General features: G+C 43.6%; 1 protein-coding gene across 1 annotated transcript; it reads right to left on the minus strand.

Annotated features, from left to right (window-relative positions):
- Nucleotides 1-1149: 1149 nt before the first annotated feature.
- LOC115163530 (CXADR-like membrane protein) lies at nt 1150-86896 on the minus strand. The gene is made up of 7 exons (XM_029715510.1): nt 86292-86896; nt 17557-17714; nt 10756-10957; nt 7170-7337; nt 3435-3557; nt 2735-2876; nt 1150-1917 (listed from the first exon to the last, which is right to left on the minus strand). The coding sequence occupies exons 1-7, from the start codon at nt 86395-86397 to the stop codon at nt 1569-1571; spliced, it is 1248 nt and encodes a 415-aa protein (XP_029571370.1). The 5' UTR covers nt 86398-86896; the 3' UTR covers nt 1150-1568.
- Between the last annotated feature and the right edge of the window lie 57283 nt (nt 86897-144179).

Consider the following 144179-nt stretch of genomic DNA (forward strand, 5'->3'; position numbering starts at 1 on the left):
TTGCATGACTACAATATTTTATCTTGATAGGTTAATAAAAACATGCTGTGTTATTTTTGGCATGTTTACCTGCCTACGTATCGTAGAATGCAAGCCCATATTAAGTCAATAGGGCAAACTGGTTAGCTACTACTGTTAGCTAGGCAGATAGCCACGAAGAATTGTAAGCTAGCTACCCACAAAGAATTGACATAACATTAGCTTTAGGTCATTTTTGCCTGTTAAACTATGTGGTTAGCTACATTATTACGATTCACATATAGCTAGCTGATAGTTATGAAGTAAAACATTTAATTTGTTTATATCTTGTTTAATCTCTATTGCCATTGTCTTGGCTGGAAGAAGGTTCAGTGAATGGGTAAATCCATAGTAATTTAGTAGGGCTAGCTAGCTAGCCACGAAGAATTGGTAGCTAGCTAACCACGAAAAATGAACATCTACCTTGCATAACATTAGTTTTAGGTCATTTTTGCCTGTTAAACTATGTGGCTAACTAGAGTACAACAATTCACATATATCTAGTTGATAATTATTAGGTAAAACGTTTGTTTTATGTATATCTTCTTGCGTCTATTGTTGCCATTGTCCTGGCTGGAAAAGGTTCAGTGAATGGGGAGATGCAGTGTGAGGTAATACAGTAGGGGGAGTGCGAGTGCTTCTCAAATATGTTTTATGCGTTCTCCACACTCGTCCTCACAAGAACGTACTCGAGAGAACATCACTCGGAGCATGAGAGTGTAGAGCACGGTAGTATGCATATTGAGAAATACCCCATGTGTTTGATGTGTTCGATACCATTCCATTTATTCCATTCCAGCTATTTCTATGAGCCCGTCCTCCTCAAATAAGGTGCCACCGTCCGCCTGTGGTTTGGAGGGGTGATCTAACGGTTTCTCTCCTCACAGGGAAAACAGTCTGCTATCTGTCAGAGGGCCAGGGGTGTTTTTGGGTGTGTGGTTTGTAGCGGGAAGCTCCAATGTGTCTGCCTGCTTGGATTGGTGTGGTTGGATGAGTCAGAGACACCACAAGGCCAAAATAAAGAGGCTTGTTCTCTCTCAGTATTTCATGCCCTCATCCCTCCGTCATCTCCATCGGCACCTGGCTCTGACTTTGGATCTCTCTTTTCTCATCCCATCCCTTCTTTCTTCCTTTTTCTCTGCACTCCCGTCCTTTTGATTTGATAAATAAATAAAAGCTCCACTCTGGGTTTCCTTCCACCTCACCGCACACAGCGCTGTGCTCGCTCACTGCTTCCCATGCCTTCAAAGTTGAAAGAAAAGTGTAAAAATAAGTTCTTTAGCCGAGAGACATAAACAGAAAAGTTCTGTCTCGGGTTTTTAGTTTAGTTTTGTTGTTTTTTATTCAGTAGGGGGCAAGCATTTCTTATTTTCCCTTTTTAAGTATGCATTCATTAAAAGTTTTTGGATTTCTATTATATATTATTTTAATTACATCCTTTTACTAGTTGCATTTCGTTGTTTAACGGAAGAGTTTGTGTCTTTGAAGGGGTGGGGGGAGGGGGTGGGTCGTATACTTCAACACAGCCAGGATGGACTCTCTTCTACTTCCTACACAGTTTGAAAGGCCTTGGTCTGGGCAGGGACCATGAGAGTTGGGGGAGTGGGCCCAGAGATCTGGTTCCTGGAGTTGATGTTGTATTTGGGGGTGCCGGGGGGTTCAGGGGTTTTGTTGGGTGGTACCACCGTGGTGTAGGCTGGGGGGGACTGTGGGAAGTCAGGGGGCTGTCCGTTCTCCTTAAGGGCAGCAATGGCTGGGAGGCGAGGGCGGTGCCCGCGGGGGGCGGTGTTGTGCACCATGGACTGTGTTGAGGAGGCCCCGGAGCGGGAGCTGCCAGAGCGGGATGAGGACAGGGAGTTGGGCTTCACCAGCTTGGCCTTGGGAGCCTCTGCATCCTCCCTGTATGGAGACACACAGCAAAAACAAACAAGAGCTACTTAGATTCGGCCAGTCGTGACTTGAAGTATGCACACAGAGGCAATCATAAACTTAGACAAACTCTACGGCCTTTCTGAGGAGAGCCAGTGGAGAAAACCGTCTTATACAATCAGGGAAAAGGGTTTGGTGATGCTCCACTGCACTTGCTGCATTATCATCTGGGTCTGACACAGTGTCTAAATAAATATAGTCTAATTCGTCTGGGTCTAAATCCACCACATTACATTGGCACCACCGTCACCGAGCCCACTTCAGAAAACTACATCACCTAGCCTGCGAGCTCCATCCATTCCCGCCCGCTCAGTGGCTAAACATGGCATGTAAACAGGAAACACCTCCCCGTAGTCTGCATTATTTACTACACAGTCATCCCCAACCAAGCTGCATTATTCATCTGAACACCGGCAAATAAGCAGCTACACAGCCTCCAAGCTGTGACATTTGTTTTTTGCTGCTGTAACTAGCCGTGCCATTAGCAGCCTGGAGGCCCCAGTTTACTGTAGATCAACACGGCCTCAATCCACATCTAGGCCCTGCCGCCTTCTAAGGCCTGCTCTGGAAAGGAGAGAAGCTCTGGTCATGGGAGCAGAGAGGTGTGAAAAGAAGGCTCTCGGAAACCAATCAATACTACGCTTGACAATGAGGGATTTATTACAGAGACACACGCATGTGTACATACACATGCACAGAAGTGGGTACTTTGCTTTAGTACTTTAGTTAGACAGAAAAAGAGCAAAAGAAGAACAGAAGAAGAAGAACAAGAAGAAAAATAACTGACCTGATCTCGTTGGGAGTCTCCTCCTCCTCATACTTCTTCTTCTCTTTCTTGCGGAAGACGAGCCAGATGATTAGGATGATGAGGAGAACACCAAAGGAGACGCCCACCACGGCACCTGCCAGCACGCCCATCCCTCGAACATCTGTGGAACATCACACATCTGTGACATCAGAAGGGCAGAGAAAAAACACCACAAATGCACCTGCACATATAGTATTCATACCGTACTGTGCACACATGCAAATATTGATGCTTCTCACATAAACAATCCCTTTGAAAATAATGGTTTAGTCCCTATAGGTAAATCCTGTAAATTTGTAGATCATAGATTTTGCTGATGTTGTGTGTATTATGTGTTCAGTCCCCTACAAAGCTAGGAATCTAACAAAATGGTATCAAACCATTTCTGTTGCTGTGTTAACTTATAAATCATGTCCCCAACAGTTTACCCTGTTGTGACCCTAAAATTCCTGTGCCTTTCTGGAAATCTATTACTGTGACATTGAAACATGGCTGTTTGGGTGAAGCTGATGACCAATGGCCAATGTTTTAACGGTACCGTCCCCAGTGTTGGTTTACTGAGGCAGAGGGGAGTGGAGGGAGGAGAAACCAATTTTCAGGTGCTGTTGGAAACTACAGTCATTCATCATCATCGTAGCACGGTGTGGTGCGGAGCTGGAGAGCATCTTTCGCTACTCACACTGCATGGTGACCTCGATGATGCAGTTCTCCTCGCCCACGTCATTGCTGGCGGTGCACTTGTAGAAACCTGTACTGTCCTTCGTCAGGTTCCGCAGGGTGACGATCTCTGGATTCTTCAGATCTGTAGGAGAGATATATAGACTGTGATTTAACAACCTGCTCAACCATGGAAATCTGAGAGGACCGGATAGCCTCAGACAACAACATTGATGTATATGCTGATTCGGTGAGCGAGTTTATTAGCAAGTGCATCGGTGATGTTGTACCCATGGTGACAATTAAAACCTTCCCCAACCAGAAACCGTGGATTGATGGCAGCATTCGCGCAAAACTGAAAGCTCCGAACCACTGCTTTCAATCATGGCAAGGCGACCGGAAACATGACCGAATACAAACAGTGCAGCTATTCCCTCCACAAGGCAATCAAACAAGCTAAGCGTCAGTATAGAGACAAAGTAGAGTCACAAATCAACGGCTCAGACATGAGACGTATGTGGTAGGGTCTACAGTCAATCACAGATTACAAAAAGAAAACCAGCCCCGTCGCGGACACCGCTGACTTTCTCCCAGACAAATTAAACAACTTCTGCGCTCGCTTTGAGGACAATACAGTGCCACTGACACGGCCCGCAACCAAAACCTCCTTCACCGCGGCCAACGTGAGTAAAACATTTAAACGTGTTAACCCTCGCAAGGCTGCCGGCCCAGACGGCAACCCTAGCCGTGTCCTCAGAGCATGCGCAGACCAGCTGGCTGGTGTGTTTACTGACATATTCAATCAATCCCTATCCCAGTCTGCTGTTCCCACATGCTTCAAGAGGGCCACCATTGTTCCAGTTCCCAAGAAAGCTAAGGTAACTGAGCTAAACGACTATCGCCCCGTAGCACTCACTTCCGTCATCATGAAGTGCTTTGAGAGACTAGTCAAGGATCATATCACCTCCACCCTACATGACACCCTAGACCCACTCCAATTTGCTTACCGCCCCAATAGGTCCACAGACGACGCAATCGCAATCACACTGCACACTGCCCTAACACATCTGGACAAGAGGAATACCTATGTAAGAATGCTGTTCATCAATTACAGCTAGGCATTTAAAACCATAGTACCCTCCAAACTCGTCATTAAGCTCGAGACCCTGGGTCTCGACCCCGCCCTGTGCAGCTGGGTCCTGGACTTTCTGACGGGCCGCCCCCAGGTGGTAAGGGTAGGCAACAACATCTCCACCCCGCTGATCCTCAACACTGGGGCCCCACAAGGGTGCGTTCTCAGCCCTCTCCTGTACACCCTGTTCACCCATGACTGTGTGGCCATGCACACCTCCAACTCAATCATCAAGTTTGGTAGGCTTGATTACCAACAACGACGAGACGGCCTACAGGGAGGAGGTGATGGCCCTCGGAGTGTGGTGTCAGGAAAATAACCTCACGCTGAACGTCAACAAAACAAAGGAGATGATCGTGGATTTCAGGAAACAGCAGAGGGAGCAGCCCCCTATCCACATTGAAGGGACAGTAGTGGCGTACACATCACGGACAAACTGAAATGGTCCACCCACACAGACAGCGTGGTGAAAAAGTCGCAACAGCGCCTCTTCAACCTCAGGAGGCTGAAGAAATTTGGCTTGTCACCAAAAACACTCACAAACTTTTACAGATGCACAATTGAGAGCATCTTGTTGGGCTGTATCACCGCCTGGTACGGCAACTGCTCCGCCCACAACCGCAAGGCTCTCCAGAGGGTGGTGCTGTCTGCACAACGCATCACCGGAGGTAAACTACCTGCCCTCCAGGACACCTACACCACCCGGTGTCACAGGAAGGCCAAAAAGATCATCAAGGACAACAACCACCCGAGCCACTGCCTGTTCACCCCGCTATCTTCCAGAAGGCGAGGTCAGTACAGGTGCATCAAAGCTGGGACCAAGAGATTGAAAAACAGCTTCTATCTCAAGGCCAACAGACTGTTAAACAGCCATCACTAACATTGAGTGGCTGCTGCCAACATACTGAATCAATCTCTAGCCACTTTAATAATAAAACATTTGATGTAATAAATGTATCACTAGTCACTTTAAACAATGCCACTTTATATAATGTTTACATATCCTACATTACTCATCTCATAGGTATATACTGTACTCGATACCATCTACTGCATCTTGCCTAGGCCGCACGGCCATCACTCATCCATATAATTTATATGTACATATTCTTATTCATTCCTTTACACTTGTGTGTATAAGGTAGTTGTTGTGAAATTGTTAGATTACTTGTTAGATATCACTGCACGGTCGGAACTAGAAGCACAAGCATTTCGCAACACTCGCATTAACATCTGCTAACCATGTGTATGTGACCAATACAATTTGATTTGATTTGATTTGTCTGTGATGCAGTTTGTACATGTATTTACATTACAATGGTTTCATGCACTTTTACAGTTAGCATGACCTTGAAGAGTAATTTGATTAACAGCATGTAGTAAATCTTTACAGTGATGTACTGCACTTCATATCAAAGTCTACTTAGCTCTGATCCACTCCATTCTATGATAATCTAGTACAGACCAGCAGCAAGAAAAATGCATTGTGAGTCTGTATTGAGGTGAAATTGTATCGATGAGTGTTATGCCTAGTTAGATCTGACTCAGGTCTGTTTATGGCTTACCATTCCTGTCTGTAATAGCGTGTCAGCTCTGATGTATCACACTTTGTGGGACAGAGCAGGAAATGAACTCGCAAATGTTGATCTTGGCCTCTGAGAGATTGGGTATACTCAGACTCAGAGTGGCTTTGGTGATTGAAGAGGGGCCCGTAGACACTGGGGGAATTTAGGAGGAGTTGAAAGAGTTTGTCTGAGAGAACGATTGAGCTTTACTGGGTTAAGAGTCGTTTAGTCATCCCCGTCACAACAGCCACGTAATATTACTGTTTACCACTACCAATAAATATTGGCCCATGCCGATTTGTTTTATCGCCCAATGAAAACTAATTAGACCGTACAGGTGTTGTTTCATGGAGGTCATTAACTTCTAGGCTTTTGGCATTGGCACGTGCCATGGCTAATGCGAGTTGAGTGGGGAAAATAGGTGGTTAAAATTCAATGTAATGAAGGCGTGTTGTTGTGTGCCTTGGGGATAGATGCTTCTAGTATAGGGATCATCAACTAGATTCAGCTGCTGGACAATTTGTTTTGTTGAGCAAATGGTCATGGGTTTGGAACATAATTACTAATAATTTTTAGAACACAAATTGACCGCAAGAAGCCCAAACAGATATAAAACCTTGCTTACATTTGTATACGATCACATATATCCCTCTATTATGCGTGGGAATACTTTTGGACAAATGTTCTAAATAAATATCACTTGGAGCTGATTTTCTGGTGTTTTTACAGTCTTTTATGTCCCCATTTTTTTAATATATATATATATATATATATATTTTTTTTTTTTACTTGGGGGGCCAAATAAAATCGCCTGCTGGCCAAATTCGGCCACCAGTTGGGGAACCCTAGTCTGGAAGTGGATGAAGAATGGAGGAAGTTTTCGTGCTGTATTGAATCTCCATTACATTTTGGTGTTTCGGAGGCAGACTGGAATTTAGGTGTTTGGGGATCAAATTTCTTCTGGGAAATACTAGCATCAAAGTAACATATACTATGTAATATCCTCTTTAGGGGACCCGTGTTACACATACACATGTGTACTTGTGGACAATCTACTTACCTCTCAGTGCCAGTAGGGGGAGTTTCCCAACACTCTTTCCCTTATCCAGCACCCTCCCCCAATTGTATTTGATAGGGTCTGAGCCGTCACTGGATTTGCAGCTCAGTTTAACGTCACTGCCCTCTAACAGCCTGCCGTCCATCCAGCATCGTGGCTTAGAGGGCTTCACTGTAGAAACAACAGAACAGTAGTTACATAACACTACAAATAACACTATTATACAAAAAAGAAAACAGGATGGTACCTAATACAGATAATGATTAATTCATATAATATGCTGTTTAGCCCAGAGAATGACATACTGTAGCAGCATGTGTAAATGTGAATTAATACTAAAAGATTCTTGAGTGTAACAATAGCTTGTTTGTTTCTTATGGAAGTCAATGCTGGGATTAAGAGTAGTATTAAAGGCCCAGGCCAAGATCAATAAGTGACTGTGAGTTGGTTTTGAAAGCCTGCAAACAGAGACAGGTCAGGAGAGAGTGCTGTGCTCCTGAGTTCCTGTGGCCTGGAGGTCACTAGATGGCCAGCCCTGCTCTAAGCTCTATGGCTGCTTCACAGCAGCAGCTGCAGCTCCCTCCAACCCTCAACTCATCCTTCTATCCCTCAACCCATTCCTCCATCTCTTCCTCCTTCCATCCGTCCATCCTTTCCCTCCATCCCTTCCCTTCTACTCTAACCGGCCTGGTGAACATGCTGCTCACACACTCGGTAAGGGATGTAATAAGGGGGCTGAGGAGAGTGCCGGGGATTCTGCAGTTCATCTCACAGCTCTGTCAGGGCCAGTTAGGCTGCTCTCTCTGCAACAGGAGCATCCAGAGCGAGGACACACACACTGACACAGAGGCCCAGGCCCAGACCCAGCCAGCAGCCAGCTCCTCTGCCAACCCATTATCTTAACATTGGGACTGCGAAAGAAAAATGCAAATGTTCGTCTCTCAAAATCGAAAGTGTCACTGCAAAGCTGATGGCAATTTGTAAAAATCTAAGCGTTAACTCAATGAAATGTCTTTATGGAGGAGAGAGAGAAAAGAGAGAAAGGATTAAGAGACTGTTCCATTAAAGAACCAATAACCGCCGGTTGAACTAATCTCCCATGATGTTTTAATAAATTGCATAGTTTCTGACATTGAGAATGATCTCACTTCCCCCATTGGACTACTAGACGGCTTTGTGGTATTGCTGCTCTCCATTTGCCTGTCTGTCCTTCAAAGCTGTTTGTCTATTCAATGATATGCAGAGACACATTTACCACAGAGACAGTTAAAACTAAACCATTTAAAACAGATCCGCCAAGCCTCTGTGTATTGGGGCAATGAAGAAACTAAACAGAACAGAGAATAAAACAACAATGGCGTCTTTGCCTCTGCTAAAGCAGCCCAGCTGGCTTTGCCATCATACTTATGAGAGCTGAATTACGGCTCAGAACTCTGTCTGGTGTTTAATAATTAAAATCAGATATAACACATATTAAATCATCATAAAGAGCTTGTCTGCCGTATAATGACAGAAAACTTATTTTCTTATCATGGTAGCAATGTTTAAAGGGGAAGTTCACACATTTTCACTCTTTCTGTGCTTTTAGCTGACCCCCGCCCAAACAGTTTTAAAAAATGTGTATTTTTTTACTGAGACAATAGTTTTTCACAGTCATCACTTGCAATAGACTACAATGCATTATGAAAATGTGTTTAAAACATGTTCTAAAATGCTCGAAAACACTCCAAACCACCTCATATTACATCAGAATCTCATTCTGGATAATGTCTCTGCACTCAATTTGGGATTGTCTTTCCACCATGCAATAAATCCATGAATGATGCTGTTCACAACAACAACACAAATATGCAAATATGGATTTATGGGACAGTGGAAAACGTTTTCTAAAATTGAGTACAGAGGTGTTATCCAGAATGAGATTCTAATGTAATATTAGGGGGTTTGGAGCATTTTATAACATGCTTAAACACATTTTCATAATGCATTGTAGTCTAAGGCAAGTAATGAGTCAGCAAAATGTGACAATCAATTTTCTCTGTAATGAAACAAAATATGACAAATGGTTTGGGGTATCAACTACAAGCACAGAAAATGTGAAAATAAGGCCTCCTGTAAAAATGGGTGAAGTTCCGCTTTAACAACTAAATTCTGCATCGTCTGTTTCAAGCTGACGAGGTCAATCCCCAATGTCAGCCATTTCTTGCCTTTACCTCTCACTGTCAACTGCGTTTATTTTCAGCAAACTTAACATGTGTAAATATTTGTATGAACATAACAAGATTCAACAACATACATAAACTGAACAAGTTCCACAGACATGTGACTAACATAAATTGAATAATGTGTCCCTGAACAAAGGGGGGGGGGGGGTCAAAATCAGAAGTAACAGTCAGTATCTGGTGTGGCCACCAGCTGCATTAAGTACTGCAGTGCATCTCCTCCTCATGGACTGCACCATATTTGCCAGTTCTTGCTTTGAGATGTTACCCCACTCTTCCACCAAGGCACCTGCAAGTTCCCGGACATTTCTGCGGGGAATGGCCCTAGCCCTCACCCTTCGATCCAACAGGTCCCAGACGTGCTTAATGGGATTGAGATCCGGGCTCTTAGCTGGCCATGGCAGAACACTGACATACCTGTCTTGCAGGAAATCACGCACAGAACGAGCAGTATGGCTGATGGCATTGTCATGCTGGAGAGTCATGTCAGGATGAGCCTTCAGGAAGGGTACCACATGAGGGAGGAGGATGTCTTCCCTGTAACGCACAGTGTTGAGATTGACTGCAATGACAACAAGCTCAGTCCGATGATGCTGTGACACACCTCCCCAGACCATGACGGACCCTCCACCTCCAAATCGATCCCGCTCCAGAGTACAGGCTTCGGTGTAACGCTCATTCCTTCGACGATAAACGAGAACTCGACCATCACCCCTGGTGAGACAAAACTGCAACTTGTCAGTGAAGAGCACTTTTTGCCAGTCCTGTCTGGTCCAGCGACGGTGGGTTTGTGCCCATAGGCGACGTTGTTGCCGTTGATGTCTGGTGGCGACCTGCCTTACAACAGGCCTACAAGCCCTCAGTCCAGCCTCTCTCAGCCTATTGCGGACAGTCTGAGCACTGATGGAGGGATGGTGCGTTCCTGATGTAACTCGGGCAGTTGTTGCAGAGGGGTCAAATACTTATTTCCCTCATTAAAATGCTAATCAATTTATAACATTTTCGACATGCGTTTTTTTGGATTTTTGTTGTTGTTATTCTGTCTCTCACTGTTCAAATAAACCTAACATTTAAATTATAGACTGATTATTTCTTTGTCAGTAGGCAAACGTACAAAATCAGCAGGTAATCAAATACTTTTTTCCCTCACTGTATATGATATGTTACGTCTACTGTATATGCCTCAACAACCACACATCTCAGAGACCCTCGCAACAGAGAAACAAGGCCAAACAAAAAATCTAAATCGAATCACTCCATCTAAATCAAATTGAATCATTGGATCAGTTAGCATGAGAGAGGAAATGTGCCTGCTAATTCCCTATTGATTAGCGTGTGTGAGAGACAGAGCTGGAGAGCAGACTCACCCAGCACTATGAGGTTAACCTGGCTCCAGTGGTACTTTCCCCCTGTCTTGACCTTGCAGTAGTACTCTCCAGAGTCCGTCAGCTGTAGGTCACTGAGGAGCAGGGAGGCGTCTCCCTTTAGGTAGTCCCCTGCGAAAGACAGACGACTGGCCTCGCTGGTCACCTCACTGGTGTACACCTGGCCCCCGAAAAACGTGATGATCTGGGTTGGGGAGAGAGACAATAAGACACACTGAGAGAGCTGTATGCAGAGACATATGTAAAGACATCATATCTGTATCTGGATTTACACATGCATTGGACACTGCTTGCTCATAAAGACACATACAGTACAGACATGTACCCTCTCTTTGTCTTTTTTCTCTCTCCCTTGTAAACACACACACACTACAACAACACCATCAAACACAGCTGTCACAGCAGCCTATTACTCAGGGCAACTGAGAGCCTGCAGATAGTGACTGCTAAATGCTGGTGCCACAGCACATCAGTGCCACAGGAGCTGGGTTTACCTGCTGTGCTTGCAGGTGACAACTGGCCATTTACAGTACACACACACACAAACACACACACAAACACGCACACACACACACACAGTCTTGTACAACTAACCTTGTGGGGACTCAAAATTCTGTCCTTTTCAAAATTATTTCCCCTAACCCTAACTCTAACCCTTACCCTAACCCTAACCCCAAAACCTAACCCTAACCCTAAATCTAACCCTGAATTTAAACCTAATTCTAACCCTAACACTAATTCTAACCTTAACCCTAAACCCCTGCGAAATAGCGTTTGACCTTTCGGGGATCAAGGTTGGGTAGCTTACTTTCTAAATGTAATTCGCTACAGTTACTAGATACCTGTCCAAAATTGTAATCAGTAATGTAACTTTTTGATTACCCAAACTCAGTAACATTATCTGATTACATTCTGTTACATTTAGATTACTTTCCCCTTAAGAGGCATTAGAAAAAGACAAAAATATATGTTACCAATTCAACGACATCTATTGCAGGATAAATCAATGTTAAAGTTTACATAGCTGGCCCTATAAGATGTTACATTTTACTTTATGGGTTGGTTATGTTGGTTTCTTCTAACCCATCCCTTTCTACTACATTAAATTATATCTTTACATTAATAGACAGTACCAGTCAAAAGTTTGGACACACCTACTCATTCAAGGGGTTTTCCTTATTTTTACTATTTTCTACACTGTAGAATAATAGTGAAGACATCAAAACTATAACACAACACATATGGAATCATGTGGTAACCAAAAAAGTGTTAAACAAATCAAAATATATTTTAGATTTGAGATTCTTCAAAGTAACCACCCTTTGCCTTGATGACAGCTTTGCACACTCTTGGCATTCCTTCAACGAGCTTCACCTGAAATTCTTTTCCAAGGAGTTCCCACATATGCTGAGCACCCGTTGGCTGCTTTTCTTTCACTCTGAGGTCCAACTCATCCCAAACCATCTCAATTGGGTTGAGGTCGGGTGATTGTGGAGGCCAGATCATCTGATGCAGCAATCCATCATGCTCCTTCTTGGTCAAATAGCCCTTACACAGCCTGGAGGTGTGTTTTGGGTCATTGTCCTGTTGAAAAACAAATGATAGTCCAACTAAGCGCAAACCAGATGGGATGGCATATCACTGCAGAATGTTGTGGTAGCCATACTGGTTTAGTGTGCCTTGAATTCCAAATAAATCACCGACAGTGTCACCAGCAAAGCACCCCCACACCATCACACCTCCTCCTCCGTGCTTCACGGTGGGAACCACACTCCAGCCACATGAGGTCTAGAATTGTCCATTGCTTGTGTTTCTTGGCCCAAGCAAGTCTCTTCTTCTTATTGGTGTCCTTTAGTAGTGGTTTCTTTGCAGCAATTCGACCATGAAGGCCTGATTCACGCAGTCTCTTCTGAACAGTTGATGTTGAGATGTGTCTGTTACTTGAACTCCGTGAAGCATTTATTTGGGCTGCAATTTCTGATGCTGGTAAGTCTAATGAATGTATTCTCTGCAGCAGAGGTAACTCTGGGTCTTCCTTTCCTGTGGTGGTCCTCATGAGAGTCAGTTTCATCATAGCTCTTGATGGTTTATGCGACAGCACTTGAAGAAACTTTTAAAGTTCTTGACATTTTCAGGATTGACTGACCTTCATGTCTTAAAGTAATGATGGACTGTCATTTCTCTTTGCTTATTTGAGCTGTTCTCGCCATAATATAGACTTGGTCTTTTACCAAATAGGGATATCTTCTGTATACCACCCCTACCTTGTCAAAACACAACTGATTGGCTCAAAATAATTAAGAAGGAAAAAAATTCCACAAATTAACTTTTAACAAGGCACACCTGTTAATTAAAATGCATTCCAGGTGACTACCTCATGAAGCTGGCTGAGAGAATTTCCTAGAGTGTGCAAAGCTGCCATCAAGGCAAAAGGTGGCTACTTTGAAGAATCTCAAATCTCAAATATATTTTTATTTGTTTAACACTTTTTTTGGTTACTACATGATTCCATATGTGTTATGTCATAGTTTTGATGTCTTCACTATTATTCTATGATGTAGAATATAGTAAAAATAAAGAAAAACCCTTAAATAAGTAGGTGTGTCCAAACTTTTGACTGGTACTGTATATAATTTATAAGTCGAAAAATGGATGTAGCAACTACAGATTGCCCCTTTAAGTCTATCAAAAGTGTGCAAGTTTGAGCATATAGATTTAGGCCTATAGATTTTTTTTATCAGCATGAATTATATTGAGCAATTAAAGCCCTATTTTTATTCAATAGGCTGGGATCTGCACCATGCAGCTGTTGCAAGAGCGCATTTTTCACTGGCTGTCCACTGGTTTCAAAAACAATGATTGATAGGCAGCTTAAACTTCTTGAATTCAACCATTCAACCATACTGTAACAGCTCAAATACACATTTAGATTTGTGAACAGCCATCCATAACAACCACAATCCGTAAAATGCAAATAGCTAAATGAGAGAGCAGCAGTGTGATTTACATCAATGCGCTATGTAGATATCAATAATAAGTGATATCCGTATCGGCGTAGACTACACCACTGCTGTCATCCTTACCTCCAAGTGTTTATTCAAGTTGGATAATCTTTGGATGCCGACAGCAGTCGCACCATTGGACGACATAGCTTTGCTGTAGCCTACAAAAGCCTATCCCTGCTCTTTTCCCACAATCCATCAAACACATTTGGTGTGTCATCATCGTGGTCTCTGACGTGTGGTCAGACTCGCTCAGGTGAACAAACTTAAACTTGCGCCTTTTTTCAATGCTGATTTGAATGTCATTGAGAAACCGATGAAGTGTCAAAGATTTTTTTCACAAATTTATGAATTTAAAAGTAATCCTCGAAGTAATCATCTAGTTTATCAAAAGTATCTGTAATCTGATTACTATACTGCTCAAAAAATAAAGGGAACACTTAAACAACACATCCTAGATCTGAATGAAAGAAATAATCTTATTAAATAATTTTTTCTTTACATAGTTGAATGTGCTGACAACAAAATCACACAAAAATAATCAATGGAAATCCAATTTATCAACCCATGGAGGTCTGGATTTGGAGTCACACTCAAAATTAAAGTGGAAAGCCACACTACAGGCTGATCCAACTTTGATGTAATGTCCTTAAAACAAGTCAAAATGAGGCTCAGTAGTGTGTGTGGCTCCACGTGCCTGTATGACCTCCCTACATCGCCTGGGCATGCTCCTGATGAGGTGGCGGATGGTCTCCTGAGGGATCTCCTCCCAGACCTGGACTAAAGCATCCGCCAACTCCTGGACAGTCTGTGGTGCAACGTGGCGTTGGTGGATGGAGCGAGACATGATGTCCCAGATGTGCTCAATTGGATTCAGGTCTGGGGAACGGGCGGGCCAGTCCATAGCATCAATGCCTTTCTCTTGCAGGAACTGCTGACACACTCCAGCCACATGAGGTCTAGAATTGTCTTGCATTAGGAGGAACCCAGGGCCAACCACACCAGCATATGGTCTCACAAGGGGTCTGAGGATCTCATCTCGTTACCTAATGGCAGTCAGGCTACCTCTGGCGAGCACATGGAGGGCTGTGCGGCCCCCCAAAGAAATGCCACCCCACACCATGACTGACCCACCGCCAAACCGGTCATGCTGGAGGATGTTGCAGGCAGCAGAACGTTCTCCACGGCGTCTCCAGACTCTGTCACGTCTGTCACATGTGCTCAGTGTGAACCTGCTTTCATCTGTGAAGAGCACAGGGCGCCAGTGGCAAATTTGCCAATCTTGGTGTTCTCTGGCAAATGCCAAACGTCTTGCACGGTGTTGGGCTGTAAGCACAACCCCCACCTGTGGACGTCGGGCCTTCATACCACCCTCATGGAGTCTGTTTCTGACCGTTTGAGCAGACACATGCACATTTGTGGCCTGCTGGAGGTCATTTTGCAGGGCTCTGGCAGTGCTTCTCCTGCTCCTCCTTGCACAAAGGCAGAGGTAGCGGTCCTGCTGCTGGGTTGTTGCCCTTCTACGGCCTCCTCCACGTCTCCTGATGTACTGGCCTGTCTCCTGGTAGCGCCTCCATGCTCTGGACACTACGCTGACAGACACAGCAAACCTTCTTGCCACAGCTCGCATTGATGTGCCATCCTGGATGAGCTGCACTACCTGAGCCACTTGTGTGGGTTGTAGACTCCGTTTCATGCTACCACTAGAGTGAACGCACCGCCAGCATTCAAAAGTGACCAAAACATCAGCCAGGAAGCATAGGAACTGAGAAGTGGTCTGTGGTCCCCACCTGCAGAACCACTCCTTTATTGGGGGTGTCTTGCTAATTGCCTATAATTTCCACCTGTTTTCTATTCCATTTGCACAACAGCATGTGAAATGTATTGTCAATCAGTGTTGCTTCCTAAGTGGACAGTTTGATTTCACAGAAGTGTGATTGACTTGGAGTTTTATTGTGTTGTTTAAGTGTTCCCTTTATTTTTTTGAGCAGTGTATATTATTGCTGGTATTTTTGCTGTAATGTAACGGTTTACAGCTACTAGTTTTTTGTAATCCGTTACTCCCCAACCCTGGTGGGGACTAACAAAATGTCCCCAGTTGGTCAAATTTTTGTTTGTTTCCGTGTCTGTGGAAGGCCTCAGTATATGGGCCTATGGGTGGTTAACACCATTATCATTAGCATACGCATCCCCAGGTTAGCACAAGTGAACCCTGCCCTTGCTCAGGCTTTCTCTCCCCTCTGTGCTCCTGACACATGTAGCCTGTACGCTCGGCAACAGAGGCTAAATGTTGACAAGCTGCTCTTTTTCATTTCAACATGGCCTTTCAGCGGAAATAAAATAATTTGTTATTCATTCCGCCACAGGCACAGTCTCATTCCTAATCAAATGATCAGACATTTGATTTTAATTAATGGTGGCTTCAATGTTATCTCCCCGTTAAATAGTCAATGCAATGTGCCAGCCCCTTCAGAGGAATAAAAGTCTTAGACATTTGTTTTCCCTTTTCTTCCTTTCTCTCCCTCCTCCCTTCTCTCCCTACTCACTTCTCCCTTCTTTCTCCTCCCTTCTCTCCCTCCTCCCTTTTCTCCCTTCACTCCCTCCTTCCCTTCTCTCCCTCCTCCCTTCTCTCCCTCTTCCCTTCTCTCCCACCTCCCTTCTCTCCCTACTCCCTTCTTCCCTTCTCTCCCTTCTCTCTTCTTTCCCTACTCTCTTCTTCTCTTCTCTCCCACCTCCCTTCCCTCCTTACTCCCTTCTTCCCTTCTCTCCCTCATCCCTTCCCTCCCTACTCCCTTCTTCCCTTCTCTCCTGCCTCCCTTCTCTCCCTCCTCCCTTCTCTCTCTCCTCCTTTCTCTCCTGCCTCCCTTCTCTCCCTCCTCCCTTCTCTCCCTCTCCCCTTTGTCCTGTCTCCATTTTCTTGTGGAACCAAATCTCTCACTGCTAATCAACAGATCAGTGTGTTAACGAATGACTTCCAAAGAGAGAAGAAATCTCTTTGTTCTGACGAGGCCTGTTGAGATTCCATGGTCTTACTGTTATCAGATACTGCATTTCATTAAGAAAAAACAGGAACAAATCAAAACAGAAACTGATACTCTAACATCTTCTGAGAGCTACAACACAAGTAATTAGATTAGGGCTGTTTTTAGACTCGGGTAAATGATTCAAGGTAGGTGATAGGATGGATCCATTTTTATCCTATTAAGAGCTGGCAGTATTGATGTGGTCTAATTCAATTGTCAGGGACTGGAAGGTCTAGGTATTCTATTTTCACAGCTGGTAGGATGTATAGGCTTTATTTATTAACTGTGTCTCTGGTGGACTTTCAGTCACAGTAATTTGTTTACTACTGTATCTCTGTCGATATTGTAACACTTCAGGGAATCTGAAAAAGCCTATGAACAAAACCCTGAGCAGATAAAATAAATAGAGGAATGAGGAATTGGGAGAGAGTAAGAATAAACTGTAGGAAGTAGAAAAGGGTTGAGATGGGAAGGAAACAAATTGGAGGAACATTGTGTTGTATAAGTGTGCCTTTGAAAAAGCTATTCAAATTATATCATATTGGTTGCAACAAAGAGATGGGGGGTATAGAGAAAAGGAGAGAGAAGAAAGAGAGAAAGAAGGAAAGAGAGACAATGACAAAGAAAGACAGGAGAGAGACAGAGAGAGAGACAGAGAGAGAGAGAGAGAGAGAGAGAGAGAGAGAGAGAGGAGAGAGAGAGAGAGAGAGAGAGAGACAGAGAGAGAGAGAGAGAGAGAGAGAGAGCAGCTTCCTCACCACTCTCTGCTTGGAGTTGGGCTTCTGCAGTAGCCACTCGATGTCGAGCAACTGCGCATTGGACTGCCAGAACTGATGGTGGCATGGCAGGGTGGCGTTGTCTCCGACAACTCTCTTCATTTCTGTCTGGGCGCCAGCCGTCAGCAGGCTCAGCAGCACTGGAGAGAGAGAGAACAGAGACACTGTCAGACAACTAGAACCAGATACACCGCCAGACAGCAGCCACAGGCAGAATATAGCTGGAGTAAAAAACCTAGTGAGATAGAAAACAGAATCAGAATTACTAGGACATAATATGTAAAAGAAACAGAATCAAACAATAAAAACCATCCAAACCACAATGAGATAAAGACTATAACTAGTCAATATCTCCCAAGCCGCCCTAGCTGTCAGGTTCTTTGCTGTAGGACAGGGTATGGGTTACACTAGGCTCAGTCAGTAGCATACATGGGGCTTGTGACACGGCCCCTGGCCAGAAGCCAGACTGTTAGGGCCTATTACGCAGCGGGGGCCGCTGGGCTAATTTATTGGAGGATGCTGGACAGCCCCACTGGCTTGAAGGGAATTAGGGAGAGGCGTCGGGGGGATTTGCAGAGGGATGAAGGTTAGGGGGGCCGTAAGGGGGCCAAGGGGACATACGACTCCCTCCACCTGGTAGACCCGGCACAGGGAAAACAATGCACAGGCTCCACAGCCCCACTGGGCTTACTCTCTCAAACGCGAGAGATATTTTTGGTGCCTCAGCATTAACCTAACTAGCACATTTAATTTAGTCACTGCAGAGAGCGGGCTAAGAGCCTGGCTTCAAAGAGTTTTAAATAAAGTTATCCAAATGCTTGTTCGGATGCAGTATGTCCTGGTCATGTAAATATTATATTTTCTCCTTTTCTTTACTCAGTGGTATGTTGCTGATTAGGTGCTGAGTGTTTCAATAAATCACTAAATATACAGTGTCGGTATACAAACTTACACAAACACTGTATGGCCTGTTGCCTAGCCCTGAGTGTGTTATGTCTGGGCTTGAGTGATTCAACAGACAGCGACTCATTGAAAGAATGCTTTTGTGCCCTATCACCCTCGATGACGTTGTCAATGTTCCATGGATCACCTAATGTGGTCAATGCATCAGTCATAGGCACCTTTCTTCTTATTCAGTGGCCACCCTCTCAGGAACAGCACACGTAAGAGCTGTCAGAGCCAATGAGAATGGTCGCTAGTCTGCCCTATAAAACATGTGACTTGGTGTAAGTTTGTGTTAAAGATGGTGCCGTTGGAGATGGGTGACATCTTACGAGTCGTAAGCTAGCATTTCATGGTAAAGTCTTGTCCAGTTGTATTCGGCACATGTGACAAATCAAATTTGATTTGATTTGGTATGGGGAGGAAGGTATCATAACTGTAAACCGCTTATTCAGAATTGGTTGACTGACTCACAGTGATGACATCATTACTCTGTGAACTTAGTGTGCAGCTCTTTAAGTTTCCTTCACTTCACATTTCCCTGCTGCAATAACCCTGGGCTCCACGCCAATCACTCACATCCATCTGAGTCACCACTTAGACACAACCCCAGATGCCCTCACTGACTAGCACCCAGCAACACAGGAGAGGAAGCCATATTACAGTACAGCAGGGCCCTTAGTCCGCTGAATACGACCCTGTTGACAGGACACATTACTGAGGTCCTCCTACTGCTCTTGCTCTCCCCTGCTCTGCTCAAATCACTACTCAGCAGAAAAAAGGGCCACCTCTTCCCAGCCAAGGAGCTCCCAGCACCACTGAAGGTATCCCCGTTCATAACTTTTTAATGCAGCATTTGCAGAGCCATTCATCTTGTGGGCTCCCCGCAGATATTACTTTGGATGGAAGTCATGGAGGGAAGCCTAGGAGAGAAGGATCCAGCCAGCACAGAGGACACTGGGTATCCTCTCAGCATAGCTCCTAATCACTTTAAGGAGGAGGAGGAAGGAAAAGGTTGGCTGGAGTGTGTGTGTGTGCGAGAGAGTGTGAGTTTTGGGGCCCGGTGATGGTCCGTTGGGAGCCCTGTGCCCGCTGCTAGACAAGGCCTGTTTAAGCCGTGCTGTCTAATCAGTGCCTCCACACTCATCACCCCAGGGCTGAACTCCCTGCTCTGTGTGCTGGGCCTGATAACAGCTAGTAGGCTCACCTCTCCACCACCAGCCCGCCCACGCCTCCCTGCTCCCTCTCTTTGACAGAGGACTCACAGGCAGGGGAGAGTATTGCATTTGAGCGATACAAGTAGGGCTAGTTATCAAAGGGGGTATATGGAAGTTTGTGTGTTGTATGTGCAATTAACTGTGCTGTATATCGCTCACTCCTTTTGCCAACTCTCAACAACCTTCCAACAAGCACAATGAGCCAATAAAGACTGTTTGGGTTTGGAAGTAGGCTTCACTTCATCATCTGTCAATAGATTTACCACATATGAAATTATCTAACTTTCAGCCAATAACATGACAAACATTTCAATGTCTTTATAGTGACATTACAGTCAGCTTTTACATCCACAGTTTATGGTCTTGGAGAGGGGATTTTGTGCTGTGGAATGGATAACATAGTGGTCCAAAATAAGCCTGCCTTGAAATCTATTTGCACTCAAATTTGGATTGGCCTCATTCACAGTGTGCACAGCTGTGGCAGTGTGGACCGATGGGAACCAGCATTTGTGAGATGACCAGTATGCAGCATACCAGGGTGTCACAGCAGACTATGGTGACTCTGTATAGGAACATCAGGTAGTCTGTAGTTTTATGATATTGGCTTTCAATGGTTTAATATAGTGGGATATTTCAGCATACTTAATTTAGTTAATTAATTCAACCATTTAAAAAAACAAGCACACATAAAACTTGAAGAAGTCATACATGCACATCAGTAAAATCATCGAGGATAACACAATAAAGTTAGGAACTTATTTCCACTGTGGTCCTCTTGAGGCAAGAGACAGAGTATGGCAGCGAGATAATAAAGCATAAAAACAAAGAAGAACAACATCTATCTCATCATTGCAGTTACATCGCAGGGTACATTCATATGGGCACAGAAGACATCAAACAGTTTTTTTACTTTATTTTTAAGGCATTCCACCCTGAGGCTCCAGTATACTAGACAGTACCTTTCCCAGCATTACTCCTGAACTTGTATAAGCACAAATTAGCAACACCTGATCTGGTGCTGTGGTTTTGTACATCCCTAACATGGGGAAATTAATCAGTCAGATATCTGGGTGCAGAACCATAAATACACCTGGAAACCAGACTCAGTCTAATCTGGGACACCCTCAACAGGCAGCCAGTTGAGTTCCTGAAAGCAGCTCCTGCCTATGTGAGTATGTGGACTCACCTTCAATACTACCCTGATCAGCTCATTCTGGGCAATCTGGAGCTTCCCCTTCAGAAGATTAGACAAGACCCCAAACCAGGAAGTATTTGCGTAGTCAAAATGGAATTTAATTAGGTCAGTGGCTAGCACTCTCATGGAGTCCTTATCAAGCTGCTTGGACTTTCTAGCCAAAAACTTGGTCCCGGAATTAACCTTCCCTAGCACTTTATTGGACATGCTCCCCGCAGGAGGAAGGAGTACCATTCCACAAAGATTTCTCTCATCAATCTCTTTCCTGATGAAGTCAGTCAAGTAAAGTATCAGTGGAGTATGTTTTTCTAAATCCCGACTGAAAATCATACATTAGACTTAGTTTGACATATTCATACATTTGTTCATGTACAACTCTCTCCGGGATCTTTGATGTTGTAATGAGGATAGATATTGGCCTACAATTCCCAGTGTCAGACTTTATCCCCTTCTTATACAGAGGTATAACTTTAGCTTTTTTCATGTCCTTGGTAAAGATGCCTTGTTCAAGAGAGAGATTAATGATATGCGTAATGCAAGGGGCAATTTGCTGAGCAGAATCTCTAAGAAACCTTGCTGGAATATTATCCAGGCCTGTGGCTTTGGCGCATTTATACTCTGCTAGCATAATTGCTACTTTGACAGTTGCTACCTTTGCAAAATAACTTGTCATAATACTGTTTGACTTGGTTGTTTCCATACAACCTAGAACTGGTGGGCAGTTTGCTAACCAGCTTTCTGGCAACAGAAGCAAAACAATTGTTGAATTACTATGCACACTTGTGACATAGTAAATAGTCTAAGACATTACCTACAGTCAGGCATGACAAAACTCGAAACATGTTCCATCACGAGCAGACCTTGGTTCAAATACTATTTCAAATATCTCAAATACTTTCACATACATTCAAAGTAACTATTCAAATATATTTAAAAAGACAAGTCACACTGGGCACACACTGGTTGAATCAACGTTATTTCCACATAATTTCAATGAAATTACATTGAACCAATGTGGATTAGATGTTGAATTGATACCTTTGCCCAGTGGGGTGGTTGAATATTTTAATATATTTGAAAATCCACTTGGGAAGTATCTTACGGTATTTTCAAATACTTATTTCAAATACTATTTTCAAATTCCTGGGTTAATTGCATGGGAGTATATTTGAGTCAATGTACTTGGAATACAATACTATTTGGTTTTTACAAATAACCATTCAAGTACTCAAATACAAGTACTTGTTTTGGGCTGTGTATTTGAAAATAGTCAAATACACAAAAAAGTATTTTAAATACCAGATACTCTAATACACATGTATTTGAACCCATGTCTGATCACGAGGCCTCTATTCATTCACGTCTTCTTGACATTCCATAGGGCCCTGGGAAATGCCATGTTAAGGAGGCCATCTAAACTGAGAGCTGTAAGTCAAAGGGGTATTACGCGATAAGGTAACTATGTTAATAACTTCTGACTCCGACTAGACACCCCCCCTCATTTCCTCTATTCTCTGGACTGTGATCAACGCGGCAGCACATTGTCATTTTTGATGGAGCTCGGTTTTTACCGAAGCAAAGAAAAGAGCTAAAGAAAGACAGAGAGAGACAGAGAGAGACAGAGAGACAGAGAAACAGAGAGACAGGGAGACAGAGAGAGTGAGAGACAGAGAGAGAAACAGAGAGACAGAGAGAGAAACAGAGAGAGAAATGTGAGAGAGAGAGAGATTGAGAGACAGAGAAACAGAGAGAGAAACAGAGAGAGAAATGAGAGAGAGTGAGAGACAGAGAAACAGAGAGAGAAACAGAGAGAAATGAGAGAGAGAGTGAGAGACAGAGAAACAGAGAGAGAAATGAGAGAGAGAGAGTGAGAGACAGAGAAACAGAGAGAGAAACAGAGAGAGAGAGAGTGAGAGACAGAGAGAGAAACAGAGAGACAGAGAAACAGAGAGAGAAACAGAGAGAGAAATGAGAGAGAGAGTGAGAGACAGAGAGAGAAACAGAGAGACAGAGAAACAGAGAGAAACAGAGAGAGAAATGAGAGAGAGAGAGTGAGAGAGACAGAGAGACAGAGAAACAGAGAGACAGGGAGACAGAGAGAGAAACAGAGAGACAGAGAAACAGAGAGAGAAACAGAGAGAGAAATGAGAGAGAGTGAGAGACAGAGAGAGAAACAGAGAGACAGAGAAACAGAGAGAGAAACAGAGAGAGAAATGAGAGAGAGAGAGTGAGAGACAGAGAAACAGAGAGAGAAACAGAGAGAGAGAGAGTGAGAGACAGAGAGAGAAACAGAGAGACAGAGAAACAGAGAGAGAAACAGAGAGAGAAATGAGAGAGAGAGTGAGAGACAGAGAGAGAAACAGAGAGACAGAGAAACAGAGAGAAACAGAGAGAGAAATGAGAGAGAGAGAGTGAGAGACAGAGAGAGACAGAGAGACAGAGAAACAGAGAGACAGGGAGACAGAGAGAGAAACAGAGAGACAGAGAAACAGAGAGAGAAACAGAGAGAGAAATGAGAGAGAGAGAGAGTGAGAGAGAGAGAGAAACAGAGAGACAGAGAAACAGAGAGAGAAACAGAGAGAGAAATGAGAGAGAGAGAGTGAGAGACAGAGAGAAACAGAGAGACAGAGAAACAGAGAGAGAGTGAGAGACAGAGAAACAGAGAGAAAAATGAGAGAGAGTGAGTGAGAGACAGAGAGAGAAATGTGAGAGAGAGAGTGAGAGACAGAGCGAATGAGGGAGAGCTGGGGCAACTGTAGTGGAGGATCCAATTTCTATAAAAATGCCCTAGGGGGAGTTGTGCTCCAGTAAATCCACCTCCCCACAGAACGGTACAATCTTATTATAGAGCAGCCAGTGGGACGCAGGCAAGCAGCGGCCCCAGATCTTTCACGTTTACCAAAGTCAAGCTCCACATCCCATCAGCACATTGGCTTGGTTCGGGCCTCAGCACCGCTAAAGCTCCTGACCTCTGGCTCTGAAGACTGAAGAGATCAGTGGAGGAAAAAGAACAGAGGGAAAAGAGAGGAAAAGGCCACAATGAGCTTTAATCTCACCTTAGCTATAGGAACAAGCAGTGGGGAAAAGTAGAGGATGCAGAACTAACTCCTTAGAGTCCTTTAGAGTATATGTATTTGTCTTTGTAATAAGACTGCATCTGTGTGTGAGAGTGAACAGTATCTGTGTGCTGCATGCTTTATGTGAACATATGCTGTCTCAGAAATGCGCTTCCATACTCCTCTATCTGCATAATGGAAAAACAAGGCTATCTCATGTTGACGGTAAATCAATGCCTCTGTGCAGACATGTGAATTAGAGTATAGCAGTCGTGGGGCATATGGAGTTTCAAATTGCATAGGACTTACCAGCTGCTCCACACAAGGTATGGGTCCAGACAGGGAGAGAAGTCTGCAGCATTCATCTCTCAGCACTGCCACTCTATACTAAACGTTTTAGCTTGCGCCACTGACAGGCTCCTCTGGCAGGAGGAGAGAACAGAGGGAGCGGACGGGGAGAACTACTCAGAGAACACTGGGCTGGGACATAGAGAAAAGCCTCCCAGGTTACCAGGTGCACTGTATTTGGCTTTTCTCTTTGTTCTGACCAATATGTATGAAATGCATCAGAAGTGACTGCTGACATACAGCAGGTTTTAGTTGAGCTGGAGAAACATTCAGATGATGGAAAACAGTGAAATATTCAGAGGTCACAGCCAGAGGTGCAGCTTGGTGTTTTAGAAAGATCAATGAAATGAACACTGCATCACAGTGGGTTTGTTGACCTCCTGTTGCTGTGGCTATACAAATGGTAAATACAGTATATTGGTGCTTTCTTCACAGGGAAACAGAGTTATCACAGAGATGGGCACAGAGGGAGGTAAAGCATATGCTCTCTCTTTTACTGCCATCTCTGAGGTTTCCAGCGAGACGGAAGGCATGAAACACTGAAATCCTCTCACATCTCTGATGGCTCCCCAGACAAGAGCCATGCTCTGAGACGGTAGTACGAACTGACAGGCTACAAAAACAACCCTCGTCAGAGCTCTCAAAGAGACTCCTTTATTTATACAGCCTCTTATACAGGCTCTTTTTAATTAGTTCTTCTGAAGGGGGTAAATCTTTTTAAACGCTCCCAGAGATCACGCCCAAACATTAAATCGCACGTGTCGCGGGCACTCCTTAACTCTTGGTCCAAGTCATGAATATTTTCCTCCTGTGGAATCAAAGAGGGCTGTGTTTTCTCTGACTGCAGGCTGCTTTTTGGAGGGATAAAGTACCCATAATCCTTCCCTGCATTGCGCTCGGTGACCAACACCCCTTCTGCTGACATGGAACTTTTCTCCATGCCACTTGCAGCACTATTAAAGATCAGGGCCACTTCAAGCTTGAAAGGAAACATTTTTAAAATGAGGGCCCTGTCGTGTCCGCACTCGTCTGCAATGATGGATTCCTAAGAGCCTGGCTAGAGCAGGCGAGTACAAAGAAGGAATGGAATCACTTTCAGGATAATCCGTTGGACCTGGAAGAGAGGAACAGGTAAAGGGAGAGGGCCTACGGGAAATACGGAATGGGAGATGAAATTCCACTAAGGTCTGAAGAATGTAGGACACTGTGGTACGTTTTCACCTCAAGCTTGCTTGTTGCCTTCATTAGCATCTATTTCAGGGGCTCGTCATCTATGTCACATCAAGCGAAAAATGGACGCCATCCCACTGACAGAATCCCAAAATAGATGCTAAATTGGTTTCATGCCGAGGGCTTTTAATTCCCCAAAAGTTTTCGATAAACTCTCTCAGCAAAAAAAAGCTAATTACAACTTTTCCCAAAGGAACGCCAAGTCACTAAAACCTGCTTACATCTTCCAAACCCTACATCTGTTGGAATCACACTGTATGCACGGGTGTTATCCAAGATCCTATGGATGTTCCATCAGCCGCTTAGCCGTTAGCATTAGCTTAAACGACCAGGGCTCCAGAGTGTACCACATGTGGTACTCGAGACGTTCCAGTAAGCAGCCACCGCCGCCCCACTTCCTCCTTCCTCCCTTTATCTTTATGTGGCTCAGTAAAACCACAGCTCCAACATATGACAGAGTGGAAAGAGAGGCACAGCACTTAAAAGGGCCCAAACACAAAGACACCACTGAAAGTCATTGGTTGAGTTTTAATTCAAACCCAATTCATCATTTGGAATGGATGTTCTCCGTTTACATTTTAATTATGCCAATGCATTTTAAGAGACTCCAGGCTCCCTCGCAGGATAATCGCTGGAGTCTGTATGGTGTTCAACCATTTAAGGGGTTATTTTCAGGTTGAAATAACACCATGTAAAGGACCTCCCATTTCCATGAGGTATTCTAAATAAACAAGCCCCCCAAATATCAAATGGTCTGGCCTGCGCAAGATAACATGCGTCAGCTGCATTGTGGGGCTTGGAGAAAGACCCTCTGCGCTGCTGTGGCAATATATCCTCCGCACATCTGGCCGCACCAAAATAACCCAGCATGTGTGTGCATTCGCTTTGCTACACATGACCAGTGTCTACATACAGTATGTGCTTAGCTCTCAGGACAGAGAATGATAGAAAGAGAGAGAGGTGTAGACTTACTCCACAAAAAAATGTGACTAATGTGCTGTGTGTGTTTGCTTCACATGTGGTTGTGGTGTGGGCCTTATAAAGGCACATCCCCCCGGAACACACACACACAGAGAGATAGATAGATCAGCACACATAGAGACACACACTAAGACAGAGACACGCACACACACACGCCCCTGCACAAACTTTACTTGCCTCCAATGCCCCACCCCCACCGAGTACAGTGCAGAGTATCCATATTTCATGGACAGGGGACTGAAATCCCTTGACACGGTAAGACATTTCCAGGCAGGCTAGAATAGACCACTTTTTGCTGTTTCCATAGAAACATTAGAAAACTTTGCTGAAAATAATTTGCCCAGTGAGGTGGTTGTGTAAACAACCACCTCACTTGTGTGTGTAAACAGTAAGTGAGGATGGAAAACAATGGCAATAATTGAAAGACTCAGCAATTTGTGATATTCAAAGAAAACAATTCTATATCCTGTTGAGAAATCACATTTATTTTCATACAAACTATATGAATTTACCTCTATTAGGAAAACATTTATTTTTTATCAAGCACTTGGAAAGTTTCTCCAAGAATTCAGCAAAACGATTGTTTTCTGAGCCTGGCCTATGTTTCGTTTTGAGCGGCATTAAGATATTTTTCTTGGCAAACAGAAAGGTTGTTTTCCAGGATTGTGTAAACAGAAAGGAAATATTAATAGCAGAGGACTTATACTGTAACAGTTAGCTGGAGAAGAAACAAGAAACGATACCTAGAAAAAGAAAAACAGTCATACATTTGCCTCCATGGGGTTCAGGCTCGGCTTGACCCTGGCATCAAAACAGATGGTGCAGTCAACTTGGAAGCTGGCCTTATGAATTAAAGCACTGTTTAAGAATGCCTCGCCTGCTGCTGATAAACAGGAGCTGTCAAGTTGGGTATTGGTGTGATAGAAACTAAATTATGCTATGGACAGACAGATAGAGAAGCACTGAGACCAAACATAATTGCCACAGTACCCATATCAATAACCTTTTTGTATACTACTTCACCTGGCACAACAGGCACCTGTGTGCAAGTCTCTCCATTATCCAGGACACAAAATGGACAATGTTTATTTCCCTGTTATTTATGAATCTAATCTCCATTTGTGGCTGGCTGCTGGTGAACTCCACTCACATTGTCGGTGCTGCCTGGACTTGTGCATTGACCTCCGAAGATCAATACTTAATACGCTACGGTGCTGCCAAGTCCATTTAGCTGCAATCTGCAATTTTTTATGTCCATTAGGTGGAAAATAGAGCTGACTAGGTGGATGACCAAGAAGTGGAATGCATGGTGGTTGCCCAGTTGCTCTGTGGTGATGGAAGCTCTATATCAGCGTACTGTACGACCAATAAAAAACATCAAATGCTGTCTGCCTTAAGTATTGTGCCATAAACTTTTATTAAATGCAATTCAATACTTCGATGATGATGTTTTAAAGGAGTCTCTCTAACTCCTTTTACAAGTAAGACAATAAAACACATGAGTGTATACAAAAGATAGTGGTGGTACGTGAAAACAGGGCTGTTTGAAAACAACCTCAAAGCCTGGACTATATTTAGAGCTGTACTAAATTAAGGCTTTAGATGGTGTAAAACGGCCTGGGTTTGGACATGCTAACGCTAAAGCATGGCTTTAGATGGTGTAAAACGGCCTGGGTTTGGACATGCTAACGCTAAAGCATGGCTTTAGATTGTGTAAAACGGCCTGGGTTTGGACATGCTAACGCTAAAACATGGCTTTAGATGGTGTAAAACAGCCTGGGTTTGGACATGCTACATTTTGTGGCCTGAACATGCTGCTGGGCCTCTGGATACTTTCCTGGTCCCTCTCCTCTCAACACACATTTAATTCCATTAGTTTGTCCACTGCCACTGTTTGTCACTGTTGAAGCCCTTGAGTTCACCCAGGGTTGGATGGAGCGTATCTGAGCAAAGGCACTGAAGAGCTGGGCTGTTGTCCATGGAAGAATAGGATCTGAACAACAACAGAACAGAGTGAGTTTCATGTTGTACATTTAACAAGTTAATTGAAAACAGACGGGACACTAACTCCCTCCCCTTCATCCGAGTCTGCTAGCTTGCCAGCATCAGTAACATATTCGCGCTGTCTCCAGAATTATGGTATGCATCTGATTCATCATTTTACTTGATCGACTAAGCAGAACATAACAAATACAGGACACATGAAACCAGGAGTGGATACAGGATGCTGCTGTTGCTGCATGGGAGTGGAGTCACCCTATCCATCCTGTCTGATGACTGGGAAGGGCACGTCGAGGGACCCATCTCCATTTTTCTAATTTGATGACTAATAATCAGAATAATTTGAGAGTGCTCTTCTCGACCATTGATGGCCTGATAAATCCTACCATGGCAAACCTATACGAGCTTTCCTCCACGTGATGAGTTTGCTGCATGAGTTTGCTACACAACTTGATAAATTATTAGACTGTATTAGTGATTTAAATACTTGGATGGCTCACAACTTTATCCAGCTAAATCAAGACAAGATCGAGGTACTTATTGTTTTAGCCAAAGCACAGAGAAATAATCTGCCGGGATATTTTAATTCACGGGCAATAAAGATAAAAAACACCAAGTAAAAAACCTAGGTGCTATTTTAGATTTGGAACTCAATTTTGAATCGCACATGTAACCAAAATAGCTTTTTAACGCCTGAGGAACATTGCCAAGGTGCGGCCGTTTCTCTCTCAGGCAGATACAGAGAGACTCATTCAGGCTTTTATTACAAGCAGGCTTGAGTCACGCTTGACTACTGTAATGTTCTCCTGTCTGGTCTACCCAAGAAAGCCATTGGTCAACTGCAAAACATACAGAATGCTGCAGCACGGCGGTGGAGGCTGGTGGAGAAGCTATAGGAGGATGGGCTCATTGTAATGGCTGGAGTGGTATAAATGGAACAGAGTCAAACATGATTTCCATATCTTTGATGTGTATGATACCGTTCCATTTATTCCATTCCAATCATTACAATGAGCCCGTCCTCCTATAGCTCCTCCCACCAGCCACCACTGTATCACAGGTACTGACCAAGACAGAGAGCACACATTACACTAGTGTTAAGGTCTCTGCACTGGCTGCCTGTGAGTTTTATAATTTTTTTATTAATCCATGATTGTGCACCCCAATACGTCAGACATGCTTTTAAGTTATGTACCCAGTAGGTCCCTCAGGTCCTCTGGAACTTGCCTTTTAACTATCCCAAAGCCTAGGACCAAGAGGCATGGGGAAGCAGATTTTAGTTACTATGCCCCCAGCCTCTGGAATAGCCTGTCAGAGAACCTGAGGGGGGCCGAAACTGTGGACATATTTAAAAGAGATCTTAAAACACACCTTTTTAGCTTTGCTTTTCCTTAGGGTGCTTTTTAATCTTTCAGTTTTTATTGTTAATCTTGAGTTTTTTATCTTCTTATGTTGGTTGTGTAGTAAATATACCCGTTTTTATTTTCATTGTTTTTCATTGTTTTTTCCTGTGAAGCACATTGTGTTGCATTCCATGTCTGAAATGTGCTGTAGAAATAAAGCTTGATTTGATTTGATCTCCCCTGAGGTGAAGAGGTGCCATGGCAGCTTTCACGGCTTGTGAAATGTGTTGATTTGTGAGGTATCTGACAAAGACAAAGTGCTCCTGTGGCTGTGGTGGGCAAACAGGAGCCAGAGCTTCCAGGAAAGGTCTCATTTATGCTCAGAGGATCACTAATGGCCCAGGTTACCATCTGTGCTTCTGGCTACTCAGGTCCAATGGAGCAGACTGACAGTGAGTGCCTGCTAGACACACATACACACACTCTGTCTCATGAGTACACAGAGCACACAATCACTCACATATAAAGTACAGGCATCTCTTTACTTACTAAATGCTGGCATAAGAAAACAATGCAGCATTTCAGTAGGCCTAATATACAGTGAGGGAAAAAGTATTTGATCCCCTGCTGATTTTGTACGTTTGCCCACTGACAAAGAAATGATCAGTCTATAATTTTAATGGTAGGTTTATTTGAACAGTGAGAGACAGAATAACAACAACAAAAAATCCAGAAAAACGCATGTCAAAAATGTTATAAATTGATTTGCATTTTAATGAGGGAAATAAGTATTTGACCCCCTCTCAATCAGAAAGATTTCTGGCTCCCAGGTGTCTTTTACACAGGTAACGAGCTGAGATTAGGCACACACTCTTAAAGGGAGTGCTCCTAATCTCAGCTTGTTACCTGTATAAAAGACACCTGTCCACAGAAGCAATCAATCAATCAGATTCCAAACTCTCCACCATGGCCATGACCAAAGAGCTCTCCAAGGATGTCAGGGACAAGATTGTAGACCTACACAAGGCTGGAATGGGCTACAAGACCATCGCCAAGCAGCTTGGTGAGAAGGTGACTACAGTTGGTGCGATTATTCGCAAATGGAAGAAACACAAAAGAACTGTCAATCTCCCTCGGCCTGGGGCTCCATGCAAGATCTCACCTCGTGGAGTTGCAATGATCATGAGAACGGTGAGGAATCAGCCCAGAACTATACGGGAGGATCTTGTCAATGATCTCAAGGCAGCTGGGACCATAGTCACCAAGAAAACAATTGGTAACACACTACGCCGTGAAGGACTGAAATCCTGCAGCGCCCGCAAGGTCCCCCTGCTCAAGAAAGCACATATACATGCCCGTCTGAAGTTTGCCAATGAACATCTGAATGATTCAGAGGACAACTGGGTGAAAGTGTTGTGGTCAGATGAGACCAAAATGGAGCTCTTTGGCATCAACTCAACTCTCCGTGTTTGGAGGAGGAGGAATGCTGTCTATGACCTCAAGAACACCATCCCCTCCGTCAAACATGGAGGTGGAAACATTATGCTTTGGGGGTGTTTTTCTGCTAAGGGGACATGACAACTTCACCGCATCAAAGGAACAATGGACGGGGCCATGTACCGTCAAATCTTGGGTGAGAACCTCCTTCCCTCAGCCAGGGCATTGAAAATGGGTTGTGGATGGGTATTCCAGCATGACAATGACCCAAAACACACGGCCAAGGCAACAAAGGAGTGGCTCAAGAAGAAGCACATTAAGGTCCTGGAGTGGCCTAGCCAGTCTCCAAACCTTAATCCCATAGACGATCTGTGGAGGGAGCTGAAGGTTCGAGTTTCCAAATGTCAGCCTCGAAACCTTAATAATTTGGAGAAGATCTGCAAAGAGGAGTGAGACAAAATCCCTCCTGAGATGTGCGCAAACCTGGTGGCCAACTACAAGAAACGTCTGGCCTCTGTGATTGTCAACAAGGGTTTTGCCACCAAGTACTAAGTCATGTTTTGCAGAGGGGTCAAATACTTATTTCCCTCATTAAAATTCAAATCAATTTATAACATTTTTGAAATGCGTTTTTCTGGATTTTTTGTTGTTGTTATTCTGTCTCTCACTGTTCAAATAAACCTACCATTAAAATGATAGACTGATCATTTCTTTGTCAGTGGGCAAACGCACAAAATCAGCAGGGGATCAAATACTTTTTTCCCTCACTGTACATAGCAGCCTATCAATAGTAAACTATTTATAATCTTTACTGTACTTTGTCCACTTGTAATGTGCCATATACTAGATATCCATTAAAATAACGCATGTGACGCAACCAGGCATCTTACAGCACCAGTTAACAACATGCCTAAAAAGCCCTTTAGAGATGGAGCACCAGGAAAGGCCAAAAACCTTCTCCCATCACTGGGGGTCAGCAGCAAGCAGAGCAGAGGTCCCCATGCATCCATATGTGGCAGAAGCTTCACAGCTCTCACACACTCCCCCAATAAATAAGGCTGGCCTTTGGGCTGCTCAGCCCATTCAGTCTCAGTGCGGGTTGGCCCCTCCCAGCCCGTCAGGCAGATAAGGAATTCCCACGCGGCCACATCCGAGGGAGGAGAGGAGATTGAAACCAGATGAATGGGACTTTGGTGCAACAGGCTCGCCAGGCCCATATTTCACTCCCCAAAGCCTGATTAAACGAGATGCGGAGCTCGTTGGGCCAAGGCTGAGAGCTCAGTGCTCAGAGCAGGGCGTGGGCTCAATGCGACAACAGGGTAAAGGGCAGACCTGCAGTCTCTCTGATTTGTCGCCGTAGTCTCAGGAGTTCTTTCCAGACACATCAAGAATGCACTCCGAATTTCCTTCAGACAAAATAATTGATCGACCCTGATTCAGACTTTTCAGTTAAATGGGAGCATTGATGAATGTAATGAAATTAGATTCTGCCTAAAAGGGGTTACGTTGTGTAAAGTAAGCCATAGGGTGGAAAGTGACAACCGACAGTGCCAAAGAAAATGAGCGCAAACTGCAACATTATGGGAGAAAGCGAGGACTAGAAACATCCCTGTCTAATCCAGGAGTTTATATGGATCATGTATTTTTTTTCACCTTTATTTAACCAGGTAGGCAAGTTGAGAACAAGTTCTCATTTACAATTGCGACCTGGCCAAGATAAAGCAAAGCAGTTTGACACATACAACAACACAGAGTTACACATGGAGTAAAACAAACATACAGCCAATAATACAGTAGAAAAATAAGTCTATATACAATGTGAGCAAATGAGGTGAGATAAGGGAGGTAAAGGCAAAGGCCATGGTGGCGAAGTGCATACAATATAGCAAGTAAAACACTGGAATGGTAGATTTGCAGTGGAAGAAAGTGCAAAGTAGAAATTGAAATAATGGGGTGCAAAGGAGCAAAATAAATAAATAAATAAATACAGTAGGGGAAGAGGTAGTTGGTGCTTAAAGCTAGTGAGGGAGATAAGTGTTTCCAGTTTCAGAGATTTTTGTAGTTCGTTCCAGTCATTGGCAGCAGAGAACTGGAAGGAGAGGCGGCCGAATGAGGAATTGGCTTTGTGGGTGACCAGTGAGATATACCTGCCGGAGCGCGTGCTACAGGTGGGTGCTGCTATGGTGACCAGCGAGCTGAGATAAGGGGGGACTTTACCTAGCAAGGTCTTGTAGATGACCTGGAGCCAGTGGGTTTGGCGACGAGTATGAAGCGAGGGCCAGCCAACGAGAGCGTACAGGCATCCTCTACTGACGGGATGAGGTCAATATCCTTCCAGGATACCCGGGCCAGGTCGATTAGAAAGGCCTGCTCGCTGAAGTGATTCAGGGAGCGTTTGACAGTGATGTGACAGTGATGTGAAAAGAGTGAAAAAAAGAGTGAAAAAAGAGTGAAAAAACTGACACAGATCCACAATTGCTGGAGTTACTAATTATACCTTAGAGTTTATAATTGCATAGTTGAGTTATTAAAATGACTCATTAATACCCCTGTCTGCAACTACTGTCTGTGTAACATGGATGTAAGACCTGTAAGTTCAATTAAATGCAATCAATATACGTTAACTCAAGCCTTTCCCTCACATTTGAATGTTTTACAGCAATGTGGTATAAAGTTCATGTTCCAGTTGTCCAGGACATAAGATGTGCTCAACACAGAGAATTTGAGCAACTTGGATGGAGGGTGTTTGACTGTGGTTTAGTGGACTGGGGAAGAAAGAGAAAAAACAAACAAACTGCACAAGGCTTGTTTTTCCAGCTTGGAGGTGATTTTCTGTTGGCCAGCGAGCGGAGGACTCTGCTAAACATGCCACGTGTCCCTGTTTCTCTGTCTCACCCAGTTCATGTGTTCAGACTGTGTGTGTGTGTGTGTGTGTGTGTGTGTGTGTGTGTGTGTGTGTGTGTGTGTGTGTGTGTGTGTGTGTGTGTGTGTGTGTGTGTGTGTGTGTGTGTGAGTATGAGTGTGAGTGTGTGCGTGTTCAGGGCAGAGGGTGTGTGAGAGTGATTAAGGGTCTTCTTTCATTGGTTGTTCACAATGGCCCTCCTGAGCCAGGCAATGTAGCATACTATTTTCCAGACACTGCTCCAGGATCCATCCCTGTTCCCTCTGACATGTAGCTGGTTGGCCACACTCACAACCCAACGCCAAACACACTCCATATCCCCATGACATTTCAGCTATGTTTCTGCTGAAAGAATTGTGGCTGCTTCGCTGGCTGCTGCCCTGGACTAGGCTCGAGTAAAGAAATACCTAATTTAATTGATACGTAATGTTTAATCTGTGTTTGCTTGGCCAACAAGAGGTTAATCTCATTACCCTGGGCTAAATGGCATGCTTGGGCATCCTCTCTAACGAGACTAACATTTTACCGTTAGTTAATTAAGAGAGCCATTAAAAAGACACTGGACCTACTGGACATATATGTAATAAGTTCCGGAGACAGTTCAGCCGGTAGAGAGCAAACCACTTAGATGACAAAATACCCAGCACTGCAAACGCAAACACAAACAATAGCAGAACAATGGGGTAGACCTGGCACAGGACAGGCTAGTTCTGTGGTTGAACATGTGCTCCTAGTGATGCAGTGTGAGTTTAGTTAGTTGTGGTTTACCTGCTGTGAGTCCCCTATTAAACTTAGCCAGCCTTGACACAATACACATGCAGGCTAAGCTTATTATTCTCCTCCTCCTAATCAACTGGCTCCCTTCATGTGGCAGGGAGGGAGCTGCTGCTGCTATCCACTCCTCTCCTGTCCTCTGGGTCTTCCCCTGTCCCTATTGGCTTCCTCATCTATCTGTGTGAATCATCAGCCAGGCCTGAGCCTCCATGACTTGATCCCCTATGACATCACCACTGGAAAGCAACACAAAGGAACACAGCCTCCCTACCCACTCTCTCTCTCTCTCTCTCCTTCTCCCTCTCTCTCCTTCATCTCTCTCTAATTTCAAATGGGTATCAATTATGATTAATGTGCAAGAAGGTACAGTATCTGAGAATTTGTCAGAGGACTCTAGATATTAATTTAGCATTTGGCAAAAGCTTACATTTTTGCTTTCAGAGACTGAATTTAGAGTCTTTCTCCCTCTTCTCTTTCATCAAGCCTGGTCTTCCCCCTCTCCTCCCTCTCTTGGTATGTTATATAAATTCATACCTCCCATTCCTTCATTTAAATACAGCCACACAGCCCTAGATGAGTGCTTAAGTAGTGTGGCAGCTAAACTAGAATCAACACAGGACCCTTTTAGCCATGAAAAAGCGTACCCTGGAGGTCTGAATAAATGGATTTATTTTAGGCAACAGAATGTAGAACCTTATATAAGGCCAGACATGCTAAGTGTTTTGTCTCTTATGCATCAACCCTTAGGGTCATTTCTTCTTCTTAATTAAAAAGTGAGCAAGGAGCAGAGGAGGGATAGCTACTGTTGAGGCGGGTGGAGTGTGTTGTATTTCTTGTTGTATTTCTTCTCAAAGTTTTCGGTATGATCCTCACTCTGCCGTGGAGTCTGCGGTTCTGCTGATGCAGGGACTTTGTCTCAAGATTAATGAAAGACGTTTGGCTCTTTGGCGTTTGGATCCTACACAGAGGTTAAGAACAGCCTCACTATGCGCCACACTATACAGAACGTTCTGCTCACTCAGTGAAGCAATTCTTTCTCTCCTCCTCTCCCATTTTTACCCTCCTAACAAATAAATAAAAAGTGGATCTCAGATGTATTTGAAAATGACTACTTTTTCTCTGCCCCCAGCTGACAAATCAGATTTCAAGAAGGAAAATGAAAACCATTACCCCAAATAATACCGTTAACATGTTTTTGAAGGGCAGCAACCACGTTAGAATAGAATATTATCTGTTCTAAAAGGGACAAACGACTGCTGATCTGGGACTGTATGTCCTTCATGTTTCTGTGAGCTGACTTGAGTTCAAGGGGCAGGAGTTGATTTATATGCCATTTATATGCCGCCCTGCGCCATGCAGCATCCCACACATATCTAGACTCAAGTACTCCATAAAACATAAAAACAACATGGCATCCATTTTATATAATTCTGCATTTAACCATGTCCGTGCCAGATAAGCCCTATCCCACAGCAGAAGACTGTGGGCTTTGCTTTCTGGGTGTGATGAGTACATCATGGTGTCATGACTTCACAACACAGTGAACCGGTGAGAGCCTGATCCCATCATCATCTGGTTATATAAAACATCACAGAGAATAGGTACTAAAGCCTATAAAACAAAGATTTGGCATCTGTCATTGTCCAACGTACCTTTCAAAGACGATTATGTCAAACAGTGAACTGCAGCATCCTCCTATTCAGAACTAAAGTGAGTTCAGACAAAGTGAGGCTGTATAAAGAGACTTTGTCATGCTGTCTGTCTGACTGCCATCCACCCATCCCAGTCTAAGAGGCACTGTATCACTAGTGGTGGTACACTTCACTCTCAGGCTACTTCCTTTGTGTGGAACATGACCATCTCAAACCAGATTCACCATCCCTGTCTGGCTTCTTTGCTGTATTGGGGGTGATGCAGGTAGGGTAGGGTGGAGGGTTCTGGGGGGAAGAGGGTGAGGGAATGTTTTCAGGAGCCTGCAGTGAGACGTTCGTTCTTTCTTCAATTCATCCCAACCCACATCCTTCAACCCGTTTCTGCCTCCAAACCTTCTCCACCCACCCCTTTTGCCTTGATGTTGACAAGCCCACAGTGCACACACAGAACACACACTACAACACAAACTGCATGGCGACTGTTCGGTGGAGGGGAATAATGCACTTGCCATGCATGGATGGGCCAATGCCAGGGCAATAACAACATTCTCCCAGGCATCCAATAAACAAGAACTGATTCAATCAGCTTCGGTTCTGGCCCAGATGCCATGCAGTGGCCCGGTCCGTGTCTTCAGCTGGAGCAGCTAGCCAGCGTATCTGAGTAGAGGACAGCCGGGCGGCGATGGGGTAAGCAGGATCTGTTTCAGACCGGCCTGCTCTGCTCCAGGCTTATTTATCCCACCATGGTCAATCACACAGGCTCTGGACGCAATTTATATTCCCAATCGTCGGGCAGATTAGTCCAGTCTAATCTGGTCAACTCATAGAAAAAAACCTTCAACATCTTTCTCACTCTAATATTTCTATTAGCCTCACCTGCATTCCAGTGATGTGATGCGACACAAGTTGCTCTGCGTGAGAGACTCCTCTAATAGGGGGTGGAGGTGGGTCAGGCAGGTGCAGGACTTCTGTCTGAGATGTGTGCCTGGTTCTTAATGCAGACATACAGTAGTTGGGGAGGTTCAGGGTGGGACTGCATGCTGATTATGGGTCTGGTGTTGATGAGAGGGAGAAATGCCCTGTATGATTTAATGAGCAGTGGATATTTGCCTGGAGTAGGGTTTTAGGAGGGCGCACACACACGCGTACGCTCACACGCACACATACACAAATATATACACACACACACACGAGTACGGAGGCAACTGGAGCTGTAAGGCTACCCTTAGCGAAGTGCTACAGACTCCATAGCGCAACCTTCATGCCACAATGTCCTTCCTCCCCCAGATGTCCTTCATGACAAGCTAGGTCCCCTGTCACTCAAACACAAAGGGGACGGATATCTAGATGAATGTGGATGAGAGAGAGAGAGAGAGAGAGAGAGAGAGAGAGAGAGAGAGAGACTCGCCTGCTCGGTATATCAAACCATACTGAATAATAATCACTGCTGAGGTAAGCACAAGAGACCATCCCTCCCTTTCACTTTATGAAAAGCAGCTTAATTGCCAAAAGCATGGAATAAAAATGTCTAATGACATTTGAAGGGCTTCATATTGAGACCGGGTCCCCAGCAGCGGATTTGTATGCTGTAGAAGTGCTCCTGGCCAGTAGGTACAAGCGTGCCTGTGTGCTCGCCGGCTGATCAGCAGAGTAATGTCACTGGGTTTTTACCAGAAATTAATCTTAATGTCACTCCGTCTCCCACGCTTGAATGTCACTGCCTTTTAATTGGCCCAGTAAAATGGCAGTGTTGTTTGTGACTGGGAGCGACGGATGGGAAGGGACAAATGAGGTGACAGTGGTTTCAGAGACTTGTTCCATGATGGGGGAATCAGAGCCAAAACCTGACAGGTTTTGTCCACGAGCCATTTTGCAATTGGGCTGATTCTCTGGTGCATTGTTTCACTGCTTCCAAAGCAACATTAGGTTATACTGTGTGGATGAATAAACAAAAATAAATCAGAATATTCTACTCCAAAGTACATATCAGGGTTGGGTTTCAGAAAGTAAACTGAAATCCCAATTTTCCTCAATGCATTTCAATGATTTGAAACGATTGAATTGAAATGGAATTGACCCCAATGATATATCGTCATCAGGGATTGGAACTGGTTCAGGGAACAGAACCAAAAACTGGAAAATAACGTCATTTTTCAAGGAACAGAATCAGAACCACGAACGAAAGTGATCTATACTGTTCCGGATCAGAACCGTTATTTTAAAAGCATGGGAACCGGTTAAAAAGGTTCATTACGTTCCGGGCATTTTTTTCCAGTCCCACAAAAAATTATACAAAGTGCCTATGCAAAGCCTCTGTCACTCAGAAACGTATTCCAGTGTCTGCCTGCCTGCCATGGAAAATCTTTACCTATGCGTGTGTAGGCAACCCGCCCCTCTCCTTCCGAAGCATAGTCTAGTAGCCTAATGACGTTATAAGCGTGATTCAGAAATTAGGGAGTGAGATTTTTCTTTAGAGAAGAATGGATTAACCTTTTGATGCTAGTTAAGGACACTATAGTTATCACATTTGACATTGGATTTATTAAAATGTATATTTTAATTCTGGTGCCAGTATGCCCACACAAGCTTGTTAGCTAGCTAGCTGGTCCAATGCACATTCTGAAGTTCAAAGACATTCAAAGTTCCTTCATAGAAACCACTCTTCCGTAGGTATAGTTCCGTGGGCTTAATTCAGATAATGCAAACAACAAGTTGCCCAGCGCTTCAAGCCAAGCCTTGTCCTCCACCCTCTCTCGCTCTCTCCCCACCCACAACATTTCAGTCGCATCTTGCGTCCTACAGTCGTCTGTCCAATGCATGTAAATAGCTATCCGCTCCATAACAAGCTGTTCTATCTGAAATAATTTAATGTTAAGCTAATTGTAAACAAAATTACAATTTCAGAGGTTTAAAAAGGAATGGAAACGATATATTTCATCACTTGTTTTTTGTTAGAACTGGTTCAGAATTTTATTATGCTCGTCGGAATAGTGGAACGGAACAAAAAAATAATGGTTCTCTTCAGAACGAAATGATTGGAAAATAATTTTGGTTCCAACCGGGTTTTCTAATGATCAATTAGCCTTTTAAAATGATAAACTTGGATTAGCTAACACAACGTGCCATTGGAACACAGGAGTGATGGTTGCTGATAATGGGCCTCTGTACGCCTATGTAGATATTCCATAAAAAATCTGCCGTTTCCAGCTACAATAGTCATTTACAACATTGACAATGTCTACACTGTATTTCGGATGAATTTGATGTTATTTTAATGGGCAAAAAAATTTGTTTTTCTTTCAAAAATAAGGAAATTTCGAAGTGACCCCAAACTTTTGAACGGTAGTGTACATCAAGTATAGTACAACACTATTCCTTGCTATGATTAGGCATTATCTAGGGTATATGCTCTGCGTACATTCTGACACTTCACTGGCTACACTGTCCAACAGGAGGTTCCAGTTCAGCGTTCAATAAGACTCCAGTCTCCACTGTGGCTCCGGGGAGTCATAACAGGCTCATTTGAAATGAATGAAGAGAGCTATATCTACTGCTACATACAGTTACGTTATGCACATCACAACTGACATACTTTAATGGAGGGCGTTTAGAACTATTTTTAACTAGTCATGGGAATTATGGTCAAGCCTATTGATTTATGCACAAAGTAAAATATTATGAAAGCATTGGGAATTGACGTGTGACCAGCTTGAGGGTTTTGTCCATTAATGACTATGTAAATTAAGCTGTTAAACAAACCACACATAACATGAGGAAAATTAAATGGAAATGGTGGATTGTGGCTGGAGTTATATATGCATACTGTATGTAAATGAATGACAGCAGGGGCTATGCTTGTGTAATGATGTCACAGGGCTGATGAGTCATGTATCAGCATTATGGCAGCCAAACTGTGTTTCTGTCATGGAGACTGACCTTATGTACATGTTGAAGCCTACATCTGCCTGGTCTGTGTGTGCTAACTGAGTTAGCACACTCAGACCAGATTTCTAAAACAGTTCTTTATCCAAACCTCCTGCCTATCTACCAACCGTCTATGGCTGTGTAAACTGTTGTCTGTCTGCCAACCTCTTTCTTGCTGCCCCTGACATGGCGTAATTCATACCGTATGAATTGCTGGTTGTGATTCAGGGGTAAAAAACAACCACTAAAAGAGCCCTCATCCTACAGACTGGAGGCTTTTTCCATACTGTGCTCGCGGTATACATTTTAGCCCATGCCAAACCCACCGGGAAAATAATGCATGTTCCATCTGTCATATCCACTGCAGTGCACACCCCCCATCCCACCCCAATCCATCATTCCTGACGATGTCCGGGAGCTCGCTCTCCTTGCTATAGGAGTGTGTAGTGAGAGAGCAGCAGGCTCGGTGGGATAGGAGCAGTGCTGTGAGCCATGGTAGGTGAGACTGCAGGAGGCCTCTCCCACTGTGCCTTGGATAGGCCTTCACTCTGCAACCACACTCCATATGACCCCCAAATTTCTGCACCCACCCTTCTCTCCATCTTCTTGTTTGTTGCAGTAATCTCTACCGCGCCCCTGACTACTTCTTCCCTTCCTCTCCCTCTCTCCCCCTCCTACCTCTCTCTCCCCTGTCTCATTAGCTGACATGCACAGAGGTGTCCCTCAGAGAGGGCCAGATGAAAGCCACAGAGTACAGTGACCTTCACTTCACAGCAGGGCCACTATCAGTGACAATCCTTCAGATGCAGTGACACAGTGTGTATACACACACAAGCACACACACACACACACACAGGCAGAGAGGCAGGCATACACACACACACACACACACACACACACACACACACACACACACACACACACACACACACACACACACACACACACACACACACACACACACACACACACACACACAAACTAGTGCACACACAGACAGACACACAAACCATACATCAAATTCTCACGATACCAAAACACTCATCATCGCCAATCCTAGACACCACTCTGCCAGGGGTGACACCAAATCCTAACAGTTAGTATCTGGATGACGTATCAACAGAGAGGTGTATTTTCTGGGTGATTTAAATATTGACTGGCTTTCATCAAGATGCCCACTCAAGAAATATCTTTCAACTGTTACCAGTGCCTGCAACCTGGTTGAGGTTATCAGTCAACCTACCAGGATAGTTACAGTACAAACAGCACAGGAATGAAGTCATCAACATGTATTGATCACATCTCTACTAATGCTGCAGAAATATACTTTAAAGCCAGAATCCAAATCTATCGGATGCAGTGATCACAATATAGTTGCCATATCTAGGAAAACCAAAGTTCCAAAGGCTGGTGTCACGCCCTGACCTTAGAGAGTCTGTTTTATTCTCTATTTGGTTAGGTCAGGGTGTGACTTGGGTGGGCAAATCTATGTTTATATTTCTTTGTTGGCCTAGTATGGTTCCTAATCAGAGGCAGCTGTTTATCGTTGTCTCTGATTGGGGATCATACTTAGGCAGCCCTTTTTCCCACCTGAGATTGTGGGATCTTGTTTTTGCATTGTGCTGTCTAGCCCTGCAGAATGTTACGTTCGGTTTTGTATTTTGTTGTTTTGTTGGTGTTCATCTAATAAAGAAAGATGTATGCTTACCACGCTGCGTCTTGGTCTCCTCATTCGATGAGCGTAACAGCTGGGCCTAATATAGTGTATAAGAGGTCATACAATAAGTTTTGTAGTAATTCCTATGTTGTTGATGTAAAGAATATTTCTTGGTCTGTGGTGTGTAATGAGGAACAACCAAACGTCGCACTTGACACATTTATGAAATTGCTCATTTCAATTACTAATAAGCATGCACCCATTAAGAAAATTACTGTAAAACTGTTAAATCCCCTTGGATTGATGAGGAATTTAAAAATTCCTAAAACCAGATGGCTCATTCATCACAAAACCCACTGATATTGCCAATTACTTTAATGATTTTTTTCATTGGCAAGATTAGCAAACTTAAGCATGACATGCCAGCAATAAACGCTGACACTACACATCCACGTATAACTGATCAAATTATGAAAGACAATCATTGTAATTTAGAATTCCATAAAGTGAGTGTGGAAGAAGTGAAAAAGTATTGTTGTCTATCAACAGTGACAAGCCTCCGGGGTCTGACAACTTGGATGGAAAATTACTGAGGATAATAGCGGATGATATTGCCATATCCTATTTGCCATATCTTCAATCTAAGCCTACTAGAAAGTGTGTGCCATCAGGCCTGGAGGAAAGCAAAAGTAATTCCGCTACCCAAGAATGGTAAAGCCCCCTTTACTGGCTCAAATAGCTGACAAATCAGCCTGTTACCAACCCTCAGTAAACCTTTGGAAAAAATTGTGTTTGACCAGATACAGTGCTATTTTACTGTAAACAGACTTTTAGCATGCTTATAGGGAAGGACATTCAACAAGCACAGCACTTACACAAATGACTGATGATTGGCTGAGAGAAATTGATGATAAAAAGATTGTGGGATCTGTTTTGTTAGATTTCAGTGCGGCTTTTGACATTTTTGGGCATTTGTCTCTGCCCCTTACGTTTCTCAGTCTTTACTAATGACATTCCACTGGCTATATATGCGGATGACTCAACACTACTATACACGTCAGCTACTACAGCGAGTGAAATCACTGCAACACTTAACAAAGAGTTGCAATTAGTTTCAGAATGGGTGGCAAGGAATAAATTAGTCCTAAATATTAAAAAAACTAAAAGTATTGTATTTGGGACAAATCATTTACTAAACCCTAAACCGCAACTAAATCTTGTAATAAATAATGTGGAAATTGAGCAAGTTGAGGTGACTAAACTGCTTGGAGTAACCCTGGATTGTAAACTGTCATGGTCAAAACATATTGATACAACAGTAGCTAAGATGGGGAGAAGTCTGTCCATAATAAAGCGCTGCTATGCCTTTTTAACAACACTATCAACAAGGCAGGTTTTGTCACCCTAGTTTTGTCACACCTTGACTACTTTTCAGTCATGTGGTCAGGTGCCACAAAGAGGGACCTTGGAAAATTACAATTGGCTCAGAACAGGGCAGCATGGCTGGCCCTTGGGTGTACACGGAAAGCTAACATTAATAATATGCATGTAGATCTCTCCTGGCTCAAAGTGGAGGAGAGATTGACTTCATCAATACTTGTTTTTGTAAGAAGTGTTGACAAGCTGAATGTACCAAGCTGTCTGTTTAAATTACTAGCACACAGCTCAGACACCAATGCATAGCCCACAAGACATACCACCAAAGGTCTCTTCACAATCCCCATGTCAATAACAGATTATGCGAGGCACACAGTACTACATAGAGCCATGGACTCTATTCCACATCAGGTAACTGATGCAAGCAGTAGAATCAGATAAAAAAAACATAAAAATACACCTTATGGATCAGTGGGGACTGTGAAGAGACACACACACACAGGCACAGACACACGTACACATGATAAGACATGCACTCTACACACATGTACACATGGATTTTGTATTGCAGATATGTGGTAATAGTGTAGTGGCCTGAGGGAACACACTTAATGTGTTGTGAAAAGTGTCATGTAGTATTTTAAATTGTATATAACTGCCTTAATGTTGCTGGACCCCAGGAAGAGTAGCTGCTGCCTTGTCAGAAACTAATGGGGATCCTTAATAAATACAAATACACCTCCAGAGGTGGAGAGCAGCAGCAGCCATCTTGGTCCTCGGCTCAACCCCCCACAAGCCAGTAATGCGATGGGGTGGGGGAGTTTAGAGCCTCCTTTGTTGCGCATCCTCGGCCGGTGGCAGTAAGTACAGAGCATCGTGTTTTAATCAGCCTGAGGGACACATGAGTGCTCCCCGTCAAGCTAACAGGCCCTCCTTCATTATTTTAGCAGGGGGCTTGGTCACATGGGTCCATAGGGTCAGGTGGAGAGACCATCCGGTTGACCCCTTCAGAGGGTTATCAGGAGGATATTTCCTTAGTCAAGCCAGCCCATAAACATAGGATGAGCTATCTGAGGCCGAGAGACTCAGTAATCTTGGGATATGGGGGTGTGATGGATGGAGACAGTAGACATTGGCCCTTTTCCCTCATTGATCAGGGACTCTCAATCACATGATGATCTGTGAGGCCTCAGCTCATCCATGGTCTGCTCTCCAAATTAAATGGGACCAAGGCAATCAGGACCACTGGAAAACACACTTGGGGTGATAATTATAATCACAGAGCAACTGAATGTCATTATAATAAATTATCAGGAAGAGACGTAATCAAAACAATGATTGCTAATTGGTGTAATTAGCTAGCTAACATCTTTGCTGTCATTACATTCAGCGAAGCTTGTTTACTGTACTAAACATGTAGAAAAAAAGCACCATTTAGACTAACTGGTGTTGCTTTCTTTTCAGACGACTGCTTTATTTTTCAGAGTGCTCTGCTGTAAAGAGCAGTCTGTGGTGAGAAGGAGAGGAGGAGTGAAAGAGTTCAGTAATGTAATCAGTGTTTAGTCGCTCTGGCCTCTTGCTGCTGACTGCACTGCTGGGGCTGAGAGTACTGTAGGACTGAGGCTGAGGATGGCGTGGCGTCCACACTGTATCATGCCAAGGAGAAAACAGTCTGTGTCGTGCCAAGCTTTTTCACATCTGGGAGCAGGGACCCGCCTATGCCTTGCACGTCCGTGGACATCTGGCGTCCAACCCACACTATGAAACCAGATCCCAAGAACCCAGGCATCCCGTTTACTGTAACCAGACAGTCACCGGGATTGGTGGATGCAGACTCACAAACTAATTCCCCACCCTATAACACCAGAACAGGGTGGCTCTGTGAAGGCTTTATTGCTAACCCTGTCCATGGAACAGACCAAAGAATGTGAAAAAAAATATCATGGTAGAAAATAGAAATGTTCACTGGAGCCAAATGTTGTTCTGAATGAGTCTTTTATGAGGTTCAGTTCATGTGAATAATAACAAATAAAGATCTATTCATTTATGACTACAAGTGGCGTATTACGCTGAACAAAAATGTAAACGCAACATGTATAGTGTTGGTCCCATGTTTAATGAGCTGGGAAAAAAAACTCCCAGAAATATTCCGTAAACACAAAAAGCGTATTTCTCTCTAATTTTGTGCACAAATCTGTTTGCATCCCTGTTAGTGAGCATTTCTCAGTTGCCAAGATAATCCATCCACCTGACAGGTGTGGCATATCAAGAAGCTGATTAATCAGCATGATCATAACACAGGTGCACCTTGTGCTAGGGACAATAAAAGGCCACTTTAAAATGTGCAGTTTTGTCACACAACACAATGCCACAGATGTCTCAAGTTTTGAGGGAGCGTTTCCAGATATTCTAATGTTAATTTCTCTACGTCAGTAGAGATGTGGAGATGTCACTCTTGCTGCTGGTGATTCTATGATCCACCTCTACGCAGACGACACCATTCTGTATACATCGGGCCCTTCCTTGGACACTGTGTTAACAAACCTCCAAACAAGCTTCAATGCCATACAACACTCCTTCCGTGGTCTCCAACTGCTCTTAAATGCTAGTAAAACTAAATGCAAGCTTTTCAACCGATCGCTGCCTGCACCTGCCCGGCCGCCTAGCATTACTACTCTGGACGGTTCTGACTTAGAATATGTGGACAACTACAAATACCTAGGTGTCTGGTTAGACTGTAAACTCTCCTTCCAGACACACATTAAGCATCTCCAATCCAAAATTAAATCTAGAATCGGCTTCCTATTTTGCAACAAAGCCTCCTTCACTCATGCTGCCAAACATACCCTCGTAAAACTGACTATCCTACCAATCCTTGACTTCAGCGATGTCATTTACAAACTAGCCAACACTCTACTCAGCAAATTGGGTGTGGTCTATCACAGTGCCATCCGTTTTGTCACCAAAGCCCCATATACTACCCACCACTGTGATCTGCATGCTCTCGTTGGCTGGCCCTCGCTACATATTCGTCGCCAAACCCACTGGTTCAAGGGCATCTATAAGTCTTTGCTAGGTAAAGCCCCACCTTATCTCAGCTCACTGGTCACCATAGCAACACCCACCCGTAGCACGCGCTCCAGCAGGTATATTTCACTGGTCATCCCCAAAGCCAACTGTCACGCCCTGACCATAGAGAGCCTTTTATTCTCTATGTTGGTTAGGTCGGGGTGTGACTAGGGTTGGTAATCTAGGTTGTTTTATTTTTATTTTGGCCTGGTATGGTTCCCAATCAGAGGCAGCCGTTTATCGTTGTCTCTGATTGGGGATCATATTTAGGCAGTCATTTCCCCACTGTGTTTTGTGGGATCTTGTTGTTTTGTTTTTGTGTAGTTGCCTGTGAGCACTCCAGTACGTCACGTTTCGGTTGTTCTTTATTGTTATTTTTGTGCGGTTCACTTCTATAAAAAGTTGAACCGATTTCACGCTGCGCTTTGGTCTGAATGTTATTACGATGATCGTGACACCAACACCTACTTTGGCTGCCTTTCCTTCCAGTTCTCTGCTGCCAATGACTGGAACGAATTGCAAAAATCACTGAAGCTGGAGACATATCTCCCTAACTAACTTTAAGCATCAACTGTCAGAGCAGCTTAACAATCACTGTACCTGTATACAGCCCATCTGTAAATAGCACCACTATCTCATCCCCATATTGCTATTTATTTTTTTGCTCTTTTGCACCCCAGTATCTCTACTTGCACATCATCATCTGCACATCTATCACTCCAGTGTTAATGCTAAATTGTAATTATTTCGCCACCATGGTCTATTTATTGCCTTACCTCCCAAATCTTACTACATTTGCACACACTGTACATATATTTTTATATTGTGTTATTGACTGTATGTTTGCTTATCCCATGTGTAACTCTGTGTTGTTGTTTTTGTCGCACTGCTTTGCTTTATCTTGGCCAGGTCGCAGTTGTAAATAAGAACTTGTTCACAACTAGGGCACCTGCTCCTGCATGGCGCAGTGGTCTAAGGCACTGTATTGCAGTGCTAGCTGTGCCACCAGAGATTCTGGGTTTGAGCCCAGGCTCTGTCGCAGCCGGCCGTGACCGGGAGGCGTATGGGGCAGTGCACAATTCGTCCAGGTTAGGGAGGGTTTGGCCAGCAGGGATATCCTTGTCTCATAGCGTGCTAGTGACTCCTGTGGCGGGCTGGGTGCAGTGCACGCTGACCATGTTGACAGGTGTATGGTGTTTCCTCTGACACATTGGTGTGGCTGGCTTCTGGGTTGGATGTGCATTGTGTCAAGAAGCAGTGCTTAGTTGGGTTGTGTTTCGGAGGACGCATTGCTCTCCACCTTTCCCTCTCCCGAGTCCGTATTGGAGTTGCAGCGATGAGACAAGACTGTAACTACTGCCAATTGGGGAGAAAAAAGGGGGTCAAAAGTAAACTAGGTTAAATAAAGGTGAAATATAAAAAAAAATTTAAACGTTGTCTGTGGGCTCACAACCGCAGACCACGTGTAACCACGCCAGCCCAGGTCCTCCACATCTAGCTTCTTCACCTGCGGGATCATCTGAGGCAGTGCTGAGAAGTATTTATGTCTGTAATAGGAAAAAACTCATTCTGATTGACTAGGCCTGGCTCCTCAGTAGGTGGGCTTATGCCCTCCCAGGCCCACCCATGGCTGCAGTCATAGATTAGGGCCTAATGAATTTATTTCAATTCATTGATTTCCTTATAAGAACTGTAACTCAGTAAAATCTTTGTAATTGTTGCATGTAAAATGTAGATTCATGTTCAGTTTAGTTGTAATTGTCACAATTGTTTCAAAGTAACTCCAGTATTTGGAGCTCATAGAGATTCACATTGAATTTCAGCTGTCACAGAGGATAGACAAAAATAGTTTGAGCTGAGTAAGACAGACAGACAGACAGACAGACAGACAGACAGACAGACAGACAGACAGACAGACAGACAGACAGACAGACAGACAGACAGACAGACAGACAGACAGACAGACAGACAGACAGACAGACAGACAGACAGACAGACAGACCTGTTATGGAAAGCACTGGGAACATCCAGCAGTGTGAACTGTTGATTACCAGCCAGAGGATTCACACTGGGAGAGACACTGTAGATTGTCTGGAGACACTCATTTACTTCATGTTCAGTGTTTCCAACAGCTTGTTGTGATTAGCAAATAGCAGCTATAGCAGCTATACAAGCATTTCGCTACACTCGCATTAACATCTGCAATCCATGTGTATGTGACAAATACAATTTGATTTGATTTGATTTGCAGATGAACTGGAGCATTGGTGTCAGAATACGAGGCCTCAAGAAGACTAAATGTAAACTGTCATTGCCAACTGCACAACACTTTATTTAGTACACTTCTTGCATCTCACATGCTCTCTTGTTGACTATGTCTTCATGATATTGTTTATGACATTGGTTTCATAATAACAGGAATTGAATTTAGCTGATTTATTGGTACACTATAATAATACTTCCGACTAGAGAAAGAGCTAGAGAGAGCTAGATATAGAGGAGGTGTATGGTCTTCAAACTAGTGACCTTTCAAAACCAGTGCTCTAACCACTAGGATACTTGCCACTCTACACCATAGCATAGAAAAACAATCATGTCAGCCATGAAGAGACAGAAGACTGTCAGACATGGTTTTTAGATGTCTATTATTTAGACTGAGAGAGAGATCATTTTGGTCTGGTCACACAAATTGACAATTGACCGTTTTATTCCCTCCCTCCCTCCCTCCCTCCCTCCCTCCCTCCCTCCCTCCCTCCCTCCCTCCCTCCCTCTTCTTCTAATGGGGCTTCCTCATGTACCAAGCCATCGTTACAATGACCAGAAACAGAGAGCAACTCATCAGAATGTGACAGAGAAGCTAATTTGAGTTGATTCACAAACATATAAACGTCCATTTTTCAGGAACCTGTCTTTCAAAGATCATTTGTAAAAATCCATTGTAAAGGGTTTAAACACTGTTTCCCATGCTTGCTCAATGAACCATAAACAATTAATGAACATGCATGCACCTGTGGAATGGTCGTTAAGACACTAACAGCTTACAGACGGTAGGCAATTAAGATCACAGTTATGAAAACTTAGGACACTAAAGAGGCCTTTCTTATGACTCTGAAAAACACCAAAAGAAAGATGCCCAGGGTCCCTGCTCATCTGCATGAATGTGCCTTAGGCATGCTGCAAGGAGGCATGAGGACTGCAGATGTGGCCAGGGCAATAAATTGCCATGTCCGTACTGTGAGATGCCTAAGACAGCGCTATAGGGAGACAGGATGGACAGTTGATCGTCCTCACAGTGGTAGACCACGTGTAACAACACCTGCACATGATCGGTACATCTGAACATCACACCTGCGGGACAGGTACAGGATGGCAACAACAACTGCCTGAGTTACACCAGGAATGCACAATCCCTCCATCAGTGCTCAGACTGTCCGCAATAGGCTGAGAGAGGCTGAACTGAGGGCTTGTAGGCCTGTTGTAAGGCAGGTCCTCACCAGACATCACCGGCAACAATGTCGCCTATGGGCACAAACCCACCATCGCTGGACCAGACAGGACTCGGTGTAACGCTCATTCCTTCGACGATAAACGCAAATCCGCCGTCATTGCAGGCAATCTCAACACTGTGCGTTACAGGGAAGACATCCTACTCCCTCATGTGGTACCCTTCCTGCAGGCTCATCCTGACATGACTCTCCAGCATGACAATGCCATCAGCCATACTGCTCGTTCTGTGCATGATTTCTTGCAAGACAGGAATGTCAGTGTTCTGCCATGCCCAGTGAAAAGCCTGGATCTCCATCCCATTGAGCACGTCTGGAAGCTGTTGGATCGGAGGGTGATGGCTAGGGCCATTCCCCCCAGAAATGACCGGGAACTTGCAGGTGCCTTGGTGGAAGAGTTGGGTAACATCTCACAGCAAGAACTGGCAAATCTGGTGCAGTCCATGAGGAGGAGATGCACTGCAGTGCTTAATGCAGCTGGTGGCCACACCAGATACTGACTGTTACTTTTGATTTTGACACCCCCCCCCCACCCCCCTTTATTCAGGGACACAATATTCAATTTCTGTTAGTCACATGTCTGTGGAACTTGTTCAGTTTATGTCTCAGTTGTTGAATCTTGTTATGTTCATACAAATATTTATACATGTTAAGTTTGCTGAAAATAAAAGCAGTTGACAGTGAGAGGCCATTTCTTTTTTTGCTGAGTTTATGTCCAGAAATGGCTGACATTGACCTCGTCAGCTTGAAACAGACGATGCAGAATTGAGTTGTTAAAGCGGAAGTTCACCCATTTTTACAGGTGGCCTTATTTTCACTTTTTCTGTGCTTGTAGTTGATACCCCAAACCATTTCTCATATTTTGTTTTTTCGTTACAGAGAAAATTGCTGACTCATTACTTGCCTTAGTCTACAATGCATTATGAAAATGTGTTTAAGCATGTTATAAAATGCTCCAAACCCCCTAATATTACATTAGAATCTCATTCTGGATAACACCTCTGTACTCAATTTTAGAAAACGTTTTCCACTGTCCCATAAATCCATATTTGCATATTTTTGTTGTTGTTGTGAACAGCATCATTCATGGATTTATTGCACGGTGGAAAGACAATCCCAAATTGAATGCAAAGACATTATCCAGAATGAGATTCTGATGTAATATGAGGTGGTTAGTTGACAGTGAGAGGACGTTTCTTTTTTTGCTGAGTTTATGTACATATGCAAATGCATATCTTCATTATATTATTTATGACACTGGTTTCATAATAACAGGAATTACACTTACAGGAATAATAACAGCATTTCTTGGTACACTATAATAATACTTCCTACTAGAGAAAGAGCTCGAGAAAGAGCTAGAGAGAGCTAGAGAGAAAATGATTCATTAAGAGAGAGAGAGAGCTAGAAAGACAGAGATGGAGAGATAAAAAGAGAGGGAAAGAGGGAATGAGAGAGAGATGGAGGAGGTGTATGGTCCTCTCTGATGAGAGTGAAGATTCTAACTCTGTTTGGAGCCTCAGCTGATCTCCTCCTGTCCTCATGAAACAGTGACAGAGCACTTAGCACACACCTCAGGCTGAGCCAGCTTCAACCCCTCTCCCTCCCTTTCCTCCAGAGAACAGGATAGGATGAAACATCATAAAACAGTGTGGGAGCCTTTCTCTATTAGTTATTAGGCTCCCGAGTGGCGTAGCGGTCTAAGGCAATGCGTCTCTGTGCTAGAGGCGTCACTACAGACACTGGTTTGATCCCGGGCTGTAACACAGCCGGCTGTGATTGGCAGTCACATAGGGCGGCGCACAATTGGCCCAGCGTCGTCCGGGTTAGGGGAGGGTTTGGCCAAGTTAGGCCGTCATTGTAAAATAAGAATTTGTTCTTAACTGACTTTGCCTAGTTAAAAAAAGGTTAAATTTAAAAAAAAGTGTCCTATAGACTATCAATGGTTCTCTCAATCCCTGAAATCCTGATGCTCTGATGCAGAGTATTTTTCTTATTAGCCTGAATCAGGAGAAATGCTATTTGATCTATTCGTCTGCCTCCTTGCATTTTCCCTGGCAAACCTTACAGCGCATTGTGACAATCTCTTTTGTAAATAGAGACTAAACCAAATAGGGGCTGTAAATGATTGGAAAGCAGGTGAAACAGCTCAAGTGCCCAGATTGACTCATTTAGCGCAGATTAACACTCTTAAAAGCAATTTACTGTAACATTGAGAGGAGGCCTGCCCTGCCTGTGGCCATCAGGACTGCCTGAGGTGTGCCAAGTTCAATTTCAGAGTAATAGGGGAGTATCTCCTGCTCAAATGGATCATTGCGCCCAAGCTCCAAGGAGATAATTTGAATGGGCAGGTAGGTCTCCAAGCAGACACTGATCATGCAGTCTAGAGGAGGACTGAGACAGTCTGGCTGCTTGGTGAGTTATTTGAAGGTAAAGAAAAAGGAATATAAAAATGGTGTCACCAGACCTATAGCTGAACAGCTCTGGAACACATCATCAGAAAAAAAGCTACTTTTAAATAATCCCTCAGGGGTTGGAATTTCTCACTATCTCACTAATTGTGTACTTTAGGAACTCAAACTCCCAGCCATCCCTGATGTACCTGAGATGGTTAGTACGAGTGAGGATCAAAGGGAATTTGAATAAGACAGACTGAATGAGGTCACCCAGGCTGTTAACAGTGAACTAACACAAAGAAATGGGCAGGCAGACAATACATCTTAACAGTTAATCCATTTAGGGCTGTTAAGTATAGATGTAGGATCTTCATTTTGATCACTCTTTTGTTAATGCGAATTTTCCTGGAAAGCAGGAAATGCAAACTTAAAAAAAAGACTTCTAAAGTTTGTAATTTCAGACTTGATTTTTTCTTACGAAAAATGTATCAACCCCTGGGGCAGCAGGTAGCCTTGTGGTTAGAGTGTTGGGCTTGAATACTTGAATCCTGGAGCTGACAAGGTAAAAAGCTGTTGTTCTACCCCTGAACAAGGCAGTTAACCCACTGTTCCCTGGTTGGATGTCATCATAAATAAGAATTTGTTCTTAACTGACTTGCCTAAATAAATAAAAAAATCTATTAATTATAATCCACATAATAATTCAGATGTCCTGTTGCTGCAGGATTATTTTCCTGCTGTTGCAAACTGGCTCAAATGAAGATCCTACATCTGTAGCATTTCATTAGCACGTACATCCCAGTATAGCGCACAGCGATCACCCGGAGTCTACGAGAGGGTGCTCTGAACTACATCTCCCCAAAAGGCAACATTTGGCTGCTGCCGTGAGAACTAAAGTGATAAGCATCATCTCTCTCTCCCACACTAGACAGTTCCCTCTCTATCTCTTCATCATTACAAATGGTCCTTCAGAAAATAATAAAGTGGGGGAATGGCATGTAATTAAGTTGTTGCTGGCGTCTACCTTTTCCTAATGAAATGCTAGGCAATAACTAATTTAGGACTTAATTATGACGGATGTGACCGTGGGATTTGTTAAACCCCAGCGAGAGAGAAAGAGTGCTAATGAGTGCGGGAAAATAACTTCCCCGCTAAAGAGTCATCTAAAGGATGTGGATCATGAAGTATTTAGATTGGGTATGCTGAGGGTTGCAAAATTCCGGGAACAATCAATCAATTCCCTGGTTTTCACAAAATCCCAGTTGGAGGATTCCCGGAATCAGGAGGGAATTAGCAAGAAATCAGAAATCCACCAACCAGGATTTCTGGAAGACCAAGGAATTCACTTTCTTAATTTCTTTTTTTTCCCCCAAATGAGCTGGAGTCAACTAGAGTTCAGAGGATTGAGCTTGTTTAGTGAGTTCCATTCTGCGGTTGAAACTGACAGGAGGAAACCCTGGGTGGTGGAGAAGAAGAGAGAAAGAAATACATGGAGAAAGGGAATGAACTTCTGCAGTCTACGTGATACCCCCAGTGCGATAACTGTGCTTTACACAATCTCCAGAGGCAGGGCAGAAAACAAAGCATCTCGGCAGTCAGTCGAGGATATGTGAGATTGAGAACAACAGAGAAGAAAGAAAAAGGGCTTTTAATGGCGAACTCTAGTGGAGGCTGCTGGGGGGAGGACAGCTCAAAATAATGGCTGGAATGGAGTCGATGAAATGGCATCAAACTCATCAAAGACGTGGTTGATGTGGTTGATCCACTCCATTGACTCCATTCCAGCCATTATTATGAGCCGTCCTCCCCTCAGCAGCCTCCACTGGTGAACTCTCTCTGATACAGCCAGCAACTAGCCTTCCTCTCACACCACATCCGAATCAAACACACTCATACGGCACCACCGTTGGAATCCAAAAGACCTGCCGTCCGTCTGCCCGTCTCTCTCTCTCCCTGCATGCATGACACAGATAGCTTTGAATATATTCATTTAAAATCCACTGGGTTGCTATAACTAGGAAACACAGGAGAAGGGATGCAGATAATGCAGACAGATAACAGAATACTTTTTAGCCCGGGCCTCCTTTATGCACCACTATCATTTTGATGTCTTTGTACTGGAACATTGTTTCCTAGATTGGAAAATGAGGTAAATCAGATTCACTAAACAAGTGGATTAACTTAATCACTCCTCCGCTTTGACAATGACCTTCGCTTCTCAACCATAATAGGGATTAGGGGAAATCGAGGACATATGCCATGCAACAGAGAAAGACTCGAGTTTTCCAGTGACAGAATTATTGAAATGTGCTATTCAAAATTCCTTCACGGTGACAGGCTACAGTAGGATAAGATGCAATACAGTACAGTACAAACCCACTCAGTTATGTCAGGAAAAAGAGCAAGATACTTGTACACATCAAAAGCCTCAGCTTTCAGCTTACACTGCATTTAAAGGAATCCACTTTCACTGAAAACAAAAGTATGCGGCATCCACAACAGCTACAGAAGCGCGAACAGCAACATTGTTATCTGCAGTGGGATGTCCATTATGGCTACCGTTGGTGTATTCAAGAACTCACATCCTTTGTAAACTGAATCGCATAATATGTCTTAGGGCCCATACTATTGATTCATACGAAGGAAGGAAGTCAGTTGAAGTTATTCCTGGGGCCGTATGAAAGACAATACTGCCATGGGTCCTGTTCAATAGTACATCCAACTGAGAGGGGTCACACAATTAATAACATGCGTACACATTTATCCTCACTTCAATGAAACCTGAGGTCATTGGACCGGGGGCTCAATGCAAATGGAGGAATGAGATCAGTGATAAAGACAATGAATGACCATGGATTTCTGGTTACAAGGGAACAATCAATCGCCATGCACAAGCATCTTCTAAATGAACCATGCTGTTGGAGATAGATCTGTCCGTTTCAAAACAAAATAGCAGAACAGAGAGGAACATGCTGACTTGGGACAGTGAAGGACATTGTCTCTCTCTGTTGACGCGTGTGTCACTTCAGTAGGGGCTGGGATTGGTGTGCTATTGTTTTATGTCAGCTGGATGGGGATAGGGTATATGTTACTGTAAAATAGTCTGATTGGGGACTGGTTACTGTGTGTGCATGTGTGTGTCAATGTATGTGTGTCCGTCAGTATGTGTGTATGTGCATCAGTATGTATGTGTGTATGTGTCTGTGTACGTGTGTGTGTGAGGCGGGATGGGGGTAGGGACGATGAGGGACTGTAAATAACTACAGCCACAGGGCAGTGGCTTCCCTTCCCTTGTCCACCGACCAACACCTTAACCCCATATAAGTCCCATTCAGAAATGCAGGAGATGGATGATAGGAGTGTGATGTGCTCAGAAAAGTCAGTAGGACACCGTAACAGACCCAACACCACTCTCCATAAAGCCTGAGACCAGGCAGTGTTCACTCCCTTCCTCCTATACACACACATCTCTCCATCTTCCTCGTCTCTCCTTTCCCTCTCTCCCGGGGACGAGTGAATTGTATATTCATTACCCAGCATGTCACCTGACCTTGACAACTATCTATCTCTCTCTCCCGGTACAGCAGCTTCTGATGGAAGTCATGTTCTCTCCCACACACACAGAGAGAGATGGAGAATAAACACAGAGATACACACAGAATACAAACATACAAACACGCACACATGTATGCATGAATGCACGCAAGCACACGCGCACACACGTAAACACACACACACATATACACACACACACACACACACTGAGGTTGGGGAGGGACTGGCAAGCTACTGAGTCACGAAGCAGCAGTCAGTCGGCAGGCAGCACGGCGCTCACATTGTCCCCTCAGAGGCGAGCATAAACAGATTGATTGGATAGCTCATGCTGACTCACCCGTTACATTTGCAAGCAGGGGGGCGAGGGGGAGACAAGGGGGGATGTGCCGTGTTCATAAACAACCCTAATCCTGTCCTCCCTCCTCAGCCTTTCCCAGTCAGGCCCAAGGTTATCTGAGGGAGTTGCTCACCTGAAGCGGTGTCTAAACGGAGGACAGCCCACCTGAAGCGGTGTCTAAATGGCGGACAAAGGAGACCCTCACACATTTCTGATTAGCAATCTGTCCCGGCGGACATGCAGCCACAAAGAAGAGACTGAGAACCAGACCCACTGAGACTGAGGGATTATTAATGTGGTGTCTGAGGCGGTTCTGGTGGTGCTGGAGCCAGGGTGTGTGGGCTGTGGCGTTTGTTGTGTACTCTACATTTTTCTGGTCGAAAATGAGCCCAATGTCACCGTGACAGCGCCACACTCCTCTGAGGGCACCATAGGCCAAGGGGAAACATGATGGATGAGTCGTGCTGCCTCCCTCCACTGTGGCCCAGCGTGCACACGCACGCATGCATAGACACCCACCCACACACACACCCACACACACACACACACACGCACACACACACACACACGCGCGCGCGCACGTACACACACACACACACACACACGCGCACACACAGCAGAGAGCACAGCACAGGCCTCATTATGACAGCCCTCATCATTGCCACAAGATCAATGACGGATCCTCCCTGCCTCTCTCTCTCCTTCTCTCCCTTCCTCCCCCTCTCTTGCTCTCTTTTTTCTCTCTCAAGTGCTGTTTCTCCCTCTCCATCTTGCTTACTATCCCAGACTCCCTCCTTCTGTTTCTGTCTCTCTATATTTCTCTCAATGGTTCTCTCTCTCTTCCTATAGCACTCCTACTCTGTCCTCCAGTGTCTCCCTACAGAGCATTCCTTTACCAAGCAATAGCCTCCAATATGTTCCTGCAGCCAACCCAACCCCTCGTCCACCCCAGACCCAACCCAACCCAACCCAACCCCTCGTCCACCGAAGACCCAACCCAACCCCTCGTCCACCCCAGACCCAACCCAACCCAACCCAACTCAACCCCTCGTCCACCCCAGACCCAACCCAACCCAACTCAACCCCACTTCAGAGCAGAATTTATAAGCTACCTCTGGTGAGCAGGATGCACATGGTTGAGTGGTTATCCATCACACCCTGCACTGGCTACATGTCCATGATGCTCTACCCGTACATAGCCCGTACCCTTAACCATCACACCCTGCAGTGGCTACATGTCCATGATGCTCTACCCGTATATAGCCCGTACCCTTAACCATCACACCCTGCAGTGGCCACATGTCCATGATGCTCTACCCGTACATAGCCCGTACCCTTAACCTTCACACCCTGCAGTGGCTACATGTCCATGATGCTCTACCCGTACATAGCCCGTACCCTTAACCATCACACCCTGCAGTGGCTACATGTCCATGATGCTCTACCCGTACATAGCCCGTACCCTTAACCATCACACCCTGCAGTGGCTACATGTCCATGATGCTCTACCCGTACATAGCCCGTACCCTTAACCATCACACCCTGCAGTGGCTACATGTCCATGATGCTCTACCCGTACATAGCCCGTACCCTTAACCATCACACCCTGCAGTGGCTACATGTCCATGATGCTCTACCCGTACATAGCCCGTACCCTTAACCATCATACCCTGCAGTGGCCACATGTCCATGATGCTCTACCCGTACATAGCCCGTACCCTTAACCATCATACCCTGCAGTGGCCACATGTCCATGATGCTCTACCCGTACATAGCCCGTACCCTTAACCATCACACCCTGCAGTGGCCACATGTCCATGATGCTCTACCCGTACATAGCCCGTACCCTTAACCATCACACCCTGCAGTGGCTACATGTCCATGATGCTCTACCCGTACATAGCCCGTACCCTTAACCATCACACCCTGCAGTGGCTACATGTCCATGATGCTCTACCCGTACATAGCCCGTACCCTTAACCATCATACCCTGCAGTGGCTACATGTCCATGATGCTCTACCCGTACATAGCCGGTTCCATTACTCAGAGAGTGGTAAAGGACAGTAAAAACAGTTTGTTAAAAGATGAGGGAGGGGTGAGGCGTGAAACAAAAACAATACAGGTGGAAAGAAATGGCAGTGTCCCATAGATTGATGGACTATGGCTCTGCGTGTGTAGTGTTTCTGTTGCTGCACAACACACAGAGATACTGGCTATGAGACTGAGAGTATGTGGTGGCTACACTCTAAACATTAAGATGAATGGTCTGGTAGGGTCAGCTGAGTGAAACATCATTCATCCTTCAGTTCCATTCAAATGACACAGTGGGAGACTATAACACAAAAGACATTTGGGATGTATAAAAATGCATCATTGCTTATTTCTTCCTAATCCAATTAGAATAGGTCAGTGAAAAGAATGATACATGTACGGGAAACATACTGTATTACTTTAACAGATCTCAATACCGTGCTGCTGAAAGATCTAAGGTAAAATAATGGTGGCTTTCAAAACCCATGTAGCCTCGCCATTGGCCAGGCATGCTAATGCATTCCAATGATAATGCATGGCGTGATACATCAAAATGTCTGCCCCCAAGACAGGATGTGTTAACTGCCCCACCACCTCCTGCACAAATGTTAACTGCCTCCCCCCCGCACAAATGTCCTGTGAAATCAATTGCAGGAGGTGTTTAGCTTGGTGGGAGGATGGCCTGAAGGAGAGGATGGGAGATAGAAGAAGAGAGACATACTAGTGAGGTAACTGGGTCATACTGATAGTACAGTGCTAGAATAAACCCTCTTCATTAAGCACTGATGCACCCTCATACTGTATGGCTTCTCCTCAGAGGTAACGGAGACCAGGCAAAAACCTCATTACAAAATGGCGCTAACCAGTCAGTCGATGAATAGGCAGGGGTATACCGGAGCTATTGACATGCCTTCAGATAAAGCGTGCCCAAGACAATCCAATCACCAGTGCAGTTACCGTGGGCTATTGGTGAACACTCGTTAGCTAGCCTCCTGAAACACACAACCCAGCACAGCTCCAGCCATAAGCAGAGTGCCACTGCCTGCAACATCAGATAGCATTGCTTTGGGATGTGAGTCCTCAGGGTGCACACTCAATACATTTCCTCTAACAAGGGAAGTAAGAAACCACTGTCTCATCCTGCCATGCTATGTGGATTGAATATTGAATACGGAGTCATTTCTCCAGTCCTGTAAGCAGTGCATTTGGAGGAAAGGATTACGTCTGCAAGGGAGGGAATTATTTATCCTTCAGCATGCTGCTGTGCTGTCAAGCACGTCTCCTGCTGGATCTGGTGTCACTCCGCTCGGCCAATAACAGAGCAGAAGCGTTCGGCCATTGCTCACAGGGCACTTTCGTAAGGTCTTGTCAGTTTACCCTCCAGGTGACCTGTAACTGATACCCCCCAATCCAGCTGCCTCACAGGCGCCAATCGCTCACAGGAGTGATTTCTGGCTATTGATCCGCTCACGTGATCTGCAGATGGATCTTGACACACAATATGTCACCGTTTAGTGGGTTTGTTCTCAAAACTGGAGTGGATGTGGAAACCTTAAACAAAGGGACTGCCACTTGATATACTTGTTATACTTTTCTCATCAAAACGGGATCAATTGAACATGTTGTTTTATACATGTATATCAATCTACTTTCTACCATCTACTTTCTACAACGGGTTGGTAAAAACAAGCATTGTGATTGGTTGAGATGCATCGTAAGCCAAACTAAAAAAACGTTTAGCACGGATAAGCCTATGACGCAAAAATGGGCATGTTGTTCCATCTGAGAAATACATGAGCATCCAGTGTCCCATCAGCTCAGTCAGTCAATGAATTAACTTGATCTCCACTGTAAAAACCATCTACATTTTACTCATTTAGCAGACGCTCTTATCCAGAGCGACTTACAGTAGTGAATACATACATTTTATTCTCTATACTGGTCCCCCGTGGGAAACAAACCCACAACCCTGGTGTTGCAAACACCATGCTCTACCAACTGAGCCACACGGGACCACCATTATTTCCCCTTGCTTCTAGCCTTACATTTGGTTTGCAACAACGGGGGTTTGTACAAACGTTGCTGTCTGTCTCTCGAAATTTGCAACATTGCTTCAATATTGAAATTCGAAATCCACTGTCATATTGAGAATGAACGTGTCAGGACGAGATGGACATCTTTTCTCAGCCAGTCGGAATCATGAATCAGCATAATCAGCATTTTTATGGATACTCTATATACAATGAAAAATATATTGAAAAACAAGTCAAATGAAATGCAGCTACTTTGCTATTATTCTAGCTGCACGGTTTGACATGACTGTGCTAGCCGTAGTTGGATAGCTAGCAAGCAAGGGATAAGAGTGTTGCCAGACAGCATGGCAACCGAACATTTAGAATGAACAACTGGGTTGCGTCCATAGATATAGAACAAAAAGACTTAACGATTGGGTCACGTCTCTGGTAACCTAATCTATAGAATGTGTCGGGACTAGGCCTATAGTTTCATTGAGAGATAAAATAGTAGCCTATGAATACATTGATCAAAATAATGTTTTTTATTTCATTGGTAACCCATTGGAGAAAAGCAATTTTACACTCGAGGTTGTGCAAAACTACTTTTTTAGCATGGCTGTGCTGAGCTACTGTACTCCGCTCTGCCTCGTACCTACATCCGCAGCACAGCCATGCAAAAAAAATAGTCATTTAACACACCCTCTCATGTACAATTGCTTTAGTATATGCATGAGGACATTCCTGTACGCCCACACAAACACTCTCATTACAAATCACATATGGATCGCTTCTCAAATGTTTCTGATCAGTCATTAGCCAACTGGCCCTGAAAGAGGAGACTTCAGAGACTTCAAACAAATCTGCCAGGACGTCTCCTGTCTCTCTCTCTCTGCACTGTGCGGTGCAGTATACCTTTCCAGCGCTAATGAGCAGCAGTCTGCCTTCTCCGCAGAGTGAGACGTTTTCTTTCATGCCGTTTGTCAGGCAACACCAGTGATTCATTACCAGAGAAGAAGAAAGTAATCTGACGGTTAAGCCAGCTATTTGAAGACAGAAAACGATGTCCAGTAATCCCTTTCTGAGCAGCCGTAAGCCTTGCCATTATCACTGCCTTTAAACACATTAACTTAGGCTCTAATTCTGTACATGACACAGCAGCAATAAGCTATAGAGGAGGAAAAAGCATGCTAACTGATGTCACTATAATTTAATTGGGCAAGAGGAGGAATGCGGAGTATCAATTTTAAACAATCAACATTAGCCTGGGATAAGCAAAACATCCTTGAGGTGAATGAATTTACATGTTTTAACAGACATCCCCATAACACACTAGGAAGATGCAATCTAAAGAAACACATGATCCACACGTACGCATGCACACACACACGCACATACTGTACACATACACACACGCACATACAACACACTAACACACAGGATTATCTAGTAATGAGTGAGCAGGTGAAAGAGAGGTGGGCCTTGTTTTATTTATGAGCGTCATGTGGGAGGGAGGTAAAGTAGAAACAAGCACCCTCGCACCACACTACCTCCAGCTGCAGTAGGATCCCTCCATCCACACCGCTGCAGCCCAAGGTCCCCTCCCTGAGGAGGAGCTTTTGGTGGCATGAATAACTCATGGACTGAAGGAAACATGGTAAATACTCCACTAACGGCTGAGGCGCCAGGACAGGAAAACGCTGCTGCTGCACCATGTTATAATCAGGTCAGGTTCACTGAAATACAGCAGTAGGGTAGCAGTCAACACTGAAGCAACACTATAAGACCATGTACTGTTTCATGTCCCATCGCCAAACAGGAAGCGCACAAGCATCAATCATGGATAACGTGATTCTATGAAGCTACTAGCTGGACACCAAAGGCTTCAATGCGGCCTGACCCTGCTTGTGATCTGAAGCGATGAGTGAGGGTCACATTGAAGAGGGAGGGCCACAGAAGAAGGGAGGAGGGGAAGGGGGATGGATGGGGAGTGAATCCCACCAAACAGGCCTGCATGTGCCTTCTGTTTGCAGCCAGGGGGCATGAGACGCTTGGTGTTTTCTGAGACTGCAGATGACTTCTCGGCCCTACCACGGCAGGTTAGACTTAATTGCCTGATTAGCAAAGGGGCTAGTGACAAGTCGGCTCTTCCACATTGTTCAATGCCAAGAGTGCATACAAGAGGAAAGGCTAATAGGGTACATAGTGTCTTCTCCTCTACACTTTTGGACAAAAGGGTTCCAAAAGGGTTATTCAGCTATCCCCATAGGAGAACCCTTTTAGGTTCCATGTAGAATAGGGCAGTTACGGTGACCGTATTACCGCCACGAGTCATGAAGGCAGTCAAATTCCACGTGACCGATTAGTCACCGTAATTAGGCTTCTCCAAGCTCTGATGCTGCTGCTGGTAATTAGTAGCCTACCAAACTTGCTAACTGCCTGGTACTCAGCACTCTATTGTCCCTCTAATCACTCTGACATCAATGCAAATGCGTTCGAAAATCTAATCAAACACTTCATGAGAGCCCATGAGCTCATGTTGCACAACATTTCTATGCAAAGGCTATACAATTGCGGGAGAAAACAGAGTGATGGCCGCTAATAAAAATAGGAGGTTCCTATCAGCTTTCTATAGGCTAGCCCTAGTATATTTATTTCTCAACTTTCCTAATAGTAAGCACATGGCTTATATTTACAACAAGATTATAGCCTACATGGCTGGCATGAAAATAAACCACAGGAAAAGCGTCCTCCATTCGCTATTTAAGTGCATAGATGACATGTATTTTTTCCTGTTGCCCCTGTTTCGATACAGGTGCATGATAATAGTCCATTCTAAATCAAAACAAATGTCACACATATATTATTTAGTATATGTAAAGACAAGATTAAATCAAGAATAGTCTGATGGGTGACAATATTAGCCGATCACTTGTGGATTATATATTATCACTTATGAATGATGCCGAGCATAAGAAACAATGCCTTTTTTAAAATAGCTTTTCGAAGCATAGTTGCACACCTCATGTAGCCTAGCCCATAGGCCTATATGTTTTAATAAGGTTTGTATCACAACTAAAGTGGCCAAATAACTTCTTAAAATTAAGCACATTAATCCGCTTTACAAACAGTGTAGAGCCTAACTGGCATATATAAGCAGCGCGTGAGTTTGGGGAAGATAATATTCACAATAAAATGCATCTTTATAAAAAATGCATTATATGCATAATTGCATTAGCGGTCACTTTTGATCATGTATTTTTCCGCTAATAGAACATTCACGCTTATAGCCTACTACCATGTACGCATTGTTGTGCTTCTAATGTGAAGAAATAGCATAATAGTTTTAAGCTAAACGTTCTGATCTGTTGCGTCAGCCACATTGCATAAAAAAGGTTATTTGATGCTAGTGGTTGTATTAATTTGGGATTTATCACATCCCACAACTGTCCTGGACTATGTTTGGAATATTTCTTTATTGCACTGAATATGTCAACTTTTGTACTATGGGGGATAGTACATTTACATTTTAGTAGACGCTCTTATCCAGAGCAACTTACAGTAGTGAATGCATACATTTCACACATTTCCCCCCCCCCATACTGGTCCCCCACGGGAATTGAACCCACAACCCTGGCGTTGCAAACACCATGCTCTACCAACTGAGCCACACGGGACCAGAGTAGATTGACATAGGTTAGTGATTTTGCTGTTCGTTAGGCCTACTCATCTTGTTGGCTGACGAAAAAGTAAATGTGGACAGTTCTTCCAATATCTTCAATGTGCACCTCGGAATTGTATAAGGACGTCCGCAGTTGCACCCCTGATGTGTTTGTCTTCACTTGTAGCCTGTGAGAAAGACCTGATCATGTGAAGGAGAGCCATGTGAGTGAGAGGTGCTTCGGATTGCGCAGCACACTCAGAGAGAAGGGCACAACACAGCACTCTGGGGCGCAAAAGGCATGGATTTTTTAGGGTGCATTATCAGGTGCTTGTCAAATTGTGAATGAGAGACTATTGAAGTGTGTACAGACTGCGCAAAAAACAAAGCAGAGCTCATGCAACTTTTTTCAAATCATCATTAGAGTCTCATCATGCAGCCTTACAATGTGTTAAAAATAAAATACATCTAAACATATAGCCCAACGTTTGTAGAACAACTAAAGTTACATTCATAACTCTAAATTAAGGATATAGGAGTACCTATTTCTTTGTTAACCGCTCAACACAGAATTGCTGCATGTGCGCATTTCCTCAAATCGTTTGGGGAAAATATTTATATTATTTTTCAGATTTGTTCAATTGTATTCCTCATACTATAAAATAATGCGACGGAATTATAAGCAAATCTTGTCTGCTAAATTAACTAGTGTAGCCCACAGCCATTTGGCATAACCACATCTGGACCTAACATAAGGACAACTCAGAGTATGCCATTGTTTTCTTCTGAAATAGACTACATTTTTTTCATATCATGCTTCTTTAGACCTGTCTAAAATAAATAATGGACTTATTGTGAAGGTGTAGACTATATTACATGGATTTATTATACTTTTTAAAATGGCTTGTAGGCTATGTGTGGAAGCCAGGAGATGCTAAATGTGTTCATGTTAATTAACGGTCAATTACCGTGAGACCGTCAGTTATTTGCTTGACAATCACCAGCGAAATTTTGTGACCGCCACAGCCTTATGTAGAACCTTCAGTGGAAAGGGTTAAACATGGAACCCAAAAATAGTTCTACCTGGAACCAAAAATCGTTCTTCAATGGAGACAGCCGAAGAACCCTTTTAGGTTCTAGATAGCACCTTTTTTTCCCAAGAGTGTAGATAGGGAAAATGTTCGTTTTTTTTTAAATTGGGTCCAGTAACCAAGGAGATGAGGCATGTCTTTATTCTCTATTTGCAATCCATTTAATCACATCTTCGTATTCTATATTCTAACCCAATGCCATTTAAAAAAAAATTATAACATAGCATACATTTGATGGTACAGTACTTCCCATCGCTGTACTTTTTGAGCATGGACTAGTCTAGAATACGCAGTCATCATTGCCAACTTTAATTATTTTAAGAGCATGATTTTGCAAACGTTGCAATTCCTCCTCCACAGCAACTCTAGAACCCAAACGGCAAATCATGCCAAATGCTAACACCCCAGATTTCCCTTTCTGAAATGACACAGACAATAAAATGATGTGTACTGTTAAAGACCTCACATTTAATATAAAAAAGACAAGCCGTGTCCGTCATGTTTTATTTGCTCCCAACTGAACCTTTGCTCCGAAATGAACAAATATTTGAAAAGGAAAATCTCATTCAGAAGCAAACTGTCCAGCACCAGCATGGGATACATTAAATGTGACAAAAACACAAAACCATGACAAGCATTTTAAACACAGTCCTAAGCCCAGTGTCTTCTCTGGTGGCGTAGTGAGCTACAGTTAGGCTGGATGAGGACCAAGGTAAAGAATCAAGGAGAGACACAGGAGGGGCAGAAGATGACTAAACAATGGAGTGAAAATGGTAGCATCTGCAGGAAATGTAAGTAGGAGCTTGGGCCATCCGGGAACAGGGAAGTAGATGGCATTAATTTGCCACTCCCCAGTGTACTGGAAGCCTCCTCAGACGCAGGAGCACAACCGTACCATGAGCCCCACGATCCCAGGGCAGGAGTGTGTGTGTGTGTGTGTGTCTGAGAGAAAGAGTGTGAATGTGTGTGTATTTCAGGCATGCAGAACAACAACCCCACATTACACTTTTATCAGAGCACAGGTCGTGGTGCTGCTGCCATCTCAGTCATGGGAAAACATAATGTGCCCTCTTTGGAAAGGCAATATCTGAAGCCTGTAAATGTAATGCTAATAGGTGTTTGGGCTGCATATTACATCGCTATTGCTGCACGGCACTATGCTACATGGTGGATAACATCAAACCATAGAGCTACACATCTGCATGGGCAGTATAGCGGAAAGGCTCCATTTCATCAACAAGTCAAGTCTAACGACTCGTAAAAGTAAAGGTGGTGATGCCATCTGTTCTAGAACAGTTTCACAGGAAGGGAGAAAAAAATGGCTTTTTCAGCAGGGAGGGCAATCTACTGTACACTCACCATGGTCTAACTCTAAGCCATGGGTGCCAAACATACATTCCATTATTTGTAAAAAAATACAAACAAAAATACAAAAACCAAATTGAAACTGTGTAGTTTCTTTATTGTGTCCAGCTCGTTAATATTCACCGAAATGAAAGCTAGACAGTCAGGGAGCATCAGAAATTTAAAAAACGATGGATAGAGGACCATTTTTTACTAATTCTGGCGGCGAGGAAATATAACCATATTTAAGCGCGCCCCTCCGGAACTCGTTAAAGACCAAATGAGGCCCCCGGGGCAAAATGAGTTTGACACCCCTGGCCTAAGCACCTGAATAAGTGACTTAATCTCCTATGCAAACATAAACTTCTTCCATTGAGTGCATCTCGCCTCTCAGTGTCTAAAGGTTGAGACACTGTTAGTGTGACACACTGCAGGCTAGTGTAATCAGCAGCATTACACACTTAATTGCAGGCAGCCTAGCGATTGATCAGCGATATCCAGTTTACAATGTTTTTGCTGTGGTATGAACAGCCAAATGCCTGGCATTGTCGCTTGATAATTATACCATCCATCATGACTCCTCTAGTACAAGATAAAAGCAAGCCACTACCGTGGGACCTAAATATTGCATTCTACAGTTAGTTGTACTGAATAGCAATAAAAGATCTGCAGTCGTGATGACCAATGCATTTATCCTTAGTTATAAATTAATCAGCATCAGTATACGTGTTTATCATATGAAGCCAGTTTCATGATTCTGATAAAATAATTGCAACCTATCTGAATTACAGGACGTTATGTATTGATCAATTAATTACAGACATAAAACAAAAGTATTGAACCATGAACAAACTTCAGATTTTAAAACCCCTCCAAATCAAATAGGGACAAATAGGGACTCAGGTAAGAAGACAAATGGTCCTCAAGGTGTTGTTGCTACATGCAGGTTACCCATTCCTTATTCCTTACTTTTAAATGCAATAATAAATGGTCACCAAATTCCCCCTGCAAACACCATCCATCTTTGGATCTTTTCCGGATGGAGTGGTGACGACCAATGGGGGTGAAGATTAATGCAAGAAGAACAGGAGGCTGATTACTGGCACTTACGCTTGGGGGAGAGCAGCAAGAGGGAAATGGAGTGAGACAATGGAGCACGCGGGTTCAGAACACCTAATGGAGTGGCCTGCTAGCAGAGCTAATAGACTGTTTCAAATTGAAAGGAACAGCGGGCGTCTAAATAGTCAGATGAGGAACATTTCCCCCGTTCACTCAGTTGGCTCCCATTCCACAAAAAGAGAGAGAAAAAACAACAGGGTTGCCATTGCCTTGTGAAATATGCTTTTGCATCATGGGCTGATATTTTAAAAAAAAATCTGTAATCACTTTCTGTAATTAAATTACTTCTTAACGTCATATGTGGGAGAAGAAGTCAATCCTTCGTTAGGGCTGTTACGGTGATCGTATTACCGCCACACCGGCGTTCACGGGTCATAACGGTAGTCAAATTCCACGTGACCGATTAGTCAGGGTAATTAGGCATCTCCAAGCTCTGATGCTGCTGATGGTCGTTAGTAAGCTACCAAACTTGCTAACTGTCTGGTATTCAGCACTCTATTGTCCCTCTAATCACTCTGACATCAATGCAAATGTAATCCAAAATCGAATCAAACCCTTCATGAGAGCCCATGAGCTCATGTTGCGCAACATTAGGCTGTGCAATTGCGTGAGTGATGGCCTCTATTAAAAAGAGAATTATCCCATCAGCGTTCTATAGGCTAAGCCTACTATATTTATTTCTCAACTTTCCTAATATTAAGCACATTGCTTCACGTTACAACAGACTGGAATGAAAATGAACCACTGGAATAGCGTCCTCCATTCGCTATTTAAGTGCATAGATGACATGTCTTTCCCCTGCCCCTGTTTCGATACAGGTGCTTGATAATGGTCCACTATAAATCAAAACAAATTTCACACATATATTATTTAGTATATGCAAAGACAAGATTAAATCAAGAATAGTCTGATGGGTGACAATATTAGCACTTAAGTAGCGAAGAAAAACTCGTCCCGCGGCTGAATCTAGCTGATAATCCCTATCATAGAGTGCTTTATAGTGAGAACCTATTCCTCTGAAAGCAATATTCCCAAAAGATTCAGATCTTCAGTCATATCAAGCATTTTGAACATCAAAGCCTCTATTTGGACATAATAATCAATTAGTCCCTACAGAATTTTTGGTGGCAAAATCAACAATTCCCTGCATATTTTGCAAGGGCTTGCACATTTGACGAATAACATAAAACAGTCAAATCACAACTCATCATCTCAGCCTTGCAGCGTGATCACCTCAGCTCAAGCTAATGGTCGTTCAGGTGACAGGGGGCTAGAGCATTTGACACAGAGGAAACGCTTACTACAGCCTCTGAGAAAAAGAAGCTTTGGCCAATTTCAGTCATGGAACGAACATACAGAATGACAATTCCATTATTTTCAATGGAGGCAAACCACATCTAAAATACATTGTTAAGCACTTGTTATTCTTTTCGTGTCATTGATGTAAGCAGTATGCTAAGCTGCTTGAAATTGAAAGATACCTTTGGTACAGGGATTTTTTTGGGGGGGGTTGAAGCTATTTAATTTCCTGTACTCGCGTCGGATCACTCAGCCTCTCTGAAAACAGATATACCTAGTTTCCAAAGAGAGAACACAGATCAAAAGCATGTTCTGCTCAGAGTAGACAAGCGTGCCAGCCTTATTCTGGGCTGCCAGTTTTCACTTAGGCAGAGCATGCTTGAGAGAAGCAAAACAGAGCAGTGAGCTTGGAATGATAGCATCCCAACAATGAATGATGATAATGGAATCATTTTAAATGGTATTCAAAAGAAGTGTTGATTTTGATCAATCTCTATTCACTTGACCCATACACTAGGTATCAATTGACCCATACACTAGGTATCAATTGACCCATACACTAAGGTATCAATTGAAAGATGTGGTTAAAGTTCAACAGTGTCAAGCACTGATGTGCAACAATATCATAGCAAGGGATCTGAAACACCACAATCAGTCAATAGGAAATACTCTTGGGTAAAGTATATATATTTTTTACAATATTGGTAAACATTTTACAAATAGGGAGGTTCAGGATCCCCGTAAGACATAATACTATTATAATAGTATTATAATACTATGATAATAGTAAAATGGAGGGATGTATTGCAAAAGGAAATAGCAAAATGGCATTATCTCTGGACATCAGAGGGTTGGAGTTAAGATCAGAATGAATGGTGGATTGGCCACTGTGGGTTGACAACTCCCTTGTGTCCTCCTCCCAGAGTGCTAAGAACCTTGGCGTGATCCTGGACAACACCCTGTCGTTCTCCACTAACATCAAGGCGGTGACCCGATCCTGTAGGTTCATGCTCTACAACATTCGCAGAGTACGACCCTGCCTCACACAGGAAGCGGCGCAGGTCCTAATCCAGGCACTTGTCATCTCCCGTCTGGATTACTGCAACTCGCTGTTGGCTGGGCTCCCTGCCTGTGCCATCAAACCCCTACAACTCATCCAGAACGCCGCAGCCCGTCTGGTGTTCAACCTTCCCAAGTTCTCTCACGTCACCCCGCTCCTCCACTCTCTCCACTGGCTTCCAGTTGAAGCTCGCATCCGCTACAAGACCATGGTGCTTGCCTACGGAGCTGTGAGGGGAACGGCACCTCCGTACCTTCAGACTCTGATCAGGCCCTACACCCAAACAAGGGCACTGCGTTCATCCACCTCTGGCCTGCTCGCCTCCCTACCTCTGAGGAAGCACAGTTCCCGCTCAGCCCAGTCAAAACTGTTCGTGCTCTGGCACCCCAATGGTGGAACAAGCTCCCTCACGATGCCAGGACAGCGGAGTCAATCACCACCTTCCGGAGACACCTGAAACCCCACCTCTTTAAGGAATACCTGGGATAGGATAAAGTAATCCTTCTACCCCCCCCCCCTTTAAAAGATTTAGATGCACTATTGTAAAGTGGTTGTTCTACTGGATATTATAGGTGAATGCACCAATTTGTAAGTCGCTCTGGATAAGAGCGTCTGCTAAATGACTTAAATGTAAATGTAATGTAAATGGGTGAATTTACAGAAAGACGAAATTAGAAATATATGTACAATTATTTAAGTAGATGTACCGTACATGTAAGAGAAAATAACTACAAGTAGCAGTAGAAGTATTGTTGTCCATTAGTTTATTCCAATCAGGGTAGGGATGGTAGGGTAGAGGGAAAAAATATAGAGAAAAAAGATTGAAAAAATAGGGATTAGAAATTATGCAAACAATTAAATTGATAGAACCCACAATCTATCCGCAATTTAAAAATATCATACCAGAACTTTAGTGAGGTGAATCACCGCAAGGCAGCACCATGCCCTTTGTAGTTCGGGCAGAAAACATCAGTATTTGTCTTGTTCACCCTCAGATCTCTGCGTCCAATCAGAGACCCTCATCAAACTGTTTATGTTCACTAGCGGCAAAGCTTTTCTGAAAAGAAGCAATAATTGTCCTTGCTCCATTGACGTTCATGGTTATTTACTGCAAATAGTGCAGAAATCCAAACCTTTGCTCGTAAATGACCATGGCGGCAGAGATTAGAGAAAGCCGCAGGGCACTCTTATGTTTGAACCCCATTTATGAACCTAAAATGGAAGGTCTGCAATGCTTGATAGATAACATAGAAAGAAGAGCTTGGTATTCAAGAATGAATGTAGCCTACTGTACTATACATGTGGCTTGAGTTAACTTAAATCTGACCCTCTCCAGAACATCTGTCAAAAGTTAGCCGTAAAGTGAAATAGGCAGTTCCTGTTCATGTGTTCCAAAATAATCTGGAAGTCATTTTGTCAGTGAAGGTTAAAAAGCGGCTGAGATTTATAGGGCAGAAAACAACACAAACCCAGTACTGTTTTTTATTTAACTAGGCAAGTCAGTTAAGAACAAACTCTAGGAACAGTGGGTTAACTGTCTTGTTCAGAACAACAGATTTTTACCTTGTCAGCTCAGGGATTTGATCTAGCAAACTTCTGGTTATTGGCCCAATGCTCTAACCACTAGGCTACCTGCCACCCTCTCACCACAAAGCTACCTGTCCAGACGTTTGTGGCCCATGTCAATGCTACATCATATTTCCAATGAAGACTGTATATTGAGTCAGACCTTTTGAAAAAACATTGATCAATGGTGAAATTGATGTCCAACATCAATGTAGTGTATTGATGCAAATTAGATGGTGAGAGACAGTTAAAATAGGCAGGATTTAGAAAAAGAGAGCGGAAATCTGTCATGCTGAAATGTACAATTTCATCCCACCAGAATGACCTTTACTTGTACCGAGGATGTCTTTGACTGTAAAAAAAATACACACAGTGGATATGTTCCACAGAGAGAGCAAGAACAGGTATAAAACAGGCACTATTTCACCTAAAGTCGCTCTCATTCAAAACACAGAAGTAGGACCTGGATTCAATCAGATCAAGCGCTAACCAACGTTAACCAGAATTGGCAGGATCTACATAGCTGATGTTTTGATGATGTTGGAGGTGTAACTGGGGTATGAGCTGACAAATCGTGGAGCGGCTGCTCTTGTGTGTCACAAACCACTCCCTTCCTTATTATCCCTACTGCATTAGAAGTTCAAAATGGCGCTAGAAAGTGTAGGCTCTATCAATGGTAGAAATAATGACTGATAAAAATGTCAAACCATTGATGTTAGACTAATGCATGTTTTTATGTTCATTTGGATGTGGGGATTTATGCCTATAAATTAATTTGAGTGTATGAACTTGTAAAGCGGCTGCATGAACTTCTAGTCGGGTGTGGATCACTGCCATTGCATCCAATGGCAGTGATCCGCAATAGCCTTAACTGGCCTTAACCCACAGAGCTGCTTGTGGATTTGACAGCTCTAACAAAGTTCCACCTCTGACACTGTCAAAACAAACACTATGCGGATGTCGGCTAAAGCGGATCTGATTGAATTGGGCCCTAGGCTTGCTCTGGATGGAAAAACCTTCCTAAAAGCACCTCAATTAATGAAACAATGTTCTTTCAGCAGAAAAAAATGAAAAGCGTATTAGCCAGAAAAAAGGCCAAAGGAATCAAGTAACACATAACTCATCTAGAAAAACTGCAAGAAAAGCTAATCAGTGTTTGTTAGCAATATGGGTGTATAGTTCTAGTAGTAACAGACCTTTGTGCTCTTTCATCTTCTCATTAGGCTGATCATTAGATGTGTGCTCACATGTCTTCTAAAAGGTTCTTCCATCCTTTGTGTATCTCTGCAGCCAAGAGCTTGAAATATTTGGATTCACTATTATTTAATGTTTTGCCAAAGGAAAACAAAGCCTTGGAGGTAAATCATATCTGTTCTCTCTTTGCTCTTGATGCCAAAGGTGCAAGTCATTCATAGTGTGCTTTCTGTTTGTATTACGGCGACTTCCAACAGGATTAATAAGTCAAACAATCAAGATCATTTCCTCCCTCAAACACCACAAGAATGTCCAAAGCACTGTCCAGCCAAGAGTCCAGGCCAAGCGTGTTAAATACCATGTGATTTTTGTCCCACAAATTCAAAACTGCCAAGTGAAACCCAACCCTACAAACCAAAACAACCTCCAAGTAGAAAATGTAGGCTTTATGGAAAATGTATGTCAAGTCATGTTGATGAAAATCAGTATCTAGGGCTGAAGCATTTCAGATTGTGCAATGTAAAGAAATGTAAAGGTAATTTCCGATTGAGCCGACATATGCAGCGGGAATGCAGTCTCTGCTAACGCGGGAACATTATCTTTAAATTTCAATCATGCTGTAACGCTGAACTTCTGCGATACGCATTAGATGGTGGCAGAGAAGAAGGCTGATGTTTTACGTGTTCCTATCCAATTGTGTTTTTTTGTTTGTTTCTTTGCATTGTTTATAACTTATTTTTTACTTATTTTGTACATAATGTTGCTGCTACCGTCTCCTATGACAGAAAATAACTTCTGGACATCAGAACTGCGATTACTCATCACGAACTGGCAGAATCCTTTTTTTCCATTAACCTCTTACATCTAGACGTTCCGCTAGCGGAACACCTGCTCCAATAGCCAATGATGGGCGTGGCGTGAATTACAAATTCCTCAAAAATACAAAAACTTCAATTTTTCAAACATATGACTATTTTACACCATTTTAAAGACAAGCCTCTCCTTTATCTAACCACACTGTCCGATTTCAAAAAGGCTTTACAACGAAAGCAAAACATTAGATTATGTCAGCAGAGTACCCAGCCAGAAAATAATCAGACACCCATTTTTCAAGCTAGCATATAATGTCACATAAATCCAAACCACAGCTAAATGCAGCACTAACCTTTGATGATCTTCATCAGATGACACACCTAGGACCTTATGTTATACAATACATGCATGTTTTGTTCAATCAAGTTCATATTTATATCAAAAACCAGCTTTTTACATTAGCATGTGACGTTCAGAACTAGCATACCCCCCGCAAACTTCCGGTGAATTTACTAAATTACTCACGATAAACATTTACAAAAAACATAACAATTATTTTAAGAATTATAGATACAGAACTCCTCTATGCACTCGCTATGTCCGATTTTAAAATAGCTTTTTGGTGAAAGCACATTTTGCAATATTCTCAGTAGATAGCCCAGCCATCACAGCTAGCTATTTAGACACCCAGCAAGTTTAGCACTCACCAAAGTCAAATTTACTATAAGAAAAATGTTATTACCTTTGCTGTTCTTCGTCAGAATGCACTCCCAGGACTTCTACTTCAATAACAAATGTTGGTTTGGTCCCAAATAATCCATAGTTATATCCAAACAGCGGCGTTTTGTTCGTGCGTTCAAGACACTATCCGAATGGTAAAGAAGGGTGACGAGCACGACGCATTTCGTGACAAAAAATGTCTAAATATTCCATTACCGTACTTCGAAGCATGTCAACCGCTGTTTAAAATCAATTTTTATGCAATTTTTCTCGTAAAAAAGCGATAATATTCCGACCGGGAGTGGTGGTTTTCGTTCAAAGAGAGAGAGAAAGTAAACATGGAGTCGACTCGTGCACGAGCCTTAGTCTCATAGTACTCTGACTGGCCACTATCCAAACGCGCTAATGTTTTTCAGCACTTTAATAATGTGTAAAATATTGTTATTTTCTAAACAAAGCGATTATTGTTATTATTAATTTAGAATGTTATACACGCCCATTGGATATTCTCACAGATATATTATTAACCCTGTTATTAGCAGGACAATATATATTGGTCATGGCTCCGGAGTGGCGCACAATGGGACTGCCTTGCAGTTCTTCAGCTGTATCCACTGAAAGCGCGCAAGGTTCAAGGCACGAGGGCAGGGGGCACGGAATGGGCCGCAGAGCTGCGCACAGAAGACCGACCTAGCCATGGGGAAGGGAGGAGCAGGAAGGGGTTCTGCACGTTCAAACTCAAACAATGTAACTAATAATGACATCTTCATGCTTTCATTAATAAAATAATGACAAAAATACTCTTTCAACTTTACGATGTTTATTTAGTTATGGATCCATAACAAATTACTATGGGAATAAATATCACTGAATTACAGAAATATCCTCCAATCTTCCAATCCTTTATATGTAATTATTGGCGGAGAGTCACGTCATATTTTTCGATATACTGTAGGCCTACCGTAGGCGACATGAGTCTCACTAATGTTGAGTAATGTGCTTTTAAAAGTGGCGCAGGTCTTATTTATTTAAAGAGCATATTGAAGTTAGAGGCAATAGGATTTGAAGCAAAAGCCTACAACTATTTTAGCACCGCTCTGAGACAAGCATGGGGACTGGTCTAGATAAATCATTGAGATTTTTATTTTCACTTAATCTCCACTTGGGCATTGGTTAGACTAGAATTAGAGTGCAGAAATATTATGCTCTTAGTGTAACCTTTATTTAACTAGGCAAGTCAGTTAAGAACAAATTCTTATTTACAAGGACAGCCTATTCCTTCCTCCCCGTCAGGGAATTGAACCCCAGTCTCCCGCGTGCCCTACGGGCGCTACATGGGGATTCCGTACTGTACTCCCGACATCACGTTGTACAGCGCCATATTTTCCGTTCCATCCTAACAGAAACCCAGAGGGTTTTTGTTATTCTTGGAATAGAAACACCATAATATTAATCAAATTAATTAAGCAAGTACCAGTCAAAATTTTGGACACACCTACTCATTCCAGGGTTTTTCTTTATTTTTAATATTTCCTACATTGTACCACAACTATGAAATAACACATATGGAATCAATTAAGAACAAATTCTTAAGTTACAAGGACAGCCTACTTCTTCATCCCCGTTGGGAAATTGAACCCCGCTTGCCCGCATTCTCTAGTACAGCCATTATTGAAGGCTATCAAATGCCAAAGATGCTCTTTGGTGGTCAAACAAGCACTAACTAGCATTAATGGTACCAGTGGTTCACACTTAAATAACGTGCCATAGAATTCTGCGGCACCATTGCAAACTGTGCCGCAGTACGCTGCAACTTTTAAAGGAGGAACCACTGTACGTACATACCCAAACCAGAAGCCGTGGATTACAGGCAACATCCGCACTGAGCTAAAGGCTAGAGCTGCCGCTTTCAAGGAGCGGGACTCTAACCCGGAAGCTTATAAGAAATCCCGCTATGCTGTCAATACAGGACTAAGATCAAATCGTACTACACCGGCTCTGGCGCTAGTCATTACAGACTACAAAGGGAAGCACAGCCGAGGGCTTCCCAGTGACACGAGCCTACCAGACGAGATAAACTACTTCTATGCTCGCTTCAAGGAAAATAACACTGAAACATGCATGAGAGCACCAGCTGTTCCGGACAACTGTGTGATCACGCTCTCCGCAGCCGATGTGAGTAAGACTATAAAACAGGTCAACATTCACAAGGCCGCAGGGCCAGACGGATTACCAAGACACGTACTGCAAGCATGCGCTGACCAACTGGCAAGCGTCTTCACTGACATTTTCAACCTCTCCATGTCCGAGTCTGTAATACCAACATGTTTTTATAAGCAGACCACCATTGTCCCTGTGCCCAAGAACACTAAGGTAACCTGCTGTCACGGTTGTCGTCGGTGAAGGAGGACCAAAACGCAGCAGGTATGTGTATGCTCATCTTGCTTTTAATAAATACAAAATGAACACCAAAATAACAAAGAATGAACGATCAACAAAAACAGTCTGGTAAGGCACAAGGCTAAACACAGAACAATCACCCACGAATCACAAACACAAACACACCCCAATATATGGGACTCTCAATCAAAGGCAAAGAGAAAACACCTGCCTTCAGTTGAGAGTCCCAACCCCAATTAATCACCCATAGACATACACTCACTAGATTCCACATAGACATACATAAACCTAGACCATAAACCAAAACCCCGGAAATACTAAATCAAACACCCTTTAAACAAACACACCACCCTGAACCACATAAAACAAATACCCTCTGCCACGTCCTGACCAAACTACAATACTAATTAACCCTTATACTGGCCAGGACGTGACACCTGCCTAAATTACTACCGACCCGCAGCACTCATGTCTGTAGCCATGAAGTGCTTTGAAAGGCTGGTCATGGCTCACATCAACACCATTATCCCAGAAACCCTAGACCCACTCTGATTTGCATACCACCCTAACAGATCCACAGATGATGCAATCTCTATTGCACTCCACACTGCCCTTTCCCACCTGGACAAAAGGAGCATCTATGTGAGAATGCTATTCATCGACTACAGCTCAACATTCAACACCATAGTGCCCTCAAAGCTCATCAATAAGCTAAGGACACTGGGACTAAAGACCTCCCTTTGCAACTGGATCCTGGACTTCCTGATGGGCCGTCCGCAGGTGGTAAGAGTAGGTAACAATACATCCGCCCACACTGATCCTCAACACAGGGGCCCCACAGAGGTGCGTGTTCAGTTACCTCCTGCACGGCCAAGTACGACTCCAGCACCATCATTAAGGTTGCCGATGACACAACAGTGGTAGGCTTGATCACCAACAACGACGAGACAGCCTATAGGGAGGAGGTCAGAGACCTGGCTGTGTGGTGCCAGGACAACAACCTCTCCCTCAATGTGATCAAGACAAAGGAGATTATTGTGGACTACAGGAAAAAGAGAACCAAGCACGCCCCCATTCTCATCAACAGGGCTGTAGTGGAGCAGGTTGAGAGCTTCAAGTTCCTTGGTGTCCACATCACCAACAAACTAACACGGTCCAAGCACATCAAGGCAGTCGTAAAGTGGGCATGACAAAGCCTATTCCCCCTCAGGAGACTGAAAAGATTTGGCATGGGTCCTCAGATTCTCAAAAGGTTCTACAGTAAATGTTGTGGATCTTAATGTTTTTCCTCATAATCCTGGACTATCGGACCACCATTTTATTATGTTTGCAATCGCAACAAATAATCTGCTTAGACCCCAAACAAGGATCATCAAAAGCCATGTTATTCCAACTAAACTACTGAAAGAGCTGCTTCCTGTGCTTGGCCCTCCTATGTTGAACATAATAAACGGCTCTCTATCCACCGGATGTGTACCAAACTCACTAAAAGTGGCAGTAATAAAGCTTCTCTTGAAAAAGCCAAAACGTGACCCAGAAAATATAAAAAACTATTGGCCTATATTGAATCTCCCATTCCTCTCAGAAATGTTTGAAAAGCTGTTGCGCAGCAACTCACTGCCTTCCTGAAGACCAACAATGTATATAAAACACTTCAGTCTTGTTTTAGACCCAATCATAGCACTGAGACTGCACTTGTGAAGGTGCTAAATGACCTTTTAATGGCGTCAGATCGAGGCTCTGCATCTGTCCTCGTGCTCCTAGACCTTAGTGCTGTTTTTGATACTATCAATCACCACATTCTTTTGAAGAGATTGGAACCCAAATTGGTCTACACGGACAGGGTCTGGTCTGGTTTAGATCTTATCTGTCGGAAAGATATCAGTTTGTCTCTGTAGATGGTTTGTCCTCTGACAAATCAACTGTAAATGTCGGTGTTCCTAGAGGCTCCGTTTTTGGACCACTATTGTTTTCACTATATATTTTACCTCTTGGTGATATCATTCGGAAACATAATGTTAACTTTTACTGCTATGCGGACGACACACAGCTGTACATTTCGTTGAAACATGGTGAAGCCCCAAAATTGCCCTCCCTGGAAGCCTGTGTTTCAGACATAAGGAAGTGGATGGCAGCAAATGTTCTACTTTTAGAAGATCTCAAAAGATGCTAGTTCTAGGTGCCAAGAAACAAAGAGATCTTCTGTTGAATCTGACAATTAATCTTGATGGTTGTACAGTTGTCTCAAATAAAACTGTGAAGGACCTCAGCGTTACTCTGGACCCTGATCTCGCTTTTGATGAACATATCAAGAATATTTCAAGGATAGCTTTTTTCCATCTACGTAACATTGCAAAAATCAGAAACTTTCTGTCCAAAAATGATACAGAAAAATGGATCCATGCTTTTGTCACTTATAGGTTAGACTACTGCAATTCTCTACTTTCCGGCTACCCGGATAAAGCACTGAATAAACTTCAGCTAGTGCTAAACACGGCTGCTAGAATCTTGACTAGAACCAAAAAATATGATCATATTACTCCAATGCTATCCTCTCTACACTGGCTTCCTGTTAAGGCTAGGGCTGATTTCATTGTTTTACTGTTAACCTGTTCGGGCTAGGGGGCAGTATTTTCACGGCCGGATAAAAAACGTACCCGATTTAAACTGGTTACTACTCTTGGCCAGAAACAAGAATATGCATATAATTAGTAGATTTGGATAGAAAACACTCCAAAGTTTCTAAAACTGTTTGAATGGTGTCTGTGACTGTAACAGAACTCATATGGCAGGCCAAAACCTGAGAAGATTCCATGCAGGAAGTGCCCTGTCTGACAATTTGTTGTCATTCTGTTGCATCTCTATCAACATTACAGCATCTGTGCTGTTACGTGACACTTTCTAAGGCTTCCATTGGCTCTCTAAAGCGTTCAGAAAGCGGAATGACGTGTCTCCTGTCACTGGGCAAAGTACAGCAGCAGAGTTTGTAAGTGGCCTGCCTGGGGACAGTGAGACTGAGATGCACATTCACAAGACTTCTCCATTTTTTTCTTTCAGTCTTTGAATGAATACAACATTGTCCGGTTGGAATATTATCACTATTTTACGAGAAAAATAGCATAAAAATTGATTTTAAACAGCGTTTGACATGCTTCTAAGTACGGTAATGGAATATTTTGACATTTTTTGTCACGAAATGCACTCGCGCGTTACCCTTCGGATACTGACCTGAACGCACGAACAAAACGGAGGTATTTGGATAGAACTATGGATTATTTGGAACCAAAACAACATTTGTTGTTGAAGTAGAAGTCCTGGGAGTGCATTCTGACGAAGAACAGTAAAGGTAATCAAATTTTTCTAATAGTAATTCTGAGTTTAGGTTGCCCCAAACTCGGTGGGTGTCAAATTAGCTAGCCTGTAATGGCCGAGCTATGTACTCAGAATATTGCAAAATGTGCTTTCGCCGAAAAGCTATTTTAAAATCTGACATAGCGTTTGCATAAAGGAGTTCTGTATCTATAATTCTTATAATAATTGTTATGTATTTTGTCAACGTTTATCATGAGTAATTTAGTAAATTCACAGGAAGTTTTCGGTTCAGAAAATCACATGCTAATGTAAAAAGCTGGTTTTTGATATAAATATGAACTTGATTGAACAAAACATGCATGTATTGTATAACATAATGTCCTAGGAGTGTCATCTGTGGTTTTGGTTTTTGTGACATATATGCTTGCTTTGAAAATGGCTGTGTGATTATTTTTGGCAGGGTACTCTCCTGACATAATCTAATGTTTTGCTTTCACTGTAAAGCCTTTTTAAAATCGGACAATGTGGTTAGATTAACGAGAGTCTTATCTTTAAAATGGTGTAAAATAGTCATATGTTTGAGAAATTGAAGTTATAGCATTTTTGAGGTATTTGTATTTCGCGCCACGCGATTCCACTGGCTGTTGACTAGGGTGGGACGCTAACGTCCCACTGGCCCAGAGAGGTTAACCTACAAAGCATTACATGGGCTTGTTCCTACCTATCTTTCCGAATTGCTCCTGCCGAACATTCCTTCACGTGCGCTACGGTCACAAGACGCAGGCCTCCTTACTGTCCCTAGAATTTCTACGCAAACAGCTGGAGGCAGAGCTTTCTCCTATAGAGCTCAATTTTTATGGAATGGTCTGCCTATCCGTGTGAGAGATGCAGACTCTGTCTCGACCTTTAAGTCTTTATTGAAGACTCATCTCTTCAGTAGGTCCAATGACTGAGTGTAGTCTGGCCCAGGATTGTGAAGGTGAACGGAAAGGCACTGGAGCAACGAACCGCCCTTGCTGTCTCTGCCTGGCCGGTTCCCCTCTCTCCACTGGGATTCTCTGCCTGAAACCCTATTACAGGGGCTGAGTCACTGGCTTACTGGTGCTCTTCCTGGCCGTGCCTAGGAGGGGTGCGTCACTTGAGTGGGTTGAGTCACTGATGTGATCTTCTTGTCCCCCCCTTGGGTTCGTGCCATGGGGGAGATCTTTGTAGGCTATACTCGGCCTTGTCTCAGGATAGTAAGTTGGTGGTTGAAGATATCCCTCTAGTGGTGTGGGGGCTGTGCTTTGGTAAAGTGGGTGGGGTTATATAATGCCTGTTTGGCCCTGTCAGGGGGTATCATCGGACGGGGCCACAGTGTTTCCCGACTCCTCCTGTCTCAGCCTCCAGTATTTATGCTGCAATAGTTTATGTGTCGTGGGGCTAGGGTCAGTCTGTTATAACTGGAGTATTTCTCCTGTCTTATCCGGTGTCCAGTGTGAATTTAAGTATGCTCTTTCTAATTCTCTCCCTCTCTTTTTCTCTCTATCGCTTTTTCTCTCTTTCTTTCTTTCTTTCTTTCTTTCTTTCTTTCTCTCTCTCTGAGGACCTGAGCCCTAGGACCTGGCCTGATGATTCCTTGGTGTCCCCAGTCCACCTGGTCATGCTGCTGCTCCAGTTTCAACTGTTCTGCCTGGGGCTATGGAACCCTGACCTATTCACTGGACGTGCTACCTTGTCCCAGACCTGCTGTTTTCAACTCTCTAGAGACAGCAAGAGTGGTAGAGATACTCTGAATGATCAGCTATGAAAAGCCAACTGACATTTACTCCTGAGGTGCTGACCTGTTACTGTGATTATTATTATTTGACCATGCTACTTGTTACATTTATTTCTTCTTCTTCTTCTTCTTCTTCTTTCTTTCTTTTTTTACCTGCATTGTTGGTTAGGGGCTCGTAAGTAAGCGTTTCACTGTAAGGTCTACACCTGTTGTATTCGGCGCATGTGACTAATAACATCTGATTTGATTGAATACAGCTGTCACGACTTCTGCCGAAGTCGATCCCTCTCCTTGTTTGGCCGGTGTTCGTCGGTCGACGTCGCCGGTCTTCTGGCCATCGCCGATCCATTTTTCCATTGTTTTTGTATTGTTTTCCCACACACCTGGTTTTCATTTCCCTCATTATGTGTTGTTTATTTAACCCTCTGTTGTTAACCCCCCCATGTCTTTGTGTGGTATTGTTATTTTGTAAGTGCTTGTGTACATTTGTTTGACTGGTGCACGTCGGGATATTGTGCCCATATTTTGTATTTCGTATGCCGGAGGTTTTTACTGTTAAACTGCTCCGGCTATTTACCAAGTTCTGCTCTCCTGCGTCTGACTTCCCTGCCACCAGTTACGCACCCCTTACAACAGCCCCTAGTCGATGAATACTGACTAAGTATGCAATAACTAGAACTACAGCCTTAATGCTTTCTATGGTCATCTGATTTTTTTTTAAATGGCTGTGTGTTTGTATTAGTGTGAGATAGGGGGGGTTAGTATGTGTGGGAGTGTGATTCAGGAGCAAACACATCGAGATGTCACTTCATAACCTCTGGCTCTGGAGGCTCCTGTCATCTCCACATTTGAGAGATCCTTTGTCCACCCCTGGAGACTTGCTAAATATAGAACGGGAACAGAAACCCATTTTAAACCTAGTATCTATCTCCATACATAGCGAATCAGATGAACAATGATTAGACTTGAGGATGTAACTCAAATAGTGCAGCATAGATGCAAGACTGCTAAATATCATAGCGCATAAGCTCCATTTGAAATGAGGGCGTTTGGGGGTTGGAAATGAATAACTCCAACGGAAAGGCTACTCTTTTTTTCCCATTACATTTCTGTCAAGTGAATTACAATCTGTTATTACTTCATGGACAGTCATTTAACATTTTCCATTCAATACCATATTTTGCTGAGGGAAGGACAGGCAGGCAATCCATCATTAAGCTCCACTACTTTGGTTTGGTTACTCTGGTTCTACTTCCAGCAGTTTTAAGGGCTTTACCACATTATTTGACCTTCTACTATTCTGTTCATTTTGTGATGTATGCCTTGATAAAGGCAGTTGAGGTTTTCCGTGGTGTTTAATTGTGGTACTTATCTATAAAGGGAACACTGGATATTACATCTCCCACAGATATTAAATTAAGAATGTCTCAGGACTTCCAAGGCCAAAGACAAATTAAAAGCAAATGAACTCTATTAATGAGTATTGATCATTCCATAATAGAATAAGCTCTTCTCTCTTAGCTCAGCCTCTGTGTTGATCTGTTCATAATTATAAGGGAAATTTCCTTCAACCTGGTTTGCCATTATGAAAGACCGCACAGAGGGATATGTAACCAATACATGTATGCCATCTGAAGATCACATCAGCACTACACTAATCTGCTAAATACAAACGATAATACACTACATGAACAAAAGTATGTGGACACCTGCTTGTCGAACATCTCATTCCAAAATAATGGAGTTGGTCCCTCTTTCCTGCTATAACAGAAGGCTTTCCACTAGATTTTGGAACATTGTTGCGGGGACTTTCTTCCATTTAGCCACAAGAGCATTAGTGAGGTCGGGCACTGATTTTGGGTGATTAGGCATGGCCTGCAGTCTAATTCATTGCAGTCTAATTCCAATTCATCCCAAAGGTGTTTGATGGGGTTGAGGTTAGGGCTCTGTACAGGTCAGTTAAGTTCTTCCACACTGATCTCGACAAACCATTTCTGTATGCATCTCGCTTTGTGCACGGGGGCATTGTCATGCTGAAACAGGAAAGGGCCTTCTACAAACTGTTGCCACAAAGTTGGAAGCACAGAATCATCTAGAAAGTCACTGTATGCTGTAGCGTTAAGATTTCCCTTCCCTGGAACTAAGGGGCCTGAACCATGAAAAATAGCTTTCCACTGCTCCGGTAATGCTCTGGAGCATTACACCACTCCAGCCGATACATGGCATTGAGCATGGTGATCTTAGGCTTGTCTGAGGCTGCTCAGCCATGGAAACCCATTTCATGAAGCTCCCGACGAACAGTTCTTGTGCTGACGTTGCTTCCAGAGGCAGTTTGGCACTCGGTAGTGAGTGTTGCAAACAAAGACAGATGATTTTTACACGCTACGTGCTTTAGCATTCGGCAGTCCCATTCTGTGAGCTTGTGTGGCCTACCTCTTTGCAGCTGAGCCGTTGTTGCTCCTAGATGTTTCCATTTCACAATAACAGCACTTACATTTGACCGGGGAAGCTCTAGCAGGGCAGAAATTTTACGAACTGAATTGTTGGAAAGCTGGCATCCTGTGATGGTGCCATGTTGAAAGTCACGGAGCTCTTCAGTAAGGCCATTCTACTGCCAATGTCCGTCTATTGAGATTGCATGGTTATGTGCTCGATTTTATAAACCTGTCAGCAACGGGGCTGGCTGAAATAGCCGAATCCACTAATATGAAGGGGTGTCCACATACTTTTGTATATATAGTGTACCAATTCCATCATACTCAACATAACCACCACCAAAACCACCACACCATCATCATCACCATCATCATCATCCTCACCACCACCATCATCACCACCACCATCATCATCACCACCATCATCATCATCATAATCATCATCCTCACCACCATCTTCACCATCATCACCACCACCACCATCATCATCACCACCATCATCGCCATCATCACCATAACCATCATCAACACCATCGTCATCATCACTGTCATCACCACCACCACCACCACCACCATCATCATCATCACCATCATCACCATCATCACCACCAGCTAACAAAATTAATAGCTGATAATATAGTTCACTAAAGCTATTATTGCATGTCTAGACTGTCAGCCCAGTGATCCCCAGCCTATAGGCTATAGAAAATGAACACAGTGGTTATATGATGATCATCATTATCCCGTTGACAGAGGGTATTAAAGTGCTATGGCGTGTCCCATCCTCAGTCCAACTTTTTAAGTCGGTCAATGGACGGCAACCCACATCATTTGTCTGCCTCACTCATACGCCTATCCTTGCAGGGCAGGCTACTGAGACCTCATTCAGGCATAGCTACTGTACTTTGAACATGTAAAGCTCTAGCTATGGTATTTCCTGAATTGTTAGAAACCTCACAGTGCAATTTAGACATTGTGAGGTTACTGCAAGAATTGTGAACATTGCATTGAATTTGGACAAAAGAAGACTTTAGGGCCCAATTTAACATCCAAATATATTACCAGAGGTCATGCATTTAATGTGCTATTGCAAATAAAAAGCACTGTATATAACAGGTCTAAGTTTGCTGGACACATTAGGCTACACACAGAAGGCTATAGCCAACAAACTGTCAATAGACATAACAATTGTTCTGGAATGCACCATCACAACGATGGACGGAATTGTTGTAATTTAACCAAAGGAGACAAGCCCGAGAATATTCATCGTTTGCTTTGCACCACTCTTACGAGCTCTGACCCCGACACACGCGGGCATGCGATATCCAGCTTCCTAATTCCTCTTAAGGGCACCAGCCGAGCCGCTCGCTCACCACCGGCCGTGATCTATTAGAAATATCTATGTTTGCCAATCAGCACATTAGTTTGTGATTCGGATTATATGTGGCGTGCCCTGTCTTTGTGCTTTCTGATAAGAAGCAGTTGTGTTTAATCTGTCATTAACAGACAATGAATAGCCTAGAATACACTCAGACAGTCTTTGTCCAGCACCAGTCAAGTGAATGCCTGTAGTGTAGCCTTTGTTGAGTGATCATTAACCCAGCTTTCAATTCACATTCACAAATCACACTGTGGGTTTCTTTTTTTAAACGAAGTTAACTTTTTTTCTTAACACAAATTCTTCCCTTGAATTAGCCTACTTATCGCAATTAAGTCTCATCTCATTCACTTTTTATTTTACATTACAAAATGGCTAATTTGTCGAAGTGATCTAGGCTATTCAAAAAGAACGTGAGATAAAAAGTATGAATAGTTTATATTACATCATTGGTAGGCTAATTTCGATATAATTCTGGATAAAATTAGGCACAATAGAGCGCTGTTAGCTATGGTACATTTTTGTGAACAATACAAAATGTATATAACTTCTCGATATAAATCATAATAATCCATTGATACTCTCCTATTAAATAACTAAATATTTGCGATTGGAAACTCACTTACCCAGAAACAAAGACCAAAATGTTGCAGACATCACGGCACCCGACACGACTGGAAATCCCATGAAACGAAGCTGGAAACAATGCGCTCCGGCTGCCTTAAAATACATGTGGGTGACCCAAGTGTACAGTCACAACGAAGTAGCACATCAGAAAAAGGAGAGATACATTAAATATAATCTACAATGAGCAGGGAACCAAGGACATCATATTTGAACACTCGAAATGTCAATGCATCCCTTCATTAAGGAATGCAGCTCTATATTATCGTAATTGCATCAGCCTGGCGTCAAATCAAAGTTCCCGTTATTTCTGTCTCGTCCGGGAAGCGTGCGTTCCTCAGGTTCCCTCTGTCTCCGTGGCTCTGAGCGGTCTTTTCCTATACCGTTGTCCCCTGCACTAGAACGTGAGGGGCAGAATCTGGATAGGTGGATGTTGCTGCATGCTGGACGGAGACCTCTAGAGTCTGAAGTGCTCACATCGCCTCGTATGACCACAAAGGCATCTTGGGCTGGTCTGACTGTGAGGTAGGCTACTTGATGGCCACTTCCTTAGCAGTGCAAAAAAAGGTTAACAATGTTTCCCCCTACAGATGTCTGCATGAAAATGTTTATGGAATAGGCTACTATTTTTCAGTGCTTTAAAGAAAATGTTAATGTTCTTGCATTATTTTTTACAATAGTGTATACTGTATCTTATCTGGAGAACCAATGGAATAAGTTGGGAGACAGCGCAGTGAAAAAGTAACACATGTTGGGAAAGATTGAAATGGAAAAATAATTGACTGGAATTCCTTATTTTTTTCAATATATACAGTACCAGTAAAAAGTTTTGACACACCTACTCATTCAAGGGTTTTTCTTTATTTTTTACTATTGTCTACATTGTAGAATAATAGTGAAGACATCAAAACTAATAAATAACACATATGGAATCATGTAGTAACCAAAAAAGTGTTAAACAAATCAAAATATATGTTTTATTTTATATTCTTCAAAGTAGCCACCCTTTTCCTTGATGACAACTTTGAACACTTTTGGCATTCTCTCAACCAGCTTCATGAGGTAGTCACCTGGAATGCATTTCAATTAATAAGTGTGCATTGTTAATTTCTTTCCTTCTTATTGCATTTGAGCCAATCAGTTGTGTTGTGACAAGATAGGGGTGGTATACAGAGGATAGCCCTATTTGGTAAAATACCACATCCCTATTATGGCAAGAACAGCTCAAATAAGCAAAGAGAAATGACAGTCCATCATTACTTTAAGACATGAAGGTCAGTAAATCCAGAAAATTTCAAGAACTTTGAAAGTTTCTTCAAGAGCAGTCGCAAAAACTATCAGGCGTTATGATGAAACTGGCACTCATGAGGATCGCTGCAGGAAAGGAAGACCCACAGTTACCTTTGCTGCAGAGGATAAATTCATTACAGTTAACTGCACCTCAGATTGTAGCCCAAATAAATGCTTCACAGAGTTCAAGTAACAGACACATCTCAACATCAACTGTTCAGAGGAGACTGCATGAATCAGGCCTTCGTGGTTGAATTGCTGCAAAGAAACCACTACCAAAGAACACCAATAATAAGAAGAGACTTGCTTGGGCCAAGAAACACGAGCAAAGGACATTAGACCAGTGAAAATCTGTCCTTTGGTCTGATGAGTCCAAATTGGAGATTTTTTGTTCCAACCACCGTGTCTTTGTGAGATGCAGAGAAGGTGAATGGATGATCTCCGCATGTGAGTCCCACTGTGAAACATGGAGGAGGAGATGTGATGGTGTGGGGGTGCTTTGCTGTTGACACTGTCAGTGATTTATTTAGAATTCAAGGCACACTTAACCAGCATGGCTACCACAGTATTCTGCAGCGATATGCCATCCCATCTGGTTTGTGCTTAGTAGGAATATCATTTGTTTTTCAACAGGACAAAGACCCAAAACACACCTCCAGGCTGTGTTAAGGCTATTTGACCAAGAAGGAGAGTGATGGAGTGCTGCATCAGATGACCTGGCCTCCACAATCACCTGACCTCAACTCAATTGAGATGGTTTGGGATGAGTTGGACCGCAGAGTGAAGGAAAAGCAGCCAGCAAGTGCTCAGAATATGTGGGAACTCCTTCAAGACTGTTGGAAAAGTGTTACAGGTGAAGCTGGTTTGAGAGAATGCCAAGAGTGTGCCAAGTTGTCATCAAGGCCAAGGGTGGCTACTTTGAAGAATCTCAAATCTAAAATATATTTTGATTTGTTTAGAAAAAAAATTGGTTACTACATGATTCCATATGTGTTATTTCATATTTTTGATGTCTTCAATATTATTCTACAATGTTGAAAATAGTAAAAATAAAGAAAAACCCTTGAATGAGTAGGCGTGTTCAAACGTTTGACTGGTACTGTATATTCAATGTACTGTATATTTGCATTTATAAACAATTACAACAAATGTCACTACTCAACACAACACAAGTTATGATATCATAAGGTGAATGCACCAATTTGTAAGTCGCTCTGGATAAGAGCGTCTGCTAAATGACGTAAATGTAAATGTAAACATTCTGACGTTTTTCTGTCTACATATCTATTGGCTTATAGTGTCCATTATCCCTGAGGCATAGTTCACATCCAGATAATATTTATGTAACCATTCATGGTTTCCCTGGATGTAGAATGTATGACTGTGCATCCAGTGAGGTAAATAAACAAAGGAGCAAAGTGTCCCATTGAGATTAATCCCCTTTTCTGTCTCTGAACAATCTATTTAAATAACACACAGGTCTGGGGTCTCCAGTGGCCACCAGGCCAGTCCTCCACTCCACTCCCCTCACTGCTGATTCTCTCTGAAGTGTCTCTCTGAGCACAAGACCCCCAATCATTTCCATCACAATATCTAGATAGCTTGAAACAATGCCCCCCCCCTTCCCCTTCATCTACATCAAGCCAATGTGCCAGGAGAGGTATGAAGAAGTGCTTTTCTTTGTCTCACTCTGTCAATGTGCTATAGCATGTGCAGTTTTGTCAGTTTTGTCATATTTTAAACAAACTGATATGGTTTTTGTATTCATAAATGTGTCCTATTTAGATATAATTCGAATCCCTGAGCCAACTAGGTGAAATATCTGTCAATGTGCCCTTAAGCAAGGCACTTAACCCTAATTGCTCCTGTAATAGTAAAATGTAATGCAGTTAGATGAAACATTGCGAGGTAGATACTAATAGTCATGCAGCAGGTCATCCATCACAAATGGGGAGCAGACCTCGCCATGGAAGCAAACTTGTCTATGTTTGGTGGCTTAGCCTTAGTGCATGATATAGCACCCTAATGCAGATGGTCTCGCAGATGGCTGATATTTATACAGGCCCTGAAAACTCACTAGTGTGGAAACAGGTCCTTGTCAACACTGATTGGTGAGCTAGCATTACAATGTGCCACATTCTGTCCTTGCTTTCATTCCCCCAGAGCCGGAATTGTATGAGGCATAACTTTTGGCATTAGGATTCCATTTGTGGGAACAGACCCCCTTTAAAAATTATGATGGTGATGTGTTGGGACTCTTTTTATTTTACCGCATGAAAATGTAATCTCCATAAGTGCAAGGTCCATGATTTTTTAAAAAGCTTCAGACACAACATGGCTTCCGTTTTAGTTCCGAGCACTCCTAACTTATGTACTGCAGTGGATTTTCAATTCGAATATAACAAGCAATGAGCTGCAGCTGGAACCTCAGGAACGTACCTGTCGAGTGTTCCCTGGTCGCTCTTACACCGTATTTCCGTGGTCGTGACATCACACAGAGGTGTAAGCATTTTCTTGACAAGCTGACGCATCACAGATGTGCATAAGCTCTGTAGACATACTTAGAAGGATTCTTGAGTAACAATATGGACTGAAAATCTCTTTTGTTGGTCTCTATTTTTAGGCACCGATGGGATCCTTCACCGTCAGTGTTTCACGGCTCATAGATCTTTTATAATTTAATGAGGGAGAAGGTGGCCCTGGGAGATTTATGGTCAGCATCCCGAGTCAGCATTGGCCACTCGGCCTATTGAGTCATGTTGAATGTTCGTTTATAGCACAGTAAAGCACATTCCCTCCTGTGTACTAGAACACAGCCAGGCCTTTAGTGATGCTCACATCCACATGCAGGCAGCATATTTCAATCCAATCACATGAATGTATTCTCTTCCAAAAGGTTCTTTGTTTCTGCCTCTCTCACCATGATGTAGTCATGGCAAGAGGAAAAGTGATTGTTCAGATGCATGTTCATTGCTCCACAATTACTGCTAGGTAGGGTTAGTGAATGTTTGTCTCTCTCTCTCTCTCTCTTTCTCTCTCTCTTTCTCATTCTCTCTCTCTCTCTCTCTCTTTCTCTTTCTCGTTCCCGCTCTCTGTCTCTGTCATTTGTTATTCCCATATCTTATTTGGGGAGCAGTGCACACTCCTTGCAGTTAAAGGACCAATGACTTCAAAAGCAGATGTTACTCTGAGTCTGCTTTTCAATTTATTCATGAAGCTTTCATCATGGTAGAGAATCAGAGAGGGAGCAAAAAATCTGAACATGTTTATCATGCACTGATTAAAGACAAGGGGAAATGACTGAATCAGAATCAAGAGCCAAACGTGGAACCAATGTTTTGTTTTGCATTCGTAAGCTGCTTGAATGGATCAAAAGGGGTCAGTCAGAAGATTATTGTCAAAAAGTCTGAATATGATCACTGTTTATGATGAATCTCATGGTTGTATCTTTGAGAGGTAAAATATACCACTGTGTCAGAGGCTGGTGGGAGGAGCTATAGGAGGACAGGCACATTGTAATGGCTGGAATGGAATAAATGGAACAGTATCAAGCACATCAAACATATAATGGAAACCAAGTTTGACTCCATTCTATTAATTCCATTCCAGCCATTACAATGAGCCAGTCTTCCTAAAGCTCCTCCCACCAGCCTCCTCTGCACTGGGTGGTATAATGCCTGGTGCATTTAAGGTAAACAGATCAATCTCTTTTCAACATAATTTCCACTACATTGCACACAACATTAGGTGTTGTTTTCCCCAACATTGCTTGGTATTTTCAGCACCACTAGGCGCAGGAAAATGCAATCTCTTATAGCCAGAAAGCATAACTTAATGAAAAATATTCATAATTACTAAAATAAGTACATTTAGCCTAATTTGATTGTTTTTTGTTTTTACCTTTGTGTGGATGTTTGTGTGTGCAAAAAGACCTCGCAAAGGTTTTGTGTGATACTGCTTATACTAACGCTGCATTTTTTAAACATTTTACATTTAACCTTTATTTAACTAGGCAAGTCAGTTAAGACCAAATTCTTATTTACAATGGCGGCCTACCTGGGGAACGGATTGTTTGGATATACACTGAGTGTACAAAACATTAAGGACACCTGCTCTTTCCATGACATAGACTGACCAGGTGAATCCAGGTGAAAGCTCCTTTATTGATGTCACTTGTTAAATCCACTTCAATCAGTGTACAGTAGATAAAGGGGGGTTAAAGACAGGTTAAAGAAGGATTTTTTTAAGCAGTGAGAGAATTGAGACATGGATTGTGTATCTGTGCCATTTAGAGGGTGAATGGGCAAGAGTTAAGTGCCTTTGAACGGGGTATGGTAGTACGTGCCAGGCACACCGGTTTGTGTCAAGAATTGCAATGCTGCTGGGTTTTTCACGCTCAACAGTTTCCCGTGTGTATCAAGAATTGTATACCACCCAAAGGACATCCAGCCAACTTGACACAACTGTGGGAGTCATTGGAGTCAACATAGGCCAGCATCCCTGCGGAACGCTTTCGACACCTTGTAGAGTCCCATGCCCTGATGAATTGAGGCTGTTGTGATGGCAAAAGCGGGGGTTGCAACTCAATATTAGGAAGTTGTCCTTAATTTTTTGTGAACCATTCATTCAGAGATATCGACTGATATACTGCAAACTATGTTACTATGTTAGCATAGCCCGTTTATGACACTAAGAGATGCAAATGGGTGCTTATGAATTCTCGCCTGGCTCAGTATCTCCTCTCCACTCCCCAAAGAGCCACTGTTGTTTTTTGTTGTTTTTAATTTCATCTCTATTCCACAGGGGCAGCCTCTTTTGACAGGAGGAAGTTTATCCCAAAGAGAAACTGTACCAGATTGCAACCCCGTCCCATACACTTCCCCCTGCAAAAGTGGATAATGGAAAAAAAGAAAACAATCTTTATGTATCTATTAAGACATTTGAGGATCCTCAGCCACTGATTGGGATACTTTCTTGAACTCCATGAATTAGCTGATTAGCCTGGGATTTAAACCCACTTTGAATGCATTCCTTGGCATTGATTCCATTGCATTTTAAGGCCTATTCATGTGAATGCTGGTCATGTATGATGATGTGGATCCAGGAAGAGTAGCTGATGTCATGCCACCTCCCCACTCCTTCTCCAATCTCACCACCCCTCCCTTGATGAAATGTTCCCTATCTAGGGAATGGGGAGTGAGGGATGTGAGGCTTTCCGAGGCGCACGCCACAGCTAGGAGAGCCATTGTAAATCAACAGGCGCTTTATCCAAGATGGCGTAGCAGTGCAGACGTGTTTGTCGTTGTCCCGTGTGGATTTAGGTTTTTCTGTCTTTTTTTGGTATATTTTTCAATATATTTCAATCTCTTTTTCCATTTTTAAATTAAATATACCTTCCGGCAACCCGCCTCACCCAATGTGATACGGATCTGCTTTTTTTTAGACCTTATAGCTAGAACCGCCATCAGAAGATAGCCATCAGATGCTAACCAGCTAATTAGATACTAGCTATTTAGTCATTGTTAGCCACTGCTAGCGGCCTTTTCCTTTAGCTCAGACACCAGCCACTTTTAGCCTGGATAATACCAGTCTGCACAGATATCAACCCTGAGCATACCGGACTGCTTTTCTCCACTACATCACCAGATTCCTGCCGTAAGATCTGGACCATTACTCCAGATCATTGCACCTAGCTAGCTGCTACCGAGTGGCCCAGCCCCGAAGCTAGCCTTGAGCCAGGCCCATCTTCCGGCCTACTCAGTGGACCCTATGATCCCTCGGCTACACAGCTGATGCCTCCCGGACTCTTCACTAACACGACTAGAAGCCACTACATCACCGGATTCTTGTCGTAAGCTCTGGACCTTTGCATCGGATCATCGCAGCTAGCTAGCTGCTACTGAGTGGCTATAGTGACTAACGCCCTTGTCCCGAAACTAGCTCCAGTTAGCCTCAAGCCAGGCGCATCTCCCGGCTAGCAAACAACATGACTCCAGCTACAATACCTCTTTTGCCAATTGGCCTGGACCCTTTGTTGACACGGAGCCCCGCCGAACCATCACGACTGGTCTGCCGACGTAATTCCGTCCGATGTGCCCTCAACCGGCCATTGCCGGACGTCGGTGAAGACGCTTCTGCTAGCCCCGGCCTGCTAACTTTATGAACGCCGTGTCTCCCGCTTGCTAGTGGTGTAACGACTACCTAACGGCTTCCCTGTTTCATCTATTGCTGTTCACTGGACCCAATGATCACCTGGCTACATAGCTGATGCCTGCTGGGCTGTTCATTAATCATGGTACTCCATTTTGTTTATTTTGTTTATCTGTCGGCCCCAGCCTCGAACTCAGGCCCTGTGTGTAGTTAACTGACCTTCTCTGCCCATTCATCGCCATTTTATCTGTTGTTGTTGTCTGAGCTGATTAGCTGTTGTTGTCTTACCCGTTGTTGTCTGAGCTAGCTCTCCCAATCAACACCTGTGATTGCTTTATGCCTCGCTTTATGTCTCTTTAATGTCAATACGCCTTGTATACTGTTGTTTAGGGTAGTTATCATTGTTTTATTTTACTGCGGAGCCCCTAGCCCCACTCAACATACCTCAGATACCTGTCTTATCATCGCTCAATGCCTAGGTCTACCTCCACTGTACCCGCACCCTACCATACCCCTGTCTGTACATTATGCCCTGAATCTATTCTACCACACCCAGAAATCTGCTCCTTTTATTCTCTGTCCCCAATGCACTAGACGACCAGTTTGGATAGCCTTTAGCCGTACCCTCATCCTACCCCTCCTTTGTTCCTCGGGTGATGTAGAGGTTAACCCAGGCCCTGTGTGTCACCAGGCGCTGTCATTTGTTGACTGCTGTAACCGTAAAAGCCTTGGTTTCATGCATGTTAACATCAGAAGCCTCCTCCCTAAGTTTGTTTTCCTCATTGCTTTAGCACACTCCGCCAACCCTGATGTCCTTGCCGTGTCTGAATCCTGGCTTAGGAAGGCCACCAAAAATTCTGAGATTTCCATCCCCAACTACAACATTTTCCGTCAAGATAGAACTGCCAAAGGGGGAGGAGTTGCAATCTACTGCAGAGATAGCCTGCAAAGTTCTGTCATACTTTTCAGGTCAATGCCAAAACAGTTCGAGCTTCTAATTAAAAAAATGAATCTCTCCAGAAATAAGTCTCTCACTGTTGCCGCCTGTTATAGACCCCCCTCGGCTCCCAGCTGTGCCCTGGACACCATATGTGAATTGATTTTCCCCCATCTATCTTCAGAGTTCGTTCCGTTAGGTGACCTAAACTGGGATATGTTTAACACCCCAGCCGTCCTACAATCTAAGCTAGATGCCCTCAATCTCACACAAATTATCAAGGAACCCACCAGGTACAAGCCTAAATCTGAAAACATGGGCACCCTCATAGATATTATCCTGACCAACTTGCCCTCCAAATACACCTCTGCTGTTTTCAGTCAGGATCTCAATGATCACTGCCCCATTGCCTGCATCCTTTATGGGTCAATGTCGCTCTTGCTGCTGGTGAGTCTCTGATACACCTCTACACAGACGACACCATTCTGTATACATCTGGCCCTTCTTTGGACACCGTGTTAACAAACCTCCAAAACGAGCTTCAATGCCATACAATACTCCTTCAGTGGCCTCCAACTGCTCTTAAACGCTAGTAAAACTAAATGCATGCTCTTCAACCGATCGCTGCCCGCACCCGCCCACCTGACTAGCATCACTACTCTGGACAGTTCTGACTTAGAATATGTGGACAACTACAAATACCTAGGTGTCTGGCTAGACTGTAAACTCTCCTTCAAGACTCATATTGAACATCTCCGATCCAGAATTAAATCTAGAATCGGCTTCCTATTTCGCAACAAAGCCTCCTTCACTCATGCTGCCAAACATATCCCCGTAAAACTGACTATCCTACCGATCCTTGACTTCGGCGATGTCATTTACAAAATAGCCTCCAACACTCTACTCAGCAAACTGGACGCAGTCTATCACCGTGCCATCCATTTTGTCACCAAAGCCCCATATACCACCCACCACTGTGACCTGTATGCTCTCTTCGGCTGGCCCTCGCTAGATATTCGTCGCCAGTCCCACTGGCTCCAGGTCATCTATAAGTCTTTGCTAGATAAAGCTCCACCTTATCTCAGCTCACTGGTCACCATAACATCACCCACCCGTAGCACGCGCTCCAGCAGGTATGTCACACTGGTCATCCCCAAAGCTAACGCCTGCTTTGACCGCCTTTCCTTCCAGTTCTCTGCTGCCAATAACTGGAACGAATTGCAAAAATCACTGAAGGTGGAGACTTATATTTCCCACACTAACTTTAAGCATCAGCAATCTGAGCTACTTACCGATCGCTGCCGCTGTACACAGCCCATCTGTAAATAGCCCATCTGTAAATATCCCATCCAACTACCTACCTCATCCCCATATTGTTTTTCTTTACTTTTTTTGCTCTTTTGCACACCAGTATTTCTACTGGACATCATCATATGCACATCTGTCACTCCAGTGTTAATTTGCTAAATTGTAATTACTTCGCTACTATGGCCTATTTATTGCCTTACCTCCTTACTCCATTTGCACACACTGTATATAGATGTTTCTATTGTGTTATTGACTGTACTTTTGTTTATCCCATGTGTAACTCTGTGTTGTTGTTTTTTGTCACACTGCTTTGCTTTATCTTGGCCAGGTCACAGTTGTAAATGAGATCTTGTTTTCAACTGGCCTACCTGGTTAAATAAAGGTGAAATAAAAAATGTAAAAATTAAATTGCATCATATGTCAGGTGGGGGGGAACACATCAGTTCTCCACAGGTCTACATCAATCATGCTGCTAAATGAGGGGACCTAACTCTGCTGATGATAAATAGAACTGGTTTGTTCACCACAGCACTAAGCCTGGTAAAGGTGGAAAGTCCCTTTGATGTCTGTTATGTGACTCCCCTACCCCTATATTGTAGGTCTATAGGCTAACAGTGTCCATTGGGTCATGGTGGGTGAGTTAACATTTTTTACAGAATTACTTCTACAGTGCATTCGGAAAGTATTCAGACCCCTTCCCTTTTTCCACATTTTGTTACGTTGCAGCCTTATTCTAAAATGGATTAAACAAAAAAAATCCTCATCAGTCTACACAGAATAGCCCATAATGACAAAAAAAAAGATTTAAAAAAATAAAAACGGAAATATCTTATTTACATAAGTATTCAAACCCTTTGCTATGAGGCTCGAAATGTTTCTGCAAGTTGTTTCTGCAAGTTGATTGGAGTCCACCTGTGGTAAATTCAATTGATTGGACATGATTTGGAAAGGCACACACCTGTATATGTAAGGTCCCACAGTTGACAGTGCATGTCAGAACAAAAACCAAGCCATGAGGTCGAAGGAATGATCCATAGAGTTCTAAGACAGGAATGTGTTGAGGCACAGATCTGGGGAAGGGTATAAAAAAGATTCTGCAGCATTGAAGGTCCCCAAGAATACAGTGCCTCCATCATTTTTAAATGGACAAAGTTTGGAACCACCAAGACTCTTGCTAGCGCTGGACTCCCAGCCAAACTGAGCAATTGGGGGACAAGGGCCTTGGTCAGAGAGGTGACCAAGAACCCGATGGTCACTCTGACAGAGCTCCAGAGTTCCTCTGTGGAGATGGGAGAATCTTCCAGAAGGACAACCATCTCTGCAGCGCTCCACCAATCAGGCCTTTATGGCAGAATGAAGACACACCTCAGTAAAATACACAACAGTCCAGTTGGAGTTTGCCAAAGGGCACCTAAAGGACTCTCAGACCATGAGAAACAAGATTCTGGTCTGATGGGACCAAGATTGAGGTCTTTGGCCTGAATGCCTAGCATCACATCTCGAAGAAACCTGGCACCATCCCCACGGGGAAGCATGGTGGTGGCAGCATCATGCTGTGAGGATGTTTTTCAGCGGCAGGGACTTGAAGACTAGTCAGGATCGCAGGAAAGATGAACGGCGCAAAGTACAGAGAAAACCTGCTCCAGAGCTCTCAGGACCTCAGACTGTGGCGAACTCAGACTGGAGAGACCTGAAAATAGCTGTGCAGCGACGCTCCCCATCCAACCTGACAGAGCTTGAGAAGATCTGCAGAGGAAATGGGAGAAACTCCCCAAATACAGGTGTGCCAAGCTTGTAGAGTCATACGCAAGAAGACTCAAGGCTGTAATCGCTGCCAAAGGTGATTCAACAAAGTACTGAGTAAAGGGTCTGAATACTTATGTTAATGTAATATTTCAGTTTTTATATTTAATACATTTGCAAAATAAAAAAAAACTTGTTTTTGCTTTGCCATTATGGGGTAATGTTTGTAGATTGATGAGGGTAAAAAACAATTTAATCAATTTTAGACTAAGGCTGTCCCGTCCTGACCAGTAAAAGGGGTTGTTTGTTATTGTAGTTTGGTCAGGGCGTGGCAGGGGGTGTTTGTTTTGTGTGTTTTGGGGTTTTTGGTGTATGTTCTATATTTTCTATTTCTATGTGTTTATCTGGTTTTTCTATTTCTATGTTGGGGTTTTGGAATGACCTCCAATTAGAGGTAGCTGGTTGTCGTTGCCTCTAATTGGAGGCCATATTAAGTGGGTTTATTTTCTCTTGTGTTTGTGGGTGGTTGATTCCTGTTTAGTCTGTGCACCTTACGGGACTGTTTTCGTCGTTTGTTTTGTGTAAGTGTTTTGTTTTCCTTCGACTAAAAGAAGATGTTCTATAAACCCACTGCAGTTTGGTCTACTCCATACGACGAACGTTACAGAACCACCCACCAAGAAAGGACCAAGCAGCGGAGGAAGGAGCAACAGAGGAGCTATTTGGAGTCGTGGACATGGGAGGAGATACTAGATGGTAAAGGACCATGGCACCAGGCTGGGGAGTACAAGCATCCGAAGGAGGAGCTGGAGGCAGCTAAGGCAGAACGACGGAGGTATGAGGCATTATATCCTCCATTTCAGGAGGAGAGGAGGCAGCCCCCAACATTTTTTGGGGGGGCACACGGGTAGTTTGGCTGGGCCAAGGGTTAGCCCTGAGCCAACTCCCCGTGCTTATTATGGGGAGCGTTTGGCGTTGAGAGCACCGTGCTATGCGGAAGTGTGCACGGTCTCGCCCATCCGCACGCACAGTCCGGTACGGTTGAAACCAGCTCCCCGCAAGTGCCGTGCTAGAGTGGGCATCCAGCCAGGGAGAAGTGCGCCGGCACAGCACATCTGGCCACCAGTGCGTCTCCTAGGCCCAGGCTACCCTGCAACTGCTCTACGCACGGCAGCCATCATGCCTCAGCACAGCCCAGTTCGCCCTGTGCCAGCACTCCGCCCGTGCAGGGCGACAGTTACAATCCAGCCAGGACGGGTTGTACAGGCTGTGCGCTCCAGGCTGTGCGCTCCTGTGCCTGCTCCTCGCACTAGCCCTGTGGTGCGTGTTACTGTTCTGGTGCCTACAAAGCCAGCCCCACGCATCAGGCCTCTAGTGCGCCTGCCCAGTCCAGTACGTCCTGTTCCTGCTCCTCGCACTAGCCCTGAGGTGCGTGTCCATAGTCTGGCGCCTCCAAAGCCAGCCCCACGCATCAGGCCTACAGTGCGCAGTCCCCGTCCAGAACTTCCGGCGACAGTTCCCCGTCCAGAACTTCCGTCGAGAGTGCCCCGTTCAGTGCTTCCGGCGACGTCCTATAGTCTGGAACCGACAGAAACGGCCACAGTCCGGAACCGGCAGAGACGGCCCACAGTCCGGAACCTGCAGAGACGGCCCACAGTCCGGAACCTGCAGAGACGGCCCACAGTCCGGAGCCTGCAGAGACGGCCCACAGTCCGGATCCTGCAGAGACGGCCCACAGTCCGGAGCCTGCAGAGACGGCCCACAGCCCTGAGCCTGCAGAGACGTTCCTCAGCCCTGAGCCTGCAGAGACGTTCCTCAGCCCTGAGTCTCCAGAGACGTTCCTCAGCCCTGAGTCTCCAGAGACTTTCCTCAGCCCTGAGTCTCCAGAGACGTTCCTCAGCCCTGAGTCTCCAGAGACGTTCCTCAGCCCTGAATCTCCAGAGACGTTCCTCAGCCCTGAGTCTCCAGAGACGCTCTCAGCCTGAGGTCTCCAGAGATGCACCTCAGCCCTAGGTCTCCAGAGACACACCTCAGCCCGAGGTCTCCAGAGACGCACCTCAGCCCGAGGTCTCCAGAGACGCACCTCAGCCCGAGGTCTCCAGCGACGCACCTCAGCCCGAGGACTCCAGCGACGCACCTCAGCCCGAGGTCTCCAGCGACGCATCTTAGTCCAGAGCCTTCAGCAGTGGTCTACAGCCATGAGCCTTCAACGGGGGTGGGCAGGTTAGAAGGGGGACTAAGGCCAGAGCCTGAGCCACCTCCGTAGTTGGAGGATTAGGGAGGGGGGGTGTAGCACGGGAGCCGTCGGTGACGGTGGCCACCCTCCCTTCGATCCCTTTAAGTTTGGGGTTATATTTTGTGGGGTTTTTGTGTTTCGGTGCATCCGGGGTCTGCACCTTTGTGGGGGGGGGGGGTACTGTCATGTCCTGACCAGTAAAAGGGGTTGTTTGTTATTGTAGTTTGGTCAGGGCGTGGCAGGGGGTGTTTGTTTTGTGTGTTTCGGGGTTTTTGGTGTATGTTCTATATTTTCTATTTCTATGTGTTTATCTGGTTTTTCTATTTCTATGTTGGAACGACCTCCAATTAGAGGAAGCTGGTTGTCGTTGCTTCTAATAGGCCATATTTAAGTGGGTTTATTTTCTCTTGTGTTTGTGGGTGGTTGATTCCTGTTTAGTCTGTGCACCTTACGGGACTGTTTTCGTCGTTTGTTTTGTGTAAGTGTTTTGTTTTCATTTGAATAAAAGAACATGTTCAATATACCCGCTGCAGTTTGGTCTACTCCATACGACGAACGTTACAAAGGCTGTAACGTAACAAATTTTGGAAAATGTCAAGGGGTCTGAGTACTTTCCGAATGTACTGTATATATGCTCCAGATGCTCTTGTTTAAATGTATGGGTATACAGTAGATGGAGATGAGGAGAGCGGTTTAATGTTCATGGGAAATCCTTCTTAAGGCACTGTCACTTGATTAAGGCAGAGTTTGGAGATAACACAAGACATCACCCAAGGTCAACTCAATAATTGCAAGAGTGGAACAAATTACGTTATCATCTGTCCCTTGCTAAATTGGCAAAACCACTGCGTTTTTTATTGGAAGGGATGAAGAGGCGTTTTCGTCATTAAAAGCAAACATAATCTACCATGTGAAGGACATTTACGGTTATTAATCTTAAGTAAACCTCCACATTCCAATACAGAGTCAATGCCTGTCACAGTATAAAAAATGGACACACAGAGCCGAAGGATAAATGTACCGTACATTTTTGGAATGATCAAAAAAAAGAAAAGATATGGGATTACGATGGTAACGCTTTGGGGCCAAATAACCTTCCAAATCAGAAAATAAAAAAATAATTTTCAACAAGGGAGAATTTATTGGTCAGAGAAAATTCCTTGCCTCTAGCTGCAAACTAATCTAAAGTCCCGGCTATTTTCCAGAGCAACTATGGACTGAGGCGTAATTGACGCAGTGTCCGGCCAAGCAAGATCATTTCTTTGACAAGCCCCTACCAAAGAAGAATGACAAGACATGAAAAATGTAGCACAAAGATGATACCCTTTATCCTGACAATGTAACGCTGTAACCTAGAAAATCCTGCATGCAGGGATTCTTTTTTTATATGGATGATCATATGCTTTCCTTCACATGTTCCTTAATGCACTCTAATACAAAGGCTATATCTCCATGCCTCAGTGAGCCTGGTTTACTCTAAAATATCAGCAGAGCTCTAAAAATAGACTCTGTTCTCATCAGAGGTTAAAGGAGCCATGGATTTCTCTGTGCTGTGACATTGTCTCTTGGAATGTAGCTATTGGACAATTATACGCATTGGCTTTTAGATAAATACCAAAGGTTGCTTGGCTCTAGTTTCCTCCCCCCAGTCAAAGCTGTGAGGCGTATGTGTTAGCACTGTTTAACATTGTCCACGGGTGTCTGTAAATCATGCTGGGGGCACAGCAGACATCCACATGCAACTACCATCCAGGCATTTAAAAAAATCAATCAATTGATCCTTTCATTCATGAAGTCACCAAACCTCCAGGTTTTGTCCCCCTCTCTCCGCTGTATCCCCAAGGCCCAGCAGGCCTAACATTACACAAACTGTTTAAGGTGGGTCTTATTCAAAGACATACTGGCAATGGATTACAGTAGGATGGACACAGTTTTGTTTTATTTTGGTCTCCACATATACGAAACAAAAATAGTTATTGTTTTTTTTAGGTGTGTAATAAATAATGTCATGTTAATTATCTGATTCTGTGTGTCGTTGATTAAGAGTATAATGTTGTCCTGTTTAAGATTTCCAAAAGAGCATATGGATTATATAATTGATCTCAGATTATCATCGTTTTGATTTACAGTCCATGGCCAGAGACACAAATCTCCCTCCATCTCAGCTAGCTCTGACCTTTGGGCTGTCTACAGGTTTTATTTATAACTAAAGTTGAAATAGAAATCTCTATAGATTTTCCACCCTGAAGAAATGAGGACGTTTAGCAGCAATGCCCTGGTGGTATCTTGCTGGATGCTGGAGTAAATCAAATAACTTCAGTCCAAGGCATTTGAGGTGTCAGTCTAGTGCCATCCTGATTTTCGACCTCCTTTTTCACACCCCAGTTTATTCATGAGGTTCCTGATCTTTCCTGATGGAATTTCTCCATGTAGGCTGCACGTACCATGAAAGCTTCTATTCTACCATTCATAATGATTTGATGTCTGTTCTTGGGAAGAATAGCCAGGCAGAAGGAGTGAGGTTAACCTCTTGCCTCTGGGGAATTGCTTGCTGACTTGGAGATGGAGAAGTAAACTTGGTATGCATGTATTCAAATTCCACAAGTAATAAATATGATAATGGCAGCTTGGTCCTTCCATAAGTCAATCACGTTTCATTCAGGAAGAGCAGGAAAGTGCTTTCGGAACTAGCTACCACTAATCTAATTGAGGAAAGGAATCTTGAGACCCGGATTGAAGGACAAATAGATAAAGTGGCAAAAAATCGGAATCGATAGGGGGGATGCCAGTCTTGTTCGTCTTTGTTACAACTGAGAAGTAAAGGTGTGATAATATGGAATTACAAATCATATTTTTATGCAGAACCATTGAATGCACTGCGCACATACATAATACAGCTATTACATTGTAATCATGTTGTAATGCCTTGAACTGGCTTGTCCATTGATAAAGGACATGTGAACTAGACAGCATTGCTATTTGTCGCAGAGGTGATTCATGTCGCACACTGTATACAGCACAAGGTGGGCTGTACGCATTCGCTAAAACACATTACATTTACTACCCAATTAATTATGGTACATGATATATTCAAACATCTAATTTGGTTAGACATTGAACTCGAGTTTCATAAGAAAGAAATTACAACGTAGCATGCAACCTGTCACAAAGCTTTAGTCAGGAGGGCCACCCACCAAATATCACACAGCTCATTATTGTGCCTTGAGCCACGGTTGCTGCACACTGCCTTGATGAACATAGCAGCTCAACATCACACAGGGAGACAGGTAAGAAGCATACTTTATGACATACCTTGAATACGTCCTGTACTCTACCCACTGAAAGAATCCCACACCACACTAGATCCACAGGATGAGAAATATTGGTACATTAATTTTGTATTGACTGGAACTATTGACCTGGTAATGATTGTCATTGATGTATGATTGAACTGTATCTCAGTATCATGTCATAGATAAGCTGTTGATACTCACTGCTAAGGATTTATTAGACACACTTTACATTATCTAATAGCAACCAGTTGATTACGTTTCCTCAGTCGGGTGTGTTCAATTTCCCTCTAATCTTTGGGTTCCCACCTTATGACTACTTGCTGCTGTTTTATTTCAAGGCAGGTTCTGGAATCTGACTCAGCTGGTACAAACTGATTTGTGGGCCCACAAGACGGATTCCTTGGCACGATGCCAGCTCTGCAGTCTCTCTCTCTCTCTCTCTCTCTCTCTCTCTCCATCCTCCCCTCTGTGGAGACATCCTCTGTTACCGTCTAGATAATATCTGCCTGCCACTCCTCATGCCACCAGGCTTGGGAGAGTGTTTGGCAAACGGCACTGCAGAAGTTACTGCCATGGGAGATCGGAGAATACTTATTTTGATCACTTGCCAATGCAGTATGGAGGAGCCACCGAATAAATTATATTAAGTTGAAAAGATTAGTCAAGTTACAACTGCTTGCTCCTATATTGCTTTTCGTAGGGTGAATGTGGGTTCAGAGCCATAAACAATGCTTTACCATGTCGAGGGGAATGGTCCACATTAAGGCCCAGGCTGTGGCTAGCAAAACAACAAACATAGAAAATGATGTGTAATGCACCAAGCTCACAGTCTTCATGTGGTAGCCTTGACAGCACAGTTAACTTGAACCACTGAACATATTTAGCGCAACGACCTCTGCTCCCATCAAAACACAGATAAGAAAATACCATATGGGTGGCATAATTATACCTGTCACATTCAACACTAAAAATAATACACTGGAATGAAGAACAAACTCAGTCATTTCGTTCCCATTTATTTCAGAAACACCCCCAAAACAATTTGATCAAGGTAATCATGACATTATGTTATCTGCAGATTTCTAAGATGATAACTTTAAGTCTCAGGGAGAGGGCTGAAATGGGATAGAAAAGGGATCAGGGCTTTATATCAGGGCTTTAGAACAAGGTTTTAGACACAGGTCTTTATAACAGGTCTTTAGGACAGGTCTTTAGGACAGGTCTTTAGAACAGGGCTTTAGAACATGACTTTAGGACAGGTCTTTAGGACAGGTCTTTAGAACAGGGCATTAGAACAGGGCTTCAGGACAGGTCTTTAGAACAGGGCTTTAGAACATGACTTTAGGACAGGTCTTTAGGACAGGTCTTTAGAACAGGGCATTAGAACAGGGCTTCAGGACAGGTCTTTAGAACAGGGTTTTTGCCTCTTCTCTGGGCTGCAAGAAAGGACATGGTTGGTAGAGAGAGAAAGAGGAGAGCAAATAAAGAGATAAAGCAAGAGGGAGAAAGGAGGCAAAGGATAGATAAACCTAAGTAAAGTAAATGAAAGAAAGAGGGAGAGGGAGAGAGAGAGAGAGTGAGACAGAGAGCAAGAGAGAGACAGAGAGAGAGAGGGAGAAAGAGAGAGAGAGAGAGAGAGAGAGAGAGAGAGAGAGAGGAGAAATAGAGAGGGGAAGGAGATCCTTCTGGAGCTAAGCTCAAGTTCTCAGTCAACCACACTGCCTTTTGGCTCTTGCAGAGGAGGGGAGAAATATCTCTCCCCTGCATTAGCACTGCAATGTCAATGAAGACTATATATCACTGACTGTATGAATGGATTTTTGCATATTCTGTGCAAGAAGCTATTTAAAAGCCAAGCAACAGCATCCATTTGCTGAACAGTGTTACAGCCTGAGCTGAATTAAAGGACATGATAAATAGCTTCTATCTCAAGGCCATCAGACTGTTAAACAGCAACCACCAACACAGAGAGGCTGGCTGCTGCCTACATACAGACTTGAAATCATTGGCCACTTTAATAAAATGATCACTCGTCACTTTAATAATGCCACTTTAATAATGTTTACATATCTTGCATTACTCATCTCATATGTACAGTTGAAGTCGGAAGTTTACATACACTTTAGCCAAATACATTTAAACTCAGTTTTTCACAATTCCTGACATTCAATCCTAATAAGAATTCCCTGTCTTATGTTAGTTAGGATCACCACTTTATTTTAAGAAAGTGAAATGTCAGAATAATAATAGAGAGAATGATTTATTTCAGCTTTTATTTCTTTTATCACATTCACAAGTTTACATGCACTCAATTAGTATTTGGTAGCATTGCCTTTAACTTGGGTCAAACGTTTCAGGTAGCCTTCCACAAGCTTCCCACAATAAGTTGGGTGAATTTTGGCCCACTCCTCCTGACAGAGCCGGTGTAACTGAGTCAAGTTTCTAGGCCTCCTTGCTCGCACATGCTTTTTCAGTTCTGCCAAGTTCTATGGGATTAAGGTCAGGGCTTTGTGATGGCCACTCCAATACCTTGACTTTGTTGTCCTTAAGCCATTTTGCCACAACTTTGGAAGTATGTTTGGGGTCATTGTCCATTTGGAAGACCCAAGCTTTAACTTCCTGACTGATGTCTTGAGATGTTGCTTCAATATATCCACATAATTTTCCTACCTCATGATGCCATCTATTTTTTGAAGTGCACCAGTCCCTCCTGCAGCAAAGCACCCCCACAACATGATGCTGCCACCCCAGTGCTTCACGATTGGGATGGTGTTCTTCGGCTTGCAAGCGTCCCCCTTTTCCTCCAAACATAACGATGGTCATTATGGCCAAACAGTTCTATTTTTGTTTCATCAGACCAGAAGACATTTCTCCAAAAAGTACGATCTTTGTCCCCATGTGCAGTTGCAAACTGTAATCTGGCTTTTTTATGGCGGTTTTGGAGCAGTGGCTTCTTCCTTGCTGAGTGGCCTTTCAGGTTATGTCGATGTAGGACTGTGGATATAGATACTTTTGTACCTGTTTCTTCCAGCATCTTCACAAGGTCCTTTGCTGTTGTTCTGGGATTGATTTGCACTTTTTGCACCAAAGTAGGTTCATCTCTAGGAGACAGAATGCGTCTCCTTCCTGAGCGCTATGACGGCTGCGTGGTCCCATGGTGTTTATACTTGCGTACTATTGTTTGTACAGATGAACATGGTACCTTCAGGTGTTTGGAAATTGCTCCCAAGGATGAACCAGACTTGTGGAAATCTACAATTTTCTTTCTGAGGTCTTTTCTTTCTGATTTCTTTTGATTTTCCCATGATGTCAAGCAAAGAGGCACTGAGTTTGAAGGTAGGCCTTGAAATACATCCACAGGTACACCTCCAATTGACTCAAATGATGTCAATTACCCTCTCAGAAGCTCCCAAAGCCATGACATCATCTTCTGGAATTTTCCAAGCTGTTTAAAGGCACAGTCAACTTATTGTATGTAAACTTCTGACCCACTGGAATTGTGATACAGTGAATTATAAGTGAAATTATCTGTCTGTTAACAATTGTAAACAATTACAAAAGTAGATGTCCTAACCGACTTGCCAAAATTATAGTTTGTTAAGAAATTTGTGGAGTGGTTGAAAAACTAGTTTTAATGACTCCAACATAAGTGTATGTCAACTTCCTACTTCAACTGTATATACTGTATTTTATACCATCTATTGCGCGGCCCGCTACCAAGGACTGTGGGCTCTCTTTCTCTGTGGCCGACGTGAGTAAGACATTTAAACGTGTTAACCCTCGCAATCCCTAGCCACGTCCTCAGAGCATGCGCAGACCAGCTGGCTGGTGTGTTTACGGACATATTCAATCTCTCCCTATCCCAGTCTGCTGTCCCCACATGCTTCAAGATGGCCACCATTGTTCCTCTACCCAAGAAGGTGAAGGTAACTGAACTAAATGACTATTGCCCCGTAGCACTCACTTCTGTCATCATGAAGTGCTTCGAGAGACTAGTCAAGGATCATATCACCTTCACCTTACTAGTCACCCTAGACCCACTTCAATTTGCGTACTGCCATAAAAGGTCCACAGACGATGCCATCACCATCACACTGTCCTATCCCATCTGGACAAGAGGAATACCTATGTAAGAATGCTGTTCATTGACTGAAGCTCAGCATTCAACACCATAGTACCCTCCAAGCTCATAATTAAGCTTGAGGCCCTGGGTCTCAACCCCAACCTGTGCAATTGGATCCTGGACTTCCTAACGGGCCACCCACAGGTGGTGAAGGAAGGAAACAACATCTCCACTTCGCTGATCTTCAACACTGGGGCCCCACAAGGGTGCGTGCTCAGCCCCCTCCTGTACTCCCTGTTCACCCATGACTGCGTGGCCATGCACGCCTCCAACACAATCATCAAGTTTGCAGACAACACAACAGTAGTAGGCTTGATTACCAACAACGACGAGACAGCCTATAGGGAGGAGCTGAGGGCACTCGGAGTGTGGTGTCAGGAAAACAACCTCTCACTCAACATCAACAAAACAAAGAAGATGATCGTGGACTTCAGGAAACAGCAGAGGGAGCAACCCCCTATCCACATCGACAGGACAGCAGAGGAGAAGGTGGAAAGTTTTAAGTTCCTCGGCGTACACATCACGGACAAACTGAAATGGTCCATCTACATAGACAGTGTGGTGAAGAAGGCGCAACAGCACCTCTTCAACCTCAGGAGGCTGAAGAAATTTGGCTTGTCACCTAAAACAATTGAGAGCATCCTGTCGAGCTGTATCACCGCCTGATATGGCAACTGCATCGCCAACAACCGCAGGGCTCTTCAGAGGGTGGTGCAGTCTGCACAACGCAAAACTACCTGCCCTCCAGGACACCTACAGCACCCGATGTCACAGGAAGGCTAAATAGATCATCAAGGACAACAACCACCTGAGCCACTGCCTGTTTACCCCGCTACCATCCAGAAGGCGAGGTCAGTACAGGTGCATCAAAGCTGGGACCGAGAGACTGAAAAATAGCTTCTATCTTAAGGCCATCAGACTGTTAAACAGCCATCACTAACACAGAGAGGCTGCTGAGGCCACTTTAGTAAATGGATCACTAGTCACTTTAATAATGCCACTTTAATAATGTTTACATATCTTGCATTACTCATCTCATATGTATAAACTGTATTTTATACCGTCTATTGCATCTTGCCAATGCCGCTCTGTCATTGCTCATCCATATATTTCTATGTATATATTCTTATTCCATTCCTTTACTTAGATTTGTGTGTATTAGGTAGTTGTTGTTGAATTGTTAGATTACATGTTAGATATTGCTGCACTGTCGGAACTAGAAGCACAAGCATTTCGCTAAACTCGCAATAACATGTGCTAACCATGTGTATGTGACCAATAACATTTGATTTGATTTGATTAAAAGTACTCTCCTAAAATAGCTCGTATCGCATAGAACAGTGATTCCCCTAGCCTTTTATGTTCCCGTCCATGCTGGCTGATGAGGAGAATGAAAGAGGAAGGGCAGGAACGCTGGCACCTGGTGCTTTAGCATTACATCAAACCTGGAGTGGACATGGATGCAGAGACAACAGGGGGTAGAGAGAGAGGTGTTGCAGTGATGCCTGGCCAGCACATGGCACCACAGGGCACGGGCACACCTTGCTTCAAAAAGGAGGAGGAGGAGGTGTTGGAGGGAGGAGGATGGAAGGGAGGAGGAGGGGAAGGGGAAGGGGGAAAGGATGAGGGGAGGGAAGGAGAAGAGGAGGAAGGGAGGAGTGAGGATCAAGGCAGAGCACGAGCTGGTAAAAATAGCTGCCCTCGCTGCCTTTCTCCTGTTCCTTTGGGCAGTTTCCCATAATAATAGTAAATACATACACGGACGCAGTTACACACACACACACACACACACACACACACACACACACACACACACACACACACACACACACACACACACCTCATGGCCACAGCAAACAGACCAATGTGCCCTGAGGATGTGCCTCCTCAGCTACAGTGATGCCTTTGGAACACAACACACACGGCTCCTGCAGGACGTATGCAGTCTGTACGGTTCCCGAGCCGACGGGGAAAACAGTGATGTTTAATGAGCTTCAACAGACAGGGATGGAGTGGGAGGAGGGCACAGTGAAATACTGCTTGTCCAGAGCAAACATGAATCACTTTCAACTGCACCATGAAACACTACTGGGAGTGAGATTCACCTTGAGCTTGTTTGACTATAAGGAGCACGCTCACGCCTTAGGGAAAGAATCACATGCATGACCAACAAAACGCTTCGCCTTCCAATGAGATTATTCTAATTGCATCCATTTCAGACCACATCATGGTCAAACAGACAAGACCATCAGGAATAGTCCGCTGAATGATGGATGCTCCCATCCAAACGCTTTAGTACTAAATGGGTTCTTTAATTTCATTACATTGTTCCCTGCTTTGGATAGACATGAACCATTATACTTGCAGATCACTCTGCTTGGCATTGAGGAGCCAGCAACTCATTCCCAGGTTTTTTTACATATCTGGCCACTGTGCTGGAATATCTACTGTCACATGCTGTTTGTGATTGGTGAATTCACAAATCGTTGTTTCTCCAGCTTGCAAAATAAAAAAATAAAACAAGGAAACATTGGAACATTGTGTGAACTTGAAAGTCGTGCTCCAAGGAGCACATTTTTCTCACTGAACCTAAGGGATGCTCATTGAACTGAGAGTGGCTATGTGTGATTCGGTGAGCAAATTATTGAACGTATGACGCAAAAGAAAGGTGAGACATCCATGCACATAAGGAATGGGACTCCAACAAAGGCTGCTGTTAACGCTCATGAATATATCATTAAAATGGCACAAATGAAATCTACTATAGCATGAAAAACAAATATTCGCGGTCCTTGCCAATATGGTTTCTAATTTGATATTTTTCTTTGCAATAGGAAAGCAATACTGTTTATAAATATTTGATCTCAGTGTAAATGGAATTTACAATTTACCAATCGAGTTTGGACTGCAATTGGATGACATTTTTCACTCTAACAGTGTTACCATGGTAAAGTCTGACAGCATATAGAAAAAAAATGGAATAAAATATTAGGATAGAAAGATGTGGTGTATGAGGCCAATAAACAGTGAGAATCGAATGGCATACTTGGATAGGGGTGTCAGAACATGTTGAGCTGAATTGTTAAATATGTCAGTGTTTTCAGTTAGAATTGTGGGAAGTAAATTATAATGTAAGCCCATCAAATACTACATTTCATTTTGTGCTTTTCTCATTATTACTCACTATATTGTATGACAGACAACATTTTGTTTAGTTCCCTCACAAATATCTGTGATAATTCCTCCAAAAGGATTGAGAATGGCATGCTTTTTAAATCCCAAAAATGCGATCTCATAATCCAATAAAAGTCAGTAATTGGACTCTGTAACTCTGTAAAGAAACCCAAACCCAAACATGAGATGTCCAAGCCTTGGTTGGGAGTATTTTCTCCACCAGTGTGTCACCTGTGCTAGACAATATGTCCAAATGAAATGCTATAATTAAGCAATAAGGTACGAGGAGGTGTGGTATATGGCCAACATACCACGGCTAAGGGCTGTTCTTAGGCACGACGCATCGACGTTCTTAGGCACGACGCACGATGCATTGACACATCGAGATGCTTTATTGCTAATCAATATTGGTTACCAATGTAATTAGAGCAGTAAAAATAAATGTTTTTTATATCCGTGGTATACGGTCTGATATACCACTGCTGTCAACCAATCAGCATTTAGAGCTCGAACCACCCAGTTTATAACATGGAATACAGCTGCCTTCTCCTTAAGTGTGGTGCGCCAGACAATGGTGTTACCATGAGAGTGAGTATCGACATTAAGCAGACATCAGGAGGTGCACCAGGGAGCTTAGAAATCAATAACAGCATGATGGTGTGAAGCACAATGCAATAGAAACATCCAGTCAACCAATCTAGTTCAGTCTGCAGGCCAGGGAGAGAGAGGGTTAGTACAGAGGTACAGAATAGCTTTTAATACTGTATGCTTCATCCCATCACAGAGAGAAGCTAGCCGAGACGGGAGATGTCTGGCTTGCTCCAGCCGCTGTCCTAGAAATTAGGAGCATTTCAGTGAAACATGAGAAGGAAAGATAAGAGCAACAGAGCACATTGATTCTCCCTCCTCTGCTTTCCTTTATACATGCAAATCACGCAAAGCACGGTTACATTTATTGTAGCTCGCAGACGTTAGCTAAACGGGACAATACTTAAAATAACACCTTGCAAGTCGTGACCCAAATTTGCTTCAAAAATAACTTCCTGGAAGACCTAACCCACAGCGATATGTGGCAGGCAGCGGGAACTCAAATCTCATTTCCATTTCTGTCACACTCGCTGATATCGCTGGCATTATTTATTGATATAATTTTGCAACAACAAAAATAAACCAGTGTGGGAGAGTTGTGGGACATCTGGATCTGATGCTTGTAACTTACTTACTGTGGAATTTTAGACTAGTAACAAAGCTGTTTCAGGAGAAATGTAAGAAAAATATTCACAAAGGACAGTGAGAGATTTATTCACATCAAACCTCGACATATCATGTTATGCCATATTTCAGGGGTGACTGGGGCTGTCAAGGCCTACTGTATGATGTCATGTCATACCCATGAGAATCCTTTATAGGTTTCTGGCTGGACCTTTAAATTCACTATATTTCCACTATCATGTGGTTGCCATGACAGCTGATTCACTGTGGACATGTTCCTTTAATTAGAGGGGTAACCTCATCCAGAGCCTCCACCTTCCCCATATGCATATTTCACCCACATCAATGGGAGATAGCTCAAGGGACCAGGTGATTATCTCTGAACCATTTATTTAATTGCACAAAATGCTATTTCCTTCTAATGTCCTTCATACTCAGAGGACTGAAATCAAAGGTGTATATGAGACGGACCATTCATTTCCCTTCTTCTCTTGATAAATACTTCCGTGTTTGAAGGTGAGGTTATTATAGGGTCCATGTGTAACAATCATTGTGGTGTGTGTACGCTAATGAACCCAGCGCCAGATCCGTTTCTCAATACCCTGGTCTAATGAGAAGCAGCAGAGGCCTTCTCCACAGCATCGCTTCCTAAGCCTGTTAAGTCATGGTCTCATCACACGGCTTGCAGGCGTCCCATGCAGTCTCAAGATTGGATTTGCCAAATAAATGATTCAATAATCTCTATATACAGATATCGCCCCCTAAACATGCCTCTGTGTGGATGCCTCCATGATACTTGCATTTCAATGGTAGTATTTCTCAGGGTGGGTATAATATGGGAAGTCTGCCAGAGAGGTTAGAGAGATGAAAGAGGTTTGACACAGAGGTTTTAGGAGACAAAACAAATATCTCCCAATGCCTAATTATACTAACTACAAATACCATGAAAATTAAACTGAACGAGTTGCAGGATAAGCCTCATGTGTCTTTAACCGTAGGAATCATATTAAGTCATATAAAATCCACTAGGGAGTTTTAAGATAAACTTTAAGGAATGGTTTATAGGCAATGCTTTACAACTGCACAGGCTTAAAGAAAGTATAATTGCTTTCAATTAACGTAATCTATTGTATTCCTTTTACGGTTTCCTCCCTATAGATGAGATGAATTTGAGATGTATTTTGTTTTCATGTTATAATCTTGCGTAGATTTTGTTGAAATACATTTTCAAACTTTTTTTGTCATCCTCTATGATGTTAAAGGCATTGTACTGTATCCACGTGTGGTTGTGTTTCAAAATAGTCAAATAAATCAAATCAAAACAATAAAATCGGAATTGCAATTTGACTTCTTTGCACTCAATGAAATGTATTAAATGACATGAATCCAACACTCATTTTGTTCGTAACGTGATGCTATGCCTCTTTTTCTTTCCAGTTAAACTGTAAACAGCAAACTGTAACAATTCACAGAGGTGCACATTTTCAATGCTAGTGAGCTCCACAGAACCGCTATCCCAGACTTTCTACTTTTAAGATAGAAGGGCTGACCTACATAGTAAATCTCATTGAATCCCCTCTCTCCTCTCCCCTTGCCTTAGACATCGGGAGGCATATAGGGCACTCTCAATGCTCAGGGCTAAGGAAATGTTTTGGACTATAACACTGAGAGACCCCTTTCTCCCTCTATTTCCCTCTCTCTCTCATAACACTCTTTCTGGCCGTTCCTCTTGGTCTGTTTACACTCTACTGAGTGTGTGTCTTCACTCCTGCACATCTTGCCAGGTAGAATTGGCCCAATTTTTCCTTCCTGTTGTTTGACGTCTAGAAATAAAGCTTCTCATGAAGCTGCCACGAGGCTGGAGTCTGGGGCTCTGCAGGTCTCAACACTTTGTTGAAGAGGACAGAGGAATGTATGTTTCCATCGTCTAAGAGACGAAACAGGTTATTGTCTACTGTGAACATTAGCGTGTGGAGCAAAGGAAGTTATATTTCTAAACACACTTTTGCCTGATTTGGGGGAGAAGTGTTAGCACAATGCGATAAATCAAATCAAATGTATTTATAAAGCCCTTTTTACATCAGCAGATGTTACAAAGTGCTTATACAGAAACCTAGCCTAAAACCCCAATCAGCAAGCAATGCAGAATCCCACATGTAATGGGATTCTCATAACTGAATTGAAATGTGATGTACAGTCCTCCAGGATGACTTATTTTCCATTGCATGCAAATATACATAAACAACTATAGTACTCTTATTTTTATTGCAAAAGGAGACAATGTCTTTGGTAGCATGGGATTGATTGTATAGTAACCTATATTATGTACTGTACACAATCATTGAATCTGCAATGTTACTGTATAACAGAGTCTCCTGTTGCCAACTTTGTTGAACTTCTTAAGACTCCCTCTATCATAGACATAATTATTGCTCTGAGACTGCTGCTGGAAGAAACAGAACTGGCAACAAATGGAAGAGAGCTCTCCCCAGACTTGAAAGTTACAAAAGCTAAAAACAGAAATGAGAGCACACAGGGATATATAACATGATGAATATGTACACAAATGTATTTGTTTATTTGATCTCAGTAGACAAACCAGGCAAAGAAAGAAAGAGGGAAATCTGCAATAGCATTGTTAGCCAAGATTGTCTGTACATTAGAAGTCCTGAGGAGTGCTATTCATCAGTTTCCGACATGAGGGAACAAGACATGAGTCTGAATGGCTTTGACTAGTTAATGGGTTAGTATGGTTGTTTAATAGTCTACAAGACAGATCCTCTGGAGTCAAACAATGCTGGAGTAAGTACTTTCTCTATAATGTTTTGATGTACTGGTAGGAATAAGATGTCCATACGGCATATTGATGTTTTACTCCAGTAGGACCTAATGGATGTGATGTGAAGAAACTGCTGAATGATCCAACAGCATGCTTGAATTAGTTGATTAAATGAAGGAACAAGGTAATCCTACTTACTGTATGGAAATATGATCACTGTGTGGAAACATAGTCAAATTATGCCAAGTTTACAAAAATGTAATTGCCGACAGCGGAATATCACACAGCAATGCTTATTGTTAGCTGCAGGTCATGGAAATTATGTTTTAGTTTTCGATTATATGATTATATTACAGCAATAATTTGAGGCCAGGATCCAAGTACTGTGTTAGGAGTATGATAGCTAACAGTATGTTGTTGTTTCATGTTAGGAGTATGATAGCTAACAGTATGTTGTTGTTTCATGTTAGGAGTATGATAGCTAACAGTATGCTGTTGTTTCATGTTAGGAGTATGATAGCTAACAGTATGTTGTTGTTTCATGTTAGGAGTATGATAGCTAACAGTATGTTGTTGTTTCATGCTAGGAGTATGATAGCTAACAGTATGTTGTTGTTTCATGTTGGGAGTATGATAGCTAACAGTATGTTGTTGTTTCATGTTGGGAGTATGATAGCTAACAGTATGTTGTTGCTTCATGTTAGGAGTATGATAGCTAACAGTATGTTGTTGTTTCATGTTTGGAGTATGATAGCTAACAGTATGTTGTTGTTTCATGCTAGGAGTATGATAGCTAACAGTATGTTGTTGTTTCATGTTAGGAGTATGATAGCTAACAGTATGTTGTTGTTTCATGCTAGGAGTATTTTTAAAAAATACATTTATTTCACCTTTATTTAACCAGGTAGGCCAGTTGAGAACAAGTTCTCATTTACAACTTCGACCTGGCCAAGATAAAGCAAAGCAGTGTGACACAAACAACAACACAGAGTAACACATGGAATAAACAAACAGTCAGTCAATAACACAATAGAAAAGTCTATATACAGTGTGTGCAAATGGCGTAAGGAGGTAAGGCCATAGTAGCGAAGTAATTACAATTTAGCAAGTTAACACTGGAGTGATAGATGTGCAGATGATGATGTGCAAGTAGAAATACTGGAAATACTGGTGTGCAAAAGACCAAAAAAGGTAAATAAAACAATATGGGGATTGGGTAGGTAGTTGGATGGGCTATTTACAGATGGGCTGTGTACAGCTGCAGCGATCGGTAGGCTACACAGATAGCTGATGTTTAAAGTTAGTGAGGGAGATAAAAGTCTCCAACATCAGCGATTTTTGCAATTCGTTCCAGTCATTGGCTGCAAAGAACTGGAAGGAAAAGATGCCAAAGTAGGTGTTGGCTTTGGGGATGACCAGTGAGATATACCTGCTGGAGTATGTGCTATGGGTGGGTGTTTTTATGGTGACCAGTGAGCTGAGATAAGGCGGAGCTTTACCTAGTAAAGACTTATAGATGACCTGGAGCCAGTGGGTCTGCGGCAAATATGTAGCAAGGGCCAGGCGACGAGAGCATACAGGTCACAGTGGTGGGTGGTATATGGGGCTTTGGTGCCAAAACGGATGGCACGGTGATAGACTGCATCCAGTTTGCTGAGTAGAGTGTTGGAGGCTATTTTGTAAATGACATCGCCGAAGTCGAGGATCGGTAGGATAGTCAGTTTTACGAGGGTATGCTTGGCAGCGTGAGTGAAGGAGGCTTTGTTGTGAAATAGAAAGCCGATTCTAGATTTCATTCTGGATTGGAGATGTTTAATATGAGTCTGGAAGGAGAGTTTACAGTCTAGCCAGACACCTAGGTATTTGTAGTTGTCCACATATTCTAAGTCAGAACCGTCCAGAGTAGTGATGCTAGTCGGGTGGGCGGGTGCGGGCAGCGATCGGTTGAAGAGCATGCATTTAGTTTTACTACTGTTTAAGAGCAGTTGGAGGCCACGGATGGTGTTGTATGGCATTGAAGCTCGTTTGGAGGTTTGTTTACACAGTGTCCAAAGAAGGGCCAGATGTATACAGAATGGTGTCGTCTGTGTAGAGGTGGATCAAGGAATCACCAGCAGCAAGAGCGACATCGTTGATATATACAGAGAAAAGAGTCGGCCCGAGAATTGAACCCTGTGGTACCCCCATAGAGACTGCCAGAGGTCCGGACAACAGGCCCCCCTATCTGAGAAGTAGTTGGTGAACAAGGCGAGGCAGTCATTTGAGAAACCAAGGCTGTTGAGTCTGCCGATAAGAATACAGCGATTGACAGAGTCGAAAGTCTTGGCCAGGTCGAAGAAGATGGCTGCACAGTGCTGTCTTTTATTGATGGCGGTTATGATATTGTTTAGTACCTTGAGCATGGCTGAGGTCCACACGTGTCCAGCTCAGAAACCAGATTGCACAGGTACGGTGGGATTCGAAATGGTCAGTGATCTGTTTGTTAACTTGGCTTTCGGAGACTTTAGAAAGGCAAGGCAGGATGTATATAGGTCTGTTACAGTTTCGGTCTAGAGTGTCACCCCCTTTGAAGAGGGGGATGACCGCGGCAGCTTTCCGATCTTTAGGAATCTCGAACGATATGAAAGAGAGGTTGAACAGACTGGTTATAGGGGTTGCAACAATGGCGGCAGATAATTTTAGGAAGAGAGGGTCCAGATTGTCTATCCCAGCTAATTTGTACGGGTCCAGGTTTTGCAGCTCTTTCAGAACATCTGCTATATGGATTTAGGTGAAGGAGAAGCTGGGGAGGCTTGGGCATATAGCTGCAGGGCAAGTAGCTGCAGGGGATGCGGAGCAGTTGGCTGGGGTAACCAGGTGGGAAGCATGGCCAGCCGTAGAGAAATGCTTATTGAAATTCTTGATTATCGTGGATTTATCGGTGGTGACAGTGTGTCCTAGCCTCAGTGCAGTGGGCAGCTGGGAGAAGGTGCTCTTATTCTTCATGGACTTTACGTTGTCCCAAAACTTTTTGGAGTTAGAGCTACAGGATGCACATTTCTGTTTGAAAAAGCTAGCCTTTGCTTTCCTAACTGACTGCATGTATTGGTTCCTGACTTCTCTGAAAAGTTGCATATTACAGGGACTATTCGATGCTAGTGCAGTCCGCCACAGTATGATAGCTAACAGTATGTTGTTGTTTCATGTAAGGAGTATGATAACTAACAGTATGTTGTTGTTTCATGTTAGGAGTATGATAGCTAACAGTATGTTGTTGTTTCATGTTGGGAGTATGATAGCTAACAGTATGTTGCTGTTTCATGTTGGGAGTATGATAGCTAACAGTATGTTGTTGTTTCATGTTAGGAGTATGATACCTAACAGTATGTTGTTGTTTCATGCTAGGAGTATGATAGCTAACAGTATGTTGTTGTTTCATGTTTGGAGTATGAAAGCTAACAGTATGTTGTTGTTTCATGTTTGGAGTATGATAGCTAACACTATGTTGCTGTTTCATGTTGGGAGTATGATAGCTAACAGTATGTTGTTGTTTCATGTTAGGAGTATGATAGCTAACAGTATGTTGTTGTTTCATGTTAGGAGTATGATAGCTAACAGTATGTTGTTGTTTCATGCTAGGAGTATGATAGCTAACAGTATGTTGTTGTTTCATGTTGGGAGTATGATAGCTAACAGTATGTTGTTGCTTCATGTTAGGAGTATGATAGCTAACAGTATGTTGTTGTTTCATGTTAGGAGTATGATAGCTAACAGTATGTTGCTGTTTCATGTTGGGAGTATGATAGCTAACAGTATGTTGTTGTTTCATGTTAGGAGTATGATAGCTAACAGTATGTTGTTGTTTCATGTTAGGAGTATGATAGCTAACAGTATGTTGTTGTTTCATTTGCAAACAATGTGGCCCGTATCAACATCTACTTCCATTGAAAGTATTTGAAATAATTTTGAAATAATTTCCTTTAAATAGCCTACTATTTAAAAGTATTTTCAAATACTTATTTCTAATAATATTTTGAAAAACCTTGGTTAAATGCATGGGAGTGTATTTGAGTCAGTGTTTTTGAGTATTTTCAAATACATGCCACTACTTTCAAGTGTATTTTCCAAATACATTCCAATATTGAACTACTTGTCTTTAAAAAAAACAATAGAATATTTACTCCGAAAGGTATGTGAATGTAATTGAGGTATTTGAAATAGCATTTGAACCCAGGTCTGATTGGGATTCAGCATTAGGGAAGTCATCTTCTCAGAGAGCACACAACCCTGACTTCCCCCTGACACAGCCCCTCTGCAGTGGTGCCCCTCAATAGGCGGAAGTGGAAAATAGTGACAAGACGTTTATCTGACAGAGGTTAAAAATGTTTTTATTTTGCTGTTTCAAGCTGAAATGTCAATTTAGGAATATATCTGAATGAATAAAACTCTGTACAGTTTACCTTCAACAAAGACTGCAATGGGGTTTATGTTTAATAATTAAAGGACCCATTGCTCTATTTGTTCATTGTGCACTAAAATGTCAATGAGATGTTGAGCGGTGGCAAAACTAAGATAGGAGCAATTGTCCTTTTCCTATAATGATTTACTAATTTTATTGTCTGTGCACTACATTTTTTGTATAGACAGTGAAATGAGTTGCACCAAAAGGAAATCCCCTCCTACGGGCTTTTCAGAAAGATTACATCCTGTCTGTCTGAAGTCTCAAGCTTTACTATTCTCTCTCTCTCTCTCTCTCTCTCTCTCTCTCTCTCTCTCTCTCTCTCTCTCTCTCTCATATATTGATCTTATCCAGATACCTTAGATTCACTGTCCCTCCCCCTTCTTCCATCCAACCCCACAAAGCACTCTAATCTCACCGCTGTATGTGTGGATTCAAAGCAACAATATAGCACCATTGATTTTTACTCTCTTGATTTTAAAGGACAAAGGAAGGGTAGTGACTGAGATGAAGCAGAAGGCTAGCTTGCCCTGGAGATGGATTGAAAAAAGCTGTCTGACACAGACAGGTGTCCATCACTCTCTAATTTTTTTTGCCAAGGGCAACAGGAGCCCATTCTTTAGGAAGTCAAACTTTATTGTAATTCGTTTCTGTTGAGAGGTGGGCTAACGAGTTTAGGGACAGAGGATTTGTTTCTGCTTTCCTCTGGCTAAGTTCTCATCTGGAGCGCTGTTTACTTGGTGCGCACATGCTTGTGCATCCCTTGGGCCATGTCACCAGGAACAGGTATTATGAAACACTGTAGTGCCGCCATATCAAATCGGCAACTTTTTCTTGTCCATTACTGATAAGAATAATGGATAATGTATTACAATGGAGCAATTTGAGTATTAACTTACTTTCAGAACCCGCCACTAATATGTCAGCTGTTGTTCTATGCTTAGTATTTAGTCTTTAGATTGGTCTTATTGTCGCATGGATAATGTATTACAATGGAGCAATTTGAGTATTAACTCACTTTCAGAACCCGCCACTAATATGTCAGCTGTTGTTCTATGCTTAGTATTTAGTCTTTAGAATGGTCTTATTGTCACATGTTCCTTAAACCAGAGTGACATAGGCTTACTGGTAGAATCAATTATGTTATTACATTGTTATTACACTGTAATTACTGTTATTACCATTATTTATATTAATGTAATAGTTATGTGTAAGGTCTTGGGGAACAGGAATAAACAGTGGTAAATACAATTTAAGTGTCTGTATACCTGGTACAATTTGATTGTAGATAATCTCATATACACTGCTCAAAAAAATAAAGGGAACACTTAAACAACACAATGTAACTCCAAGTCAATCACACTTCTGTGAAATCAAACTGTCCACTTAGGAAGCAACACTGATTGACAATAAATGTCACATGCTGTTGTGCAAATGGAATAGACAACAGGTGGAAATTAGAGGCAATTAGCAAGACACACCCAATAAAGGAGTGGTTCTGCAGGTGGGGACCACAGACCACTTCTCAGTTCCTATGCTTCCTGGCTGATGTTTTGGTCACTTTTGAATGCTGGCGGTGCTTTCACTCTAGTGGTAGCATGAGACGGAGTCTACAACCCACACAAGTGGCTCAGGTAGTGCAGCTCATCCAGGATGGCACATCAATGCGAGCTGTGGCAAGAAGGTTTGCTGTGTCTGTCAGCGTAGTGTCCAGAGCATGGAGGCGCTACCAGGAGTCAGGCAAGTACATCAGGAGACGTGGAGGAGGCCGTAGGAGGGCAACAACCCAGCAGCAGGACCGCTACCTCCGCCTTTGTGCAAGGAGGAGCAGGAGAAGCACTGCCAGAGCCCTGCAAAATGACCTCCAGCAGGCCACAAATGTGCATGTGTCTGCTCAAACGGTCAGAAACAGACTCCATGAGGGTGGTATGAGGGCCCGACATCCACAGGTGGGGGTTGTGCTTACAGCCCAACACCGTGCAGGACGTTTGGCATTTGCCAGAGAACACCAAGATTGGCAAATTCGCCACTGGCGCCCTGTGCTCTTCACAGATGAAAGCAGGTTCACACTGAGCACGTGACAGACGTGACAGAGTCTGGAGATGCCGTGGAGAACGTTCTGCTGCCTGCAACATCCTCCAGCATGACCGGTTTGGTGGTGGGTCAGTCATGGTGTGGGGTGGCATTTCTTTGGGGGGCCGCCCAGCCCTCCATGTGCTCGCCAGAGATAGCCTGACTGCCATTAGGTACCGAGATGAGATCCTCAGACCCCTTGTGAGACCATATGCTGGTGCGGTTGGCCCTGGGTTCTTCCTAATGCAAGACAATGCTAGACCTCATGTGGCTGGAGTGTGTCAGCAGTTCCTGAAAGAGAAAGGCATTGATGCTATGGACTGGCCCGCCCGTTCCCCAGACCTGAATCCAATTGAGCACATCTGGGACATCATGTCTCGCTCCATCCACCAACGCCACGTTGCACCACAGACTGTCCAGGAGTTGGTGGATGCTTTAGTCCAGGTCTGGGAGGAGATCCCTCAGGAGACCATCCGCCACCTCATCAGGAGCATGCCCAGGCATTGTAGGGTGGTCATACAGGCACGTGGAGGCCATACACACTACTGAGCCTCATTTTGACTTGTTTTAAGGACATTACATCAAAGTTGGATCAGCCTGTAGTGTGGTTTTCCACTTTAATTTTGAGTGTGACTCCAAATCCAGACCTCCATGGGTTGATAAATTGGATTTCCATTGATTATTTTTGTGTGATTTTGTTGTCAGCACATTCAACTATGTAAAGAAAAAAGTATTTAATAATATTATTTCTTTCATTCAGATCTAGGATGTGTTGTTTAAGTGTTCCCTTTATTTTTTTGAGCAGTATAGTTACGCAGGAATACTGCTAATGATGATGTGATAATAATAAACAGACAGTCAACAAAATCTCCACGTTTATAAAATCCTGAGTGGCAAGAAGCAAGGAGGGTGAGGCGACACAGCCCGCTGGAGGTTTGTCTCACAGTTTGGGGCAGCAGGTAGCCTAGTGGTTAGAGCGTTGGGCCAGTAACCGAAAGGTTGCTGGATTGAATCCCTGAGCTGACAAGGTAAAAATCTGTCATTCTGCCCCTGAACAGTTAACCCACTGTTCCCCGGTAGGCCTTCAGGAATTTGTTCTTAACTGACTTGCCTGGTTAATTTAAAAAAATTATACAGTCCCTGTGGTCCAATGCTTTAATTACATCCTAGGGAGGTGAACACAGGCACATCTCCAGCTTTGTGTATCAGTCTCAGGGGAACGGTGGGGGGTAGGGTCTGACAGTGTGACTCACTAGATTAAGAGGAGTGGGAAGCCAACCAGATCGAACTGTGTTTGGGTGCCATGTTCTTTCTGGAGCACCACAACCTCACATCCAAGCCCTCAACGCTTTCTTCTGCTTGATGAACCGAAGCAGCCAGCTGCAATCAGAGTGATCACGGGGTTGTAGCTAATCCACCATATCTAATGTCAACCTGTGATAAAAAATGACATCGGCACTCTCTTTGAAGGGATGGAGAGGAGGCAATGCACACACCCACAAACACACACACTGACACTTCAACTCACAAACAGTGATGCAAACCCTTCCAAGAACAACTGCAAACCCTTCCAAGAACAACTGAGCCTTCTTCGATACACAATTACTTCACCGCGGTCAAGAATTTATTTGCAGGTTTGCCATCACAAGACAATAATTTGTAAATGCAATTGAGTGAGACAAAAGGTTAGTAGGAGAGTTGGAGCAGCAGCATAAACGTTTTTCATTCTAACCTGAGTGAGGCAAGGTTAACCACATATTCCTATTTTCTCCTCCTCCTCTGACTTTATGCCTGACACTCCAACATAAATCCATTCCATAGGATGAGCAAACCAGATGGCAAGCATTGTGTGCAATGGAATAACTGACACACAGAAGAGCCGTTAACACAGACGGATGGACAGCAGATACGGGCCAGGATATCACCATTAAAGAGACACAGGACTCTTCGCCAAAGGACTATATTACTCTTTCATCTCATTCTGTTAGAATTTCCTCAGCATTTTGTTTCACTAGCAGGTTTTATGCAATCTCTGAAACATCCTAAAAATTATATGACTTTATATATTCATACTCCTTTTGATAGCTTGTGGTATTGGATTTTTATTGATCCACCACTCAAAAATATCCTGTGTAATATCTGAAAACAACCAACATTATATTCCAGCTGAATACAATGTTCCCACTAAAATGATACAGATATCAAAACAATGCCATATTGTAGTAAGGCTGAAGGGATTGATTGGTGGGTGTGACAACACCACAGGCTTGGTACTCATCTGTGGACAAAGGGAAAGATCTAAATGACTTGTGTGCTCTGCAATCTGCCCTACACACTGGACCAGCATGCCAACTCAGCCACTTCTAAAAAATACCTGACATTTTCTACAGAGCAAAACAAACTACCAAACAAAAACAAATTCCAGCTTGGAGCCGTTTGTTTCTCAGGCAGGATGGGATGAGGGGAATCCCTGGACATCTGTCAGGGACCAGGTAGGGGAGGGAGGCCTCGGAGGCCTGTGGAGAAGAAGGCATGGCCATTTATTTTGTGGGGCCCTTGGTTGAGACGGTAATTACAGGTTCTGTTCAGGACACAGAGAGCTGCATGGGACAACACCAGCAAAAGCAATTACAGAGGACAAGAGGACCCTGCGGGTATCACACTCTCATGATATTGTTTCATAACAGTGGGGTCTTGCCCTGCAGAAATGTGTGCCTTCAGAAGGGACATTTGAAAGACATGTAAAGGTGAGAGATTTTCTGTGTATTTTGGAGTGTGTGTGAGAGAAAGAATGAGAGGGTCAGAGAGAGAGGGAACTAGAGAGAGAGGGAACTAGAGAGAGAAAGTAAGTTAGAGGGAGATATAAACACAGACATCAAGCTAGCTGTTCTTTGTACACAGTGCAGCGAAAGACTTCCACAAATAGCGTGACAAAAAGTAAACTTCCAACAAAGTGTGGAGGAAGTCTTCTGTTTATACTTTTAGTCACAGTTCTGCAGAACATAAGCTTTGCTCTGTTGATGTAATTATACGCTACATTGTTACAGTCAAGAAGTTTAGAGCTCTGATGAATTTCACAGTCAATGGTGAATATTTGGGGCATTAGTTTCACCTCTTATGGGATTTAGCTCTTCTTGACTTTAAATTACAGAACCAAAGGGACAACACAGGTTTGTTGATATAAGGTTTACCAGTACTTTCTGCATTCTTTAAGTATGCGACCCACTCTATTTGACTTTACCCATGAGCTAATAGCTTGAATCACTGTCTTAATAACATTAGCCAAGTTGACCATGGCTCATAGCCAATTGAATGATGGCTTAGCTGATGTTTTACATGACACCAGCCTTCTGACAAATTGAACAAGAGAAAGCAATTTAATTCGACCACAATTCTACTGATTAAAAATGTGTTTTTGTAGCTAGGTTTCTATCCAATTGGCGAAAGATTTTCATGCGAATATTCCAAAATCCCCATAAAGAAAAAAAGTGCATTTTCCCACCCGTGGGTTGTTTCCACCAAACTGACTTGTTGCAGATAAAAATCAATACGTGATGACGTAGTGCACACAAAATGTACTTTTTCACTTAAGTTTTCATGAACAGAATAAAACTCTAAAGTTCAAGGTGTTTCCATCGCATTTTCAACTCTACCAATAGTTTAATAGTTTTGTCACAAAAACTATTGCGTTAATTATTTAGCAAATGTGACTGCTCTGGTCTTGGCACACGCGCTCTAGCTGTTAGCAGTTGATGTTATTCTTCAATAACACAGACCCCAAAGCAAATAATGGGCAGAAAAATATATTTATTCAAACAGAAAAAATCATAGTTGTTATGCTGGAAAGTAGATGGTAGACGGTCATTCTTCCCTGTCCTCAGTGTTTTCTCCCTTGAACAAAGAGACAGGATGTAGTTTATAACCCAGCCCTAGCCTGTGGTTGACCTATCAGAATTCCGTGTAGTAAAATTGGGCCAATGGCCAAATAACAAATATCCCATTTCAGGCTCGTACCAATGTCACGTCCTGACCCTAGTAAGATGTCATTTTCTATAGTAGTGTAGGGCAGGGTGTGACAGGGGGTGTTTTTGGTTTATCTATGTTTTCCATTTCTATGTTTAGGTTCTAGTTTGTCTATTTCTATGTTGGGATTGTTTGGGGTTGATCTCTAATTGGAGGCAGCTGATCCTCATTGCCTCTGATTAGAGATCATATTTAAGTAGGGGTTTTTCTCATTGTGGTTTGTGGGTTATTGTCTTTTGAGTAGTGTGTTGTCCTCGCTGCGTCACAGTTTGTTGTTCTGTATTTTCAAGTATTTCAGTGTATTGCATTCAGTTTCACTTTTAATAAATATGTGGAACTACGAACACGCTGCATCTTGGTCCGCTCCTTCAAACAGCCGTGACAGAATAACCCACGAACAAAGGACCAAGCAGCGTGGAAGGGAGCAAAAGGAGAAGTACTTGGAGTCGTGGACTTGGGAGGAGATTTTAGACGGGAAAGGACCCTGGAGGCAGGCTGGGGAGTACCGAAGGAGGAGATCGAGGCAGCAAGAGCAGAGCGGCGATATTACGAGGCGCTATATCCACCAATAGGCAAGTGCGAGAGGCAGCCCCCCCCAAAAAAAATTGGGGGGGCACACGGAGAGTTTTGCTAAGTCAGGATGGAGACCTGAGCCAACTCTCCGTGCTTACCGTGGGGAGCGGGTGACGAGGAAAGCACCGAGCTATGCGGAAATGTGCACTGTATCGCCGATACGCATTCAAAGCCCGGTGTGCTCGGTGCAAGCTCCTCATCGTTGTCGGGCTAAGATTGGCATTCAGCCAGGAAGGAGTGTCACTGCTCAGCGCATCTGGCCGCAAGTGCGTCTCCTCGGCCCAGTTTATCCTGCGCCTGCTCTACACACAGCAGCCCTCATTCCCCAGCACAGCCCAGTTCGCCCTGTGCCAGCGCTCCGCCCGTGCTGGGCTACAGTGACCATCAAGCTAGGACGGGTTGTGCAGGCTGTGCGCTCCAGACCTCCAGTGCGTCTCCAAGACCCAGTGTACCCTGTGCCTGCTCCACGTACTCTACCTCCAGTGCGCCAGCATAGCCCAGTACGCCCTGTTCCTGCTCCCCGCACTAGCCCGAAGGTATGTGGCACTAGCCTGGTGCCTCCTATATCAGTCCCACGTAGCAGACCTCCAGTGCGTCACCAGAGCCCAGTACGTCCTGTTCCTGCTCCCCGCACTAGACTGAAGGTGTGTGTGACTAGCCTGGCACCTCCTATGCCAGCCCCACGTAGCAGACCTCCAGTGCACATCCATAACCCGGTACAGCCAGTGCCTGCTGTGAGCAGTTCGGTGAGACCAGTTCCAGCACCCCGAAGGAAGCCTCTAATGATGGTCAATGGTCCGACGTCTCCAGCGATAATCCATGGCATGAAGCCTCCAGTGATGTTCCAGGGCCCGGAGCCTGTAGTGTTAATCCATGGCACGAAGCCTCCAGGGATGATCCATGGCCCGGAGCTTATAGGGATGATCCATGGCATGAAGCCTCCAGTGATTATCCATGACGCGGAACCAGTAGTGATGACCGATGGCTCGGAGCCTGCAGTGAAGGTCCTCAGTCCGGAGCCTCCAGCGATGCTCCTCAGCCCTGAGCCTCCAGCGACGCTCCTCAGACCTGAGCCTCCAGCGATGCTCCTCAGACCTGAGCCTCCAGCGACGCTCCTCAGCCCATAGTCTCCAGCGACGCTCCTCAGCCCAGAGCCTCCAGCGGCGGTCTGCAGCCCAGAGCCTTCAGCGGCGGCCTTTAGCCCAGAGTCTTCAGCGGCGGTTGGCGGTCCGAAGCCTCCGGTGATGATCAATGGTCTGGTTCCTCCGGACATACAGAAGCGGGGGGGGGGGGGGGGGGATCAGCGGGCGGTGGGAGTACTACGCCCGGAACCAGAGCCGCTGCCATAGACACTAGTCACCCACCCTACCCTCCCTTTCTGTTTTGTGGTTGTTTTGTTGGGGTTTTTGTTTTGTTTGCATTCGGAGTCTGCACCTTTGGGGGGGGGGGTACCCTAGTAAGATATCATTTTCTATAGTAGTGTAGTGTAGGGCAGGGCGTGACAGGGGGTGTTTTTGGTTTATCTATGTTTTCTATTTCTATGTTTAGGTTCTAGTTTGTCTATTTCTATGTTGGGATTGTTTGGGGTTGATCTCTAATTGGAGGCAGCTGATCCTCATTGCCTCTGATTAGAGATCATATTTAAGTAGGGGTTTTTCTCATTGTGGTTTGTGGGTTATTGTCTTTTGAGTGGTCCCGTGTGGCTCAGTTGGTAGAGCATGGTGTTTGCAACGCCAGGGTTGTGGGTTTGATTCCCACGGGGGGCCAGTATGAAAAAAAATGTATGAAATGTATGCATTCACTACTGTAAGTCGCTCTGGATAAGAGTGTCTGCTTAAAATGTTTTAAAAAATACAGTAAAATAAAAAAAAAGTTGTGTGTTGCCCTCGCTGCGTCACGGTTTGTTGTTTTGTATTTCAGTGTATTGCATTCAGTTTCACTTTTAATAAATATGTGGAACTACGAACACGCTGCATCTTGGTCCGCTCCTTCAAACAGCCGTGACAACCAATGAGAACTTTCCACATGTAGCTATGAGTCCTGGACTGAAATTCCTCCCATGTCCCTGACCCATTAATCATCAGTTCCCCATTACAGAAAAATGACTATTTCCATTGATCATTAATTCCCTCTTGGCCTTTAGTCCTCTGCGGTGTGTATTTATCTTAAAATATTCTTACACTCTTCTACTAGACCATTTTAAAAATAAATATACTTAAAATGTATTTTTAGAAAACAATAAAAAAGCTGAAAAAATAGACAGTTTTAAAAACATTAGCCTGAAACATAAAATCACTCACATTTAACACCTTGCATTACTATAAAACACAAAGGGCATATTTTACTTGCTGTTGCATTAAGTAATTGATTTCTCACAAAGTTACGATTCCTACCCCATCCTGTATTAGGAGGAAACCTACAAAAAAAGTGTCTTATTGGGAAGATAATCATTCACAGAGTCCTTTAAAAGTGACCAGTTCTTCCACACCGGTATCAGTCCCACATAGATAACTATTATAGTTAATGTTCTGACAGTCTGCCGGTAGTGAGGAATTCTTTTTCCGTTCCACTGGTTGATAAGGACTTCTCTAATGAACACTTCAACAGTGATCTTGAATCATTTCATGTACAGGCCTTGGGTCAAGGGATATTGGATATTGTTGCAGCTTCAGACGGTAGATTCTCAACCTGTAACAAAGGAAACAAAAAGTGAAAGTAACTTGTCCTGATTTCAGGAAAAAGTTGGACATTTCACCAAGATATCCCTAATATGATGACTACGGTGACCAACATAGAAGCTTATCAGATTCTCATCATCTTACTATGCTTCTTCCCCTGAGATTGGCGCCTGACTGCTAATCAATCAGTTCTTTATTCTCCAGGCTCCACTTTGTCATCAAAATGGACAACCTTGCAATGTATCCATTGTGATTTTCCCTGGACTTTCACTGCTGACCTTGTTACGAGCAAAACTTGATAAGGGCCTTCCCATTTTGTCCCTAACGTGTCAGTTGCATATTTTTTTACAATCAGCCAGTTTTGTCACAAAAACTGTTGATTTAATTAAATAGCAAATGTGACTACTCTGGTCTTGGCATGTGCGCTCTAGTCAACAGCTCGAAGACACAGTGTGGGTGGGCTGTGCAGGTAGTCTAGTCTACAGTTGAAGTCGGAAGTTTACATACACTTAGGTTGGAGTCATTAAAACTATTCTTTCAACCACTCCACACATTTCTTGTTAACAAACTATAATTTTGGCAAGTCGGTTAGGACATCTCCATTGTGCATGACACAATACATTTTTCCAACAATTGTTTACAGACAGATTATTTCTCTTATAATTAACTGTATAACATTTCCATTGGGTCAGAAGTTGCCATATACTAAGTTGACTGTACCTTTAAACAGCTTGGAAAATTCCAGAAAATGATGTCATGGCTTTAGAAGCTTCTGATAGGCTAATTGACATCATTTGAGTAAATTGGAGGTGTACCTGTGGATGTGTTTCAAGGCCTACCTTCAAACTCAGTGCCTCTTTGCTTGACATCATGGGAAAAACAAAAGAAATCAGCCAAGACCTCAGAAAGAAAATTGTAGACCTCCACAAGTCTGGTTCATCCTTGGGAGCAATTTCCAAACACCTGAAGGTACCACGTTCATCTGTACAAACAATAGTACACAAGTATAAACACCATGGGACCACTCAGCCGTCATAGCGCTCAGGAAGGAGATGCGTTCTGTCTCCTAGAGATGAATGTACTTTGGAGCGAAAAGTGCAAATCAATCCCAGAACAACAGCAAAGGACATTGTGAAGATGCTGGAGGAAACAGGTACAAAAGTATCTATATCCACAGTAAAATGACTCCTATATCGACATAACCTGAAAGGCCGCTCAGCAAGGAAGAAGCCACTGCTCCAAAACCGCCATAAAAAAGCTAGACCACGGTTTGCAACTGCACATGGGGACAAAGATCATACTTTTTGGAGAAATGTCCTCTGGTCTGATGAAACAAAAGTAGAACTGTTTGGCCAAAATGACCATCGTTATGTTTGGAGGAAAAAGGGGGAGGCTTGCAAGCCAAAGAACACCATCCCAACCATGAAGCACGGGGGTGACACGTCCTGACCATAGTTAGATGTTATTTTCTATGGTAGAGTAGGTCAGGGCGTGACAGGGGGTGTTTTTCTATGTTTTGTATTTCTATGTTCATTTTCTAGTTTTGTATTTCTATGTTGGTTTTGTTTGGGATGATCTCCAATTAGAAGCTGCTGGTCCTCGTTGTCTCTAATTGGAGATCACACTTAAGTAGGGTTTTTTTCCACCTGGGTTTGTGAGAGGTTAATTGTGAGTTGTGTATGTTTCACCTCTGCGTCACGGTTTGTTGTTTTTGTCTTTCAGTTTATTTATGTATTGCATCCTGCCCAGTAACTAGAATATGCATATAATTATTGGCTTTGGATAGAAAACACCCTAAAGTTTCTAAAACTGTTTGAATGGTGTCTGTGAGTATAACAGAACTCATATGGCAGGCAAAAACCTGAGAAGATTTCATGCAGGAAGTAGCCTGTCTGACAAGGAGTCGTTCTTCTTGTCTCTGTTTATTGAAGAGTGAGGATCTTAGCTGTAACGTGACACTTCCCACGGCTCCCATAGGCTCTCAGAGCCCGGGAAAAAGCTGAACGATATCAAGGCAGCCTCTGGCTGAAACACATTATCGCCTTTGCCAAGTGGCCGATCAGAGGACAAAGGAATTAGGCGCGTGCCCGAGTCGACCCCGTGCTGGATTTTCTTTCGGCTGTTTACCTAATTGCAGATTCCCGGTCGGAATATTATCGCTTTTTTACGAGAAAAATGGCATAAAAATTGATTTTAAACAGCGGTTGACATGCTTCGAAGTACGGTAATGAAATATTTAGAAATCTTTTGTCACGAAATGTGCCGTGCGCATGACCATTATTTACCATTGGGATAGTGTCTTGAAAGCACGAACAAAACGCCGCTGTTGGAACATAACTATGGATTATTTTGGACCAAACCAACATTTGTTATATAAGTAGAAGTCCTGGGAGTGCATTCTGACGAAGAACAGGAAAGGTAATCAAACCTTTCTAATAGTAAATCGGAGTTTGGTGAAGGCTAAACTTCCTGGGTGTCTAAATAGCTAGCCCTGTGATGCTGGGCTATCTACTTAGAATATTGCAAAATGTGCTTTCACCGAAAAGCTATTTTAAAATCGGACATATCGAGTGCATAGAGGAGTTCTGTATCTATAATTCTTAAAATAATTGTTATGCTTTTTATGAACGTTTATCGTGAGTAATTTAGTAAATTCACCGGAGGTTTGCAGGGGGTATGCTAGTTCTGAACGTCACATGCTAATGTTAAAAGCTGGGTTTTGATATAAATATGAACTTGATTGAACAAAACATGCATGTATTGTATAACATAATGTCCTAGGTGTGTCATCTGATGAAGATCATCAATGGTTAGTGCTGCATTTAGCGGTCTTCTGGGTTTTTGTGACATTATATGATAGCTTGAAAAATGGGTGTCTGATTATTTCTGGCTGGGTACTCTGCTGACATAATCTAATGTTTTGCTTTCGTTGTAAAGCCTTTTTGAAATTGGACAGTGTGGTTAGATTAACGAGAGTCTTGTCTTTAAATAGCTGTAAAATAGACCGGCAAAGCCTGTTTACATTCAACGAGAGAGAAAGTAAAAGCATGGGATCCCCTCATGCACGAGCCTTAGTCTGACGGCCCTTTGATCGGCCACTTTCCAAACGCGATAATGTGTTTCAGCCTGGGTCTGCCTCGATATCATTCAGCTTTTTCCCGGGTTCTGAGAGCCTATGGGAGCCGTAGGAAGTGTCGCGTTACAGCAAAGATCCTCAGTCTTCAATAAAAAGAGCCAAGATGAACAAGAATTTGTCAGACAGGCCACTTCCTGTTCAGAATCTTCTCAGATTTTTGCCTGCCAAATGAGTTCTGTTATACTCACAGACACCATTCAAACAGTTTTAGAAACTTTGGAGTGTTTTCTATCCAAAGCTATATGCATATTCTAGTTTCTGGGCAGGAGTAATAATCAGATTAAATCGGGTACATTTTTTATCCGGCCGTGAAAATACTGCCCCCTATCCATAACAGGTTAAACAATTTAAAGGCAATGCTACCAAATACTAATTGAGTGCATGTAAACTTCTGACCCATTGGGAATGTGATGAAAGAAATTAAAGCAGAAATAAATCATTCTCTCTACTATTATTCTGACATTTCACATTCTTAAAATAAAGTGGTGATCCTAACTGACCTAAGACAGGGAATTTTTACTAGGATTGAATGTCAGGATTTGTGAAAAACTGAGTTTAAATGTATTTTCAAAGGTGTATGTAAACTTCTGACTTCAACTGTACATGATGAGATTATTATGGATAAGATCGAGATCATTTTTATTTGTCAAATGGTAGTCAAGCACCGATAATCATGTCACCAGAATAAGACCGTTGATATTTATTAGAAAAGAGCATCAAGCTCATCACTGTGCACTTTAACCACCCTGTGAAGTTAATCATAATTTATTTAATCTGTAGCCGAATAAACTGCATGGTTTCCCAAGTCGTAGTGGGAGGACCACACACCATATCATCGCATGACTCCAAGTTTACTTCGATTTGATGGTTATTAAATCAATATTTGAACATGAAGGAGTTTCAACTGCCCTTTCTTGCATTATTAATTTTACAGACACAAAAAGAACCCACCATGTCAAATTTACAAATTATCTTTAGGAATTAAAATAATTGTGCCGAAATATCCTGTTTCCATCACAGCTGTCATGATTTGTTTTATAAGGTATGACTTTACTGGCATAAAAACTCTGGATGGAAGCACGGTTAATGACAATCTCCAAACATTTTGCATTGCTCTAACTTGTAGCCAAGATAGATTAATGTTCATGTTGCTTCTGCATCAAAAACATACTGAATGTTTTTTTGAATCCTTCAGAAGTCCAGCATATGGTGTATGTCTGGGAAACCAATTAGAGTGTAATCGTTATGTCCAGAAGACATACATGAAAACCACCAGACTCCATGCAAATGACTGGAGACTTGACAGGTATAACATACTGCGAACATTGTTGGGAAGCTATTTAGTACAGCTCTACACACCTGGCTAAAAAGATTACCAGTCTGTTGAATGACGTTGATCAACTTGATGGGATCATTGTCACATTAGTTTTTGATTGATTGAAATGCAGTGTCATGCAGCGAGAAACAGAACAGTGCAACACAATGGTACCCCTTAAGTTTTTCTGGGTTTGTTATTGTACAGATGAACTCATAGATACTATTTGTATGTCTCTGACTGCAGTTTGAAAGAGGTTAAAGCTTTTTTGGGAGCGATTGCTCGCATGCTAGCTGATCCCATAGACTTCCAGTCATTGCACCAACGCTAGTTAGCAATTGCGCTAATGCTAGTTATCAACTTCCTTCAAACTGGATGCAGAGACATACAATTTGTATCCATGAGTTCATCTTACTGCGTAAGTAGAAAAATAGTCACAAGTAGCAAAATAGTCACATTTGACATAAACTACTATCTGTCATTGTTTATATGGTATATGTTCTACTGGGGCATCATAACCAAGTTCTTCAGACACCACTTAACCACAGATTTGTATTATAATTGTATTGCTTAGGGCCATTAATTAAAGGCAATGACTCATTCCCCAAAATATCTTCAACCGCAAATACAGTACCTACAGCGTATTTTCCCAATAACATCTTTAGGTATTTTATGAATGTGTGAAGCTATAGTAGGGAAGGCCTCCACCTTCACACAGTCATGCATTATTCATCCCGATACAGGAGTGAGGGCTTAAGGTGAAAATGGAAGGCGAAGTTTGCGCCGTGTCGCGGGTTGGTAGATGAGACTGCCGCAACAGCCAGGATATCACGTAGCCTGTTAAGTGAGTGAGCTGCAGCATAAATAAATGTAAATGTTGGCAGAGAGCCCAGTGAGGGAGTTAGCCCCACACAGCCAGCTAGAGCTGTCTACCTACCCAGGAGTCTGCATCCCTTCCGCTCCTCTTTGAATCATGGATTGGGAAATCATCAAACGAGTCATGCTGACTTGCAGATTTGGCAAGGGCACCTCTTCTGGCTTCATCACAAACTCAGTGGTGGGTGGGTATGTCATACCATCCTGATCTCTCACTGTGCTCTCTTTCTTCCTCTCACTCAGCACTGTTGGGGGGAAGGTCTTTGTTTACATACAGATGGCTTCACTTAAAATTAGGTCCATAATTGAATGGATTACAATGCTGCGGTGCTAAACAAGAGACATTCTCATAGATCAGGCCAACACATCAAGCAACAAATTAAAAGGGGGAGCTCTATTGAGGTAGACAACCATATCGGCCTGGTGGGTAAACAGATCACACTGTGTTACACTACATGCCTCTCCCTGATTCCTGCCCTTTGCATTTACCGAGAAGCATTAGCAGGAGTGTGTGGAAAATCAGAGATTTCCCCCTAGACAGATTCTCCCAGTCAGGAACCAGTCTCACACCACACTCATCAGCACTTCTCATTCGTATCAGTCATTTGGAGCAGTCAAGGAGGCTACACCATTTCCTGTAGTCTGTATATAGTCTGCAATGAGCAGAACAGGACGAAAGTGGTTTGTACTTAATGTATTAATTTATAAAAGGGCATACTGCATTGGTGTTAACATATGGACTCAAAGAGGATCAATGAATAGGGGCAATTGATGACATCGTGTTCCTGTAGCCTATAAGACAACGTCCGTGGGAATTTATGTGAATGACTGATAAAAGTAGAAAAGAACAGTCAGATTCCAGAAACATTCGTTCTCCTTCAGAATTCAGACAGTCAGGAAAGGGGATTTATCTAGAAAGAGAAAGCCTGCCTGCCCTATCGCAGCGTCATGACCTCCTGGAACCCTTCCGTCTGATTACTCTTTACAAAGGTTGGTTATTTACTTTGTGCCTGTCCCATGTGCAGTAAAGTGTGGAGACAAGGAGCTGCTAAGAGCTTAGCCCGCCTCTCCCCACTCCCCAGTCTCACAGCTCCGCTCAGAGGGTCGACTGAGGGGGTGGCACAGACAAGGTGTCCAGGACTCTCTGCCCGACAGGACCAGGGCCAAGGGGACCCAAAGTCTACACTTGTCAGACTGGAGCCTGGGCATCAATCGCTAGTAGGACATCTGCTATGAAAGGTGCTCTGCCCAATATTTGTCTGTTTTCTCATAGTGGCCGGTGTTAGGGGACGGTGCCCACTGTCCAGACAGTTACTAATGACCTCTGTCTGCCACCCCCTCTTTCCAGGGGAACTAAAGAATGGACGGAAGGGTCGGATGGGTTGGCTGGCCAGAAAAGGGGGAAAAACAGAAGTAGCTGCCATCCCAGCTAGCATCAATCTAGCATCAATCATCAAGTAAATTTTAGAATTAGATTGATACAGTATGTTATGTTTGGTATGGTTATATAAGACAAGATTACTTAAGGCAAAAACTAAAGTAGGGGAGTTGGTTGGGGTGGATGTATAAAGCAAATGTCTAGCAACCCAAAGTCTGCGTGTTCGAATCTCATCAAGGACAACATTAGCATTATAGCTAATTAGCATCTTTGCAACTACTGACTATTGACTAACCCTAACTACTTTGCAACTAGCATGTTAGCTACCCCTAACCCACAGCCTAACCTTAACCATTTAACCTGAATCCTAATCCTAACCTTAACCCCTAACCCTAAACCCTAGCCTAGCTAACATTAGCCACCTAGCTAAACTTAGCTTTAGCCACCTGACTAAAGTTACTCACAACAAATTGGAATCCGCAACATATCATATGTTTTGCTAATTTGTAACATATTGTATGTGTCCTTGATTTACATTTACTATTTTACGTCTACCCCTGATTTCAGGTTGAGCATCTTGTGTCTTTCACTGAAGAGAAATCTGGTAACTGACAACCTGTCTTTCTCTGTTTGTCTGCCTCTGAATTATTAATGGGCACACGATTTCCCCAGAGCCATGGCACAGACATGTTCGGCTATTTTAATGGTCCATCTCCTTCACTGAGCATTACTTGATGAGAAGCGGAGGAAAATCCGAAGAATCTCACATCACAGGACAATTCCGTGGAATGAATTGTTGATATCTGTGGCTTGGTTTCCTCTTGGCTCCCCATTGCTGGCCATGTGTTTGTGTCCAAGGCCCATTAGAAGGGACTTATAGGAGGAGTGAATTCCTATTACCCCCAAAAATGGGATCAGCAATTTCCGTTATGCCACTGATTCGCTGGGAATTCGCTGGCATCCGGTTGTCACACATTACTCTGACTGAAGCACCATCCACCAGAGTGTGGCTACCGCCAGAACATTTGACTGTCAATTATCTGCTGGTCGAGAGAGAGAACGAGGGATAGAGAGAGAGAGAATCATTGATAGAGGGAGAGAATCATTGATAGAGGGAGAGAATCAGTGATAGAGGGAGAGAATCAGTGTGCCATCATGAACTCAACTACAGAGGGCCAAGTCTGCTCAGACCTCATGGTACAGCATGTCTGCTGTAATAGTACAAGATAGAAAATAGCTCTGTGTTTTATAACATGGCAACAATACATTTGATTTGTCAGAGATGAAAAGAGTGGGGAACTATCAGGCATAAATCTTGACATCATCAAATATAATAATATATGTAATTTATCAGATACTTTTATCCAGAGCGACTTACAGTCATGCTTGCATCAATGCTTACATATGGGTAGCCCCAGGAATCAAACCCACAACTCTAGCAGTACAAGCACCGTGCTCTACCGACTGAGCCATAAAGGACCACTCATCTCTTAGACGAGATCTACTCCTTTGCTCTGGAAGACGAAAGAATGGTCTGCAATACATAATGTCCTCTATAGCCCTCATCATCTAAAATCCACCCAGGGGAATGTAATCCACCCAGGCATTACAATGTATAGTACTACTGTGCCCCTGTCACCTAGGCCTAATGAAAGGGCATATGACATATTTGGAAAATAAATGACTCCCTGTTCAGTAGATGGGGCTATGAGTTAAAAAAGCATTTTTTTTATTTTACCGTTATTTTACCAGGTAAGTTGACTGAGAACAGATTCTCATTTACAGCAACAACCTGTGGAATAGTTACAGGGGAGAGGAGGGGGATGAATGAGCCAATTGTAAGCTGGGGATGATTAGGTGACTGTGATGGTATGAGGGACATATTGGGAATTTAGCCAGGACACTGGGATCTTTAAATAATGACCACAAAGAGTCAGGACACCCGTTTAACGTCCCACCCTACACAGGGCAGTGTCCCCAATCACTGGGCATTGGGATATTAATGACTTTGCTTTGGGTGGTGCTGTTTGTAAATGTAAATAATATCTTTATCAAAGAGAGAATCAGTTCAGAAGAGACCTAGGACACATTTAGGGTTTCACTAAGAGTACGTCTAAGGTTATTTTGGTGGACTCACTGTGGTTATTAGTAAAAAAAGCAAGAGTAACCAGCAGCCATCTTTTATGTAACTTTAAAATTGTGATTCACAGCATGAGTAAAGTAACTGATGATACATGAGTAGGGATGTCACTCGCTCTCTCACGACATGTTGATAGAGCCTCAAAATAGACTTGACAGCACTCTCTTCATTGTAGTTCTGATGATCAGCAAAATGGTAATATTATATTATAATATAATAGACCAAAGCCGTTTTCTCCCCCGCTCTCTTTGGTGTCTTTGCATGTGAAATCAGTTTCCCTTTTATATATCTCTTATCCAATGATATAAATCCTACATTTGAAAATGAATTGATGTATCTTTCTACTTGCACTGGCCCTCTTTGCAGCCTCACCATTTCCCCCCATTGCATCAATCATGCTTACGTCCCATAATGCAATCAAAACCCTAATGGTGGACACGGCCCAGCGGCACAATGCTGATGCCAGACATTTTTATTGCTGGCATAAAAGTACCTGTAAATAAGTGTGTTAGTTAGGGTATAATCAGAATGTAGGGACGGCGCTTTGGGAAAGCTGTTGCCTATACCTCAGCTCCCAATTGATCACATTTGCAGTAGCAGGACACACAGGCCTGCTGGTTTGACAGCTGTCCTTGTCTACCTGTTTTTTTACCCCCTTTGTTGTTGTTCCCCAGGCGTGAAGGCCGGACCCCAGAGAGACGTGGCATTGTGGTGGTCAATACAGGTGGTGGTGTCGAGAGTGGTTTTGTACACCTTTGCCAACACACTATGTTAGTTACCTGCAGACATACACACACATGCACGCAGACACACACCTGCCCTCACACACACCTTCACACTCCAGTAACCGAAAGGTTGCTGGATCGAATCCCAGAGCTGACAAGGTAAAGATCTGTCGTTTTGCCCCTGAGCAAGGCAGTTACCCCACTGTTCCGCGGGCACCGAAGATGTGGATGTAGATTAAGGCAGCCCGCCACACCTCTCTGATTCAAAGGGGTTGGGTTAAATGCGGAAGACACCTTTCAGTTGAATGCATTCAGTTGTACTGTCACGCCCTGATCTGTTTCACCTGTCCTTGTGCTTGTCTCCACCCCCCTCCAGGTGTCACTTATTATCCCAGGTGTATTTATCCCTGTGTTTCCTGTCTCTCTGTGCCAGTTCGTCTTGTTTTTGAACCAAAGGTTCAAGGCTATAATGGAGCAAATCCGTGAATTAGCTCATAGGCAGCACGCCACATCTGAGACCTCCCAACCACCCAGTAAACTTTCTACTACTAGTAGATTTGTTCAACCTACCCCGGCTCTCCGAGAACCCCGCTTACCTCCCCCGGAGCGTTATGCAGGCAATCCTGGTACCTGCTGGGCATTCCTTTCCCAGTGCTCCCTCGTTTTCAAACTCGAGCCCTCTTCGTTCCCGTCGGAACGATCGAAGATAGCATATTTAATCACGCTAATGTCCGGAAGGGGGCTCTCCTGCGCAACGGCTGTGTGGGAGCAGCAATCCACTGTGTGCCATAGCCTGGAGGAATTCAGGCGAGAAAGGTTTTCGATTCTCCTGTGCCTTGGAGGGAGGCGGCTCGAAAACTACTGCAGGTACATCAGAACTCCTGTAGTGTGGCAGACTACGCAGTAGATTTTTGCACATTGGCCGCCGAGAGTTCCTGGGATCCGGAGTCTCTGTTTGACACCTTCCTCCATGGACTGTTGGAGGGGATGAAGGACGAGCTCGCAGCTCGGGAAATGGCTGATGGGCTGATGAAAGTTTTATGGATGCTACCATGGTTTCTAAATTAGGTATTCCCATTCAACTTCTCTCTGTCCCTATGGATGCAAGGGCACTGGACGGCCGCTCTATTGGAAAAGTCACCCATAGCACAGTGCCTGTTCATATACGGGTATCAGGAAACCACAGTGAGACCATACAGCTCCTCCTCATCGATTCCCCCCATGTTCCTGTGGGTTTGGGATTTTCTTGACTCTAGAAACACAATCATGTTATTGACTGGACCACGAGCTCCATCCTAGGTTGGAGCCCGTTTTGTCATTCTCATTGCCTTAAAGCGGCACAGCCGTCCTTGAAACGTCCTCCTCAGGACGTAAGCAAAGCCTCGGATGTCTCTGCCGTCACCACTGAGTACCAAGACCACCTGGAGGTCTTCAGTAAGGCATGTGCTACTTCTCTTCCACCGCACAGTCCTTATGATTGTGCCATTGATCTCCTCCCAGGCAGCACACCACCTCGTGGTCAGCTATATTCTCTATCCGGCCCGGAGACCAAGGCCATGGAGGAGTACATTGAGGATTCTCTGGCTACTGGAGGCATCTGCCCGTCTTCATCTCCTGCCAGCGCAGGATTTTTCTTTGTGGAGAAGAAGGACAAGACCCTGCGTCAGTGCATTGACTACGGGGGTTTGAATGATATAACGATCAAGAATCGTTACCCCCTACCACTCCTCTCCTCGGCTTTCGAAACTGGTTCAGATACGCGAAGGAGATGAGTGGAAGACAGCATTTAACACAGCCAGTGGATATTATCAGTACCAGGTCATGCTGTTTGGACTCACCAACGCCCCCGGTGTCTTCCAGGTTATGGGAAATAACGTACTCCGGGACAAGCTAAACCGTGTTGTGTTCGTCTACCTTGACGACATCCTGTTTTCTTCCCGGTCTGCCCAAGAACATGTTCTTCACATCCTTCAGCGTCTCCTGGAGAACCAATTGTTTGTGAAAGCAGAGAAGTGTGAGTTTCACCGCTCTACAATCTCCTTTCTGGGATATGTCATCGCTGATGGAAATGTCCAAATGGATCCTGAAAAAGTGAAAGCAGTGGTAGATTGACCTCAACCTACATCCAGGGTGCAGTTACAATGTTTTCTGGGGTTTGCTAATTTCTACTGCCATTTCATTCTGGGCTACAGCATGCTGGTGGCCCCCCTCTCTGCACTCACCTCTCCCAAAGTACCGTACACATGGTCTCCAGCTGTCGACAGAGCCTTTGTGGACCTGAAGCATCGGTTCACCACAGCACCCATCCTCGTCCACCCAGATCCGTCCCGTCAATTTGTGGAAGAGGTTGATGCTTCTGATGTTGGAGTGGGGGCCATCCTGTCCCAGCGTTCTGCCCAAGACCAAAAGCTCCATCCCTGTGCCTTCCTGACCCATCGCCTCAATCCTGCAGAGAGGAACTACGATGTAGGCAACCGAGATCTCCTGGCGGTCAAGATGGCGCTGGAAGAGTGGAGGCACTGCAAAGAAGGAGCAGAACAGTCATTCTTAGTATGGACAGACCATAAAAATTTGGAATATCTCTGTACCGCCAAGCACCTTAACTCCAGGCATTCAACTTCACCATTTCCTACCGCCCAGGGTCCAAAAATGTGAAGCCTGATGACCGGTCTACGAAACCATTCTCCCTACCTCATGCCTTGCGGCTTCAGTGGGTTGGGGTATTGAAACCTTGGTCCGCAAGGCACAACATTCCCAGCCTGAACCCGAAGGGGGCCCGGCTAACCGGTTGTTTGTCCCTAACTCAGTCCGGTCCCGGGTACTGGAATGGGCTCATTCCTCCAGGCTGACCTGTCGTCCAGGTTCCCGTCGTACCCTAGCCTTCCTCCAACAACGTTTATGGTGGCCCACAATGGTTCCTGACGTCTCTGCCTTTGTCGCCGAGTGCACAGTGTGTGTTCAGAACAAGACTCCACAGCAAGCTCCTTCTGGCCTCCTAAAGCCACTACCTGTCCTTCATCGTCCCTGGTCTCATATCTCTCTGGAATTTGTCACTGGGCTCCCTCCGTCTGATGGCAACACTGTCATTCTGACAGTACTGGATCGGTTCTCCAAGGCACCCATTTCATCCCTCTCCCAAAACTACCCTCTGCCAAGGAGACGGCCCAGCTTATGGTGCAGCACTTCCGTATCCATGGACTCCCGGTGGACATGGTCTCTGACCGGGGTCCTCAGTTCTCGTCTCAGTTCTGGAAGGCATTCTGCACCCTTATTGGGTCGTCAGCCAGCCTGTCCTCCGGATTCCATCCCCAATCTAACGGCCAGTCAGAGCGAGCTAACCAGGACCTGCAAACCACCTTAAGATGTCTGGTCTCAACCAACCCCACTACCTGGAGCCGACAACTGGTCTGGGTGGAGTATGCCCGGAACACCCTTCCCTGTTCAGCCACGGGACTCTCCCCCTTTGAGTGCTCTATGGGGTATCAGCCTCCGCTCTTCCCAGAACAAGGCCCAGATTTTTGTCCGCCGCTGTTGACGTACCTGGAGAAGAGCTCGGGCAGCACTTCTCAAGACCAACTCCAGGTATCGTAGACAAGCGGACCGCCGCTGGACTCCAGCTCCCCGCTACCGCATTGGGCAGAGGGTATGGCTTTCCACACGGGACCTGCCCCTTTGGTTGGAGACCCGCAAACTGTCCCCCTGTTTCATTGGTCCTTTTCCTATCTCGAGAGTCCTTAGTTCCACTGCCGTCCGTCTTTTGTTACCCCGTACCCTCCGTATTCACCCTACTTTCCATGTATCTAGTATTAAGCCTCTGTCTCACAGCCCTTTGTCTTATGTCTCCAGGCCCACCCCTCGTCTCTGTGTCATCGATGGCCATTCGGCATACATGGTGACCATGGGACAGGGGTTTCCAGTACCTGGTTGACTGGGGTGGTTACGGCCCAGAGGAGTGGTGCTGGGTTCCTGATAGAGACATCCTGGATCCAGCACTCATCGCAGACTTCCACCGCCGACACCCCAGTCAACTAGGTATGCGCCCAGGTAGAAAACTAGAAAATAAGCTCAGATGCAAAAATGTAATAACCTAATAACCAACGTTTCGACAGCAAAGATGTCTTCATCAGGGTATCATGAAGACAGCTTTGCTGTCGAAACGTTGGTTATTAGGTTATTAAATTTTTGCATCTGAGCTCTTAGAGTGTGCGGCTTTCCCTTACTTTCTAGTTTTCTACTCCGCTAGCCAGCACCTCACCTTAATAGGTGTGCGTTTCTTTTTTCTAGAATGCGCCCAGGTAGGACAGGTGGCGGGGTACTGTTACGCCCTGATCTGTTTCACCTGTCCTTGTCTCCACCACCCCTCCAGGTGTCGATTATTATCCCCGGTGTATTTATCCCTGTGTTTCCTCTCTCTGTGCCAGTTGGTCCTGTTTTGCCAAGTTTTCCTAGCTCCTATCTTTCCCAGTCTCTGTTTTTCCCTAGTCCTCCTGGTGTGGACCCTTGCCTGTCCTGACACTGAACCCGCCTGCCTAACCATTCTGCCTGTTCTGACCTCGATCCTGCCTATCCCCTTGTACTGTTTGGACTCAGACCAGATTACTGAACCCCTGCCTGTCCTGACCTCAAGCTTGCCCATCGCCTGGTACTGTTTGGACTCTGACCTCGTTATGAACTCTCGCCTGCCTTTTGCCTACCCCTTTTGTTATAATAAATAGCAGAGCTCAACCATCTGCCTCCTGTGTCTGCATTTGGGTCTCGCCTTGTGCCCTTATATGTACAACTGACTAGGTATCTTCCCTTTCCTTTCTTGACAGCTCTGAAGAGAGCAGCAGGGCTGCTGTGAGTGATGGAGACTCCTAGAGGAATAGGTGGGAGCTGTGGCTCTGTGGTACGGTAGCTAGACTAGAGGAAGAGGTAATTACCATGCACACCACAAGGTTCTTTATTATGGGCAAATGCTACAATGATGCAACTCACTCTAGCTTGAAATTGAAGAACTGTCATAGTATGTTTTCATCAAAAATGTTTATTTGTCAGCTTTGCAGAGTTCAATAACAAGTTTGAGTCACTCAGAGAAGGGTTGCCTTGTTTCTGAAAAATTATTTGAAGACCTATACACAATCTACTATCTTCTTTTATTAAGGAGGGTGTGCTGCCCTATGTTGGAGAGAAAGAGAGAGACCTTCCTCTGACATAAATAAAGGATTTCCAGGAAACAGAGAGATGAAGAAGTTTGGGAAAAAGTGGCAACAAAAATAAATATAAGGGAAGAAGAGACAAAACAGCCCAACAGCTTGAAAATTCTCCACAGGGACACTCCATGTCAATCTTAAATAAATAATTCTTTATCATCAGCGCGCTGGAGAGGTTCCAACCAACTCAATGCACCAAGTACACATGTCGATCAGGAGCTCCAATGGGGCAGTCCCATTAGTTATCTTATATACCTACTGCTTACACAGAAAGTAATATTTGCATGATTTAGCTTATTCATTATTCATAATTAATTCATCATTAACGTTTGCGTCATTCATGTGACCGACCAATACTGGGTCATGCATGTGACAGACCAATACCTCACGAGACTTCTTCTGTCTAAGCTGAGACCTTGAAACTGAGATATCGTTCTCAAAAAGGGTCTGGGCGTACTGCCAAATTGCAGATACTGATAGTGAGGATTCGTTCAATCAGTCACTTGCATGAACACAGAAATTGGTTATTAGAAAAGCACAAACATGAACATTTCCATCACAAGCTCACCACATTCCTGCAATTATTCCAGCCAACTTTCCAAACACCTTTCAACGTCACTTTATTGGTGGAATAATGCTTGCACATTAATCTACAGGGGAACAGATCAGATGCAAGGCTTCTGTCAACTATCAAGACAATGCTAACCATGTCCCATATGCTCAATGTTTTTATGTCTACTTTACAGATGCTTACTCAATCCATCTTCCATCTGCATAGCGGATTTGCCTTTGAAAATGCAAGGAAACTATCCATGCATTGAATGTTAAACAAACATGTGTGTCAGAGCAATTGTACTGATATGTAATTCACTTGAGTTTGGCATGAGCCTTTTGAGGTGGAAAGGAACATACGTTGCCAGTGAACTGTAGTGAAACATTCCAGTATAGAATTCAAGTATTGAAGATAGACTGGGAAAATGTGACAGACTATTTATAGAGTAATTACAGTGTTATTAAACAGGTATAAGAGCAACTTATGTGAAGCGTTACCTAGGGCTGTGGAGGTCATGACATTTTGTCCAGCAGTTATTGTCATGC

Source organism: Salmo trutta, chromosome 26 (assembly GCF_901001165.1).
Source record: "Salmo trutta chromosome 26, fSalTru1.1, whole genome shotgun sequence".
Lineage (NCBI taxonomy): Eukaryota > Metazoa > Chordata > Actinopteri > Salmoniformes > Salmonidae > Salmo > Salmo trutta.

Bases quoted from the DNA above. Each gene is read 5' to 3' on its own strand.
- LOC115163530 (XM_029715510.1), bottom strand. From the start codon at position 86,397: ATGTATTTTAAGGCAGCCGGAGCGCATTGTTTCCAGCTTCGTTTCATG. The intron at 3,558-7,169 runs GTAAGTAGATTG...TCTCTCCTACAG, and splicing joins CCCCCTACTGGCACTGAGAG to ATCTGAAGAATCCAGAGATC. The intron at 1,918-2,734 runs GTCAGTTATTTT...GTCTCCATACAG, and splicing joins GAGACTCCCAACGAGATCAG to GGAGGATGCAGAGGCTCCCA.